The sequence below is a fragment of the Denticeps clupeoides genome, chromosome 11 (genome assembly GCF_900700375.1).
Source record: "Denticeps clupeoides chromosome 11, fDenClu1.1, whole genome shotgun sequence".
NCBI classification, from domain to species: domain Eukaryota; kingdom Metazoa; phylum Chordata; class Actinopteri; order Clupeiformes; family Denticipitidae; genus Denticeps; species Denticeps clupeoides.
In genome coordinates, this window is record NC_041717.1 from 18,535,593 (window position 1) to 18,654,212 (window position 118,620).

At 45.6% G+C, this 118,620-nt stretch overlaps 13 protein-coding genes across 21 annotated transcripts; 9 read left to right on the forward strand and 4 right to left on the reverse strand.

Moving 5' to 3' along the window:
- Positions 1-1,602: 1,602 nt before the first annotated feature.
- On the reverse strand, positions 1,603-4,746 carry LOC114799238 (tripartite motif-containing protein 16-like). The gene is made up of 6 exons (XM_028995705.1): positions 4,063-4,746; positions 3,880-3,975; positions 3,435-3,668; positions 3,132-3,291; positions 2,948-3,004; positions 1,603-2,594 (listed from the first exon to the last, which is right to left on the reverse strand). The coding sequence occupies exons 1-6, from the start codon at positions 4,648-4,650 to the stop codon at positions 2,080-2,082; spliced, it is 1,650 nt and encodes a 549-aa protein (XP_028851538.1). The 5' UTR covers positions 4,651-4,746; the 3' UTR covers positions 1,603-2,079.
- Positions 4,747-7,821: 3,075 nt separating this feature from the next.
- On the forward strand, positions 7,822-11,545 carry LOC114799681 (fatty acid-binding protein, liver-type-like). Its single transcript, XM_028996477.1, has 5 exons — positions 7,822-7,862; positions 8,621-8,754; positions 10,439-10,611; positions 10,795-10,887; positions 11,489-11,545. The coding sequence occupies exons 1-5, from the start codon at positions 7,822-7,824 to the stop codon at positions 11,543-11,545; spliced, it is 498 nt and encodes a 165-aa protein (XP_028852310.1).
- Positions 10,980-19,464, reverse strand: smyd1b (SET and MYND domain containing 1b). Of its 3 annotated transcripts, XR_003751201.1 has the most exons (11): positions 19,343-19,464; positions 18,461-18,637; positions 17,859-18,072; positions 17,628-17,758; positions 17,146-17,184; positions 15,661-15,856; positions 13,685-13,777; positions 13,441-13,604; positions 13,090-13,258; positions 11,749-11,992; positions 10,980-11,511 (listed from the first exon to the last, which is right to left on the reverse strand). XR_003751201.1 is itself a non-coding variant. In XM_028995706.1 (10 exons), the coding sequence occupies exons 1-10, from the start codon at positions 19,462-19,464 to the stop codon at positions 11,837-11,839; spliced, it is 1,461 nt and encodes a 486-aa protein (XP_028851539.1). In that variant the 3' UTR covers positions 11,562-11,836. The 3 variants fall into 3 exon arrangements, 2 of the variants coding, with proteins under 2 accessions (XP_028851539.1, XP_028851540.1); XM_028995706.1 differs by lacking the exon at positions 10,980-11,511 and having other exon boundaries at positions 11,562-11,992; XM_028995707.1 differs by lacking the exons at positions 10,980-11,511; positions 17,146-17,184 and having other exon boundaries at positions 11,837-11,992.
- A 2,676-nt stretch (positions 19,465-22,140) lies between these two features.
- LOC114799871 (leucine zipper putative tumor suppressor 3-like) lies at positions 22,141-32,441 on the forward strand. Its single transcript, XM_028996779.1, has 6 exons — positions 22,141-22,354; positions 24,646-25,205; positions 26,365-26,949; positions 29,088-29,408; positions 30,142-30,372; positions 30,516-32,441. Exons 2-6 carry the CDS (start codon positions 24,747-24,749, stop codon positions 31,272-31,274), a joined length of 2,355 nt encoding a protein of 784 aa, XP_028852612.1. The 5' UTR covers positions 22,141-22,354; positions 24,646-24,746; the 3' UTR covers positions 31,275-32,441.
- A 131-nt stretch (positions 32,442-32,572) lies between these two features.
- Positions 32,573-37,284, forward strand: ubox5 (U-box domain containing 5). Of its 3 annotated transcripts, XM_028996782.1 has the most exons (5): positions 32,578-32,751; positions 33,103-33,168; positions 33,282-34,461; positions 35,510-35,632; positions 35,734-37,284. In XM_028996782.1, exons 2-5 carry the CDS (start codon positions 33,115-33,117, stop codon positions 35,934-35,936), a joined length of 1,560 nt encoding a protein of 519 aa, XP_028852615.1. In that variant the 5' UTR covers positions 32,578-32,751; positions 33,103-33,114; the 3' UTR covers positions 35,937-37,284. The 3 variants fall into 3 exon arrangements, with proteins under 3 accessions (XP_028852614.1, XP_028852613.1, XP_028852615.1); XM_028996781.1 differs by having other exon boundaries at positions 32,573-32,751; positions 35,513-37,284; XM_028996780.1 differs by having other exon boundaries at positions 32,574-32,751; positions 35,510-37,284.
- Positions 37,285-38,107: 823 nt separating this feature from the next.
- Positions 38,108-39,216, forward strand: ccl27a (chemokine (C-C motif) ligand 27a). Its single transcript, XM_028996784.1, has 3 exons — positions 38,108-38,260; positions 38,765-38,879; positions 38,966-39,216. Exons 1-3 carry the CDS (start codon positions 38,200-38,202, stop codon positions 39,066-39,068), a joined length of 279 nt encoding a protein of 92 aa, XP_028852617.1. The 5' UTR covers positions 38,108-38,199; the 3' UTR covers positions 39,069-39,216.
- A 2,919-nt stretch (positions 39,217-42,135) lies between these two features.
- slc35d2 (solute carrier family 35 member D2) lies at positions 42,136-46,536 on the forward strand. 2 transcript variants are annotated; one of them, XM_028996264.1, is made up of 12 exons: positions 42,136-42,296; positions 42,640-42,673; positions 42,767-42,853; positions 42,939-43,006; positions 43,101-43,172; positions 43,261-43,329; positions 44,388-44,490; positions 44,655-44,747; positions 45,262-45,329; positions 45,406-45,484; positions 45,950-46,032; positions 46,181-46,536. In XM_028996264.1, the coding sequence occupies exons 1-12, from the start codon at positions 42,184-42,186 to the stop codon at positions 46,326-46,328; spliced, it is 1,017 nt and encodes a 338-aa protein (XP_028852097.1). In that variant the 5' UTR covers positions 42,136-42,183; the 3' UTR covers positions 46,329-46,536. The 2 variants fall into 2 exon arrangements, with proteins under 2 accessions (XP_028852097.1, XP_028852098.1); XM_028996265.1 differs by lacking the exon at positions 45,950-46,032.
- A 481-nt stretch (positions 46,537-47,017) lies between these two features.
- znf367 (zinc finger protein 367) lies at positions 47,018-50,772 on the reverse strand. The gene is made up of 5 exons (XM_028996591.1): positions 50,332-50,772; positions 49,586-49,736; positions 49,212-49,331; positions 48,984-49,122; positions 47,018-48,559 (listed from the first exon to the last, which is right to left on the reverse strand). Exons 1-5 carry the CDS (start codon positions 50,581-50,583, stop codon positions 48,310-48,312), a joined length of 912 nt encoding a protein of 303 aa, XP_028852424.1. The 5' UTR covers positions 50,584-50,772; the 3' UTR covers positions 47,018-48,309.
- A 2,959-nt stretch (positions 50,773-53,731) lies between these two features.
- cfap251 (cilia and flagella associated protein 251) lies at positions 53,732-65,448 on the forward strand. Its single transcript, XM_028995898.1, has 21 exons — positions 53,732-53,947; positions 55,466-55,750; positions 56,081-56,221; positions 57,040-57,149; positions 57,270-57,378; positions 57,577-57,657; positions 58,041-58,118; positions 58,239-58,283; positions 58,942-59,129; positions 59,230-59,418; positions 59,872-60,122; positions 60,210-60,361; positions 60,455-60,628; positions 61,139-61,323; positions 63,189-63,297; positions 63,389-63,552; positions 63,651-63,741; positions 63,882-64,025; positions 64,353-64,581; positions 65,091-65,183; positions 65,306-65,448. Exons 2-21 carry the CDS (start codon positions 55,472-55,474, stop codon positions 65,431-65,433), a joined length of 2,940 nt encoding a protein of 979 aa, XP_028851731.1. The 5' UTR covers positions 53,732-53,947; positions 55,466-55,471; the 3' UTR covers positions 65,434-65,448.
- Positions 65,449-65,632: 184 nt separating this feature from the next.
- Positions 65,633-72,338, forward strand: bcl7a (BAF chromatin remodeling complex subunit BCL7A). The gene is made up of 6 exons (XM_028995902.1): positions 65,633-65,876; positions 68,689-68,770; positions 68,845-68,941; positions 69,114-69,293; positions 70,715-70,779; positions 71,048-72,338. The coding sequence occupies exons 1-6, from the start codon at positions 65,785-65,787 to the stop codon at positions 71,120-71,122; spliced, it is 591 nt and encodes a 196-aa protein (XP_028851735.1). The 5' UTR covers positions 65,633-65,784; the 3' UTR covers positions 71,123-72,338.
- A 196-nt stretch (positions 72,339-72,534) lies between these two features.
- Positions 72,535-75,809, reverse strand: alkbh2 (alkB homolog 2, alpha-ketoglutarate dependent dioxygenase). Its single transcript, XM_028995901.1, has 6 exons — positions 75,640-75,809; positions 75,310-75,481; positions 75,164-75,215; positions 74,439-74,745; positions 74,159-74,357; positions 72,535-73,078 (listed from the first exon to the last, which is right to left on the reverse strand). Exons 4-6 carry the CDS (start codon positions 74,698-74,700, stop codon positions 72,676-72,678), a joined length of 864 nt encoding a protein of 287 aa, XP_028851734.1. The 5' UTR covers positions 74,701-74,745; positions 75,164-75,215; positions 75,310-75,481; positions 75,640-75,809; the 3' UTR covers positions 72,535-72,675.
- Positions 75,360-78,999, forward strand: unga (uracil DNA glycosylase a). 2 transcript variants are annotated; one of them, XM_028995900.1, is made up of 7 exons: positions 75,360-75,540; positions 76,180-76,356; positions 77,558-77,653; positions 77,725-77,822; positions 78,004-78,092; positions 78,273-78,451; positions 78,651-78,998. In XM_028995900.1, the coding sequence occupies exons 1-7, from the start codon at positions 75,445-75,447 to the stop codon at positions 78,789-78,791; spliced, it is 876 nt and encodes a 291-aa protein (XP_028851733.1). In that variant the 5' UTR covers positions 75,360-75,444; the 3' UTR covers positions 78,792-78,998. The 2 variants fall into 2 exon arrangements, with proteins under 2 accessions (XP_028851733.1, XP_028851732.1); XM_028995899.1 differs by lacking the exon at positions 75,360-75,540 and having other exon boundaries at positions 75,971-76,356; positions 78,651-78,999.
- A 603-nt stretch (positions 79,000-79,602) lies between these two features.
- On the forward strand, positions 79,603-98,224 carry mlxip (MLX interacting protein). Of its 3 annotated transcripts, none has more exons than XM_028996863.1 (17): positions 79,603-80,097; positions 87,156-87,262; positions 87,357-87,442; positions 87,651-87,740; positions 87,853-87,894; positions 88,942-89,176; positions 89,358-89,444; positions 89,646-89,716; positions 89,859-90,411; positions 91,598-91,704; positions 91,806-91,914; positions 92,064-92,173; positions 92,264-92,371; positions 93,084-93,211; positions 93,316-93,439; positions 93,573-93,702; positions 96,271-98,224. In XM_028996863.1, the coding sequence occupies exons 1-17, from the start codon at positions 79,784-79,786 to the stop codon at positions 96,417-96,419; spliced, it is 2,550 nt and encodes an 849-aa protein (XP_028852696.1). In that variant the 5' UTR covers positions 79,603-79,783; the 3' UTR covers positions 96,420-98,224. The 3 variants fall into 3 exon arrangements, with proteins under 3 accessions (XP_028852696.1, XP_028852697.1, XP_028852698.1); XM_028996864.1 differs by having other exon boundaries at positions 89,011-89,176; XM_028996865.1 differs by lacking the exon at positions 79,603-80,097 and adding an exon at positions 83,178-83,200.
- The last annotated feature ends 20,396 nt before the right edge of the window (positions 98,225-118,620 follow it).

Here is a 118,620-nt window from a genome sequence, read left to right on the forward strand (position 1 = left end):
AGACCAGACGTCTGCTAAAACAGACCCCACTGTGGACCAGGCGTGTGAAAAAGCCCACATAATTCGTGGTCGTGTTGATCATGTGCACAGCCCACTGCTGGCTGCCCGCTTCCACTGGCGGGGTCAGGTGACCAGCGTTAGAAACGCAGTTCAAAGCGCCGCATTTTACATAAAAATGTGTGTGTTTAGCGTTAAAACACAGGTGAATTATGGCCCATATTGCCTTGTTTCTTTCCTCTGCATCTCCTCGTTTTTTATATTTTTGCTCCGCCATGTCTATGAGGCACCGAGATAAACCATCAGAGTTATCAGAGAATTTGCAGCAGTTCTGGCGTGTACATGAAGGAAATGGACCAAATAAGAACCGTGGAGAAAAGAAAGATGCGGTGGCGACCGTTTCCTCGTTCAGAACTTTATTTACACCCAGACAGAACTTGTCCGTCACAGCGCTTCTCTATCGGCTGTCATTCCTGTGTTACAGATCCCAGCGCCCCGGGACTGTGACAGATTTTTTAAAAAGTGTAATTGTGTCTGCGGTTTCTGTATTTAAGAGAGAAAACACAGGCAGGAATCATTAGTGTCGTTCGCTCATGCAGGCATTTCTTTATCTAAAGAAAAATACATTTTACACTCAACTTTACAAACAATTTACATATACTCACTTCCTGAATTACATTACATTTTCAGTCTTCTCACAGGTTAATGTCAACAGAAGTACATATTATTTGAATATTACATTCGTTCAATATCTGCTATCCCTTTTACAGAATCAACCCACATACTTGTGCTTTCAACCCATCGAACAACCATTTTCATAATAGTACAAACCAATTTTACTTAACATAAATGCAATAATTACTTTCAAAAACACCTTGAACAGAATCTTTCCAGTATTTTCCCATCCCACAGCACATCAGTGGTCTTAACATGTGTACACATACACATAAATAATACACTCAATCTACCTGGCAGTAGTAACATGAACCACTTCACTGAACTACACGTGTCTTACACTTTTACTTACTCCGAACCATGTGATACCTGTCGCGTTTTCTGACAGCTCGTATGAGTAATTTCTCTATTATACACAGTGGGTTTATTTAGAAATAGTGCTGCACTATACTAACCTGTATTTAACAGAGAAAACACAGGCAGGAATCATTAGTGTCGTTCGCTCGTGCAGGCATTTCTTTATCTAAAGAAAATACCGCGAGAGTTAACGCCAATTCCCCCTTCCAGTGATAGCGCCCCCTGGTGGTAAGACCGAATTCTTCCCTGAGTGTGTTCCTGGATATGGGATAAAATACAAGAAACTAAACACCTAATTATGGCCAAACTTTTGAGCGCGTCATACCTGCACAAGGCAGTGGTGGCCTAGCGGTTAAGGAAGCGGCCCCGTAATCAGAACGTTGCAGGTTCGATTCCCGATCCGCCAAGGTGCCACTGAGGTGCCACTGAGCAAAGCACCGTCCCCACACGCTGCTCCCCGGGCGCCTGTCATGGCTGCCCACTGCTCACTCAGGGTGATGGGTTAAATGCAGAGGACAAATTTCACTGTGTGCATCGTGTGCTGTGCTGCTGTGTATCACATGTGACAATCACTTCACTTTAAACTTTAATAACAAACATATAAAACATATGTAAAATAACCTATAAAGAGCATTTATGTCAACAAAATTATCCGTGATGCTCCTGTTGTCACCCTGAATTAATAGAACTTCCTGTAACTCTGGTGTAGCGCTATTCATGACTACTGAATATGTAAAACTCCAAATTTCTTAATGAACAACAATATTACACATTAAATATTTTCATCACGAGCGGAAATTATTGAACCCAGACAAGGCGGACGTAGGTGACAGTGTATTTCTTGGTGCTGGTCCCAAGTCCGAGTAAATGGGGATGGTGGCATCAGGAAGGCCATCTAGAATAAAACATCCCACCAAATCAATTATGCGGAAAACCGACCCCAAACGGTAGCAGCCGAAGGAAGAAAATTCAGACATAAGAGATTCTGTTGGAATAAAAAATGTGGGTTGATCTGCTCTCTGTATCGACAGATATACAAATAATTGAACATCACAGCAGTTTCACTGAGCCAGAAGAAACATAAATCCCAGGATAGAGGGGCTGAGTGAAGGTGGTCTGGACTCTGTACAGGAGGGTCATGGTGTGAGAGACGCTGTAGAAGGACAGAGTTCCTGCCCTGTGATCCACATACACTCCTATTCTGGAGGAGCTGGAGACTCGAGGGAGTTTAGTCTTTTTATTTTTGTGCCAGAAAGAGAAGCTGGATGTAGAACAGACTAAACTCCAGGACTGATCATTACGTCCAAACAGACAATTATCACCCCGTCCTTTCCTGCTGACTCCTTTATATGAAACTGATACTTGAACCTTCCCACTCCACTCCACCTCCCAGTAACAGCGTCCAGACACACCCTCTCTACACAGAACCTGGTACCACACATCAAATCTGTCTGGATGATCAGGATATGACTGGACCACGTCACTCCATGTCACTCTTCTGTTCTCCTCAGTCAGACGGAGATATTTATTTACTGTGTTTAGATCCAGAGTCAACTGGCAGGAATCTGGTCAAGAGGTAAACAGACAGATTTTCAGGGTTAAAAATGACAGATAATGAAATCTGGATTATATATATTCTCTATTGTATCCCAAGAGGGCATAAAACCTCCAGAGATTCATATAAAAAAGACCTAAAATCCCCAAATCATCCAACATAATCAACCAATAAAATAATTCAGTTTTTACAGAGAGACAAATCAGACCAACAGTTATTACTACAAATTAATACAAATACAGCAGAATCGTGTGTACAGGTGTTCCTGTAGAGCTGAGAATATTTAATGTGTGTGTGTTTGTGTGTGTGTGTGTGTGTGTGTGTGAGAGAGAGAGAGAGAGAGAGAGAGAGAGAGATACTCACATTGTAAGAAATCAGATCTGGTCAAAGGTTCAGCAAATTCAATTTTGACGTGTTTTACTATGGAAATATAAATATTCCATCATGAATAATTCTTACCACATAATCCTGTAATATATTTGTAATAATATATTTGTTTTCTCGATCACATCTATCATTCAATTCTCATATTTAATAAATTCCCAACCTGCTGCTGATATCTTCTTCACTTCCTGCTTGCAGAAATCTTCCAGTTTCTCTTTCAGTGCAGAGACAGATTTTACTACAGCCTGACAAGAGAAGCTCTGGTTGACGGTGATGTTGGGGAGATCTTTAGATCCAGGAGGAGCACAGAGAGACGGGAAACTCTACAGAGACAAACAGACAAGAGACAGAAATGGAGAGAGACTTTAAATACACTTTACTGGGGAGAAGTGAAGAGCAGCTCCATAGGAGAGAAGTTTGTGAGGGACGCCCCCTTCTGTAGATGATCAGAGAGCAGTGATGGTACCTGGAGGAAAAGGATGTGATCTTCTGTTTGTGAAAGCTGCTCCAGCTCAGCGTCTCTCCTCCTCAGAACAACGATCTCCTGCTCCAGCAGCTCCAGGTGTCCTTCAGTCAGACTCAGTTCAGCCTTCTCCTGATCTCTGATTATCTTACACACCTTAGAGCGCATCTTCCCAATGGAGCGGATCATCTGAGTAAAGATCTTCTCAGTGTCCTCCACTGCTGCCTGTGCAGAGCGCTGTTAGGAGACAGAGAGAGAGGACAGGGGACATTTGAAGCAGCAGACCTTCACTCAGCTCCTACTGGGACCCCAGACAGCAGCCTGTTCCTCACAGTGTGGTGTCTCAGTGGGACTGGAAAGTGTCCAGACACTGAGTTCCTCACTGGCTGACTGGAGGAGAGACCTGACTGAGTCCTGAAATGTCTCTTCTCCTCGCCTCACTTCTCACCTTGAGAGTCTCCACAGCCTCTCTCAGCTCCTGTACTTTCTTCTCTCTCTTCTGGAGTCTCTGCTGGGATCTTCTCTGGGTCTCGACCAACTGCTTCTGTTGGTTAAAAAAAATACTTCTGATATGCCCCAGTGACTTGTTGTAAATCTGTTATGGACCAAGCGATCTTCTACTTGTTCTTACCTGTTTCTCACTCCTTTCTGCTGCTGCTGCTACTGTCTTATGTCCACTGTGTTCATCCACCAAACACATCAGACAAACGCATTTCTGATCAGAGCAACAAAAGACCTCCAGCAGCTTGTGATGCTGAGAGCAGATCTTCTCCTGCAGTCGTCCAGTAGCATCAGTCACCGTGTGTTTTTCTCCTGGATTTGCTTCATTATGAACTTTGAAGTGAGTCTCACAGTAAGAGACCAGACACACCAGGCAGGACTTGACAGCTTTGACTTTTCTCCCAGTGCAGACGTCACACTCCACATCTCCAGGTCCAGCGTAACAGAGAGCAGGAGGAGCAGCTTGGAGTCTCATCTTCTTCATGTTCTCCACCAGTTCAGCAATAAGAGGGTTTTTGAAGAGAACAGGTCTTGGTGTGAAGGTGTGTCTGCACTGTGGACAGCTGTAGACGCCCTTCTGGTCTTCCTCATCCCAGCAGCTCTTAATGCAGCTCATACAGTAATTATGTCCACAGGAAAGAGTCACCGGATCCTTCAGTAGATCCAGACAGACTGAACAAGTGAACAGATCCTGATCTTTAGAAGGAGCTTCAGCCATTTTCCTGCTTTACAATCAGATGGTGTCACACACAGACAGAGCCGCAAAAAGGAGAGTTAACTTTCAGTTTGGTTTCTCAGGAAGCATCAAACTTCCTGCTTCAGAAGAGTTGTGGTGTGGTGATGTTTGCCTTCTTTCTCAGCAGTATATGTGTATACAGTGGGGCAAAAAAGTATTTCGTCAGCCACCAATTGTGCAAGTTCTACCACTTAAAAAGATGTAATTTTCATGAGACAAAATGAGAAAAAACAATCCTCTGATTTTTAAAGAATTTATTTGCAAATTATGGTGGAAAATTAGTATTTGGTCACTAACAAATGTTCATCTCAATACTTTGTTATATACCCTTTGTTGGCAATGATGGAGGTCAACCATTTTCTGTAAGTCTTCACAAGGTTTTCACACACTCTTGCTGAATGTTGGCAAATTTTTCCATGCAGATGGCCTCTAGAGCAGTGATGTTTTGGGGCTGTCGCTGAGTAACACGGACTTTCAACTCCCTCCAAAGATTTTCTATGGGGTTGAGATCTGGAGACTGGCTAGGCCACTCCAGAACCTTGAAATGCTTCTTACGAAGCGCTCCAAACACTCCCGAGCGGTGTGTTTGGGATCATTGTCATGCTGAAAGACCCAGCCACATTTCACCTTCAATGCCCTTGCTGATGGAAGGAGGTTTTCACTCAAAATCTCCCAATACATGGCCCCAATAATTCTTTCCTTTACACGGATCAGTCGTCCGGGTCCCTTTGCAGAAAAACACCCCCAAAGCATGATGTTTCCACCCCCATACTTCACAGTAGGTATGGTGTTCTTTGGATGCAACTCAGCATTCTTTCTCCTCCAAACACGACAACTAGAGTTTTTACCAAAAAGTTCTATTTTGGTTTGATCGGACCAAATGATATTGTCCCAATCCTCTTCTGGATCATCCAGATGCTCTCTAGCAAACTTCATTTACGGCATTTATCAGACATTTACGGCATTTATCAGACGCTCTTATCCAGAGCGACTTACAATCAGTAGTTACAGGGACAGTCCCCCCTGGAGCAACTTAGGGTTAAGTGTCTTGCTCAGGGACACAATGGTAGTAAGTGGGATTCGAACCTGTGACTCTGTAGTCTTCTGGTTCATAGGCAAGTGTGTTACCCACTAGGCTACTACCAGCCCCTCAGACGGGCCCGGACATGTACTGGCTTAAGCAGGGGAACACGTCTGGCACTGCAGGATTTGAGTCCCTGGCGGCGTAGTGTGTTTCTGATGGTAGCCTTTGTTACTTTGGTCCCAGCTCTCTGCAGGTCATTCACTAGGTCCCCCCGTGTGGTTCTGGGATTTTTGATCACCGTTCTTGTAATCATTTTGACCCCACGGGGTGAGATTTTCAAATAATTGCTCCCACATTTGATTTCTTCACACCAAGCGGCTTACCTATTGCAGATTCAGCCTTCCCAGCCTTGTGCAGGTCTACAATTTTGTTTCTGGTGTCCTTACACAGCGCTTTGGTCTTGGCCATAGTGGAGTTTGGAGTGTGACAGTTTGAGGTTGTGGACAGGTGTCATTTATACTGATAATGAGTTCAAAAAGGTGCCATTAATACAGGTAATGAGTGCAGGACAGAGGAGCCTTTTACAGAAGAAGTTATTGGTCTGTGAGAGTCATCTGCTGGACTGGTGCCAGAGTAACAACCTGACTCTCAATGTCTCGAAGACCAAAGAGATGGTTGTTAACGTCAGGAAGAAACCAACTGTCCCCACCCCACTGCACATTGATGGATCTGCTGTTCATATCGTCAGCAGCGTGAAGTCACTGGGTGTGCACCAGACAGACAACCTCTCCTGGAGCCTCAACACCACCTCCACCACTAAGAGAGCCCAGCAATGTCTGTACTTCCTCAGAAAGCTGAAGAAGGCCAACCTCCCTCCTCCCATTGAAAGTGTTCTCTGCTGCTATGTCAATGTCTGGTACGGGAACTGCACTGTCGCGGATGCAGAGTGCATCATCGGGGTTCCACTTCCACCCATCTCCCAGCTCTACAAGAAACACCTCATCCGTCAAGCTTGGAGCATAATGAAGGACTCTCACCACTCCTCACATGCCCTGTTCTCCCTCCTAGCATCTGGCAGATGGTTCCACAGTATCATAACTGTAACTGCAAGAGCTTCTTCCCCCATGCAATCAGAGCTCTCAATGCACTGCCATCACCAAAACATTGATAAACACAACAACAATACATTTCCAACCATATGCACCTGCTAACATTCTGCTCATTTTGCATGTATGTCTTGTGTGTCCTGGTTGAAGTATCCCACATATACTTGAACCAGACCACTGCACAATACATAGCCACTTGCAAGCATCTTACATGATGTTGACCTGTTTGTCCTTGTTCAGTGTACAGGAGGTTTTACAATTTTTTTTTTATAGTCTGTACAGTATTTAAGTTTTAGTTAGTAAAAAATTATTTTGAAAATATATAATATTATATTTTTTCTATATATAAATATATTTTTTCTTTCTTTTATGATCTGTGTGAAACAATATTTCAATACATGGTTGTACTGACAATAAATCTCTGATGCAATGTGGATTGGATGGCAGACCAAGGCGGGGGCTTTGGCGGCCCGATCCCCGGGCAAGGAATCTGGCTATTGGGACATGGAATGTCACCTCTCTGGCGGGGAAGGAGCTGGAACTTCTGGAAGAGGTTGAGCGGTACCGGCTAGACTCACCTCGACACATAGCACTGGCTCTGGAACCCAAGTCCTTTTGAGAGGTTGGACACTCTCCTTTGCTGGAGTTGCTCCGGGTGAGAGGTGGAGGGCTGGGGTTGGCTTTTTGTTAGCCCCAAGACTCTCAGCCTGTTTGTTGGGGTTTACCTTGGGGGACAAGAGGGTCGCTTCCCTGCACCTTCAGGTCAAGGAAAGGGTCCTGACTGTTGTTTGCACTTATGCGCCAAATAAAAGCTCAGAGTACCCACCCTTTTTGGTGTCCCTGGGACGAGTGCTAGATAGTGTTCCGACTGGGGACTCCATTGTCCTGCTGGGGGACTTCAATGCTCACGTGGGCAATGACAGCATGACCTGGAGGGGCGTGATTTGGAGGAACGGCCTGCCAGATCTGAACTCGATTGGTGTTTCGTTATTGGACTTCTGTGCAAGTCACAATTTAGCCATAATGAACACCATGACCATGTTTGAACTTAAAGATGCCAATCGGTACACTTGGTACCAGGGAAGCCTAGGTCGCTGGTCAATGATTGACTTTGTAGTCATAATATCTGACCTGCGACTATATGATTTGGACTCTCTGGTGAAGAGAGGAGCGGAGCTGTCAATTGATCACCAGCTGGTGGTGAGTTGGATCAGGTGGCAGGGGAAGATGCCACGTAGAATGCCTGGCAGAAGAACATGTCAAGATGGTCTTCAATCCCCACCTCCGGCAGAGCTTTGTCCTTGTCCCGAGAGCAGTGGGGGACATTGAGTCCGAATGTTCTGCTCTGCAATTGTTGAGGCTGCTGTTGCTAGCTGTGGTCACAATGCCAGTCATTGTTGAGGTAGTCAAACAGCTACAAAGCGGCGGAGCCCCGGGGGTGGATGAGATCCGTCCTGGGTATCTCATGGCTATGGATGTTGTAGGGCTATCGTGGTTGACACATCTCTGAAACATTGCGTGGACATCAAGGGCAGTTCCGATGGAGTGGCAGACTGGGGTGGTGGTCCCCGTTTTTAAGAAAGGATACCAGAGTGTGTGTTCCAACCATAGGTGGATCACACTCCTCAGCCTCCCTAGAAAGATCTACACCAAGGTACTGGAGAGGAGGGTCCGATCGATAGTTGAATCTCAGATTGAGGAGGAGCAATGTGGTTTTCTTCCTGGATGTGGAACTGTGGACCAGCTATTTGCCCTTGCTGGGGTGGTGGAGGGGGCATGGGAGTTTGCCCAACCAATCCACATTTGTTTTGTGTATTTGGAGGTGGCTTGTGGCCGTGCCCTCGGGGGCACCGTATGGGGGGAGGGCGCTCCGGGAGTATGGGGTGGATGGCCTTTTGTTGAGGGCCATTCCGTCCCTGTGCCAGAGGAGCGTGAGTTTGGTCCGCATAGCCAGCAGTAAGTCAGCCTTATGGATAGGGTGAGGAGCTTGAATATTCGGGAGGGACTCAGAGTAGAGTAGAACATCGAGAGGAGCCAGTTGAGGTGGTTTGGGTATCTGGTCAGGGTGCCTGCTGGACGGCTCCCTGGGCATGTCCTGCTGGCAGGAGGCCCCCGAGTTGACCCAGGACACACTGGAGAAATTATATCTCCAGTCAGGTCGGGGAACACCTTGGGGTCCTGCCAGAGGAGCTGGTGGATCCAGTGACTGTTTTCGTCCATCGCGCCATGTTTATTTGTATTTATTAATAAATCATTGTTCCCCTTATGTCCCATCTCTGCGCTTCCTTCCCCCATCAACTCGCCTTTGAGACATCTTTAGAAATTAATATGAAATGCCATAAAAGGAAAACTACATGAAATCTATAATAAATAAAAACAATAATTCCAGCACCTCCAAGTATCTGAAAAAAAAAGTCAGATGAAAAGAACAGATGATTTTTAAAACACTTCAAGGTCAACCACATGAATGCCTGCCATTCTAGGTGCAGCTGTGGTGTGAAGGGTGTCGAATTTGGTGGCAGGAGAATCTCATTTTGGAGCTGTTCACCAGCCTACATGCAACATAAAATTCTAAAGGTATCAATGAGAATGATAATAACAACAATGTTAACTATTAGGAAAGATATAAATACTAATACAAATATACACACACAATGCTACATCGATGTCTGACAAACACAAAGTTAAATCACTAATCCAAGAGTGAGTTTCTTAACAGTCCCCACTTCAAGGTCAACCACATGAATGCCTGCCAACAGTTTTTTTTCACATTTCAGAGGTCTAATACACCTGAAGCGCCACCCTGCTCCACCTGCAGATGGTCTCCTGAAAAGCCTGGTGGGAAGGACCCGACGAGAAGAGCCTATGGGAGAGAATAAAGCAAAAACACACCATGACACGGCACGTAACAGCCTGTCTAATGTGCACAGGCAGGTTGTTCCACAGTTTCTGAGCTGCAAGCTCTGTCCTCATCCCAGCAGCTCTAATGCAGCTCATACAGTAATTATGTCCACAGTGAAGAGCCACCGGATCCTTCAGTAGATCTAGACAGACTGAACAAGTGAACAGATCCTGATCTTTAGAAGGAGATTCATCCATTTTCCTGCTTTACAATGGTTTCGCTGAGCAGCAAAAAGTTACCGAACAAGACAAGCTTTAAATTTCGTTCTGTTTTACCTGAACTATATTTTGTGAGAGTGGTTGTAAAACAGTTAAGTAAGGTGCACTAGAACTTTTTCTCTTCCCCATCAAGGATAAAAATATGAAGACAGTTTCCAGTTTTGGTTTCTCCCCAATCCCAAATCCTCCCCAAAAGGAAATTCTATAATGTCATAATTATGTTATATGCCTATGACTGTTTTTAACCAATAGCAACTATTTACCAAATCATATGACATTATAACATGGGTGGTAGTAGCCTAGAGGGTAACACACTCGCCTATGAACCAAAAGACCCAGGTTCAAATCCCACTTACTACCATTGTGTCCCTGAGCAAGACACTTAACCCTGAGTGTCTCCGGGGGGGGACTGTCCCTGTAACTACTGATTGTAAGTCGCTCAGGATAAGGGCGTCTGGTAAATGCAGCAAATAACACTCCAAGTTTTAAAAATCTGACATTAAAATCTTGATGTTATCAGGTCTTTCCGATGATGCGATTGAGAAAGGTAAAGACCTGAAGAGCATCACTGAAATAAAACAGGATGGAGACCACTTCAGAGTGACCGTAACCACCGGACCCCAGGTTCTGGTGAATGAATTCACAGTCGGGAAGGATAGTGAGATTCAGTCGCACGCAGGGGAGAAAGCCAAGGTACAGTCTCATCGGCACGGCTCTGCGGCGGCAGATCAAAACATGACGACGAGCCAAAACTAGTTTTCTTTTCTGTGTCACAATCACTGACAAGAACATTTACAGCTAATTTGAACCACAAACAGCTTTTGAATGAGCAGCTAAATGATTCTTAATGACTTGAATCATTACTCTGTGTTGCAGGCTGTAGCTGTGCTTGCGGGGAACAAGCTGATTGTCACGGCGAATGATGTAGAGTCGGTCACCGAGCTGGTCGATGCTGACACCATAAGGAACGTGAGTACAGAAGCTTCTCCGTCGCGTCTGGAGATTAGAATGTGAGATTAGAAGTACGGGTCCCCAATTCTTCCCACATTCACAAAGAACCATAAAATGTAAGTTTTTTTTTATTGGTGCGTGTGGTGTTGTCTTGAAAGCAATGCAATGAGAGGGAACATTTACCCTGTAAATGACCTCGTAACCAAATATCAGCATGTTGCTGTTCATCATAGAAATAACACCAACACTCACCATTCATCTCAAAATCAGAATAACATTATTTGTGTAAATCTGTGGTATTTTCTAGCTTGACTGAAGTGCTTGACTTTATTTGCCAACGTAATGACTTTCTAAGGTTTTGCAGAAACAGAAATAATATTGAAAATAAATACGTTTGATCAAGTTCAGAACTCTTGTATAAAAGCAATAAATCACTGGAAGCCATTTTTATATAACCGTAATCTGTCATAAAAGTCCCTGGATTGTTAAGGGACTAAACGTGAACATTTTCCTTCACGTGACCTCTTCTCAGGTCCACTGTGACTTGTCAGGAGTTTCAGTGCCTTTATCAAGGGTAATCGTGTCCTACGTGTGAAATGACGCCACTCTCTCATTCCAGACGCTGACCATGGCTGGTGTCTCCTACAAGAGGATCAGCAAACGGGTCGAAAACTGAGCGGATTGGGTCAATGCAGTGTATAATCGAACGATTTAATCAAATTTTACAAAAGAGTCTCTTACAATGTTATATCAGCATGTTTAGTGTGACATTGTGATCAGTGTGATTGACAAAAGTGTCATTTTAACTTGCAATAATAAGACAATAAATTAAAAATGCAATCAGAAGACAAACAGATCTAAAAAATAAAAGGACATAACTGTGGCAGTGTCTGTGGTTTGACTGATGAAGAACGACTTTAGAACGTTCTCTCTTCGCGGTCATGGTAGGCAGCTTCCTGTGGTCTGCTCACTTCCTGCGAAACATGTTTTTGATGCCCTCTTCCACGGGTTCAGCCTGCATGCTCATTGGCTGGTTCTTGAGGGCGGCCTCGCGCATTTGGTGGTACACATATTCATTCTGCTGGAACATGCGCAGCTCCATCTCTGTCTGCATGCGCATGGCCTGGGAGGGTAGAGCAGAGAAACAGAATAAGATCGGAAGAAGATCCATGAAAACCATCACCATGATTCAAATGAGGGGAACACTGTGGGCCGCTACATCCATTCTCTAGCTCCATGATGAAGAATATTTATTTCACACCCATATAGCAACATTTAGTGGCTTAGTTGGTTCGCTGACATAGTTTTCTTGGCGGACCTTTAGTGTGTGATGTGTGAGAAGTTGGACCGGTTGGTGCAGCATCCTGGACTTTGTTGCCACATCAAAGATTTTGATATTGTTTGAGCGCCAAGTCATCAAAAATTCTCAAATGTGGTCAAACCTACCAAAAACTTTCTTATGAGCATTTAATTGCGTTCTGTGGCATACTTATATAAAAAGCAGGTTTCTTCATTCCTTTTATCAACATGTATTTTCTTTACTTTGTCACAATCACTGACAAGAAGATTTGCAGCCAATTTTAACCACAAACCGCTTTTGAATGAACAGCTAAATTATTGTTAATGACTTGTATCATTGCTATCATTACATCATGTAATTTTTCATCAAATACTATAAATGGGCCAGTCTGGCAACACTGAGCCCGGAGACAACAGCTCTTGCTGGATATAAAATATTTAAATATAAAATTCTCACAGTTATTGTATTGTCTCACTATAATGGCTTATTTCAGACCTGTATCCAATAAGTGTAATCCCCTTAAGAATCTTAAAAGTAAAAGTGAAGTGAAAGTGAGTGGTGGTAGGGTGGTAGTAGCCTAGTGGGTAACACACTCGCCTATGAACCAGAAGACCCAGGTTCAAATCCCACTTACTACCATTGAGTCCCTGAGCAAGACACTTAACCCTAAGTTGCTCCAGGGGGGGACTGTCCCTGTAACTATTGATTGTAAGCCGCTCCGGATAAGGGCGTCCAATAAAAGCTGTAAATGTAAATGTAAATGAGTGTTTTGGAGCAGTGGGGTCCTCACAGGAACCTTGACAGTTCGGGATTTGAACTCACAACCCTTCGGCTACGAGTCCACTTCCTTACCCACTAGGCCACCAATTCCCAGACAAAATTGTAAAAATGACTGTCCATTTGTGGTGGGTGCTGCGTACCTCCAAGTCCTTGGTGATGGGGTGTGTGGGTCCATGTGTGATCAAGAGGATGGCGTAGGCCTTGCAGATCATGCCATGGCCCACCTCTATATGCCCTGCCTGCCAGTGGGTCACCCCAGCTCTCATGGTGGCCAGTCCCAGAGCAGCATTGTTTGGGTGGTACAGCTTTCTGCTCCAAAAGACAAATGGCATTGGTTTAAAAAAAGGACAGTCTTCCCAAAATAAAGCACAACAAAAAATTATGAATGTGCTTTATGTAATGAGTATGTGGATTAGCAGTAATAGTCAAGAGATGGCAAGATTTTTTCTAGAGGAATGAACCTTCATGCCCCGGTCAGACCAAACACTCACATGTAGCCGTCTACCATCTTCCGGGCGTATGAGGCCGCTTCATCGAAGAACTGCAGGTAGGACAGAACCTCGCTGGCCATGCTCCACATCCTCAGCTGGTAGATGTGTGTGTCGGCCAGAACCGGCTCCTGCTTCTCCAGACATTCCCTGCAGATCTTCACCACCTTAAATCCGACAGACAGTCTGGTGTTGTTTTACGACCGTGTGAGTACAGAACGGATGAGAAGAACTGAAGTCTTTGTACCTCATGATAATTCCCATCCAGACGGGCCTTGTCCATCTTTTCCAGCATCATCAGACTGTAGTCAGTCACTTCCTTCACCTGTTCATCAGGCACCTAAGACATCAATAGAATTAAGATGCTGAATATTGCATAAATTGATTAATGGCGTTAATGAAGCTCTAGTACTTCACCACAACAGTGATGGTGATGTTACAGAATTAAAGAGGACATGAGAACCTTGGTCCTGTATGATTACACACACACACACACACAAAAAGAGAGCTCACTCATCACTCACTATCCTCACCTAGTCCTGATACTCAGGGTCGCGGCTGCCGGAGCCCATCCTGAGACACCGGGTACAGGGCGGGGTGTCAGTCACACACTCACACCTACAGTCAATTCAGAGTTGCCCGTCCACCTTTTGTACACGCCTTAATAGCAGGCAGGAGACCGGAGAACCCGGAGGAAACCCACACCAGCATGGAGAGAGCATGCAAACTTTGCCCGCGCAGGCGCCAAACTGGCTTCTCTTGCTAACTTACTTTGATGCTTCACTGCCATGACCAAATACGGAAGCTCCAATGACAGCATCTGTCATGGAGGGCCACGCTTACATGAAGGAGCTTTACATTTACATTTACAGCATTTATCAGACGCCCTTAATCCAGAGCGATTTACAATCAGTAGTTACAGGGACAGTCCCCCCCAGAGCAACTTAGGTTTAAGTGTCTTGCTCAGGGACTCAATGGTAGTAAGTGGGATTTGAACCTGGGTCTTCTGGTTCACAGACGAGTGTCTTAACCACCCTGTAGTATAGATGAGCCGCTACTGGTCCAGACCTTTTAAGCGCAATCTCCTCACCAAGGGATACTCTAAGATGGAGGTTCAAGGGATGAAGGAGCTGGGGTTGGCTAGAATGCCTGACCATTTCCATTTTTCAGAGGCCTAATAAGAAGGTGGCACGGCCAGTGTGCGCACTCAATACGATCACTTGGCTTGTCGACCTACCAGGCAGAAATTTTGGAGGAAATGGCTTGTGAACTCGACACGGGAATGCCAAACCCCATCTGCCTGGTCAACGATTTGCCTGTACAGTCCTCAATCCCCCTGCAGTGATCAGGTTGGGGGGTCCCGCTGACATCAGACACATCCCTGACAGATCTCAGGTCTCTTTTTGCCTTGGGGTAAAACGCACAGTGCCCCAGGACAGTATGTGAGGGTTATAAGGATATATGAGGGTAGCTCCTGGTGTCACGACCGCTAGTCCCATTATGGGACCTGTCCATAGTGCTGGACGTTGTGCCTTTGGAAGGCATGGGTTTGAAGTGTTTGTCTCTTAAGAGCATTTGTTAATACCTCCTGCCTTTAGTTTGTTTTAGATTTTCCAAAGTCTTCCTGCAGCCGGCGTTTGTGCCCAAGATGGTAAACGGGGCATACAGAGGACCAACGGTGGAGCCCCCCAACAGTCCATGTATGTGGCACGGACAGCGACTTTTAGGAGACTGTCTTTGTATCATTGGCAGTGCCACATGAGGGCAGACCCTTGAAGGCTTTGCTTGGGCGTGCATGGCGGTGGTCGGTCATGGTCATAATGGTTGGGGTGGTAGTAGCCTAGTGGGTAACACACTTGCCTATGAACCAGAAGACCCAGGTTCAAATCCCACTTACTACCATTGTGTCCCTGAGCAAGACACTTAACCCTGTGTGTCTCCAGGGGGGGGGACCGTCCCTGTAACTACTGATGTCGCTCTGGATAAGGGTGTCTGATAAATGCTGCAAATCTAAATGTCATAAGAAGTGGGTGGAGCCCTCCATGCCTTGACTGATCTGTCTCCGACATACTGTATTTGCTCACCCCCAGAGTTATTCCCACAGTGAAACACCTAACTGTTACCAAAGAACCTCACAAACAACCATCATTAACCGCCATTCCACCATGCTGCACATTTAAATAACTTTATCCTCCCAACAGTTGGCCAAGCAGCCTGTCTCACCGGGACTCCATCCACCACCGTACCAGCCATCTTCAGGTCGTCCTTGGTGCCGTTGGCGCAGTGTTCACATGTGCAGTCAAAGAAGTACTGCGCCTTCAGCTGCTGCTTGCGCACCTCCGACACGTTGAGAAAATCGACGTAGGACACGTACACCTCCTCGCCCGGGCTGATCTTACCCAGAGCTCGCAGCTCCACTCTGGCACAAGGGGAGAGCCGAAGAGAGGAAATCATTTTGTTATTTACAGATTGTCGTGTGGTTATGAAGAATATGTGAGCCATTTGGGTACAGACACCCACACCAAACATCAATAAAGGCAAAAATATGGCACGTGAAAGGGGGCGCGACTACAGATCTCAAACAAACCCCCATATTCAGGTAGTTTTATTTCACCCCAGGTAACGTTGTCTAGAACTGACAATGTTTTTAATCATTTCTCAGCCATGAACAGCACCGGTGACTCTCTCTCTCTCACGTGAGTCCCTATATTCATCAGAATTTTGCAGGGTGGCTGGGAACAGCAGTGGGGGCTTTGCATTTAAAGCTTGTACGTGATCAGAAATCCTCAATGGTGTTGCACCCTGCGCTAGAATTAAAGGTTACAGAAGTAGCGACTGCGCCGACACACACAACTGAAATAACACAGCACTGGGGCAGTGGTGGCCTAGCGGTTAAGGAAGCGGCCCCGTAATCAGAAGGTTGCTGGTTCAAATCCCGATCTGCCAAGGTACCACTGAGGTGCCACTGAGCAAAGCACCGTCCCCACACACTGCTCCCCGGGCGCCTGTCATGGCTGCCCACTGCTCACTCAGGGTGATGGGTTAAATGCAGAGGACAAATTTCACTGTGTGCACTGTGTGCTGTGCTGCTGTGTATCACGTGTGACAATCACTTCACTTTCACTATTTAATTGTGTGCATTACTGAATAATACAGTATATCTATATTTAGAATATCCCTGTGAAGGATGGTTGCACAAACCCATGAGCAGGAGAAGGTGATGGGGGGGGTGGGTTACAGAGGGGGGATAAAAGTTTTTTTTTTTTTTTTTTTTTTAATGACCATTGGGCATGCGCTGTATTAGCATGCGGTGCCGGTACGGACTACACTGCAATTAGTTTAGATAACAACGGGCAAAAGGTCGAGCGGCGTGATAAACATGGACCAACCACCCAGAGACATTAACCGTGATGGATGAAGGTGTAAACCACGCGGCGTCTCCTCTGCACGTAGCAGAATCTGCTGGAAACACCGGCGGTGGAGAGCAAGACAGAAGCCAATTCCTCCAAATTTGTTAACATTTCTCTCTTTTCTTTCTTTTTTTTTAATATTCTTATTCCGAGATGAGGGTTAATGGCACTTGGGCAGGGTGGGGTGAGATGGGAAGGTTGTGATACTCGTGATGGAGGCACAGAAAGGGTGAAGAGAGTTCGACTGAGAGACGGGGTCTCTGCACGAGAGCGAGGTTTTTACTCTGAACCGACCCACCTCCTGTGAGAGTGATACACAGTGTTCACTGCCGACTGACTGAAAGACAAAACAACAGGCGTTTACACCACGACCACTGAAATAACTACTCATCTGACCTTTAACCTCCTCAACTTCCTTGTTTAATGAAATTGTTTAGCTCAAATCCTGTAGCCGGCTGTGGAAATACGGCGCTTTCTACACGTGCTTGTCTAACTTGCCGTGACCTTTGCTGAAGCAAATGAAGAATCCAGCGTCAGGCTGATATACAGTACTGTACATGACCAGTGTAATTTAACCAAATCTAATATAGTAATATCCATTAATAGCACTTTTATTCTTTTAAACAATTCTGCTGTACGTTTGAACATCCCTGGGTTTTACTTGCCCCGTAGCTTCAAGTAAATGAAACCACATCAGACTAAGTAATAAAGTACAGCAGATAATTGTAAAAAAAATTATGACAGCGTTGCAAGGCAATGGGGGCGGAGCCTGATACATACTTGCCATGGTTGAGGACGACAGTGCAGTTTGGCCAGCAGTCGTGGTTGACCATGCAGAGGTTGGGGAATATTCCCACTCCAACTGCCTGGAGCCCTCTTTGGTCACTCACGGTGAAGCCGTTGCAGTTGATCTAGTGCAGAAGAAATGGGAAGGGCGATGGCATAGCATGAAACATCCTGCAACAATGATCGTGAGGAATGTTATCAGCATGGATCCATCCTTGGTCGTACCACTCCTAATATGTGCGAGATGCTCTCCACGTTGTGAGCCTTGCTTGTGCGCGGCCAGTAGTCCAGGAAGTTGTGAACGTCCACTTTGAGCTCCTTCAGGTCCAGCTCGGGCATGTCGGAGATGTGGTCCTCCAGCTCCTCCACTGAGATGAGCTGGTAGTCGGAGACCACACCCCCCTGCTTGTCGATGCGCCACAGAATGCGAGCAGCGAGGCTGCGAGAGACGGAGTAATATTTACATTTACCGCATTTACCGCATTTACCGGACGCCCTGGTCCAGAGCAGCTTACAATCAGTAGTTACAGGGACAATCCCCCCCCTGGAGACGCAAAAGGGTCAAGTGTCTTGTTCAGGGACACAGTGGTAGTAAGTGGGGTTTGAACCTGGGACTTTGTGGTCGTCTGGTTCATAATGTCTAACCCACTAAGCTACTACCTGGACAAACATTGGCGTCCATGTTTAAGTTGTGTAAAACGGACACGTTCCCCTTAATGTTCAATCAATTCGTGAGTCATGTGAGGGTCATTCAGCCTTTTTCCACTTGAGTTGTTCAACTGTCACAGACATCAAGACTTGACTGATGCCTCTAAGCACCTCCTTACCGCACATTCTCGTTGGGTGTTTTGCCGTACGCCTTGATGGCCGCACACTCCTGTTTGTGCTCCTCCCACGCAGCTCGCTGGCACGTGCGGTCGCAGTACTGGGCGAATTTGCACTGGCCACAGCGCTGGAGCTTCTGCTGCCGACGGAAGCAGCTGTGACAAACGTTTGCCACGTAGCTGGGGGGGGGACAGGAAAGACAGACACGGATGAAGTGAGACACGAGACATGGCTGAAGCCCAGGCTACATTGGATTACAGAACAACTACAACCACGCAGACACGTAAAAAATGTCTTGAGACTTCAGCGTTCGGTTTAATTTCATGTCGTTGAAATTACGTTTACGGCTGAAGCGAGGCCTTCTACGAATGAATTCTAGCTAACTTTCCATCCTATTCAAAGAACAGCATGATCGCTGTCATTAATCTAATAACTGATCTTAGGAGGAAGATTCTGGACCTGCTCTTTGCATTTGGAATAGAAACTGTTTAATAGAAGTTAACAGGATTTAATGTGTTCAAGGTTTAAAAAGTCTTGGTGTTCTGTGAGAACATTGAAGGTACACATTGAAGGAAATGAATGGCTTGTACGTTCCTAAGAGTGAACCTCTGTACCACACAAATGCAGTATACACACCAATATTCCAACAATTCCGAATCATCATGTAAATGTAAATCTTGCAGTGGGAAGTGTAAATTAAGTGTAAACTGATCCCATGCCACAAGTGGCATGACGTGCAGCTCATTGGGGCAGTGGTGGCCCGATCGGCCTAGATGCCACTGAGGTGCCACCGAGAAAAGCACCGTCCCCGCACACGCCTGTCATGGCTGCCCACCGCTTCACTGCCTATTCAGAAAATAATTGTCTAAATGACGGGGACTTGCCTGTCAAAGACCACAGCGGCGAAGCTGGGCTCAATGAAAAGTACGTCGCCGGCCCAAAATTCCTTGGTGGCCCTGAGACCTCGGCCTTTTCCCGGAGATTCAAAAAGTTCCACGCTGTCCATGTCTGGTGTGGTGTGTGAGCGCAGGCAGGCCTCCTCGATTGTGAAGGTGGAGGGTAAGGCAGCTGTACATTCCTCCACCACTATCACCAACTAAAATAGCCCCCCTCTCTTCAGCTGAGCCAATCACAGAGGTGGAGCGGGGGGGTGTCTGACTTCCGAGGTGTAAAGCACCAAAATTTAAGGAAAAAGCGTGAATCTGACTTAAACAGCAGCACTACGCCACCAATACAATTTAAAATGGCTTTCATATACGATTAGGATAGATACATATATGGTTATTTTTGTTCGTTTTTTTCCTTTATTTGTAGGGGGGGTAAACATTTCTATTCTATCACACGGATATTTCTGTCTATCAGTTGGACCTGTCTGTCAAGCAGGAGGGGGGGCGACACATAAGACAGCTGCAGTCCGGGAAGGGGGGGGTCACATCTTCTGGCACTTTCCCCCAGCTCCTCCTGTTCTCCTTGTCATTCGCGGCCTTTCCACTCTTTGTGGCTCTTTTATTAAGAGAAGTAATCGCTATATCTATATAACTCTTCTGGTAATCTCAGATAATCATGAATAAAAGAACAAGGCAAATAAGAACGTCTCTGTCTAAAAATGTATTAATACGAAGATATTAGTGCATTTTTATTAAAGGTTCTGGTCCAAATATATTACTCAAACTTTAAACATTTACATTTTGGCACTCATCATACTTATCCAGTAGTTACAGGGACAGTCCTCCTGGAGACCCTCAGGATTAATTGTCTTGCTTGGGGACACAATAGTAGTAAATGCGGATTTGAACCTGGGACTTTCTGGTTTTCTGATTCATAGGCACTAGCCTACTACAACCATAATAACAGTGTATTTTGCACAGAACTTTACACCTGTTATTGTCTGTCCTGTCTTTGTATAGTTATGTTCATTTTTATATCTGACCAGTGAAGGTTTTCTTGATTACTTTTTTTTTCTAGAATGGGCTCCATTTTCAGCGAGTGTTGAATTGGATAAGGAGTGACCAAAAGAACCACAGAGACTACTTCGTGCATTCATAGGACAAAATGAAATGTCGTCCCATTCTTTCCATTAGGCTCGCTTAAAAAAAGGGCAACATTACCAGTCAGGTACCAGAGAGAGACAGAAGGTGTCTCGGTCTAATCCAGCGCAGCGATTTCCAAGACTCATGACATAAATTCCCATTAGTCTGCGAATGATTGTGTCATAATTCCTTTATTAATTATGTTTCATAGATCGTGTGTAAAGTTTGATTGAAATGTAAACAAAACATGACACTAGAGGGCATCATAGTCAAGTAAATGGAGCTTGAAAATACACAAAGTTTGGGGGTTCTTCAAAATCCAATTATAATAAAAATGGACAGAAACATAGTCAGTCATGAAATGACTTTGGGAATTCCAGATTTTCAAAATGAGCTTTTCTGTGGCGTTGTGGACACATGTTATCCAGCACAGCCGGGAATGTTCCAATGCATGTTGTGATTATTGAATATTTGGAAACATGAATTTAGCATTAGTTAACATGCATTTTAATCATTGATTTTCAGGGCAATTAAAATATTTTTCAATGTCCTAACAACACAAGCTTTCATTTTGTCAAAGTGCTTTGTCAGTAAAAAAAAAAAAAAAAAAAACGATGTTGCAGACAGAGCGAAAGGCCTCAAGAGCATAAACTCTGTTAATAATGTGAATAGCGACATTAACGTGTTAACAACCCCTTGCCAGCAGTGACGTTCACCTCCAGCACCTTCCCTGCATCTGGTCATGTGACCAGGGTACCAGCTCTGGCGTTTGATGAAAATTAGTTTCCATGGCAACGCAGCCATGTTGCTGTCACCGGTAGATTTTGTGATCTGGGTGCCCTGTGTCGCCTGGTTTTTCCTTTCGAGGTATTCGTCATTCATCTCCTTGTCCTGTGCCACCAGAAATCGGGTATCACACTCACCTATGAACCAGTAGTCCAGGTTCTAATCCCACCATCTACTACCATCGTGTCCCTGAGCAAGACACTTAACCCTGAGTGTCTCCAGGGGGGACTGTCCCTGTAACTACTGATTGTAAGTCGCTCTGGAAGAAGACCGTCTGGTAAATGCCGCAAATCTAAAATGTCATATAACTGGGCGTCCCTTACGGGATTGAAGTGTTGGGAGAGTGTGTGTGGGGTAGAGGGAGCTTTGTGTGTGTGTGTGTGTGTGTGTGTGTGCGTGTTTGTGTGTGTAATGGGGGTAGGGGTGGAGGTACATCACTGTGCAGATCTACAGTACAAATAAGCCTATCAAGAGATGCGAACCGACAAGACAAATAACTCACTAAAAGCAATCTTTATTTTATATGCAATCTTTATAATCTGTGGAGAGTAACGTAAGTAAGTGGCATTCGTTAGTGGCAGCATCTCTACTTCACTAAAGTATTTCCATTTGGCTCGATCACTACATTTTATGGAGTGTTGTTCCTTTTTACTTACAACGGAGTAAAAAAATTACGGATTTTAATTAACATGAGATGTCAAGTTATTTGTGTACAAATAAGAATAAACATTGGGGTCAATTCCTATAAAATGCAACAAAACTAAGTCGTCGAACACGACCGTCCGTTCTGCGGTCCTCTGCGCATGCGCAGACGTTGCGCTGCTCTAGGGGGGGCGTTGCCTGCTTGTGACAGAGGGGCGGGGCGGAGGTGGGTGTGTACGCGCTCCGTCCGACGCTGCCGTCCTCCGACCGCCGCCGCGGAGGTGCGAACCGCCCGGGTCCGCTGTCGCCCCGCAACCCCCCCGCCGGCGCGGAGAAGAGTGGGCAGGAGCCGCGGAGCGGGCGACCCGTCGCACACAGGACGCGCCAGGATGCGGATGCGGCTGCGATGGCGACGTTTTCGCGCCAGACCGAGATACAGTGAGTGGTGATGGAGAGGAAGGAGAGGAGGGAGGGATGGTCGGGGTTGTGGGAGGTGGTCTCATCCGACCCACTGGAAGTGAAGCGGAGGGATGCAGGGGCGGATGAGGGGGTGCAGTCCCGCTCAGGTTATATAATGGCCCTGACAGCCAGCCAGCCAGCCAGGGTGGGGGACCAGCCAGACGCGCTAGAACCGTCCGCCTTTTGTCTTCTGGGCTTTTTACAGAACGCGCTTGACTGGCATGGATGGGGCCGCCGCTGATGGCTTTCCATGGCAACCAAATATGTAGGCTGTGGAGGGGGGTGGGGGGCGTGTGCAGGAAACATTAAGGGTCTCCGCATTTTAAGGATGATGAACACGCAGGCAGGTTCTAACAGGGAATGGCGACGGTGGCCCACCGTAAGCCTGCCTGGGTTGGCATGGCAACCCAGAAGTGTCATAATTATGAGCTCGGAGCATGAATGTTCAAACAAAGTTGTCCTCACCGGTGGGAAACTGGCATTGCCAGGATTTGGGGTAAAAACTGGGCGGTAAGGTGATAGTTTTTTTTCTAAATACCATCGTGCCGAACGCTGGCGTTTGACTGACCAGTTCCAGGTCCGTCAACAACAGAAAATGTTATTTGATGGATGGATATAATAGCTGAACTGTATTCATTCACATTAATTTTTGTTTAAAATAAATCCACCTGATTTGCAGGAGCCTGGTTAACAGAAAAGGGACGGGATTGTGATGCCCAGCACAGCACACGGTGACACAACGAAACATGTCCTCTGTATTTAGTGGGCAGCCATGACAGGCGTCCGGGGAGCAGTGTGTGGGGACGGTGCTTTTCTCAGTGGCACCTCGGCACTCTTCTGATTACAGGGCCGGTTCCTTAACCACTAGGCCACCACTGCCATGGGTCCCTGGACATTTTATAAGAAGGGAAGCAGGCTCTTATGACGAGCAGCTGAAGCCAGAATCCCTTTAAGGGTCTCTTCACATGGGACACGGTCCAAAACAATGACGGTGTTCACATCGTGAGTTCCTTTGAAAGAGGACACCGGGGATGAAAATCATGTGATCTATCTATGGCAAGGCTAGAAGGCAAAGGTTAAATGAATCCTGGGCCTTGGTTTACTTCGAAAGGGTCTTAGATTGTTTGTTGCTGTTACCATATTGGTTTATGAACTGGCGGAGCGAAGGATAATTATTTCTTTAATTACAAGGTGGTTGTAACTTGGCTAATGCACCGCTCCAGTCCCTCTTTTTTTACATTCACGGCATTTTTATGAGACGCCCTTATCCAGGAGTAGGGCCAGTGGTGGCCTAGCGGTGAAGGAAGCGGCCCCGTAATCAGAAGGTTGCCGGATCAAATCTCGACACGCCAAGGTGCCACTGAGGTGCCACTGAGCAAAGCACTGTCCCCACACACTGCGCCCCGGGCGTCTGTCATGGCTGCCCACTGCTCACTAAGGCTGATGGGTTCAATGCAGAGGACAAATTTCACTGTGTGCACCGTGTGCTGTGCTCCTGTGTATCACAAGCGACAATCACTTCACTTTAGTACTAAGCGGGATTTGGACCTGGGTCTTCTGGTTCATATGCGAGTGTGTTACCCCACTAGGCTACTATCACCCGCCTCACGTAGAACCTCCATGTTTATTTTAGAAATAGCCTCTGGGGGAACCAATAGCATTGGTTCTGTGAAGGAAATATCTCGTGGTGTTGGCTGGAATGTTAAAAATGCCATTTAAAATGCATTTGGGTTAAAGAAGGTTCTCTGAGCAAATGGCCTTTTCTCTGAGCTCAGCGGGGGGTCTGGTGATGACCGTGTGGTGGCAATAAGGATGTGTAGAGCTATACTGTCTCATTATAAACTTGTCTAAACTAACCCATGGTCATGGTCTGGTTGTAGTAGCCTAGTGGTTAACACATTCGCCTATGAACCAGAAGACTCAGGATCAAATCCCGCTTACTACCATTGTGTCCCTGAGCAAGACACTTAACTCTGAGTGTCTCCAGGGGGGGACTGTGCCTGTAACTACTGATTGTAAGTCTCTCTGGATAAGGGTGTCTGGTAAATGCTGTAAATGTTGTCTAAGTGTATTAAGTGTGTGTGTGTTGTGCCACCTGCTTCACTGAAATCATCTCAGCTGTCCTCACAGCTGAAAAAAGACGCCTTCTTGCACCCTTGTTAGAAATCTTGTGACAGTAGAACAGTCTGAATTAATGATGTCTGAAAAAAAATAATACAATTTAAAATAAAAAATGAAATGTAGATTTTTTTATTTTTTTATTTTTTCAGTGTGCGTGTCTGTTGGCTCCGCTCACAACTCACATGGCTGGAAGGTCATGCTCCTGTCGGGTGCGGAGTGATCGCCGTGGTGACGACCCCACCGTGGCATCATGGGCAGTGTGGGCAGTGGCGTGGCGGGTGAGCAGGAATTCGCCATGAAGAGCGTGGGCACCCGGACTACTCTGCCTCGTTCGGCCCCCCACCCCCTCTCCCGCCGCAGCGTGAGTGCCGAGCGCGTCCTGGCTCCGCCCCCTCCACCCTCCGAGGGCACGGTGTCCAGCGACGACCGTGGGAGCGGCACCACCCCTGACCGGCCGCCGCCCACCAGCATCGAGTCCAGCTCCGTGACCAACACCGAGCGCAGCGACCAACGCGAGGCCCTGTACAGCAACACTGTCCGCAGGGACTACCAGAGGGTGGCGCTGACGCTCGAGGTCACGGGCAATGGCGCCAATGAGAAGGGCACCAGTGCCAGAGAGGCACCGTGCCGAGATCCCACTTCGGCCACCGTCGGCCACAGATCCGAAAAGCAAGCCAAGATACTGCCTACGTCCAGCAAGATGGAGCAGGTAGAGCATATCTAAACCAGCCAATCAAATTGCTGCTCTTAATTAGGAAGTTCATTAACCTGTAGCGTATCTCTTTGGGTCAATATATATACAGTAAAGGCCAAAGGTTTGGACACACCTTCCCATTCAATGTGTTTTCTTTATTTTCATGACCATTTACATTGGTAGATTCTCACTGAAGGCATCAAAACTATGAATGAACACATGTGGAGTTATGTACTTAACAAAAAAAGGTGAAATAACTGAAAACATGTTTTATATTCTAGTTTCTTTGCTCTGATTACTGCTTTGCACACTCTTGGCATTCTCTCGATGAGCTTCAAGAGGTCGTCACCTAAAATGGTTCTCCAACAGTCTTGAAGGAGTTCCCAGAGGTGTTTAGCACTTGTTGGTCCAGCTCACCCCAAACCATCTGGACTGGGTTCAGGTCCGGTGACTGTGGAGGCCAGGTCTCCACTTTTTGTTAAGTACATAACTCAACATGCGTTCATACATAGTTTTTAACAGAATATTGTTTTTCATATGGTAACAGATAAAGTTCCGTAATCAATTAAAAGTGGAGGTCAGGGTCTCAACAGGTTAAATTCGCAGCAGCAAGGTTTGGCCCCCATTGAACATCCAGAACATCCCACAGATGCTCAAGCGGCTTGAGATCTCAAGAAAGCCAAGCCTATACAACCGTTCCTGATCCACGCCATCTAAATGGAAATTTGGTTCGACAGAGCCATCTTCATCCGCTGCTTTATTCTCCAATTCTGGTGCCCTGGTGAATAGGAGCTTCTATCAAGACCAGCATTAAGCAGTTCTTCTTGGACCACAACATCAAGAAGTTCCGAAGAAGACTGTTCGCCTGCTGCTTAATTAGCATTTCTTCTCTCAGTTTTATTTAATCATGTGACAGATGGGAGTCTTGGATTTTGGTTTGCCTGTGTCTGTGTCCAGTGAGTTGCTCTCTAAATTGCTCCAGTGGGAGCCCTCTCGGAGGCCACGCCCAGTCCAGATCATTAAGTATAAAACCAACAACCAATGGGACAAAGGAGCCCATGTTTAATCAGCCAATCAATAAAATAATGTGAATTGCCAGTCGTAACAGGTCTGTTGTTGATAAGATTTGGCGTAGATGTTCTTTAAAATAAACGAATGTCTGTTATCCCTGCAGAAGAGCTCAGCGCTGGTCCGTCCCTCAGCCTTTAAACCAGTGGTGCCGAAGAGTTTCCATTCAATGCAGAACCTGCTGGGCCAGGCTGGAGGAGGCGGTGCAGGCACCGGAGGACGGTCCGGAGGCGGAGCCGCGGGAGGAATCGATCCCTCCAATGTCCCGCAGCCTCTTCGAGACCAGGACAGCCCTCCAGGCAGTGGCGGTGGGGCCGCGGCGGGAGGGGCAGGGCAGGGAGGGATGTCGGACTCGGGCAGGAACTCTCTGACCAGCCTGCCCACGTACGCCGGCTCGGGGTCGGTCTACGGGCCGCCATCGGTCCTGGGGCCACTCAGCGCCTCCACCAGTCACATCAACCGCCTGGGCACCACCGCCAATGTTGGCGCCACCGCCGGGGACAAGCTGGACAGGCCGGCGTATCAGAACGGCCTGAGTGCCACAGACAGTGGCCGCTCCTCTGGGAAGAGCTCCTTGTCCTATCAGAGGCTTTTCCACATGGTGGACATGTCCGCCACCATACGCCCCTCCCCCTCCTCGGATGACATCATCCAAGACTTGGAGGATAGACTTTGGGAGAAAGAGCAAGAGGTGTGTGAAGGGTTGTCAGAGGATCCGGGCAGTGTTGCCAGATAACAGTTTGGGCTGGTTTGAGATTTGAAATTTGAAAGAAGTCGACAAAATTCCCCACATCCTGTCCATTACAAACCAAAACATTGAATAATGATCATAGGACAGGAAAAAAAGGGACAGGCAACATAACATCTCGCCATCTGGTGGTCCTTTTTGGTCGTTGTGTTGCTGTGGCTGCGCGGAAGCCTCACATCTTGAGTAAGAAGGTTGCGAGTTAGAATCTCAGACTTTTACATTTACATTTACAGCATTTATCAGACGCCCTTATCCAGAGCTACTTACAATCAGTAGTTACAGGGACGGTCCCCCCCTGGAGACACTCAGGGTTAAGTGTCTTTCTCAGGGACACTTGAACCTGGGTCTTCTGGTTCATAGACGAGTGTGTTACCCACTAGGCCACCACCACCCTATACTTTTTGTATGCAGAGTTTGCATGTGTTGCTGCTGGTTTCCCATGATTGGCCGTCAGCGTCTAAAGTCTAAAGCTACAACCAATGCCAGAAAGGGTCGGGGACCTCCAGCTCTCTCTGTACAAGATGAAAACCGTGCAAAGTCAACTTTATTGTCATCTCACTGTATATAAGTACATAGAGAGACAAAACTGTGAAGCTTTGGGGATTCACAGGGTGCAAAAAGACATTAAACACAAAAAAACATGACAAAAGAAACTTGTGCACTGACCCATAATAATGAATAGTGAAGTGATTGTCATTGTGATACACTGCAGCACAGCACATGGTGCTCAACGAAATGTGTCCTCTGCTTTTAACCATCACCTTTGGTGAGCAGTGGGCAGCCATGACTGGCGGAACCTCGATCAAGGGGTCCCTAGTGGAACGTTGGCAGTTCGGGATTGCAGGTCGAGACAAACTAGACAAATCAGGCAGACAAGGAGCACCAATATGATCATATATTTACGGCGTTTATCAGACGCCCTTATCCAGAGCGACAGAGACAGTCCCCCTGGAGACACTCAGGCTTAAGTGTCCTACTCAGGGACACTGTGAAGCATGAACATCCACGTCCTGTCTACACTGGGTGCATCCACCAAACAAAAAGTCCAAACACACCAGGTGTAGTGAATGAAAAAAAAGGTGCAGGATCATTTGCAGTGCAGGAAGTGGTGAAAAATTCTAACAAAAAAAAACCCACTCGAAGGCTCTCGGTCTCCTGCGCTGTCCCCCCAAATACACCCCACAATCATAGCCTAATTAATGAGCTCAAGATGGCAGGGGGGGACGCAGGCGGTCATAATCAAGTCAAATCTAGATCTCTATGTATCAATATAGCCCCGTACATGTTCACCATTTTCCCACGACAGCAACGGGGGATGTGCAGTCAGTATAAGTGATTATGGTCTTATTGTTCATGGGTGAGTGTTTTACCCACCAGACTACTACCACCCCTTATATCAGTGAAGGGATATATTATGTATATACGGTACAGGCCAAAAGTTTGGACACACCTTCTCATTCAATGTGTTTTCTTTATTTTTATGACCATTTATGAATGAACTATGAATGAACACATGTGGAGTTATGTACTTAACAAAAAGTGGAGACCTGACCTCCACAGTCACCGGACCTGAACCCAATCCAGATGGTTTGGGGTGAGCTGGACCAACAAGTGCTAAACACCTCTGGGAACTCCTTCAAGACTGTTGGAGAAGCATTTCAGGTGACGACCTCTTGAAGCTCATCGAGAGAATGCCAAGAGTGTGCAAAGCAGTAATCAGAGCAAAGAAATTAGAATATAAAACATGTTTTCTGTTATTTCACCTTTTTTTGTTAAGTACATAACTCCACATGTGTTCATTCATAGTTTTGATGCCTTCAGTGAGAATCTACCAACGTAAATGGTCATGGAAATAAAGAAAACACATTGATTGAAAAAGTGTGTCCAAACTGTTGGCCTGTACTGTATAGTGTATGCAATATATGATATAACATGATTTGATAATATACTGTCTACGTGTGCTGATCAGTTTCTTCTGTTGTTCTGGTGACCCGATGGACCAGTCTGCTATCGGCCATGTAATACGAACCCATTCAAAGGCATAAAAGTTGTGTTTCTGATTGGTTTTCACCTCTGGTCAGGTGCTGCACATGCGGCGCAGTCTGGATCAGAGCGAGGCTGCGATCGTGCAGGTGTTCGAGGAGAAGCAGCGGGTGTGGGAGCGCGAGATGGAGGACCTGCGGCAGAACTACGCCTGCCGGCTCCAGCAGGTGACGCGGCGCGCCCAGCGCTCCGAGCAGGCGCTGCAGGGCCACATCTCCCGCCTGCAGCAGGACAAGGCCCGCCTCCAGGACGAGATGGCCGCCCTGCTGGCGCAGCGGGAGGAGCTGGAGCGGAAGTGCCTGGACTACAGGAAGGAGCAGGCTGACATTCTGCCCCGCCTGGAGGAGACCAAGTGGGAGGTGAGCTGCTGCCCCCTCGACTTCATGCCAGGTTCATACCGAGAGTAACATTTCTTCTGGTTGTAAAACTGCGGAGATTAGTATAAAAACTCTCTCCGCACGCAAGCACTGTCTTAAAAGCCACTTCAACCTGATGATACCTGGCAGAAAGAGGCGTGGCACAATAGAGGTTGAACAGTTTCTAATTTATTAACACCAGTAGTTTACTGTTGCAGTTACATGTAACTACTGTGTGTAAAAAAGAGAGATCAGCTGATCTCTGAGGAAAAATAGGTAAATAGAAAAGGCCCAGAAACTGATGGGAAGATTATCCCTCAATGTCTGATGGAAAAAACGATAAAAGAGTGAAGTGATTGTCGCAGCAGCACAGCATACGGTGCACACAGTGAAATTTGTCCTCTGCATTTTACCCATCACCCTGAGTGAGCAGTGGGCAGCCATGACAGGCGCCTCAGTGGGATTCGAACCGGCAACCTTCTGATTACGGGTAATCTGATAACCGCTAGGCCACCACTGCCACAGGATTATCTGCCTTGTGTCTACGAGACAGGAAGTTGCCGCAGACCAATCAGAATTAGTTGTTTCCGTCCTGTCACGCCCTTGTCGTCTCCTGTCTGAGGCTGGGTGGGGGATCCCCGACAAATGGCTGCCTGACAAAGATATGGAGAACGGAGGTGATGAACGTCCATGCAAAACAAATCTTTAGAAAAATGTCCCGTCTTCCATGGCGTAGGTGTGTCAGAAGGTAGGCGAGATCTCCCTCCTGAAACAGCAGCTGAGGGAGAGCCAGGCGGAGGTGACGCAGCGCGCCGGCGAGATGGTGGCCCTGCGGTCCCAGCTGAAGGAGCTCACGGCCCAGCTGAAACAGCAGGAGGAGGCCATGCTGGCCCTGAAGGAGTCCTACAGCGCCAAGAGCCTGGAGCTCAAGCGGTGTGAGGGAGAGCTGCAGAGGACGCTGGTCGAGGTGCGTAGATACCTTCCAAATGCGTTTTATCCAGAGCGGATTAACGTCAGTGTCTCCCCCCAGGAGACACTCGCTCAGGGACACGATGGTAGTAAGCGGGGTTTGAACCTGTGAGGCTCGCGATCTGTCTTCGTCTCCTGTAGGTGTCCATGCTGAGGGACAAGCTGGTGGTGTTTGAGGCAGAGGTGCTGGGTCTGCGCCGGGCCCTTGGGCAGATGAGCAGCGCCAACAACCGCAACGCGTCCACTGGGGTGTCGGTGGGCGTCTCGACGGGCGTGTCCGTGGGCGTGTCCACGTGTGTGTCCGTGGGCGTGTCCACAGGCTCCTCCAGCCACTGGGCGAGTCTGCCCTGCCCCCGCAGCCCCTCAGACCCCACCATCGGCGCCCTCTCCTCGCTCCCGCCCCTCCCCATGGCCCAGGTGCCGTGCTCGGCATCGGCCGACGCCTTCCTCAGCCTGCAGAGCGACGAGGCCAAGGTGCAGCGGCAGGAGGCGGGCGAGCTCCGGCGCCAGGTGGAGCGTCTGCAGGGGGAACTCCGGCTGGAGCGGCAGCAGCGCGAGCGGCAGGCGCTGACCTTCTCCCAGGAGCGCCACACCTGGCACGACGAGAAGGAGCGCGTGCTGAAGTACCAGGCGCAGCTGCAGCTCAGCTACGTGGAGACGCTGCAGCGCAACCAGGTGCTGGAGGAGAGGGTGGGCCACCTGGGGCCCAAGGCGGGGTCCTCCTCGCCGAGCCCGCCCTCCGGCGCCACCACTGCCACCGCGCTGCTGCACTCGCCCCTCACCCTGTCCCAGCCCCCTCCCATCCCCGAGGAGCTCAAGCCGCCCCCGTCGCTGCACCACCTCGTCCCGCCATGGCCGGTGGCCACGCGGCTGGAGCGGATCGAGTCGACGGAGATCTAGACGGCGGCTCGGCGAAATCAATCCTCGCCACTCCGACCAGATTGGCTCCAGCTGTCACGGACGCTCTTCATTTATTTATTTTGAATACGGGGTTTCCGGCGATGGAGGGAGACTTTTCTCATGTATAAGATGCAGTAAGGTCCACCGTTTAGGGTGGAACTCAAACACAATTTTGATACACATTCAGAAAAGTTTTTTTTTTTTTTTTTTTTTTCGTCCAATTTGAAAAGAATATGCACAAGAAAGGATAAAAATGAATTTTTTTGTAATGTGCTTTAGAGCATTGTGTTTTGGGGATGCAGTGAGGACGTTGAGAAGGGCCTTTAAGAAGAGTTTAGAGCAAACGTGGTTCATCAAGGCAAGTTTACTTGAGTGTTTTTTTTTTTTTTTTTGCTTTAGCTTTGTTTCAGGGATATGGAGAATGTGATTCTCGCTAACTTTAAATGGCTGCAGGAACCCAAAATGAACACAAAGGATGGTCCCAATAGCAGATCGAATTACTTGAAAAAAAAAAAGTGTCTGCCTGATATTTTAAAAATGTCAAAAACCTGGACTTTTCCCCAATCATTGTGAATTTAAATGTGTTTATTTATCTGGTTGTTGATTTATTTATGGGTTTATTTATTTATTTATTTATTTATTTATTTGGGGGACTTTCGTTAAATGGCAGGAGATCTCCTTGCTTTCCCCTTGGAAATGCAGGCTGTGGATGATTATTTAATTGTTAATTGTGTGAACATAATGGTTCCAGTATACCGAGATGTGTGTGAGTATGAATATTTTGGAATTATTATCATCATTGTTGATATCAATATTGGTGAGTGAAGCAGACATTCCAGCTTTATCTTGTTTTATCTTTTTTTAATCATAGCTCTCTCTATATATATATATATATATATATATATATATACACACACACACACACACACACACACACACACACACATTAATACTTACATGTACATAATTTTTCATCTGCCAGGTGGCAGCAATGTGAAACCAAGTCTGTTCCTTTTGGTGTTGTTATAAATGTGATTATGGTTATTGTTTTAGGGAGCAAATGGCAACAGTGTCTTTTAAAAGAAATGCATTGTTATTGTTTTTATTGTTTGCATTTATGTTGCTGTTAATCTATAGTTAATAAACATAATCAAGCAAAAAATCAAATTGTTCAATAAAGACTCACAAAAAAATGTGAGTCGTGGATTTTTTGCGATTTTGTGCAGAGACAAGTCTGGAGCACCAACAATCCTGTGATAAATCTTAACCGACCACCTTCACTTCGACTAAGCAGGCTGGTGAAGTTGGGCAAATATTTGCAGTTTGCAGAAGTGGACGCGAGGTGGCGCCGGCGCGCTGCGGGTTCCTACGATCGCTGGAACACAGACGAAGAAGGAGCCGCGCTCCGTCTACCGCTGCGACTATGAATTGTGCGACGTTAGCGACACTTCAAGCCCTACAAGATTACTTTGAATGAGTGAGTTTGTATATTTGTCATATATTATATTGCTAATTTTTTATGGCATGCCAGCGACGGGATAGGGAACGATTAAAGAGATGTTAGCATCCGAAATGCTTGAACTAAATACTTAGCTAGCATGCTAATCGCGCAAGTTGCCAGGTTTGAGATATTCGTATCAAGTAGTAGCTTCGTTTGCATCAGGGGGTGATTTTCAGTATGTACTTATTTCCGGCTAATTTGAGCTCAACTGAACGAGTACATGTGTTCATAAAGCCTATACACTTCAGCCCAGTGTATTCGCTTTTCGGAACTGAAATCATTAGTCGTATCTGGCAACTCGTTTCCGAATGTGCTTTGTGCTTTCAGGAATCTGTTGCCATGGTGGTGAATCTCTGTTTGCCTCACTTTCAGACATCTGTCACTTGCAATAAGGTACAGAGTATGCGCAGCTTCTGCCAGCATGTGTTTCAGTATGTGGAGTACATACGGTTCTGTTTTTAATTTTGTCCTCCTCCCTCTCTCCCTTCTTCCCTTGTGCCACTAAGCTGTGCGCTGATGGCTTTGACGTGTCCAACCTGGTGTCACGTGACCCCGGGCTCCGGAAGCGAGGATTCAGGCTGGAGTACTTCCTTCGGCCACCCGTCCACGTCACACTGGGCTTCTGGTGCCAGGTGGAGGTGTGTGGGGTGGACGTCGAGCTGTGGCCTTGCGGGCGGGACCAAGGCCAGGCCTCACGGAGGGTGGAGGTCCACACGAGTTCCGCCCCCTTACCTCAGCAGTGCCATGAGGGGAGGCCAGACGGCCCTGGGGATTTCATATTGGTGGGGCGCTGCGATATGAAGAGTGAAATCCGCGCCTGTTTCCGCCAACTGCGCTTCAGGCCACGTCCCCCTTTCCCCGAGGCACCTCCAGATCCACAGGATGGAGTTCAAGTGTCAGAACTGAGCAGCCGCGGTCTGTCGCTTGGCTGCATTAGGCAGCTCCGCGTTAGTATACCATACGCGGGGGTGTCCTCTGCTGTCGGATTCAAGACCCTGGCAGTGTGGGGCGTCCCGTCATGCTCCTGCCCTGTGGAAATTTTGGAGGAGTTTAAAAGGACTCACTACAGCAGCCTGGCACCCACAAGGCCTCCTGAATCTGCAGGAGGGCGGTCCTCAGGTTCAAACGGTAGTCCGGCCCGCTCAGACGTGTCCTTCCCCGAAGAATTTCTGGACCCTTTGACCCAGGAGCTAATGGTTCTGCCCATGATTCTGCCCAGCGGGGCGGTGGTGGACCACAGCACCCTGGAGGAGTACCAGCGGCAAGAGGCCACCTGGGGTCGACTGCCAAATGACCCCTTCACCGGCGTGCCCTTCACCGCGGACTCCAAACCGCTGCCCAACCCCCTCCTCAAGAGTCGCATCGACAGCCTGATCCTGAAGACGGGGCGCGCCGGGACCTCCGTAAGCAGCGGCGATGCGTTCAGGAAGCCGCTGCCCTCCCGCCTCCTCATCCCAGTCAGGTCCGGTGCATCCGTCCCAGCCACGCCTCAAAGGGACCGGGTCGTACCCGAGGGACACGAGTGCTCATCTGAGCGCGGCGGTCTGGGATGGACGGAGACTCGCTCTTTAAAGAGAAAATCCGGGGTTCATTTGGACAGGCTGCACGGTGGCGAAGAAGAAGCTCCTCCTACCCAGGCGCAGTGCAGTAAAAAGGTCTGCGGTGGAAATGTCGGCCCGCCGTCAGGTCAGAAGACTTCTGCTTTTTCCTGCGTAGGGTGGATGGATTTCAACATTTTAGGTGAAAGTGAGGTGATTGTCCAGGAAGCAGTGTGTGGGGACGGCTCCTTGATCAAGGGGACCTCAGTAGCACCTTGGTGGTTCGGGATTCGAACCTGTAACCTGTTGTAGTAGAGTGTTTGTGTCCTAGTGGGTCAGACACTCGCCCATGAACCAGAAGACCACAAAGTCACAGGTTCAAACCCCACTTACTACCATCATGTTCCTGAGCAGGACACTTGACCTCGAGTGTCCCTGTCACTACTGATTGAACTGCCCTCCACTTTCCAAGTGCGCATAATCACACATGACAAGACATAACCAGTCAGTGAGATGAAATTAACTTTTCTTAACATTTAAAAAAATATTTATTGTGTCAGGTCATAGGTCAGACCCACAAATCGCAGCTGAATTCATTGTGTTCAATTATATAAGATAACATTTATTTTGTATATAGCCCAAAATCACATACAGTACGTCTCAATGGGCTGTGACAGGCCCTACGGTTGACCCCCCACACTTGACACTACTGCACACAAGGAAAAACTCTGATTGAGAAATGGCTATTACAATCCCAGAGGACTGAAGGCCAATATCGCAGCTTTATTAGTGCTTGTGGTTTCGCCGTTGAATGATCTTTATCGTCTTATCGTCTTTTTTTTTTTTTCTTTTTTAAATTAGGTTAATTATTAGGTTAATTAGGATTTTTTCCATTTTTTTGTGTAAGTCTACACATCTTAAAGTTCTTCATTTGTAGTGATGTTCAGCTGTGGTTTGGCCTTGTTCTTCCAGACCTCTCCCGGTTGGCTGAATGCAGAGTTCTATCGGCAGATCTGGCATTCGGAGCAGAAATGTTGTTGTATAATGTACTTGCCGATGTTTCTTGTACAGTGTTAGGGTATAAAGTCATGGTTCTTTCTGTAAGAGACTTGGCTTCTCATTCTCGTCCGCTGTCGGATTGAAGAAAACCCGATCTGTGGTTTGGTGAAAAGCCTTCTTGACGTTTCTCGTTGCAGCAGCAGCCGCCGCGTCCCGCCAAAGTTCCCACGAGCAGCGTCTGTCGACCAGCCTGGACGAAGCCCTGAGCTGCGCCCTGCAGGGCCGACCGCGCTACACCAACCCCATCCACACACACACAGGTTGGAATGGGAGAGGACAAAAACGCATGCCGGATGAGATACTACCGATTATCGGTATTATTTCCCGATATGCGACTGGTCTCTGTCTGGTTCTCTTTCAGGAGAGAGTCGATGTGGACAGTGCGCCGTCTCCCTCACTGCATATCCCACAAGCCCCCCTGCCTACGCCCTGCCCTGCGGGCACCTCCTCTGCCGCCCGTGCCTGTACCGCGAAGGCCCGGCCGGCGCCCGAGCTCCACAGGTCACCTGTCCCACCTGCGGCGCCGCCGCCCCTCGCAGTGGCGTCACGCGGGTGCACCAGTGACACCAGCTGTCGAGACGTTCCTCGGCTACTCGCTGCTGTTATTGTTGTGATCGTTGTGACTACCTGTTCGCTGAAGCGATTTTTGTAATAAATTATAAGGAATTTCTGGACTTGCGTGCACGTCCCACATTTTGTTTTGCCTGAAGGGCGAAATCCATTCGGTGGGAGCGTCCCGTGTGAACGACTGCCCTGAATAATTTTAAATTCCTTGTTAATGAAACCCTATTGTCAAGCCAATAATACTGTTACATAATAGTATTAAAAGGCCCGGAACCTGCCTGCAAGCCCAGACTGGCGTTGGTCGGAAGACGGGACTTGTTTACCAGCGTGTGGCGTCTCCTCCGTTCCCCGCAGAGATGCTGCTTTGGGCTTGGCACCTCTTATTGCGCCTCTGCGTGGTCACTGCTTTCCAGTCCTGGTCCCCTTTAACGCACTCGCCTATGAACCAGAAGACTCAGGATCAAATCCCGCTTACTACCATTGTGTCCCTGAGCAAGACACTTAACCCTAAGGTGCTCCAGGGGGGGACTGTCCCTGTAACTACTGATTGTAAGTCGCTCTGGTATAAGGGTGTCTGATAAATGCTATAAATGTAAATGGACTATGTCCCTAGTTCCACTGTGTCACAGTCCCCTCACTCCAAGTGGCCTCGGGGGTCTGGAGCAAGGGCCGACCTGCAGAACCAAGGTCTGGACAGCTGGATCTCTCCAGGCTTCCCGCGGAGCACCTTTATCCAAGGTGACTTACAGCCGGCATTTACGGTGGGGATGGGGCCTTCGGGGTTCAAGCGTACCCCCAAACTCGCACACAAGTACACACGAGTTTGTACACTGAGTTTGTTCAAGCAGGCCCCAGCAGCAGAGGGTGCGACGTGAACGAAACCGTTCGCTCTTTGTCCCGAACATGTTTTTTTGTTTTTTTTTAACTAATCTCTGCTGGCTCCTGTGCCGAAGATTTTACCCTTCAACCCGTTTTTGAACTGCCCCCCGTAATTACGCCTGTCACTGTTCTCGTCAGTCATCGCTCTGATTTAACGTCTGGCTTGCGGGCGGAGTATTGTGTGCCAGTCCCACAACTTCATCCGTTCATCTGTATCCAGTCAATCAGGTTTCGGTGATCATCACACATTTCATACGGTTACTACACAACGCTGCACGGTTTATTGGTTATTTGTGAAGCAGATTACGGCTTTTAATTGTCAAAATGTTGAAAACACTATTTCTATCTAGTTTGCTTCTTTGGTTCTCATTTTAGACACTAGGTACTTGTAGTATATTGACTGGGTTTAAGTAGAATTACATTACTTTAAAAAAAAAAAAGAGAGACAAAGATACAATTCATTCAGTCATGGATAATTCTGACTAAAATGCTCAGACTTTTAATTGACTGAAACTAAAATGATTATGGACATGGTTAAGATTATAAAAAAAAAAGCTAGAGGCAAAAACTAGACTAAAACTAAAAACTAAAGGTTCCTTATTATGAAAATTTCACTTTGTGAGATTATTTAACATTATTACTAGTTCCCGTAGCTCAGGGGTGGGCAAACTTTTAAGGTCAGGGGCCACATTGTCAGACGGGCCAGGCCGGGCCAGCACCAGATGCATACATATCAGACATAAACATACAAAAAGGCGTTCCGGTGTTAATATTTACATGTTTGACTTTTAGTGGGAAGGCTTGCTAGACTAAGAAGGACAAGGAAGTGAGTGGGTCGGATGTAAATAGTTGAATGTTGCATGTTGAGATGTGTGTTATATAGGGGTTGAACACAGTTTAGTGTAGGTGGGCATTTAGGCACGGTCTCCATTGCGTTGTCCCGGAGAGTATGAGCAGCCGCGTTCTGGATAGTCAGTAAGTAAAAAAAAATTTTACATACAAAGTAAACATTTAATTCACCCTTAAAATCTGATTTAATAATTAGAATTTATTTCCAGATTACTACATTATAGTGAAGTGAAACTGCAAGCTAGTTGTGTTTAAAACCAACATTGTAATACTTCTTGAAGGGTTAATGATCCGGAATATAAGGGTTTGGCTGTTTAGATTTTTTTTTTCTAAGAAATGAAAGATGACACTAAAAGAGTGTTCTCCTGCTGAGCACGAATGGGAAGATGCAAGAAGTTCCACCCTGGTTGAGCTCCACCCTGGATGATGATGAGGAGAGGGCATTTATATACCTGAGCGATTCGAGACAGAGGGACAGAGAGTATGTGATCAGGCGCTGCTCTACATCCACCGTCACCTCCCTCTGTCTCTCACCATGGACCTCCGAGTGGCTTGCTTGCTCCTCTTCCTCAGTGCCACCTTCATCGGGACTGAGGGTGAGTCTTGGCATCGGCACACATGCTAAAATCATTAACGTACGTGACTTAGTAGACTAGTAGGTAGCATGTCAGGTGAATTGGAGAAAGCAAGAGTGCATGTCTTAACCTGCTCCTTAGATCACAACCTCTTCTCCAATGTAGTTGTAGTTTCCATAAAACAAACATGAAATTAAAAGGCAAAAGAAGAAATCTATGCTGCCTCTGGTGCATAATTACAATTTCATGCACCGGCTTCTGTTTGAATTAAGTGCTTTTTCATTACGGAACTGGTCAAAGGCATCATACACCATCATGGCAAGATCACAAGGCATCACACTACATTTCTGCATTATATTATAATTATTATCTTAATAGAAAAAAATATTCCATGGCTATTCCTTATTAATAAGTGTAGTATAATAATAACATAACAATAACATATTATCTGCATATTCCTCCAAATCTAAGCAAACTTCATGTTTTATGGGAAGGTTCTAACTTCTCTGTTTCCATCTGATGCAGGTGGTCCAAAATGCTGCCTGTCTGTCTCGCGCACGATTCCTGACAACATCCTCTTGAAGGTGAAGACGCACAGCCTTCAGACGACCTCTGGAGAGTGTGACATTAACGCCATAATGTCAGTACCTCACATGCCGCACCCACATCTTATTGACTACTATTTTTTTCTACCCAACGCTCCATTTTCATTGTTTTTTTTTTCAGATTACACACAGAACGCAAAAGATTCTGCGCCCCTCTGAAAATTCTCAGCAGGCTACAGAAGTTGATGAAGTACCGGAACAGAAAATCCCAACTAAACAAATGAGTCGTTTGACTAACAGAATATTAGTCAAAAAAACAAACAAACAAACCTGTGAATACGAAAGCATTAATCGATATTATGGCAGCTTATACTTATCATGCAGCAATCCTAACCATTTTTTTCTAAAATAAATAAAATGTTTATACATTCAGTGTCTTGACTTGTTCTTCATTGGTGCTGCTAATGCCAATCTCCTGTCACAAACTGAGGGCAAGAGTTGATAGGAGTTGTTCTGCAGGGGGTCTATGAAATGAAATCACACCATGTACTGATAATTGAAGATTAATTAATAATTGATAATTGGAGAAAGAGGTGGAGATACAGTGCATGCAAAACAAGTGTAGCATGTAGGCGAAAAGTGTGGGAGCTAGGAAGCTCCACATGTGTTCATAACTCCACATGTGTTCATTCATAGATTTGATGCCTTCAGTGAGAATCTACCAACATAAATGGTAATGAAAATAAAGAGCTGCACTGCTGTTTTTATAGTGAGGGATTTCTTCAGACAGGCCTCAACAAGGCGAGGTACTTAAGAGATTAATGATGGTAAATCCCACGGCTCACTAACCTCTTCCCTTGGTAACCATCATTTCCAGTAAAGGTCCTAGAACAATGGGAACAGAGGGTGGGACTGTCCATTTGCTCTCCAATATATGTGATGACACGAGTGGTGGCACTCTGACTTCTCGTGCCATGAGACTGGCCTGGAGCAATGTGACTCACTGGTTCCTGGAAGCAGGGCGGTCCTAGCCCGTTTGGTGCACTGGGCAAACATCCCCTCTGTCCAATGATATATGGGATCTCTTGGGATGTGCATCTGTCAAATGCAGATTAGCAATGCACCGTTGGATTACTTCAGGGGTGTCTGTTGAAGACAAAGTAATGAACAAAGAAGTTACGTGATGTGAGGTTTTTCTAATCCATCCATTCAAATGAAATGTTCCCTGTGCTACTGTCTGCAAAGTATGTCACTGCACCCCATGCATGAATGTTGAAGAGGTGTCCTTTTCAGACTTGTTGAGACGTTTCTTGTAAACTTTCTCATGCTGGCTGTAATCTGCTATTTCTCAATATCATTGTAAACTGAGGAAACTTGAGTCTGAAGAATTAGAGTGACCTGAGAAATCAAATGTATTGTTTTGCCCAAACATTGGCCTTTGTTTCACCCTATAATTATAATTATGATCATGCAGTCTGTAATGTGCTGTCTTTAATTTTATAACTATTGGTGATGTCTTTACCGTAACATGTCATTTTAAGCTCTGAATCTCTGTCTCGGCATCCAGGCTAAGAAGAAAAAAGCATTGTTGAAGTATAATGCATTTCGGATTTATAGATAAACTAGTTTAAGTTCATTGGAGTTTGGAAAGCATATTGTGCAGAACTGATTTGGGCCCTGGTTGGAGGTCTCTTTGTGAGAAAGTGCTCCAATGATAAGACCTTTTTTGGTGGATCCAGAGTCATTTTCGCTTTCTGACAAGTGATTTTATGGCATCTGGCAGAGAAATCGCTCAACTTAATTGCCCTCTTATTTAAAATTGTACCACAAAAAACGGTTGTTAATATATAGTGGTTGTAAGATGGGCTGATTTTGCTGTTTGTTAGTGTTACTGAAAGAAAGAGTATGGACTCGCTTCCCACGCACTCACCAGACCGCTGAAAAGCAGCGTGCATCATTATGCAGAAGACACAAAAAAAAAACCCTGAGGATTTTGACAGGTGTGACTTGTATCGCCTTTTCTGCACCTGCCTCAAGAATGGCTCACTTTTCACCGGGGGGTTTAAAGCGCCTTTCCCCAACTCCTCCATGACAATTGGTTGAATTCATTGCATTTAACATACGAAACAAAAAAGTGTCAATGAGTGAGTCCTCGTTAGATTTTTCAAGGCTATTTTTCAAACTTCTTCATCGATGCAATGCAGAATTTATGTAAATCTGAAAAGCAGTAAAGGGGCAAACCAATCAGATTGCATGGTTAAGGGGCAGTTGTTGTTTTTTTTTGTAATTGTAGCCTATGAACCAGAAGGCCACAAAGTCACAGGTTCAACTTACTACCATTGTGTCCCTGAGCAAGACACTTAACCCTGAGTGTCTCCAGGGGAACCGTCCCTGATTGAAAGACACTCTTGATACGCCAGGAATGCCAGGAATGAAAATGTAAGACAATATCATTGCACACCTCATCCCCTTATTCACCCATTCACCCATCCACAATAGTGTCAAAGGTCGTGGGCACAGGGCAGATACTCGTCATGGAGACCATTCAAAACCCACTTAGCATGGTACCATTGTGTGACCCCATAACTTAACTTTATTTAACTTTACTTAACTGAAATTTGGCCAGGAGAACACATAATCTCCTCCAACAAACATGCCAATATATGCCACTGCAACATTCTAAGGAACATTTTAATTACTCTATGTTAAAATCAATACACTTAAATGGACAAATTGGTGCAATTGAGTAGAACAGAATCAAGCCCAGATATACACTGATCAGCCATATCATTATGACATTATTGAGTTGGTCCACTTGAATGCAAAGTTCTGTTTTTTCATTCCTTTGACACCCTTTGGCACATTCTGATAAAAACAGACCAGGAAGATAACACTCAGACTGCTTAATGTACATGCAGATGGCGTCAACGGAGGGGTGACGTCGCGGAGCTGTGTTCATTTTAATGTGTAATATTTTAAACAAATCACAACGAAACACATCTTTACTTAACTTTACTTACTTTTTTTGTTGTTTTGGGAGTGTGTGTGCGTGTGTTAGTGTTAGACTCGTTTGAAATACTTTTTTGTGAGATTTCAACTTATTTCAACTTTACTTCAACTTAACCTGTGCACAAAAACAGCAATGATTTGACTTATTTGCACTAAAATAATAGTCCTGGAGGAACCTTGTCTCCTTTAAATCTACCATGCAGATGCTGTCTACGTATGTAGGCCGGTGGTTAGTGCTTGGTAGGAGTAGGAGTGAAGCGTCCCAGCTGGCCGCTCAGCAGTGTCCGTGCAGCAACGCGCCGGTGGCGCCACCTGGCGGCCTTCTGCAGACGCGCACCCTGACCGAAGGTCGCGCCCCGGCGGGCGAGGCGTGCGGCTCCGCGCTCCGGGATGTCGCCGTCGCCGTCGCCGGCCCGGCTGCTGCGCGTCGCCTCCGCGCTGCTGTACGCGCTCAGCTCGCTGCTCATCGTCGTGGTGAACAAGACCGTGCTGACCAGCTACAGGTGCGGCAGGAGGGCAGAGGTCGCGACCTTCCGGGCCTGAAACAATATTGCAATGCGACTGATTATCAAAGTATACGTTTATTTATGAATCGGGGCTCTCTCCGTGAATATAGATGTTTGGGATGGATGTGCAGGGTCGTGCAAAAGTCTTGTGTGACTGTGTGAGAATAATTTTCTGTTGGATCTCGGAGACCAGCAGCATGTCCGACAGTGAAGCTGAATCAATATTTGCTTGCACTGTTCGCCTTCGCTCTGTAAGAATAAGCGCTTTTAAACGGATAGATATTAGTAAATTTCATACTAAGGCAACGTGTAATTGTGGCCGTGTCGTTTTTTTCTACAGGTTTCCTTCGTACACGTTTCTCGGAATTAGCCAGGTGTGTGGTGTGGGATTCACTCCATTCTTCATAATAGATTCATATTTTATTAATATTAAGCATATTAGTCATTTCCTTTTTCTTTATTGACAGATGGCGGTGACTATCGTACTTCTTTACGCTGGAAAAGCGAAGCACATTGTGCACTTCCAAGATTTTGACAAAACTATTTTCTACAAGGTGTGTGTGTGTGTGTGTGTGAGTGAGTGAGAGAGAGCATTCACCAGGCCGTATTTGGTCAATTATCGTCACCCTTTCTGCCCAGATTTTTCCTCTGCCTCTCCTATACGTTGGAAACCACCTGACGGGACTGGCAAGCACTAAGAAATTAAGGTATAGCAGCCAGGACAAGACAGGGAGTCTTAAAAATTCTTAAGTTCCTTCATTGTCTCTGATTTGTTAGCGTTTTCTCCCCCCGCCCTTCCAGTTTACCCATGTTTACAGTGCTACGAAAGTTCACCATACTGATGACCATGGTTTTGGAATCAAGGATATTAAGGTATATTAAGACCTCCCTTTTTTTTTTTTCTGCATTGTGTTGGGCTGCTTAAATCCCTAAAGCAACATGACACTATTCTCGTCTGCAGGAAAAAGTTCCCAAAGCGTTTGGTGTGCAGCGTGTTTGCAATCGTCTTTGGGGCGGCGGTTGCGGCAGGGTGAGGCCTTTAGAATCCTGATGTCGCCTCACGCGTTCTGCAAACAAGTGTGCACATTCACACACCTGTGACGTGCGAAGAGGAGAGAGGGCGCGGGTCCGGGCCAAAGTTTAATGTAAACTTAAACAAAGGAGGTCAACACACGTGGACTTAGGTGACACTAAAATGGCGTGAAAGAACCCAGATATGGCCAAAGTCCAGTGGCACGGAGGAGACCCCTAGTGGCGGAGGCCTGCAGTGGCCGAGACCTGACTAGATCTGGCAATAATGACAAAGCAAGCATTTACATTCACAGCATTCTTCAGACGGCCTTATCCAGAGCGACTTGCAATCAGTAGTTACAGGGTGGTGGCCTAGTGGTTAAGGAAGCGGCCCCATAATCAGAAGGTTGCCGGTTTGAGAGCCGAACCACCAAGGGGGCGCTGAGAAAAGCACAGTGCCCACATGCTGCTCCTCAGGCGCCTTTCCTGGCTGCCCACTGCACACCAAGGGTGATGGTTAAAAACAGACGACAAATTTCGCTGTGTCACCGTGTGCTGCGCTGCAGTGTTTCACAACAACAATCACTTCACTTTCACTTAAACTGCAACTTTGTGGTCTTTTGTACCCACTGGCTACTACCACATGATTGGTGAACGTCAACTCTGATGTTCAACATAAATCATCAAATCGCTGCACACATTAGTGTCACTGTCATAGTGACTGTCGTTGTGAAACACTGCAGCATAGCACACATTGACACAACCAAAGGTGTGCTCTGTATTTAACCATCACCCTTGGTGAGCCGTGGGCGGCCATGACGGGCGCGTGTGGGGACGGTGCTTTGCTCAGTGGCACCTTGGTGGCTCGGTACTCGAACCGCCAACCTTCTGATTACGGGGCCGCTTCCTTAACCGCTAGACCACCACTGTCAAAGCCTCTTTGAATGACCCTGACAATGTTTGATCTATCTTTAGACCTCTTATACATATATACGGTAAATTAAGTTTGGACGTATTTTTGTTTGTTAAGACATATCACGTTGTTACTTTTATCCTTGTTTTTCTGTGCCATTGCAGCTCAGACCTAGCGTTTGACGCAGAAGTATACGCAATCATTCTGCTCAACGACGTCTTCACCGCTTGCAGCGGCGTTTACACGAAAAAGAAACTCAGCGCTGAGGTACGTGTTAGCTACCTGTGGAAGAGCGGCTGGCAGCACCTCGGAACCGTACAGCGGGCAGGGAGTTTTGTTTTGCGCCCCAATGCGCCTTGTGTTTTAACCCTTAACCAGTCTGCCGAGGGTGTAAGCCCCGACATGTTTGTTCTCTCAACTCCTGCATGAAGGGTCTCGGACAGTATGGTGTTTTGTTCTACAACGCCGTCATCATCATTATACCCACGTTGCTGATGAGCGCGCTCACCGGGGACCTGCTGAACGTAAGTTGCGTGTGTGGCCGTTCTAATATTGAAAATTCATAGGTTTATCGGTGAAGATGTAGTCCAGTGTGACAATCCTAAAACGGAATGCAGTTGGAATGATGTCAACTGGTATCTGGCAGCAACCAGCCCTTGGGGCAGTGGTGGCCTAGCGGTTGGGGTGGTAGAAGCCTAGTGGGTAACACACTCGCCTACGAACCAGAAGACCCAGGTTCAAATCCCGCTCACTACCATTGTGTCCCTGAGCAAGACACTTAACCCTAAGTTGCTCCAGGGGGACTGTCCCTGTCACTACGTATTGTAAGTTGCTCTGGATAAGGGCGTCTGATAAATGCTGTAAATGTAAATGTTAAGGAAGTGGTTGTGATGTCCCCACGCTCTGCTCCCATGGCTGCCCACTGATCCCTAAGGTTTAAATGCAGAGGACACATTTCATTTGTGTGTCACTGCGTGCCTTGATGGCCTGTAGACAATGCCTTAACGTCTTGTAAATGTCATTTCCGTTTCTCCACAGGCTTTTGCGTTTGAAGGCTGGTCAAACCTAAACTTCATCTTTTACTTCCTTATGTCCTCGGTCATGGGGTAAGTCTGTTTAAGCGACGTTGAGTTATCAGTGATGCATTCGTGGAAATGAGTTTGAAACGTGCTTTGTTGGCAGCTTTGTTCTGATGTACTCCATTGTGGCGTGCAGCCATTACAACAGCGCCCTGACCACTGCAGTCGTCGGAGCCATTAAGGTGCGTGTGTTTGTCTTCATTTAGAGATGTAATGTTACCACAGATATAGGCATTTCACAGGTAAAGGTATGTACCGTTCAGTCATAACATTGACCGACAGATGAAGTGGACAACAGTGATTCAATCGCTGTGATTCGTTTAAAATATTACACATTCAAATGAACGCAGCTCCATTTTTGGTCGCTTTGAATGGGAAGGACCTCCGTTGACGCCATCTGCATGTACATTAAGCAGTCTGAGTGTTATCTTCCTGGTCTGTTTTTATCAGAATGTGCCAAAGGGTGTCAAAGGAATGAAAAAACAGATCTTTGCATTCAAGTGGACCAACTCAATAATGTTATGGTCATAATGTTATGGCTGATCAGTGTATATCTGGGCTTGATTCTGTTCTACTCAATTGCACCAATTTGTCCATTTAAGTGTATTAACATGACTTTAACATAGAGTAATTACAATGTTCCTTAGAATGTTGCAGTGGCATATATTGGCATGTTTGTTGGAGGAGATTATGTGTTCTCCTGGCCAAATTTCATGGGATTAAACATATGGTAAGCATTTATTTACACTTACAATAGAAGTTTTTTACTTTCTTTTAATTTTACGAGGCATGAAACAGGAAAATTATTTGTTACATCTGATTAATGTATTTCCTTGCTCGTGTAATTCATGCTGTTTGTGGTATCTGTTGCTTGGCAGCATGGCTGGTGGGCTTGTGTACTCATATCTGACGTTCAACGGCTCCGTCTCACTGGAAAGCCCCATAAGTCCCAACGAGGTCAAGGTTCAGATGATCATAGATGCGGAACCTGGTGTCTGCAAACGGGGCCAGACACACTCACCCTGAAGCATCCAGCCTCTGGTTCTCACAAGTGTACCGTTTTTTATCATTATTTATGAGCTCATCTCACAACTGACAGCCTGTAGATTGTATCAGACGTACTGAAAACTAAGTATGTCTTTTTATGCACAGAAGACTGGAGTGAACGCAGTGGTCAAATTTATTCTAATCTAATGGGAGTGGAAGGTAGCCTAGTGGGTAACACACTCGCCTATGAACCAGAAGACCCAGGTTAAAACCCCACTTACTACCATTGTGTCCCTGAGCAGGACACTTAACCCTGAGTGTCTCCAGCGGGGGACTGTGCCTGTAACTACGGATTGTAAGTCGCTCTGGACAAGGGCGTCTGATGAATGCTGTAAATGTAATCATGGCGAGAGTAGAGCGGAATCACAAATCTCCACCATAAACCTGTTAACTCCACAACTATTACTGGGGGTGGTAAATTCTATTATTCTATTATTGTAATCAAACCTACAAAGAATTCAGTCAAGTTTAATCAATCAAACTCACTCACGGAAGTTGGGCAATTACAAAATTTAATAAAAACCAACAGCCACTGTAACTGTACGTGAATGTTTAAAAATGGCAGTTTAAAGCATGAAACCTTTAATTCATTTCAAAATCATTTACATTTACGGCATTTACCAGACGCCCTTATCCAGAGCGACTTACAATCAGTTTTCACAGGGGCAATTTAGGGTTAAGTGTCTTGCTCAGGGACACAATGGTAGTAAGTGGGATTTGAACCCGGGTCTTCTGGTTCATAGGCGAGTGTGTTACCCACTAGGCTACTACCACCCTGTACCTTAATGTAAGAGGGACTACAAGCATAGGCATAATTTACATTGGGGAGTGTTCATATATTAATGATGTGTATCATTAAACCTTTGATCATTAATTGAACAATTTTCCAACATATTAAGTACATTATTATTACTTTAGCAAGGAAATATCCTGGAAATTCACAAGTAGTGCTTCATGGAGAAGACAGGGGTCACCAGTCAGAATGGATTTTGTTTATTTCGATAAGTGCCATTACTCATGTTCCAGAAGTGATAGTCAGAGACTTTGGGGTCACACCTGAAGGAGGAATAAAACAGGGAAGAAAAGGTGCCAGGGCTGAAAGCATTGCATGCGTAAGTCCCACCAGCAGTTTCCCCACTTTATAATTTTTTTTTTTTTTTTTTTTAAGAGCAGGTAGTTCTTTTCATTACACAATGTTAGAAAATACAATGTATTCTAGGTGCTCAAGCAGAGTATAAGATAGCAAAGCCTCTGTAATAGACATGCAGTATTCATCTCCTAATACATTCTCCTTTGCATGGACTTAAATGGCTGGCACGACTGCTGCAATGGCCTCTACTGACGACTTAAGGAGATGAATGGTTAAAAAATACAATTTGTGTACACGCCAGTGTTAAATAAATAGGAATTTGAAAGTTAATTATGAGCAGTTATTCAAACTAAGGCTTATAACAGCTAGAACTTTTAATATAAAAGACAGTAGCCATTCTGTATCTTATCCGGGAACCTGTGTCGCCCTCTGTCCCGGCAGCCAATCCAGATTGAAACCACGGGCATGAAAGCCAGAGGGTGCCAGATGTGGCAGTGAGGAAAAAATAAAAAAGTTAATGAAGCAGAGGCCCACGCCACCCATTTTCCTTTCAGTCCCTATCCACCAATGCACATAACGACAGTCACACAACACAAACACACAAAAACTCGTTACCACAAAAAAAAAAAGAAAAGAAAAAAAGTGCAAAACAGTCTGTCTCGCTCCCTCCCTCTTTAAAACACGGACGAGAACATTCTTCATATCTCAACAATGACATCTACTGTCGTAGCAGCTCTAAAATATAAAGAGTTAAAAAAAACGGGAAGGACAAATAAGGTGCTTTAGCTTAGACCCCGCCTCCGTTACCTACTAATAATCTGGCCGAGGGAGGGCGGGGCTTTACATGGTGTGTTTGGGTGACGAAGACGCTCAAGGCGACAGGTTGTTGGCCAGCTCGATGAGCGCCAGGGCGCCGTGCAGACGCTCCCGCTGCTCCTGCAGACGCCGCCGCGCCGCGCCACTGGCAGCTTTCTCTTCGTCGGCAGGCCCCGCCTCCTCCTCCTCGTCTGACTGCAGGAAGTCCAGGGGATCCTGCTGCTCCTGGTCCTCCATGGCGTCCTTGCCTAGGACCTTGCCCTTGCCGGGGGGCGGGGCTCGTTGCTCTCGCATCTGCCAGTATCTGCCGGTCAGCCGTAGCGCAGGTTAAGCACCGCAGATGACGTGGCACAAATTTTTACAAAAGAATTCCCAGGACTTTCTCAAATTTATGTGCGAATGTGAAAAAATGTCAAATTTTACCCTGAATAGCTCAACTTTTCTACTAACAACAGTGTTTCATCCTCCAAGTTTGTGCAAGTAAAATGGGCTCAATCAGTACACAGATCATCAGCTGTAACGTGGCTCACGACGTATAGCCATCAAAGATACTATAGACACTGCAGGAACTATTCACTTCATGTTATACTTTCACTTTTCCACGCTTATTTCGTATTCCATGGTTATTAATGACCGTAGAAGCCCTGCATGTATACAACTACACCGTAAATAATAATTAAAATGTAGGTATTAGAGAATATGTGTGTGTGTGTGTGTTGGATACTCACTTTGCCAGCCACTCTGCCACAGCTTTGTTGTCAGCAGTCTGGGATTTGCCGGGGCCATCCGTGGGCTCCTCCCGCTTTAGACGAGCGTACGGGTGTTTGGGGCAGTGCCGGTTGGCATGGGTGAAGCGGCTGCCACAGCCTGCATGTGCAAGAGCTCTGTCAATTCCTACTCTCATCAAACGTTACAAACAACCGAGCAGAAGTTGAGCTCAGCGGCCAGGTCCTCACCCTTTTCTGAGCAGACGAAGGGCTTCTCTCCCGTGTGAAGACGCTGGTGCGTCTTCAGCTGGCCACTCTGGACGAAGGCCTTTCCACAGTCTGGGTAATCACACAGGTAGGGTCTCTCCCCTGAGCAAACCAAAGACAAGCAGCACATCAACACACCGAATGACTGAAGGAGGGGAATAACTGGCAACGTACTAAAATGAATCTGCTACTAGTCATGGGTGGTCGTGGCCTATCGGGCAACACAAGCAAGACAATTAACCCTGAGTGTCTCCAGGGGGACCGTCCCTGTCACTACTGATTGTAAGTCACTCTGGATAAGGGTGTCTGATAAATGCTGTAAATTATCAATAAACGAGTGCACGCTGACTACAGACCTGTGTGGGTTCGCTTGTGGGCCTGTAGTGACTTCTCTCTGGGGAAGACGCGGTTGCATATGTTGCAGCGGATCCTGCTGCTGGAGTTTTCACCTTCGTTGATCAGCTCACGAACAGTGTCCGCGCGGGGACGGCCACGACGGATGGCATCCTGTCGATTGACATTTAATAAATTATGAGAAAAAATAAATAAATAAAAAAAGTCAACTTATTACCATGCATTTGCAACATTTTTTCCCTTTACAACTACACTCGCCTTTGCTGCTCAAATACGTGTATTTTTGATTTAGGGAGACTGCGTCTGCGACGGGGTTAAAATGCTGAGAGTTGATCTGAACTAGGCGGGGCCGCTGGCGTACGCCACGTCACTTCCCGCGGCTTTTTGGCGCGCGCCGCTGACGTCACGGCGGGTCAGCTGCTACAGTGAGGAAGTGCAGTTTAAAATCCATCATGTCCACGCGCGCGTTTTTTCTTTCTTTCTTTCTCTCCTACCTTCTCCATAATTCAGACCGCGCACGTTCAGTCGGAACTTTTTTTTTTTTATATCTATGCATTCTGTAACACTTTTTAACACGTTGGCTTTCTGATCCGCGACTTCAAAATAACAAATAAAATATTTACATGATTGATTTGAGACTTGTAGCTAAGTAAAGAAATGAAACTTAATTAAATCGACTTTGCTTACTTCTGTCACGTTTATAAATGAAAGCTGGCCAGGTCGTGCTCTGGAAGCCCGCGGAACTCACCTTCATGTGGTCGGGACACGCAGCGATGTCCGACTCGCCGGCCGAGGCGGCCCCGGCTCCCGGGCTGAGGGTGACGTTGTGCGCATTCTCGCCCCATCTCCAGGGGTAGACCATGAAGTCGCTGAAGCCCGGGCTGGTGGGCATCAGCGAGTCCGCCTTGGGTTTGATCGGCGTGGTTTTGATAACAGACACGAAGACTCGCTTCGGCGAGTCGTTGCAAAGGATCACTTGCGGAGATTTGCTTCCTGCCATCGCCGCCGCCGCCAATCGTGCACTTTCAAGCCTCGCAACGTGTCGCGACAACTACTTCACATCGACGCGCTGCGCGAACGGGCTCCCGAATTACGTATCACAGCTAAGACGCGGGTCCGGAGCTAAAACCGCCGTTCATTACCGACCCTGACCGGCGATATGGTTTCTCCCCCCGTCTGTCACTCTGGATACAATGCACTGCGCCCAGCACAACTTTTCCCGCGTTGCAAATCGCGCCCGACGGGCCGAGCTGGCCAATCGGCCGCGGCGATGTTGCCGGGTGCTCGGACGCCGACCAATCGCGGACGCGGACGCCGTGCCTGAGCCGCTCCGGCAGCGGCCTATGAAACGGCCCGCGTCGGGTCGTGACGTCACACCGCCGACCAATCAGGTTTGAATAAAGGGGCGCCCGCGGCAACGCGTTAACCAACCAGGTGGCGGCGTCTATTCCGGTCGGTTTAAAGGGAACGCCCCCCGCGTATTTCTACAAAAATAACAAGAGTGTTATTTCCGTGCCCACTGCTCAACGAACAACATTTATAAACGCGGAAGGGTTTTAGTGGCAAAATAACTGAATTCCTCCGAATATAAAAGAAAAGGTTCGCTTGGCGGGACCCGCCCCCCCCGCCATAAGGAATCACGGACCGAGACTTTCCCGCCGAGTCCACAGCTGTCCCTGGTCCAGGCCCACTTACCGGCCAATCAGAAATCGGTGGTACCGGTTTCCGGGTGCATTACAGTGTATGTTGCACATGACAATTTAATCCATCCGGTGAAAGTGAAGTGATTGTCGTTGTGAGATACTGCAGCACAGCACACGGTGACACAACCAAGTGTGTCCTCTGCATTTTGCCATCAGCCTTGGTGAGCAGTGGGCAGCCATGACAGGCGCCTGGGGAGCAGTGTGTGGGGACCTTACCCTGCTCAAGGCGACCTCAGTGGTTCGGGAATCGAATCACATTTACATTTACGGCAGAGCAACTTACAATCAGTAGTTACAGGGGACCATCCTCAGGGACACAGGGTACAGTGCTCAGGGAAGCAATGGTAGTAAGCGGGATTTGAACCTGGGTATTCTGGTTCATAGGCGAGTGTGTTACCCACTAGGCTACTACTACCCAGTGACACTCCAATTATGAGTCTGCTACCTTACCTACTAGGCCACCCCTGTCCCATAAGAGGCACGGTGCTCCCATTACTGATCTGATCAGTGCCCGGTTAACTCTCAACCCAGTCTATAGGCAGAACATAAAGATCTGTCAACTAATTCCAAGCTTCAGAGCCAAAGCCTGTAGTTAAAATTGTGAGGAATTGGACCAATGAGGCATAGCAGCACCGCATGGCCCCTTCTCTTTCGCCCTCTCTAGCTTACACTCACTATCTGTAAGTCTGTAAAAACTACATGAGGTTGTGCAATAAGATCCTTCTATGCCTTAGCCCTTACTACATACTTATTTTTAGTGCTCATTTATATTTTATTTGTATTCATACTCATAAATGTATGTCTGTCTCTCTGTGCACTTGTTGTATGTCTTGTACATACAATGTATGTACATTGTGTGTCTTTCCCTCTGTGCAATTGTAGCATAAGCAATTTCCTTTGGAATTAATAAAGTTTTCTGATTCTGATTCTTGGGCCAGTGGTGGCCTAGCGGTTAAGTAAGCGGCCCCGTAATCAGAGGGTTGCTGAAGATGCCACTGAGCAAAGCCCCGTCCCCACACACTACTCCCCGGGCGCCTGTCATGGTGCCCACAGCTCACCAATGTAGATGGTTAAAAGCAGAGGACACATTTCGTTGTGTCACAGTGGGCCGTGAATGACATTCACTTCATGCCCCTCAGCACAGCATAACTCAAGTGTAGAATAAATTAAAATACACCGTACTCCATACGCCTGTAGCAACTTCGCTCAACCCCTCTATCCTGGGTTTGGGGTGAATTTGGGCTCGTCAGTGAATTTGAGTGCTTTGTATACAAATTGAGTGCTTGTATACAGATGTATATAGATGGACTATGGTGTGACAATTTGCACAAATTACGGTAGAACGTGTTTGTATTGAGGAACTGAAACATCAAGCGGTATTTCAGCATTGCCCATAGCCATTGAACGTTTATAAAAAGTCGACTTTAGTTTATGTGAAACGTGTTTTCTCCTATCACGACCACAGGCTGATGGGGGAAGGAAGCACAGAGACAGGACATACTGAACAAAAGGGATTTATTAGTAATACAAAAGAAAACGGCACGAGGGGAAGAACAAAAACAACCCCCCCGGCATGTGGCGATAGCCAGGAACATGTACAGTAATGACAGATCCACGTCAAGGGTGCCCAACCCCATCACATTTTGTTTAGTTTAGTTTTTCTCTAAATTTGTGCTGTAGAACTGGATCAGCAGTTGAATACTGTGCTTGCAGATTCATCAGCCGGTGGCGTTGCCTGCATACTACAGGAGTTTAACAGCTAAGTTCCTGGGGGTGCAAAGGTGTGATGGGGCTCGTCGTCTCTGCGCTGGGGGAGGGTGGGGCTATGTGGGTGGAGGGCTGAGAGCTGTGATGCCGATCGTCGTTTCTGGGGTGGGGTGGGTCAGTGCTGCGAATCTGACTGCCTCAAATCCGCAGGACTTTGATTGCTACGGCAAGGGGTGGGGGTTGTCTGTAGCAGGCCTCTCCACGCTGATGCAGGGTTGTTGGTTATTAACCGATATTTCATCTTCTTTTAGCCACTTTGATCTCCCTGGTCAGCGTGTTCCAGGTTTGTAGTCACTGAAAAGAATTACAGGTTAAAAAAAAAAGACAAAATCATTGTGACAGCAGCACACCAACCTTCGTTAATCTAGAATCAGATAAAGAGATAAAAAAGATTTTAAAAAAAATCTTGTACATGCTTCATTAATCATTCAAACTATATTATCAAACATATCTCAATTATTACTATTTCGATTTATTTAGCATGTGGTCCCTTCTTGTTTGTTTTGCACCTTTTTATCCCTCAATGGTTATTTATGCCATTTAGAATGTCGATTTCTATCTCTCTGCGAGAGTTTTGTATTGTATTGTGCTGTACTTCTGTTCATAAAACAAAATGCAGATTCCACTTTGATTTCCCAGAGAGCTCCGTAACAACAATCTCCTTTGGTTATTGTCAATATACTTATATAAAATAAACGCTGGAAAACGTTGGTTCAAAGTGGTGTAGAGGACATGAAGTGGAGGTGTTGTGCCTCTGCTCGCCCGGCCAGCTGCGGAAGGGGAAGGGATTTTTGTTAGGGGAGCACTATTTCGCAAGCCGCCCGTTTCCCCGGTAACAGGACGCCTCGCTGCCGAGTCGGACGGCCAGGGTTGGCGAGCTGCTCGTTTTACAGGGTGAGTTCGCGCATCTGCTCCTTTCCGTGTGCCTGCTTGCGTTTTCTGGCTGCCCGGCGTGCCGTGTTAGCATTTAGCTGCATGCAGCCATCGGCCCAGATCGCCGGGAACAACCTGTTGACCACCAGCGCTGTGTGATTCGTGACTCACCGGGTAAATCTCCCGGATCCATTAAATTACTCATGAGTCACGAATCTTCGGTCTCCATTGAACCGAGTCATTTGAGTCCTAAGTACACCTCGTCTAAATTGTTAACTCCATCACATAAGTACATCTTATAATCATTCATAAATCAATTACTTCCATAGGAGTCGAATAAATTACAGTTTATTTGCATCATCTGAATCTGAATCACTCACAGACGGGTTAGCAGCATCCGGCGGTTCCTCTGGCCGGAAATATTGACTCAAGTGACTCACGCACCCGGATCAGTTAACTGAGTGACTCAGATGCTACTCGGATCCTAAAAAGGATCCGAGTGTTACAGCTCGATTGACCACGGCGTTCTGCAACCTGTTCAAAATTATGAATAGTAAGTAGCAGTTTCTGTAAGTCGACTGTACCAAGATATGACCCATATGAGACCCATATATAAGTTTTATAGCTGCTATGTCCCAACCGTCAAGCCATTGCAAGTTTAAATTATAATTAATAACCAAACCTTGGCAGTAAATTGTAATATTAGTCACATCATTAGTTACACATTTTGTTATTCGGAAATATTTTTTCCCCTCAGATTTGATTCACAAAACCCCATAATGACAATGTGAAAAAAAGTGTAGGTTTTTACTTGAACAGGCAAATTTATTTAAAAAAAAAAATGAGGAAGCACAAGTACATAAGTATTCACAGCATTTTGCCATGGTCTCAGGTGCCTCCTGATTCCCCTGATCATCCTTGAGATGTTTCTGCAGATTAATTGGAGTCCACCTGTGGTAAAAACAGTTGATTGGACATGGACATTTGGAAAGGCAGACAACTGTCTATATAAGGTCCCACAGTTGACAGCTCATGTAAGAGCACAAGCCAAGACAGGATTGTGTGGAGGCACACATCTGGGGAAGTTCCCCACGAGCACAGTGGCGTCGGGACACTTCTGAATAACCTTGTGCGGCCCAGCCAGAGCCCAGACCTGAATCGGATTGAACATCTATGGAGACATCTTAAAATGTCTGTGCACCGAAGCTTCCCATCGAACCTGATGGAGCTTGAGAGGTGCAGCAAAGTGGAATGGGCGAAACTGGCAACGGATAGGAATGCCAAGCTTGTGGCATCATATTCAAAAGGACTTGAGGCTGTAATTGCTGCCAAAGGGGCAAGTATTGAGCAAAGACTGTGATTACCTAAATATTTTTAATAAATTTGCCAAAACCGCCAGTAAACGTTTTTTCATGTTGTCATTATGGGGTGAAAAAGGAATTTAATACATTTTGGAATAAGGCTTTCAACATAACAAATGTGAATACTTTCCAGATGCCCTGTATAGGACTAATAGTCGGCTTTGCTGGACTGTTCTAGGCTGTCATGTCAGACGTCTCCGAAATGCCTACAGAGGACCAGCTGAGCTGGATGGAGAGTGGAGGGGGGCAGTCGGAAACCAAAGGTGGTGGACAAGGAGAAGGAACCGGAGTAGAAGCCAACAATGAAGATGCGCCTGGCCAAGGGTTCAATATGGCTCCAGGCTCTCAGGTGACTGACCAGACTCATAGTGCTGAGCCAGTTGACCTGCGTCAGTCACAGGTTGTCACCGCCACGTCACTGGACCTCCCCAATAAAAGCAAGTCAGACCGAACTCACCCACTGGTAAGAACCTGCTGTATCTTCTGTATGTTCACCAAACATTTGATACCTCCAGTATTGTGCTAAATCACTTCACTTTCACTTTAAATATTACCTAAATATTGATTTACATTGCAGAACTTCCTTATTGTCGTGAAACAATGACATGATGTCTGTAGAGAAAGAGACGGTGTTGTCACCGACACCACATCTCACACATCAACCTGAACATTACTGACACTTTCACTCTTTAATCAGGATTATTTGTGAGTTTTAAACTTTGCATGTGAGATTCGTGTGAGAACACTTAACAGTAGGTTGAAAATGGTTTTGTGGTGTATATTTCGCTTCCAGACCCTGGATTGGGCTTTTGGGATCAACCATTCTCTCCCAGTGTTCAGCCTCCAGGATCACGAGCGCTGCGTCATCCTGTACGCTTGTTCTCATGTGGCGGTTATATATGACCACACTTCCAACACACAGCACATCTTACAGGCAAGGTCCCTCTCCCTGTGACTATGGTAGTGCTCACTTGCGAGAGACTTTGACATTGATGTGTTTTGCTTTTAAATTGGTCTTATTGGTCCCCTAATATCCTGTCTGAAGTCTGTTTCCGAAATGTAGGCGTGGTGCAGAATTACAGCCACTTAGATCCAGTCCCACAATGAGATTTCCCCAGGACGCACCATTTCAGTGTCTGTAGCTTTAAATGCTAATGAGGAGGAGAGCAGCTTATAGAAGTGAGGGGCATTCGTGGAAATGATGTCATCAAATCCATTCACCAACCAAAAAGTTTGGCGCAGACAGGAAGTCACCTTTCCCCTTTTTTTTTTAAAGTGAAGTGATTGTCACATTTTGAGGACATAAGGGGAAAAATTCCAGATCCGGCTGCCTGAATGACCAAAGCACTCTTTACACCTATTGCCATTTCTAGCTACTGTGGGGCTGTAGACAGGCTAATTAATAACGTATTAATGTTAAACAAAGTCACATTTTCATGATAGGGGACCTTATCTAAGCTTTCATTTGATATATTTGTCTCAGTTTCACCCAAAATGGTAGTAAACTATTGGGGTGGAACTAGTGATGGAACAATAGGATCATTCTTTAAAATGTATTCCATTAAAAAAGAACACGGAGAACTTTTGCTAAGAACAAAAAATCATTAGCCAAGTTGTGTCACATTAACGCGGTTAGTTAAGTTTAAAATCTACCAGATATTAGTCACCTCCTTTGAAACTGTAATTCCCTTGATAATTCAAGGGTGTCACGTGCATATATTTATATATATAAAATGCTGCTGTGCTCCCCAGGGCCACTGCAACCCTGTCTCCTGTATGTGTGTGAGTGTGGACCGGCGCTGGCTGGTGACCGCTGACAGCGGGGGAGAGAGTCTGGTCATTATTTGGGACACCTACACAGGGTAAGGCTGCCCACAGACGTGGCACAGACACCATTGGCTCTTAAAAACAGAAGAAACGTCTGTGTAAAGTAATCCAGACGCTGGAGTCAACCCCTCACCTGCTGCTTGTGTGATGCGCAGGATCCCAGTACGGACGCTGTTTGACTGCCACCCAGAAGGGGGCGTTGCTGCGCTGGCTCTGTCGCACGACACCAAATACCTGGTCACCGTCGGGGCTGGTGCAGTTCAGGTGAAGCTTCGCGCAGAATTGCATCACTTCCTTACCTTTCTTTTCATTGCATCCTACAGGGAAATGCATTTTTATTCATTTTTTGTAACTGTTGTTAAATACATATTCATTCGTTGCTGTACTAGATGATGTTTGCAGGGGAAGATGTCTTCCCGCTTCTGATGAAATGGGTGTATTTGTGTGTTGTGATGCATGCAGCGTGTCTGCATCTGGGATTGGACCAGAGAAACAGACAGTCCACTGTGGGTAACTGAGCTATCACCAAAGCTTAGGGTTCAGGTATATTCCCTACAGAACCTTGAAAACTCAAACCTACTGCTGAAATGCTTACACACACTATATACACAGAATGCATTATATAGTTATTTACATTCACATTTATGGCATTTGGCAGATGCCCTTGACCAGAACATCTTGCTTTCATGTTACCATCAATTAAGTAATAATTTCTGGTTCACTAGGACTCAAACCATGAATACAATCATTTTATTCCCTCTGTTGAAGTATTTTCTTGCTTAAGTAAGACTATAAGAACATTACAAGTTAGTCTAAGTGTCCTGTATAGAGGACTAAATATACTAAAGTTCTCTCACCTACCACTGTTCATTGCTACTCACGTATTATATAGGGATGTGACAATATATCTGTCTTCTCCCCTTCAGACACACGTTCTCTTCAACCCAGCCGACTGCATGCAGTTGCTGAGTAACAGTGAAAAGCGAGTGGTTTTCTACAGATGGGCAAGTGCTATTTACACGCAATGTTCACCAGCCATGCCTGCTGTTGCACCCTTGCATGTGTAAGTGTGTTGCAGGTGTAGCATTGGGATAGTTTGTTCTGATCGTTGATGTTCTTTTTAGGGTGAAGGCAGCCTGCGAAGTTCTGCCCCTGCCATTTCAGATAAGGTTGTGTTTTCAAAAATTCTCACATATACATATACACTTTTTTTTTGGACTGCATTAACATCTAAGTCTACTTCCTTCCGGGCAAACTTTTAATCTTGGTTAACAATTTGTAAATGGACAAAACAAATTACAAATGGAGTCAAATGTCAGTGGTACATTTTTTACATTTTAGTGCAGCAGTTACGTTAAAAAATACCATGAAAGAACAAAATGAAGAATGCTGCTGTTTGGTTCTAATCAATTACTGAAGATTATAAAATGGCACATGACCGCACTGTGGGGCTTTCCTATTTCATCATGCTGTAAAACCGCAGTTCAGAGCTATTTAAACCACATGCCTCCAATTTCAAGGCGTTTAGCCAAGGACCGGGTACCCCCAGTCAGAGTTGGCAACTGTTCTTTATTTTGTTTTATGCCTTAGCTACTCCACCTATCTTTAGGCCTGAATGTTGTTGTACTTTTGAGGTGACGATGCCTGTAGATGGCACCATATTTTCATGAATATTTTCTGTTTAAAGCAACCAGCATTGCCAGATTGGTAGAAACAACGCATCTTTTTTAACCATAATAAAATTCATTAGTCTATGTAGTCCAACAATCTGTTAATCATCTCCGATTGTCGCACATTCTTCATCCTTGTGCCGTCTGTGCTTCCTAGACCTTCAAGAGGGTAGTGGGACTCTTCAGTCAGTCTGTGTTCAATAGTGGGGGTGTTCAGGCCTACAGCGCCACCTCTCTTGGCAACGTGCTGCTCTGGGTTCAAGAGCGAGGGCATTCCACGTACAAGGCACTCAGACTCATCCCGCTGCAGGCTGAGGGCATTACTGTCCTTACCGTCATAGAGAGGTACACAACCACACACACTCAGCTAACTACACGGGACACCTTACTGGAGGCATGGCAGGCACAATGCCACGTTGTAAACTGTTGTTTGTGGGTCCTACAGGTTCATTGTAACGGGCGATGCCAGAGGTCAAATCAAGTTTTATGACGAGAACTTGAAGCTCATCAATAGTTACAGCGAGTTCGGCCTGGACCCCATTGCCTCTGTCTCCTTCTCCAAAGAGTGTCCTCCCAGTGGCAGTAAGGGCTATGCTGTGGACTGCACACTGAAGGCAGAGCCATTTGTCATGCGGTGAGAACATATTTATAACAGGCCATGTTGCGTCTACACACCGTTATTAGTACAGGGTGGGCCATTTATATGGATACACCTTAATAAAATGGGTCCTGTTTGTGGCACATTAGTATATGTGAGGGGGCAAACTTTTCAAAATGGGTGGTGGCCATAGTGGTATTGGTAATTTCACAAGAAAAACAATGGTGTGCTTGGTTTTAACGTAACTTTATTCTTTCATGAATTATTTACAAGTTTCTGACCACTTATAAAATGTGTTCAATGTCACCAACCATTCCCATTTTATTAAGGTGTATCCATATAAATGGACCACCCTGTAGTTGAATAGGTTTGTGAGTATAATCTTAAATTCACTAATTACAGGAGCAGCATGGTGAGGATGTTCATAGCCATCGCATCACTAAGCCATCATAGCCCTGAACATTTTTACCCTCACTTCCCAAACTGTAGGAACTTTATTTTCTCGACGGTGACAGCGAGGGTCGCGCACGTGACCCCTCAGGGAAACGTGGCTCAGGACTTGCTGATGGAGCATGCTGATTGGCTGGGGGCCGTGGCCTGTCACCCTCAGCAGCCTCTGGTCACCACGGGCAGCCACAGCGGCGCGCTGAAGGTATGGGACTATGAGCGACATCAGCAGGTCTGCAGCCGGGTATTCCAGAAACATCCGAAGGTCCAGTGCCTGGCTTACGATCCACGTGGTGAGCTTTTGACACACGCGCTTACACACACACACACACACGTGTGTGTGTGTTTTTCAGATGCCGTTTGATGTGTGTTTTGAGCAGGATTCTACCTGGCGGTGGGCTTTGCCAGCGGGGAGGTGTGCCTGCTAGATGCCTGCACTCTTCAGAGTGAGACCGAGGACTGTTTCTCCCACACCACACATGCAATTACACACATTTCCTTCTCACGCGACTCGCTTTACCTGGCCACTGCGGTGAGTGTGTATATTGCGTCTGAGAGAAACTGACCTACAGCGCAGATCTCTCCCTTGGTCATTGTTGTACTCCCCCCCGCTCTCTTTTCCCAGGATGCTGGTAAGGCTGTGATGTTGTTCCAGTTACGTTCAACGGAAGGCAGGCAGCGGTGGCAGTTGCAGGGCCGATTCCAGTCCCACTACCATCCTATCCAGGACCTGCTGTTTGGAGAGCAGCTGGACAGCAAGTTGCCCTGCCTCTTCTCCCTGGGTTTGGACCGTAGGCTGGTGAGGGTCCTGAAATGCTCAAACATACTATCAGGGTTCCTACGGTCATTAAAAACCTGGAAAAGGGAAAAGAGTTTGAAAAGGGAATTTCATTGGAATATGAAATAAACAAATGAAGTTATGGAAAAGTCATTGAAATTTGATTGACACAATGTATAACATGAAGTACATAGTTCCCGTAAGACTGCGTGAGAAACTAGTGCAGGTCTATGCTGGCTTTACGTAGTGAACCACGTCACGTGGTGCTGCAAGAACTTGGAGGAAGACACATTGCTAAGTTTTTCAGGGTTGTCATAGGTTTAGTTTAACAATTTTCTGGTAAATATGACTTTTTGTGGGGGTTTTTTTGTTTTGTTTTTTTACATGTGCACAGAAATTTCAGAGAACGTATAGTCATGAAAATTTGCGGCATTTCTCACACCACGCCATGACATATACCTATAAACTCCTGTTCAGTGCCCTCTGTGTACTTGGGTGAGAGTGTACATGTGTGTGTGTGCGTGTCCACAGGTGGAATACGACCTCCAGAACAGCACAGAGGGCAAACTTGTGATTATGCAGGAAATGCGGGTGGACCAGAGCGCTGTGCCCTCCTGCATGGCTTGGTACCCACCCCTCACCCCTGAGCACTTCCTGGTCATCGCGTCACACCCTGACAGGATGAAGCTGTTTGACTGTACCACCATGATGTGCAGGTCAGATCAGTAATACACACGCACACGCAAAAACAATACACATTGCATGTTCACTACATATTTATATGCATTGAAAAATACATTCATAGTATATCACATATTAAATGCAAACACACGAAAAAACTGACACGAACGCTGGACACATTTATGGCAACATACAGGTGACAACTCTTAGGGTAATCAGGAGGGCAATAGACAGTCACCAGGAAAAGTTTGGATCATGGCAGCTAAACAAATCTTCTGTTCGGTAATTATAATTACACTTGGTACAGTCCAATGTGTTGTCTTGCTGCAGATGCAATATAGCATAATAATGTAAATGTACATTGGTGTCATGTGACTGATTACAAGATGTCAGGTGACTACTCTCTCATACGGGAAGTCCAACAGGGCACCTCATGGTAAAAAAGAGAAAAGTTGTTCTACATTAAGATGGCCCAGAGCATGGTGACCAGGACAGGTTCCACACAGAACAAGCCTCGCCACGGTCCACCAGCGCAGTTGAGAGCACGTCCTCAGCGTCACATCCAGAGGTCATTTTTGGAAAATGGATTTACGAGGGATGACCGCAATGCTGCAGTGGTTGAAGGGGTCGGGGGTCAGCCTGTCAGTCATCAGACCAGATGCTGCACACCGCATCAAACCAATCTGCATGGCTCTGGTCCCAGAAGTTCGATCTTCTAAAGATGATGCCCAAGAAAGCCTGTGAACAGTTTGCTGAAGACTGAAGATTTCTGGAACTATGTCCCATGGTCTGATCTGATGGTGTAAAGTCTGGTGTTCTCCAGGTGAGTAGAACAAAGACATGTGTCAAGCATGCTAGTGGGAGCATCATGCATGAGCGCTGAACATGAATGCCACCATGAAGCAGAGCATGATCCACCTCCCCTCGGAAACTGGGCCGCAGGGTAAAATTCCAACATCCAAGATTAACCCTACCTTGCAATAGGAGCAAGGTCTCAAACGGATGGTGAAGGAGCGCAAGGTGATGTCATCGTGGAGGAGTCGAAGAGGATTCCATGAGGATTCCAACCTGTGATGCTCTAGTGAACTCCATGCCCAAGAGATTTATTACTGTAACTCCCTTCTAGCTGGTCTACCTCAATGTAACATCCGACCTCTCCAACGCATACAAAATGCAGCAGCACGACTGATCTTCAACCTCCCCAAGTTCTCCCACACCTACAAAGCCAAACATGGAGTAGCACCATCCTACCTCACAGCCCTTATTACACCTCGCACTGCACCTCGTATACTCCGAGCCTCCAGTACTGCTCTCCTGGTCCCTCCATCTCTGAAGGTAAAAGGAAGACGTTCATCTAGACTCTTCTCTGTCTTGACCCCTCAGTGGTGGAATGAACTTCCCCTCGAGGCCAGAACAGCTCACTCACTGAGCACCTTCAAACCTTTAGATGAATTTGTAACCTTCTTATTGTCTGACTTCTTTATAGAAACTACAACAGAGTGAATAAAAAGATTGTATTCATAGTTGGGGGTCCTAATGAACCAGAACTGATCACTTCATCGATGGTAACTTGAAAGCACGTTGTAAGTCGCTCTGGTTAAGGGCGTCTGCCAAATGCCTTGAATGTAAATGTAATATAGATTTAAGGCTATGCTGAAAATTAGCCACTAGGCTACAACACCCTACCACAGCAGATTTACACCGTTTTCCAAGCTGTACACTGACTATTGTACATTTTAGTGTCACATCTTCAGTGTTGACCAAAGGAAACATATAATCTAGTATCATAATCTGTGCTGCAGGCAACCTTCCGACCCTGTGATTCGAATGTGGAGACCGTCTAGTACCAACCTGTGTCACTTAATATTGAGATTTGATGTAGAGATGCTCTTGGGCACAGGAAGACAGTGCTGTCGCCGACTCGCGGATCTCCAATGAAGAAGATGGTTGTCTTGCCTCAGACGCAGGACTCTAAATCCCGCCACATGGCTTACATCACTCGTAACATGGTAATTTGAGCCGCTGAGGAAATCATTCCATGAACGTGCGCACGACGCGCGTTTGTATGCATCTCTTTCTTCCGTATTTGTGCGCGCGCAGGTGGGAATGCAGATTCTGCCGCTGGACGGGAATCCCTACAACTCAAACATGGTGCTCTGCCACTCCACGGGCGTGGCCGGCCTGGCCTGCTCACACGACGGCCGACTGGCCTTCACCGCGGGCGGGCCGGACAGCACCGTGTTCTGCTGGGAGATGAGCGCCACGTGAGTCTGCAAACGAATTCCGCCGCGTGTCGAGAAGAAGAAACCCCGTTTCCGCCTGGCTTAGATTTTTTTTTTTTTTTTTTTTTTTTGCCTTTCAGTGCTCTGGAGGCTGCGGCTGCTCTTGGGGGTAAAGACCTGACTCCCTTCTACAGCCTCCTGGAGGGGGGGAGATACGGAGCCCAGTACAGGGTGAGGCTCAAATCAGCTTCAATGTTGCAGACTCGCGGCAGGGACTTTGCTGCATGGGTCAGTGTTCAAGATCCCTTAGGGCCAAATTCGTCCTCTGAGCGCTGCCGTTTTTTTTTTTCCCCTTCGCCTGTGGCATGCAGGAAGTGGAGGATTTTTTCTACTACTGCCAGCTGCGCAGTCAAGGCCTCGACGTCACGGAGCCGACGCGGGTCTCCACACACATCTCACTCTCTGAGGTGCCCTTCATCCTGAGAGCCATGGGCGTCTACCCCACCCAGCAGGAGGTGATCACGCCGGGATCTCACTGGCCAACGCTTGAGCCTGAATGGGACATCATCTGAGCTTTTCTTGTAGTTTAAACGACCGTCCAGCTCATAGGCTAAAAATTTTCTTTGTATCTCCATCAATACATTACAAGTGTTTACATAAAAATTGTCTTAGTATCTTGGTATAAGTTATGTTATATTGACTGAAAACATTTAAAAAATGGAATGGAATTGTTTGTTTTTGTGGTTTTAGAATATTTAGAAAATGCAGTTATAAGCGATGTGGGGCGTGGCTATCTGTTGTGTATTGGGATTACTGTAGGCCCTCTTCATGTCCCACTCTAGATGGAGGACATTCTCAATGAGCTAAAGTTTGGCCACCATGCTGAGACGGGCCGCTGTGCTACTGAGCTGGACCTGCCGGAGCTGATCCGGCTGCTGGTGAACAGACGTTCTATGCAGGGCCTCCAGCACCAAGACCTGCTGCAGGTCTTCAAAGTGCTGGGCAAGCCCGATGCCTCCGGACGCGTGGTCATCTGTCGGGATGAACTGCTGGAGCTCCTGCAGACCACAGGTCTGTGGAAGAGAGGATCAGTAGAGTCCTTCTGTGTATGGCTGTAGGATGAACGATCATCGAATTATGCCAAATTGTGACGTACAGTACAGGCCAAACGTTTGGACACACCTTCTCATTCAACGTGTTTTCTTTATTTTCATGACCATTTACGTTGGTAGATTCTCACTGAAGGCATCAACACTATGAATGAACACATGTGGAGTTATGTACTTAGCAAAAAGTTGAGACCTGACCTCCACAGTCACCGGACCTAAACCCAATCCAGATGGTTTGGGGTGAGCTGGACCGCAGAGTGAAGGCAAAGGGGCCAACAAGTGCTAAACACATCTGGGAACTCCTTCAAGACTGTACATAACTCCACATGTGTTCATGTATTGAGAAGGTGTCCAAACCTTTGGTATGTACTGTATGTACGGCAAATTCTTTTATTTATTTATTCTTACATTTTAACTAATCCAGATACATTAATTGGTCTAGTGCTGATAGTGACCTTCCGTTCTGTGCAGGTGAGCACATGACACAGGATGAGCTGGCTCTGTGTCTTGGTACACTGCTGAGTCCGGACCCAGAGGAAGGGTCAGAGGGCAGACACTGGGAAGGTCAGTGGGTGAACATGGCATTAAATGTATAATATATACACACACACACACACACACACATATATATATATATATATATATAAAAAAAAGTGATTCAACATCCCTCTGTGTTTATGGTGCAGATGTGCTGCCGGTTCCCCGAGAGATCACCATGGAGACATTACTTGCAGACATCCTGGGGCTTTCCGAGGCCACCGGTGGCATCCAAGCAAGTAGCGACGCTGATGGAAGCGTCTTAAAAAAAAACTAAATCTTAATATGGTAGAGGTGTATATTTATTTTATTTGTGAAATCAAGCTGTAATTCGTTTTTTAAAAAAATAATAAAAAGCCTTTTCGAATCTCTGTGTGTGTGTGTCACCGAAACTTGTTCCGACAACTTTTGTTGCTCGAATTTCTCACTTTCTCCCCGTCCTGTGACCGCTCCGCCTGTCCCTCAGTGCGCGTCTCCCGCGCATGCGCGCAGCCGCCCTCCCGGTCCTCCGCTCGGCGTTCACATTGCGTCCGAACAGCCGGCGAGCTATAAAAAAAATCTATCTATCTATATATATATATATATAGATAAAAATAAAATAAATCCCGGCATTCTCCCCGCGGCAGCGATGTCGGGCAGGTCGGTCCGCGCCGAGACCCGGAGCAGGGCGAAGGATGACATCAAGCGGGTCATGGCGGCTATCGAGAAAGTACGAAAATGGTAAGGAGGACAGGAAAGGCGGCGCGTTATTCAAGGACAGAGAGAGAGAGAGGGAGAGAGAGTGGGAGAGAGAGAGAGAGAGAGAGACGGGCGCCCGAACCGAGACGCGGCGGCGTTCCATGCGGGCCGAACCGGGAGCCATTTCGCCGCCGCCACGCGAAGCCGGAGCCTGTAATGCCGGCCGCCGCGACCGCGTCTCTATTCGGGCGCCGCGGGGTGGGCGAGACGGAGCCTTTCCGGGGGGGGGCTTTAAATGCGGCGCTTACCGGGCGGCGGGACCGGGAGAGACTTCCACACGCGGCGGCACTGAACGCGCACTTTCCGACAAAAACGATGATTTGTTTCACTTTTTCCCGGCTTTTTTTGTAACGTTTGTTGCAGGTGTAAACAAAACACCGACATCTGTTCGTTACGCACATTGTACATACTTTTCAGAACTACTGCAGAAAATGTGACTTTTGGTGTTTTGGGCGGGGCGTAAGGCACGCGTGGCCACGCCCCCTCACACGTTATCGATATAAAGTTTGATTTCCCTAAATCGCGTCCGTTCTGTGGCGGCTGAGGCAAGAGGGGAACGTCCGTTTCTAGGTCACAGTTGTAAAATACATTTAAATGTATGGCATTTGTCAGACGCCCTTATCCAGAGCGACTTACAATCAGTAGTTACAGGGACAGTCCCCCCCTGGAGACACTCTGGGTCTTGCTCAGGGACACAATGGTAGTCAGTGGCACCTTGGCCGATCGGGATTTGAACCGGCAACCTTCTGATTACGGGGCCACTTCCTTAACCGCTAGGCCACCACTGCCGTCACAGTACCGTTCACACAGACTGCTCCCCAGGTGCCCGTCATGGCTGCCCGCTGCTCACCAAGGGTGATGGTTAAATGCAGAGGACACATTTTGTTGTGTCACCGTGTGCTGTGCTGCAGTGTTTCACAAAGATAATCACTTCACTTTCACTTCCCTTTCACCCTGTGTAATTGACACCGTGGGAAAAGGGGTGTGGCCCTCTCATTACTTATTATTGCATAGCAATCACAGTTCATTTACAGTTCTGGGCATACAGGGTGGTGCAAAAGTTTTAGGCAGTGGTGAAACTAATTAAATTTTTTTTTTTGTTCGACTTCCCAACAGTAAATTTGTTCAAGTGTACAAACTTAAAAAGTGAAAATAGGGTGGTAGTACCCTAGTGGGTAACACACTCGCCTGTGAACCAGAAGACCCAGGTTCAAACCCCGCTTACTACCATTGTGTCCCTGAGCAAGACATTTAACCCTGAGTGTCTCCGGGGGGGACTGTCCCTGTAACTACAGACTGTAAGTCACTCTGGATCAGGGAATCTGATAAATGCCATAAATTTAAATGAGAGTAGAGATGTGGTAGAAGACCTGGGTGTCGGTCTCTCCCAATCATGTAAACTAATGATTGATCTCTTTCATGCAAAAGTCTACAGAAGAAGAATGATATTGTATTACTGGACAATAGAATAACGGAGTCTCTTTCTCTACACGTGTAATGTCCCTGAAATCCTGCTATAAACAGTTTAGGTATATAAAAATGTGACATTTTTGGTCACGTAAAACTATATTGCTTCTAGCTCTGATAAACAGTGTTTTTGTTTTACCTGTCTGTATTGGTGACTTATGCACAGTCCTGTATATTTTAGTAAAAGAGACAATCTTTGTCCTAGGTGGCAATGAATATAAAACTACTACATTTGATAGTTTTAAGTGTTCAAAGGTGAGAGACGGTTTAGTTTGCTGGCTGCAGAGACCTTGTGGGAACCTTGTCTGCCTGTAGCTGTGAGTCGCCCATTGTTCGGGGTGTCACAGGGACGTGTCCCCTGAGTCGGCCAGCCAGGCTTTCCATTGTGTCAACGCTTTTCATTGGTAGAGTTGGACGGGATCCCAGCGGCTCACAATGCACCCTCTTCTGTCCATAGGCCCGCTTGCCAAGCCCAATATGTCCCCTGTCCCCATCCTGCCCTGTCCTTTCGTGTTTGGGTACAAGACTCCAAGGTCTCCTCTCAGTCTGTTGCGTTCGGTTACGTTGACTCAACAGACTTTCGACTCAACTGTTCTTACATTTACAGCATTTATCAGACGCCCTTATCCAGAGCGACTTACAATCAGTAGTTACAGGGACAGTCCCCCCCTGGAGCAAATTAAGAGTTAAGTGTCTTGCTCAGGGACACAATGGTAGTAAGTGGGATTTGAACCTGGGTCTTCTGGTGTTACCCACTAGGCTACTACCACCCTGTTCTTGCCTCTCGACATGACAACATTTTCCAGTCTCCAGCCCATGATGTAATTCTTAAGATGGATCTAAATCTCATGTAAGACCTTTCTTAGTTATAACTTACTGGAAGACTTAAAAGCCAGCAATACACTTGCTGTGAGCTACGTATGCATCTCCGTACACAGTTGCGTCGTAACGTTTGTGCTGACGTACATGCGACCGCGCTGGACGGCGTCATCTGTAGTGCGTACTCCTTACCACCAGGGGTCAGTGTCGAGGCCTCAAACCGAACAAACGAACACCCGTATGTTGGGTACGGATCTCGCAGCACTGCCCTTATAAAATTAACCACGCAAGAACGTATGTGCATAACAGCACGTATATTTCTGCCTTTATTCCACCTGGAAGTGAAAGGTACAGGCTTCTTATATCTATATTTTTCCATTTTATTGTTTTTCTGCTTTTAACGTTTTGATGCCCTTAAATTCGTGCTGTACACTTTCACTTTAACGGTTTAATAAAGGTTTATCTCATCTATCGCTTCATTTATTTCTTTACGTTTCGTTTCTCTCAGGGAGAAGAAGTGGGTGACGGTCGGCGACACGTCACTGCGGATCTACAAGTGGGTGCCGGTGATGGAGCCAAAATCAGACGACGTGAGTCTCCTGCGTCAAGAAGTCCCGAGCCGAACGGCAGGTTTTAACCGACTCCGCCTTTAATCCGCTTTCAGAAGGGCAAGAATAAAAAGAGGGGGAAAGACGACAAGTACGGGTCAGAGGTCACCACGCCAGAGAACAGCTCTTCGCCTGGCATGATGGACATGCACGGTAAGGCAGGTTTTTACAGAGATAATGAATCATTCTTGTGCTGCTGGCGCGCTCTGGCCTCCACAGCGGCCCACAGCAGTTTTTACACTTCGTTGACCAGTCTTTATCGCCGAGTTATTCTGCGTGCGGCGCACGTTGGAACAGTCCCGTCTTCTCCGTCTCGTCTTCTCAGATGACAACAGCAATCAGAGTTCCATCGCCGACTCCTCCCCCACGAAGCAGGAGACGTGTAACAACATCAGCCCCGAGCCCGAAGCCATGGTGACGTCTCAGAGTGACAGCAGCGAGGGGAAGAGCGAACAGAGCCAGTCTCCGACGAAAGACGCCACGGTGTGCTCCGACAGCACAAGCGGTCAGTGTGTTCTCCACAAAATCCCTCGAAGGCCTTGGATGGGTCATGCTGCACCCTTCCTGCTATTAATAAGCTCTCTGGTTAATGTTCGGGACTCATCAAGGCTGTGATTGTAGAAGGAGGCTTGAGGCATGTCATTTTCATACATGGCTTTGAACCCGATTCTGAATCTGCTGGATGAGACTTCAAAACAAAATCTGAAAAAAGTCCTGCGTTGCGTAGAATTATTAAAACAATGCCATGGCTGAAAGTGATCCAAGCAAATATGTGAAATGGCAGAGAAAGGCATATAAAGGCATATGAAACAGACACACCAAGGGACTAGCTGGTTCCTAACCACAGTATGTACGGAAAAGGGCAAAAGGTTGAAGTGATAAGTGAAGTGATTGTCATTGTGATACACAGCACAGCAAACAGTGACACAACGAAATGTGTGCTCTGTATTTAACCATCACCCTTGGTGAGCAGTGGGCAGCCATGACAGGCGCCCGGAGCAGTTTGTGGGGACGGTGCTTTGCTCAGTGGCACCTCGGGATTCGAACCGGCAACCTTCTGATTACGGGTCATCTTCCATAACCGCTATGCCACCAGTGGGGCAATTACGGTTAATTATAATATTTCTAATACAATCGTGATATTAATCTGCTTTTCCTGTGTAAATGATTGGCTATAGAAAGAAAACTGAATCTGTGTTTAAATTACACATTTTTCAGATGAAATAAACTCTCTTGACTTAGCTCTCTGTGACGCAGAGCTACAGTCATTAGATGTTTCTGTGATGTTTCGAAAAAATAATGTCGGAAGGTATTTTAATTTTAATGTTGCTCTGATACCTTGATTCTGAAACCTGAAGATTGTCTTAAATAAAATACGTTTTTTCCAAGATGCAACTTTACTGTATAATGTTTTTTTTTTTTATTTGTTCAAAAATGTAAAATATTTTTAAAATTAATCTATTCAAGCTCACTTATGTTTGATTTAATCTCCAATACATTTGTTTAATAGCCTGGTTTATTGAGTGATTTATATTTACAGCACTTACAATCAGTAGTTACAGGGACGGACAGCCCCCCACCCCCCCACCCCCCCTAGAGACACTCAGGGTTAAGTGTCTTGCTCAGGGACACAATGGTAGAAAGTGGGATTTGAACCTGGGTCTTCTGGTTCATAGGAGTTACCCACTAGGCTGTTACCACCCCATATTGATTGTCGATTTTCTCTGTCGTTTTATTGATTTGTCCTCTTTGTTGTAAAATGCCCTTTGGTGTGTTGAAAGGCGCCTATAAATAAAAAAAAGAAACATATTTTAACTGTCGTTTGCATTTCCATTTTAAAAAGCCATTTCAATCATTGATGGAACAGCAGCTACATTTGTTGGCAGTAAAACAAATAAAATCAATCTATTTTTCTCTCTCCTTCAGGTCACTCGAACTGCTCAGAGGTGAAGAGTTCAGGAGAGATTGACGCTTTCTCAGACAAAGCTCAGGTACGTATTTCCACAAGCGCCACCCTTCTGATGACACAGTTTGTGATGCGCATTGTAAAATTGTGGGGCAGCGGTGGCCTCGCGGTTCGAATCCTGATTCGCCACCGTCCCCACACACTGCTCCCCGGGCGCCTGTCATGGCTGCCTGCTGCTCACCAAGGCTGATGGTTAAAAGCAGAGGACACATTTTGTTGTCACTGTGTGCTGTGCTGCTGTGTTTCACTATGACAATCACTTCACTTTCACTTCTTTTCAAAATCCCTCGCAGGAATCAGAAGATAGCGCTCCGCCCTGTAAGAAGGGCAAGACGGATTCGTCCTCCGGGAACCACGGGGAGAGCTAACTCTGCACTACGCGCCCTGAGACACACGTTCACACTCACTCATCCACCCGCCACGCCACTCGCTCCCCTCCTGCTCTGTCTCCTGTAGGACGAAAGGTCGTAGGTCGCGCCTGAGACTGGTGCGGTTTTTAATTCTTTTGAGGGAGGAGAGAAAGAAAAAGCTGTGATGTGGAGACACGCCCCTCTGTGCCGGGGCTAAATTCTTCGGCTTTCACGCGCAAGCACGCACACAGACACGTACGACTGCTATCTCTTATCTCTTTCTCTTGTGTAATTATGACTTTCGGTAGGTTCTTTTGCTCAGGAGGGTCAACACACTGTTAGACTAATGGCTGTCTCCTGTGCTGCTGTAGTCTCCACCATCACGGGGTGCTAGTGACGGTCTGAACGAGGCCGCAGGTACGGACGTGCCGCTGTAGCTGTAGAACAGGGCCGGGTAGGAGGTGTGCCTTGTGTTTTAACTCAAACCTTTATTTATTTACAGTTTTGTTTTTGCACTTTGTGCGCATCCATATGTGGTTTACCTTACAAAGTGCCCCCGTTTTATTTTCTACACCTTTCCGTCCCATAAGGGGGGAAAAAATGGTACCACTGTCCAGTCATCACTGACGGAGAAGGAAATGAAATGGAATTAATTTCAAATCGTTCCTATGCCGCGACGTCTGGTTTTACTCTCAAAAGCGGCTCCTTTGCTGAGGCGGAAAAGCCAAGTCTCCCGGTTCAGGATTTTTAGTTACTTTCGGCCTCCGTGACCATCGTAGGGTTTAATCGAGTCGGTCGGGGAGATCAGATGGGCAGGACCCTGAATACAAGACTGCTGGAAACGAGGAGCCCTTTTCAGCCTGTTTTATGCCACTTGGGGGAGTCTAGTTTGTATGGCGGTTCGTTTGGGAGGGGGGGCGGCAGTTTGTCTATACCTCACGTTTAGACCAGCAGCGCTGGCACTCACGCTAAAATGTCCAATCAGATCAGCTCGCTAAAGTATGTATATGTTCATACGCCCAGTCTCGTTTCGCCAGGAGTCCGGTCGGAATATTGCCTTCTGTTGTTCATTTTATTCTTTGGGACCATGTTTAGTTTAATTTTTTGTCTCTCTCTCTCCCCCACTCTACATTGGTATTGTATTGTACAAATATATGGTTGCGTTCCACTTATTTATTCCATATGTACTTACTGGTTTTGTAAGAGGAAAAAAAAATAAAACTTTTTTATTGTAGAGTGCACTTTCATGTTCATTGTGTTGTTGCGATTAATATTTTGAGATTTAAAGCAACCTACAATCTCCAGTTAATTCAACGCCTCTAGCAGGAAGGCTTGAAGACCAGGAGGCCAGCAACCTACACGAGATATTTCACACGCACTGAAACAAACTGCCAGGAACCTTTCTAGATGAATGTGGAAATAAAATTGTGTTTTATGTGACATACTTTTATTATTGAGTAAAATCGCACCAGTTGATATAAACATCAGCCGCAACAGAATCTTTATCTCGTAGTGGATTCAGGAAAAAGTCAAACCGCGACTGGTAAGAGGAGCCGCTGCGAATGGGAATTTCAAATCATTTTTGGTGGTACTGGTGTACCGGTGGAAAACGTTTCCTGGGTTACTGAATGTGGCCCTGTGGCTGAAATCACAATTTGACCCCCCCTGCGCCGGTCCCTCAGCACCCGTCTGAAGGTGAGGTTAACGCGGGCCGTCAGCACCCCCTTGCGGACAGGCAAGCTGTGGTACCAGTATGTGTTCGTGGGTGCGTTCATGAGGAGCAGGCTGCCGTGGGCCAGTTCGAGTCTGACCGGCTCCAACTTCCTGCGGCCCGGGGCTTTGCCCCGTGCATCGCGGTGCCGGAAGACGAACGGCCGGGTGGCACCCAGGGAGACGGAGGCGATGGGACCGAGGGGGTCCAGCTCTCGCTCGTCGTCACGGTGCTCCCCGATGTGATCCAGTCCGTCCCGGTACCTCAAAACGGACACCAGAATTATTGCGTATACAAATTCTAAATGGAAAAAAAAAAAAGACTAAAAACTATAGGTGGGCATTTTCTTAATCTAGATTAATCTACATTAATCTAGATTCATCTATATTAAAATGGCTCATTTGTGTGCTACCCAAATAATGACTAAAAGTAAGTCATTGAGAACGGGTTTCTCAAGCCAGGTGGCGCATTAGACCAGGGGCTCATCTCCTGTTCCCAAAATGCATCACAAACTGCTTGAGAAAGCTGTTGTACTATGATAATTGGTGATGAAAATAAATGATGTTCAATAAGATGTACTGTTTATTCAGTTAAATAGCTGCATCCATGTTACCACGTCACGTTTGATGTGGTAATTTCACAGGTCAAAGACTCGTTCTCACCCCCTACAGTGCAATTCGGCTAGGTATACATCCACGCTAAAATATCAAGGTGAAAGTCATCATAGTGTAGCGGTTCTTCTTCTGCGTTGTGTAACTTTTTGATTTCGTTTCTTGAACCACAAATGATGAGCTGACACCCAAGAGATTTTCTGTGCAAAGTGTATTCTGTACAAAAAGCAAGGTCGTGTCAGAACATCGCGTCTTTCTGCACCTCTCTCTACAATATACAGTATTAAAAGAACATAAAAAAAATATTCACAAAATAACACACATGCAAAATATTCCTAATATGTACATGAATTACAATTAAAGAAATAACTTTTTGCACACAAACCACACGCACCTCACAACTCACGCCATGTGTCCAAGAGACCTGAACCGGGTCTCAGAAACAAAATAAAAGTCTTTAGGAAATAAGAAAATAAAAGACACAAGAAAGAAGAAATATACTTATAAATCTAGTGTAACCATTTAACTCCACTCCGGCACAATAGCTTGCGTAGTATAGACCCAGCTCCCAACCCAACTTTGTGAATAGATTAACAGTGATATTTTTTTTTTTTATCGCCCGATAAGAGTCTCACGTTAACACAGCACGTTAACGCCGATAACAGCCCACACCACTACTAAAAACTGAATAAACTAAAATGTATACACTTCATCTGTTATGCTTGAACTCACCTGTTGATCAAGACAAAGTTGAAGGTATGTCCAGTTGCCTTGGTAACCGCATCCCGTATATATGCCAGGGTCTGGGTCCAGGGCCGGGCGAGCAGGTGCACCCCCGAAAATGAATACATGAGTCCCTCGTCCCCGTAGGTCGCCTGCTGCCGGGGGACACTGTGGAGCTTCCCAAACACCCGCACCTTCGCCTGATCGCCTGAGAGTCACACAAGAGACATGGTAAGTCACAGCAAGGAGCACATGAGGACCGCCATGCATCCTTCAGGTTTCACCTGACCTGAGAAGTACTCCACCTCCTGCTCCAGGGAGCTGTAGAGTCCGTCTGCCTCCTCTCTGGAGAACAGCAGGCCGTAGTCACAGTCCAGGCCGTCTGCCTCAATCTTCCGCCATGGGATCGGGCGAGGGAATTCGCCGCCCGGCGACTTTCCTTCCTCACCCTTCTCCGTCTCGGTGAGAGACGTTTTCCTCCTCTTACTGTGAAGGTCCTTACCTCCGTCTTCCATGGTCCTTTTCCTGGTCCGTGTTACAAACTTGTCCATTTTGAGAGCTGCTCACATCACTGCACGAATCGCAGTGGAACTTGCCTGCAATGGAAGCATTCAAGTCTGAGAACCAAGACATTTGGACGGAGGTCAACTGTGGACCAGTTAATTAAACAGGCAGCTTCAAGTACAACAGCAGTTGCAGTGGCCTTTAACCCTGCATGTCTCATGGCTTCAGGGGACAATCCAGGGGCATCACTCGCTGGGCTCAGGGGGGTTACAACCCACTGAATGCTCATTCAGCGGGTGGTAGTAGCCTAATCGACACTCACCTATGAACCAGAAGTCCCGGGTTCAAACCCCACTTACTACCGTTGTGTCCCTGAGCAAGCCACTCAACCCTTAGTGTCCTCAGGGGGACTGTCCCTGTCACTACTGACCATACATCTTGTACATGTAAATGGGATGGGAGCACAACCTTGGGAAGCAAAGCAAAGTTCTCACGCCTGCATGCACCCACCTTTCTGAGAAAGGTCACGTGTCTGTAGAAAATCCTCACCAATGACTTCCCCCTTAAGCAAAAAAACAAAACAAAAGGATCTTAATATTATTTTCTGAAACACGGTGTCTGTAAGTGTTGTAAAGAATTTTGCAGCGTAAATGAACCCTGTTCGGCATGTAAATCGTCCGTGACGTCACATTTGCGGGAGCGACAATTCAGCTCGTTCTTAAGACGCAGCAGCAGCAGCAGCGCGGGGACAGAAAACCACTTAAATCACTCGTAGATTCGACCAGAGCAAAATGATCGGGCAGAAAACGATCAAAAGTTTTTTTCCACCTGTTGACAAAAAGAGAAATATTGAAGAGCGCAACGAAAAGGAGGCTGGACACGAAAATGTGAGTTTCTGAACGCATAATGTAATAATAATGCAATAATTCATGCTACAGTGTCTGTGCGGTGCCATTTTTTTTTATCCGGTATGCTTTCTTTCTTACTTTTGAGTTGGTTAGGTGTTTGCTACGCTTTGCTTTTTTCCTGAAAACCCGCGAAATTGCTCATAAACCCGGAAACCATGCGCGGTGGGCATCGGGTTGCCAGTTGTGGGTTTAATGTTCGTTTGCCTTCCTTCCCCCATTAAGTGTTTTGTGAACGTCGTCGGTCGCGGCTTGTGGCCTGTTTATGTTACCAAATGAACATTTATTTAAATTATTTTGAGCAAAAAAATTATTTAGTTTAATAATGGTGCAAAAGAGAATCTTATGGTGCGCCGTCTCGCTTATTTCCCACGCTACCTGGCAACCCTTCAGTTTTTATGACGTACAACGTCAACATGGCTCTGGCCGCCTCAGCAGCGTGGTAGCGTGGAAAATTTCGCGGCCCTTGACAGTAGATACTCGCCTGTGGTTCCCGTCAGAGTTGACCGGCGCTCGGCCATGAGCCTCCGAGCCTTTGCGTCCCGGCTGCGGAACCAGAACAGTGCGCTGCCGTGCGTCCCGGCGCGGCGCGTTTCATCTAAACGTCCCCCCTCTCCGCAGGTGAAGAGGTTGAAGCCGGACGGCGCCGGCGGCCTGAGCCCCGAGCAGCTGGAGCGTGTGGCCCGCAACAAGCAGGCGGCGCTGGAGAGACGCGCCGGCCACTGCGCCCCGGGTGGGGTCGGGGAGAGCTGGAGACGGGCGCTGAGCTCCGAGTTCGGCAAGCAGTACTTCAGCACGGTGCGCCAGCGTCACAAAATCCATGCGCATCAAATACAATACAGGCCAAAAGTGTGGACACACCTTCTCAATCAATGTGTTTTATTTATTTTCATGACCATTTACGTTGGTAGATTCTCACTGAAGGCATCAAAACTATGGATGAACACATGTACTTAACAAAATGTTAAGTATGTACTTAACAAAAAAGGTGGAATAACTGAAAACACGTTTTATATTCTAGCTTCTTTGCTCTGATTACTGCTTTGCACACTCTTGGCATTCTCTCGATGAGCTTCAAGAGGTCGTCACCTGAAATGCTTCTCCAACAGTCTTGAAGGAGTTCCCAGATGTGTTTAGCACTTGTTGCCTTCACTCTGCGGTCCAGCTCACCCCAAACCATCTGGACTGGGTTCAGGTCCGGTGACTGTGGAGGCCAGGTCTCCACTTTTTGTTAAGTACATAACTCCACATGTGTTCATTCATAGTGTTGATGCCTTCATTGAGAATCTACCAACGTAAATGGTCATGAAAATAAAGAAATCACATTGAATGAGTGTTTCACTCAGAGCTGTAAAATCTGTAATGTACAATATTTTATTAAATGAATCATTCTAGCTTGCTCTTTATATTAAGAATCTGTTGTAATGTTTTTTTTTTTCAGAATGTAGGGGGTTTTGTGATTTTTAATGTTGCTATTGTTATGAAATGGAGCATACATTGAAATCTCCTGGAACCTGGCCATCCATAGTTTGGGTCAGTGTTGCCAGATCCTAAATGTTGGGAGGTTCGTACGCTGCTTAACTTTTTTCCTAAAATCTGAACATTTTATCGTACACACAAAATTTCAATTTTTGACATTACTCAGAAAATCTGCTTCGATAACACATACTGGGTCAGTGGTGGCGTAAGGGGTAAGGAAACGGACCCGTAATTGCTGCCTCTTCAAATCCCGGTGACACTGAGCGAAGAACCGTCCCCACATTGCTCTCCAGGCGCCTTTCAAAATGACAATCACTTAAAAAAAATATATACATTTAATATATATCATATCATAGACTGTGCATATTATAGTGTGTAATGCAACTTTTACCTACTTATTGATCGTAAAATTAGTGTGCAAATGCGATAATTATTGTATGTCTGGTAACACTGGTTCGGGGTAAGGTGGGTGACTTATTATGGGTTAGATGTTGGTTTCAGTACCACTTGTTCTGTCCAGCTGATGGCCTTTGTTGCCGAGGAGAGACAGAAGCACACCGTGTACCCACCTCAGCACCAGGTCTTCACGTGGACCCAGATGTGCGCCATCGAAGATGTGAGTACCGAAATCACGTGGCCCGTTAAAGCCGAGCAGGAAATGAGGAAATTGCCTGTGCGTTTTTCTAGGTGAAGGTGGTCATCCTCGGTCAGGACCCTTATCACGGACCTGGCCAGGCCCATGGACTGTGCTTCAGTGTTCAGAAGCCTGTACCTCCTCCACCCAGGTTCTGCATCATTTTAAGTCATTAGAAGCATGCATTTATTTGCCCAGAATAAGTTGTTCATACTCACCCACTGTAGGCTGTTGGGGGCTGTCCCGTTGAAAGTGGAATTAAATCATATTTAAGAAGCAATGTTTTTAAAAAAAAAAAAGTGATTTTAATTGTTCGTCTGTTTTCCTTTCAGCCTGGTAAACATGTACAAAGAGTTGGAGTCTGACATTGAGGGCTTTAAACACCCGGGGCATGGAGACCTGACTGGATGGGCAAAGCAAGGTAGGCATCTATGTGCTAAATAGGCTGAAAGAAAGGGCTCCACCTTTCTAAATGAGAAATCAACTGTTGCATTTTTCACTATAGAAATGTGTGTGTGTGTGTGTGTGTTGAACTCTATTGAAACCCCTAAATTCTCGTAGTATTTGTCTCTTCTGAGTTCCTTGTCGCATTTTCTCACAGGCGTTCTGCTGCTCAACGCCGTGCTCACCGTTCGTGCGCATCAGGCCAACTCTCACAAGGACCGTGGCTGGGAGGCGTTCACCGACGCTGTTATTCAGTGGCTCAGTAGCAACCAGGACGGCCTGGTCTTCATGCTGTGGGGTGCCTATGCCCAGAAGAAGGGTGCAGCTATTGACCGGGTGAGTCTGGAGGCCTGTGCTGATGTTTGTTTATCATCTGTGCGCTAGAATTATTAGAAGGCCTGGGTCTCTATTAGCTCTGGTAATTTGTCAGGGTCGGATATTTCGTTTGCTTTAATATCAGTGAAGAGTGTACAAAATTGCAGCTTTTGATATGGTTTTGTTTCGGACTAATCTCTGTGAACTTTCTGCCTTTCAGAAGCGCCACCACATCCTGCAAACAGTGCACCCATCCCCACTCTCTGCCCACAGAGGCTTTTTTGGCTGCAAACACTTCTCAAGGACAAATGAGATGCTTCAGAAGTCAAAGAAGACTCCCGTAGACTGGGCTGCGCTTTAAACAATGAAATGGTCGAGGAGATCCAGAGAGGGGAAGCTACGACCCAGATTGGACCAAGATAAGCTCTTACCCTGTTCAACAAGTCCATTTAGGCTTTGTGTTTTTTCTTCCTCCGGTTTCATTCATTGATGTTATGCGTTCAGAAGAAATGACCGGCATGCTGCAGAACACTCACTATCTTTACAGAACAATGTACATATGTTTTATATGCACTTTTTTTATGCTTTTTTTATGAGTTTTTTTTTTTCCCCTTTTGTAATAAATTCTTAAAATCTGTTGGTCTTTGTGTGCCCAGCTCATTTCTGGGTCAGGTAGGCTATTTGGGCCGAGTGCTGGGGTGAAGTAAGTAAGACAACGAGATCATCAGGGCTGTTGGCAGTCTTATCTGCTGCATTGCTGCTCGTCCTTGGCTACTTCTCCGTTATTATTCGCCAATAACTGCTCACCAATCACAACTCATCCTATTCTATGGCGAGGAATCATTACTGTAATGTTTTCTAACATAGACTCTCGTTTTGAATAAGAAGCATAAGCCACATTCAGAGAAAAAAAACTTTTTGTTAAATTGATATAACGATCCTATTGGAACAAGAAGAAATTAAATAGTTATTTAGGTTTTAGGGTCGTTCATTCGCTTTGTTTTGAACAAAAAAAAGGTATTTGTTTTCTATTCGACTGTCAGTGGGTGTGTCTGAAGTGCGACCAATCGCGAAGCGTCCACGAACAGCTTCAGCCAATCACGGCAGGCTGTGCTCAGGCACGGTCCAATCGCCTGGCGTTTTGCTGCAGGACGGGCCAATGGAGAGTCTCCCTCTGCCGTGACGTTCCGTACGGTTTCGCCTGGCGAGCCTGGAAGTGTTTGCGCCGCTCGGCTGGCGAGGAAGCGACGGCGCCGAGAACAACGGGAACTTTTCTTGCGAGGAGAGTCCCTCGCCAGCTCGCATGGGAACGGAGGATTCGCCCGCAGCGAAGGCACGCAGGGAGTTTCCGCGATGAGCGCCGGGCAGCCCAGGCAATACCGCCAGCGGGCGACGGGCGTCAAGCAGGAGCAGGACGAGGACTCGGACGCGGAGGAGCCGCACCTGGGCTTCAGGCGGGCGGACGGCCGCGAGTCGCAGATCATCCACAGCGGCCACTTCATGGTGTCCTCGCCGCACATCGAGCATCCGCCCAAGAAGGGCTACGACTTCGACACGGTCAACATGCAGACCTGCCAGACGTACCACTTCGGGAAGACCAGCACGTCGCACCTCTCGATCGACGCGTCCCTCACCAAGCTGTTCGAGTGCATGACCCTGGCGTACAGGTGAGCCCGGTCCCCGGCGGAGAAAGCGGAACTACCAAAGCGCTTATAAGCGCAGTTTCTCACAGACCGGGGTTCGTGGCGAGGTTAAGTAAAATGTCGCAGAAGGGCATAAATAGTCTACCATTTAACTCCGCGTCCTGCCGTATTTCTGATGGAGAAATGCACCCAGAAGCCATAAACTTTCAAGGCCAGTCGCATAACCAGGCGACGCCGCCTTCTCCTCCTGAGGTGTGCGGGACGTGGGTCCTCCGGCCAGCCTTGTTGACCGGGTCTGGCTGACTTTTTAAACTGGTTTCAAACGCTCGCCCGGGTCCAGTTGGACCGAGTTTGTCCACACGGAGCGGGATTTGCCGGCTCCATTGATCCCAGATCGGTCCAGATGTAAGTGCACGTCGTGTGCGTCACTGCCGGTCTTCCACCGTCCGAAGAAGCCTCTCCGGGCTAAACACAAAAGAAAGTTAGCTTGATGGTCGGTTGCGTTTGGGGTTTAGATTTAGTTTTACTTATTTAAAGTAGGCTCTGTCGCAACTTCACAAGACTTCATCCGATTCGAGATCTTTTTTCAAACAATTAAAAATACAGGATGTGAAATTCAAGTAGGTCATAGGTCACACAGCTAGTCTCTGAGGAAACACGGCCGACCTTGTTAAGATGTTCTTAGTGTCGTGTAATCTGGTCACGATCCCGGTTTTCACCCTCTGGTTTTCCCCTATCCAGTGTGCGGCAGCACATAACCTGTTTCGTTGGGAATGCGGCAAAAAATTCCTGCCAATTATGCGCGCTTGGTAAGAGCTCGCTGGCTACGGCCGTTGAAGGGTGCAGCCTGAGCACGTCAGCGGCCACCCGGACGGGAATGACACCGAAATGGTTCCTGCCTCGCACGGAAGCGGCTCCCTGGTCCGCGGTGGGAGCCACAGGACCAAGCAGGGTGGTGACAGGGAGCCGCTGGCCTCTAGCGGAGTCCCGTGCTGAAACGGGCTCTACTGTTCGGGATGTGGCGGCTTGAGGGAGCAAAGCAAGTTGATACGGCAGCGTGTTGTGCTCCTTCTTGTGATGGTACCGTGGTATTGTTGCACCAAAGCTCAGCACTAGTTCGGGGAGAAAATTCTGAACTCTTGATTATGGAGAACTGTCCCGTGACAAGTCAGGTATCGCAGAATTGACGGTAGTGTGATTTTTGTCTTCTTTCTCCGCGGCCCTTCGCGACCCTTCGCGACCCTAGACGTCACTTGTGATTGTACGTACAGCTGAATTGGTTTAATTTGGTCATTGTTTCGTGGCTCAAGATTTTATACGTTTTTGCGGGACGTACCGTTATAAAGCGACTCTTCCAAAGCTTCTCGCTCTATGTTTAGCAGGCCACGATAAATAGCCCCCCCGATCTCTGTGGCAGGTTATTAGAAACCTCCAACCTCTAAAAATATGCTGGAACGTCGAAGCGGGAGCCAAGAAGAGCCCCTCCGCTTTATGGGCTGGAGGTCTGAGACCTTTGGCCTAGTATCTTCTTCCTCTCAATTTTTTATCTCAAAATCGTGGGCTTTCCACGCACGTGAAGGCCATTCATCTGGTTGACCAGCTAGTTCCGGCATTGAGAAGGCTGACATCTTTTATTTTTATAGTCCTATCCACCGGATTGTTCATGTCAAAATAAAACACAGTTTTATCGTAGCCAGTGCCGATTGAATTTTCAGCATGAATGTCAACATGGATCGCAACTTTTCTCATGTTTCCTAAGCAGGAGAGCACTTCCGATGCTAGTGGAAGAACAATATGTTCCGTCTTTAAAATGCAACGTATTCCACGGGACTGGATGTGAATTTTGTGTCTTTCGAAATGAGTTGCTATCGCTTCACGAATAGTGAGACGCGTCTGTTAGCTACATTGTTACATTTAATACAGTTTCCCCTCGTGCAACAAAAGATGGAATCGTTCAAAATTCAGCACTGCGCTGACCTAACATCCTGTCACAATGTCTAATAATAACGACGTTAATTAACACGCTGCTTTATTGTACCACGAACGATGGTTCCATCTGCTAAATCGTACGTTTCTCGTTAGGGTTTTTAGCAGTCGTATATGAATAAAAGCGCGGTATTGTGGTATAATCACAATTACTACTTCTGCGGTTAATACACCGCGGCAACAGGGCCGCTATTGAATTCCTTGGGCACAAGCATTTACATCTCCCCTTACAATGGCTACTCGGGGTTCTAAATATGGGGCCTTCACCCCCCCAGACCCCAAACATACACCGCCTGCCTTCGGTGGCATGTAATCTCCCCTTTGTGTGTGTGTGTGTGTGTGTGTGTGTGTGTGTGTGTGTGTGCGTGTGTGTGTGTTTTATGGCCGTTGGCTCCCAGTCTTACTGGGAAGTCCTGACGTTAAGATGGAAATGTGCTGAGTCCTGTGAATTGATCATTGGTTTTCCTCAAGAAAAGGTCATGGTTGGTGTTTCGGCGTCGGCAGCTGCTTTGTTGTTGCTTCCCGGGGAAGTTCTGCTTGCCGGGATTCTGCTGATCCGACGAAACGCCTCGGTCTCTGTACAGAGCCAGTCAAACAAGGTCTTGTCTGTGACACACAGATTTATTTTTCGATCGAGGGGTTTAAGTTATAGCCTGTTGGACTGATTTTTTTTTTTTTTTTTTTTAAATAAATATCTGTAACTATATTCTGTTTTACATTCATTTACACACAAAAGATCAGTGGAAACCTATTCTCTGTGGGTTTTCTTTTACTAAAGTAGGTTGGTGGTACCCTAATGGGTAACACACTCGCCTATGAACCAGAAGACCCAGGTTCAAACCCCACTTACTACCATTGTGTCCCTGAGCAAGACACTTAACCCTGAGTGTCTCCAGGGGGGGGACTGTCCCTGTAACTACTGACTGCTAGTCGCTCTGGATAAGGGCGTCTGGTAAATGCTGTACGAGTCCCTGACTAATAAGTCTGGTCTAATAACATCTGTTACTGGAGTATTTTTTTACTGTAGCTGCATCTCTGTGTTCCTCTGTGTCAGAACGGAGCGATGAGTCCAGAGCCCGTTCAGCGCTGATATTCCTGAGGGCCACTTGGTAACTGCCAACGACCCCTGATAAATGCCCCGGTACGTGCCCTTGTACCGCTGCTCTGTGTCAACACTCCGGGGCCGTGCCGGGATGAGCACTTCAGCAGTACCAACTGAAGCACGTTCTCTTACTGCGCAGGGGCCCTATATCAAATAGCAATATATCAAATATTGCTATTTTTGAGTTATGTTGTTTTGGCTGAAATATTAATATAATGTGATCAACGCAGATGTGCACTATCACAATGTATCATGAATTAATCGTATCATGACCCATGTATCGTGATGCGTATTGCATCACGAGGTCCTTGCCAATACACACCCCTGGACACTGTGGTCCATTATTGCACTCTAACATGCCAACCTGGTCTGGAAGCTTCTGTTGATTTTCTGCACTTTGAGATGTTTCGGTTGTCCCTGTCTGCTGTGTGTGTGTGTGTGTGTGTGTGTGTGTTGCTCCTGGTCATGGTGAGAGTTCTATTTTCCGTTGTCTTGTTTTGCGCGAGACTGCTGGCTTAGGGCAACTGTGCTTCTAAAATAGGACACCGGGGACAGGCAGTTGCTTGAGTTGCCCTCATCATGCTGCAAGCACGTGTCTCACGGGATTCCATTTTTTGAAAATTGAATCTATTCTTGCATCCACTGTGTTTAGATTCGCAGCAGTTCTGTGACTCCATGCCAGATCAGATGGCGGTCATGGGAAACTGCAGCACACGAGATGGAAATCTCGACCTATCGTCAAAAAATTATCCGTTCTAAAAACGTTTCCTGATCGCTCGAGACATTGAGCTTGTAGCAAATTGGAAAAAGGAGCTAAGATGGTGACACCCACAATCCTCCTTGTCCATCTTGGGTGGTCAGAAGCTGCCATCGCTGCATAAGTATGACCGGTCAGGCCTTAAGTGACCTTTCACTGCCCTACTGAACTGGATCCTTGGATCCTAGCATGTGAGCTTCCCGGCTCCGTGTTAGGATGTCTGGAATTAGCCAAGATTCTGCGTGCTGTTCGTCCATGTCTGATTTCATTGGCTTTAACGCAACAAAGGTTCGTATATGTAATCATCAGAAAGGTCAAATTGTTGATGATTATGCCCAGACTGGCCCCACCGCGTCTTATTTTAACTTTTGCCGGAAATAATAACTCCTTTGACACATGCTGGGTATCGGCTATGGATCAGAAAGAAGTGTTATGATTCTGTGCGTTGCAATTGACCAGGGATTATATTGCATTTTTTACAGAATCCACTTGTAGACAAGTAATGGTGGTTCAAATTAGACACCACTGCATGCATATTTAATAATAATAATGTGTATTATTAAATGGCCTAGGTTAAACATTGTCACTGGCTCCAGTGGTGCTGCTCCTCCTGTATTCGTGCTGATCTGGGTAGATCTGGGTTTGATCAAGTTTTGTGTTCTACCTGAACTTTTACTCCATTAACGACAGCAGCATTGTGCATGTGGACAATTTGTGTCAACATTCAGATGTATGTGTGTGTTCACTCTACGTGATCAGTGACTGTAGACGGCACAAAAGTAACCAAATACTTTTGTACTTACACCCCTAGGCGACGTTACGCCGTGGACTGGTATGTTGAGCTCTTGAATCGCAGCCCAAAGGAAGCTTGACGCTGCAGTGTGATGAGGCTATGCAAACATTCAGACATTACATCTTTTACCTGCCCTACGGCAACGTCCCCGTATATGACGTATTATCACTCACCGTACAAAAGAGGTCAAGAGAGGGGAGGATGCCTGATTACGAGTTTCTGAGGTTCCACGAAGACTGAGGAACAATCCTTAGGCTCCTGTTAAATATCTGCCTTCTGACAGGAGCCATGCACACACACACACACACACACACACACACACACACACACACACACACACACACATTAAACAGTCACCAGGCCTCAAGACCGGCCCGCCTGCGCTGTGCAGACGTGATTTACGTGAAGGCAGGCACGAAAGCCAAAACCGCAGCGTCACCCGACCCAGACGGGGCAGACCGGGAGTCATGTTTACACCTGCTCCCTTCCACCCTCCTCCAGCTCCAGCTGAAGAAAGAGATTTTCAATTACGCAACACTGCTGTTCACTCTATCACGAATGTGCTGTTTTATACCATTTTATTCCTTTTTTTTTTTTTTTTCCTTCATGCACTTTGGATATTTAATCAAATTAAGATTGAATGTGTACATTTGCTGGCTATCTCTTCACTTATGGACTGTGCAGCAGTGGGACGGTTTAAATTCTATTTACTGAAATTATAATTCAGCAGCCTCACCACAACCACTGCATTAACCAACTTATCAAGAGCCCAGAAAGTCATACATCAGTAACTTATAAGATCTTTATTAAGATAGCTAATTATGGGATTTGTAGTTCGTACGTTATCAGCGCTTCATATCGCCGGACCATAATAATACATACATACATACATACATAAAGTAATCTCGTGGGGTGTGGCAAGTTTGACACCCCTGGTCTAAGACATAAAAAATTCCATGCTATTTATTTATTGAATTAACATTAAGATCTTAATTTCATTGTACTGGGTAGAATTCAAGTAAACGCGAAAGGACATCCTACATTTTTTATTTTTATGATGCTGTATTGATGCTTTATTGCCCCTCTCTTAGAAATAAACCGGAACGTTAGGAGTTGTTTACGGCCCACAATGCACTAGGCCAGGTGTAATGCTCATCCGTGCGTAAGAGCTGCAGGGAAGTCATAAACTCTTTGAGGCGTATGAGTGTTTAAGTGATGTGTCCCTATGAAACATCAGATTTTAGCAAATATATACAGCTTTGATATGCATCACATGACTGTACCGTACACCACCACTTCACATACATGAAAACTATCCCAAGAATGCAGACTACATTGTGTCATGAGGTAGCGGTCCAGCAAGACAGTTACCAGGAATTTTTAGAAGCCTAATTAGAATGCTAATGAAGAATTTATTCTGTTGAAAACGACCAGAACAAGAATGGGTGAAAATATGCATCGGAATGCCAGAAGAAAAACGTTTTTGCCCAAATTCATTCAGAATATTCTAAATTTCATTTGCTCTGCACAGAGGCTATGTTTATTGGGACAAATTTAACAAGGAGTGCTGATAAATGTCCGAAGTTGTCTATTGAATTCTCCTTTCTGCTCTGTTCATTTTGCTTCATCAGATGTTAATCAAAGCAAAAATAACACTTAGATAAGTTAGATAGAAATACCAGCTAGATAAAATTGCTTTTGTTCTTTCTTTCAGTTAATCGCATCTCATCTCAGCATTTAGTTTCAGATCACCAGCAAAGCAAAAAATTTTATAAGGTTGTTGATTTGTCATAGATATGCTAGTCAATTACAGACAGAACACACACACACACACACGTTCACTTGTCCTCTGTCACACTCTCACACACACACACCACTTAAGCCAGTAAACTGCAGCAAATGTCACTGGATGTGAGCAGAATTGGGCTAATGCTAGGAAAGTTCATGTGCGGTGACCGCCGTTCTATGCTGGAGGGATGATTCACCAACTGCTACAGTTTACTCAGGAAAAAATATTGTCTAATGTCTTTTTTTTTTTTTTTGTGACCTGTGCTTATCTCCGCTCCAATAAAGTGAAATGCTGCATTGGGCTTTATACTGGGGTAATCAGAATAACTTTGTCAGTCAGTGACCTTTGTAAGTCGTCAGACGTTTGAGTGGCCCATTGTGGACCGCTGCGGTTATGAAAATTCATAATGGGCGTGCAGACAGATTTGTGTGCGTTTTCATTTTTTGTAATTTCGGTCCCAACATCAGGTACGGCTTCAGACTCTGAAATGCTGTGCGTGTATGTTGGTAACCTGAACCCAACTGTGAACAACCAGAGAATATTCCATAATACACGTTGTATTTGTTTGCGATGCATGCGGTGGGAAACAAAATGGAGTCTAGTCGGGTTGGTCCCTGGGTTGACTCACTGATTCCCTTTTCTGGTCTCTCCTCAGTGGCAAGTTGGTGTCACCAAAGTGGAAGAACTTCAAGGGACTGAAGCTGTTGTGGCGGGACAAAATCCGCCTGAACAACGCCATCTGGAGGGCCTGGTACATGCAATGTGAGCACTTTCATGCGGGACGTCAAGCTGCGCTGTGCTGATTAAAGTGTGTTCCTGGGAGCTTTTAGATGATTGTAGTCATGTTTTCTGACAGACGTGGAGAGGAGGGACAATCCAGTCTGCCATTTTGTCACCCCGCTGGAGGGCAGCGTGGATGCAGAGGACCACCGTCCTGCAGAGGTAGGCGATTTAATCCCGCACGTTTCCTCCTCGCACCCTGCTGGCCTGCTGCTTCCCGAACCCAAACGCCTGAAATGTTGGGTTTCTCTTTTATCCTTCCTGCCGTTCCGCTCTTCAGGTGTTGGGTAGCAGCGTTTGTGCTCTGCTTGCTAGGGCCTGGGCAGCACAGATCTTTGGTTTCTCCTTCATCTCCTCTCTCCTTCACCAGGCAATCGCTACAGAGGGAAAGTACTGGAGAAGGAGGATAGAAATCGTCATCCGCGAGTATCACAAGTGGAGGACGTATTTCAAAAAGAGGGTACTGTCTCCTGTCTCGGGCTGACGTTCTCGCGGTGTTACATGTTCATGTGGAGATCAAAGAGTAGACGTCCCGGCAATCCTGGTTCAATGTTCTCCGTCTCCTTCCACAGTTACAGAAGCACAAGGACGAGGACCTGTCCAGCCTGCTCAGGGTAATTGTTCTTCACCCGTCGCAGTATCTACGGAATGAAACGTTGCTCCTGCATGTCCAGTTTGGACTGGTGTGAACTGTGCAGGGTACCCGCGGGGTCTTAAAACTTGAGTCTTACGTTTTGTATTCGTAAATTAAGGCTGTGGAAAGTCACTGAATTTCGTTCGCACGTCTTAAATTTCAATCCCCATAAAACCGCTGCTTTTTTTTTTTTTTTTTTAATTACCGTAACTCTTGTACCATTTGCACAATAGAAAAAAATTCAACGCTTTCTGGTGATGTTAGTGTCATTACGGCAGTCCGCCGAGTACTCCGATCGGGCGGCCACTTCGCTACTGGTCCTGGCCTCATCAGAGTGCAGCGCGCACTGAAATCAAGTCAGCCACTCACCCACGATAGACGTAGTCATCGTCATTATTTGTAGGAACGTTAGGCTTGTCATATGTTTAAACAGTGTTGAGATTGCAGCAGATCCATCAAAACTGTATACCTTTTATTGTTAAAGTTTTTAATGATTCAATTTGATCGATTATTTCATTCATATGCCAGGAAACGTGCAACATTTAATTTAAAATGGTCTTAAAACAGGTCGGAAAAGTCTTAAATTTAAGATCCCGGGGTACCCTGCTGTGTGAGAATTCCAGGTTTGCTGCTTATTGAACAGAGTCAATTCTATAGAGTTGATGTCCGTAAGCATGCTTCAGCCTGTGCTTTTCCACCAGCAAAGCACAATTTGAATATTGTGCAAGTGATCTTAGTGACATGAAACCCAAAAGTGTCTGATGCCCCCTAGTGGCTTGTTGCAGTGCAGTTTTTTTAATTAGGGCTCTCCATTGATTAAAAAAGAATGAATCACAAATAAATGATAATATTCTAAACCAATTACATGTTTTCGAAGAGTCTTCGTATTTTCAATGTTGGGATGCTGTTCACTTTGTTAAAGCAAGTTTGTGTCGTGTTGACTATTCTGCCTTGTTTGTGTCCCTCCCGGTACTCACACCGCGTCTCTCGTCTTCATTGGCTGCCTGCTCTGCTCGGACTCACCCAGGGCCCGGAAGATCAGTTTGCGCTGTTTGGCGATGTTTTCCCCGACGCGTTCCGTGTCTCCTTCTACCAGGATGAGGACTTGGCCACGGGTGGCCGAAGCAGCCGCAAAAGCCGAGACTCCCCCGTCCCCATGGAGATGGAGCTCAACCTGGACATGCTGATGTCCGTCTCAGACACGCTCTTCTCCACGCTGGCCTCGCACCAGCCGGTCGCCTGGCCGAACCCCAGGGAGATTGGTGAGTCTAAATTTGTCTGTTTTTAATATTAATATTTTTAACTTTCAAAAATGAGCTCAATTTGGTTCAAAATGTCACTTGCAGTGATATGCAATTGATATGCAATTCAGATTGAAAACTACATTTTGCCTTGCGCCATGTTGATGAACCCTTAGATTCCTAACGCTCAGTTCCTCCGCAGCTCACGCTGGGAATGCTGATATGATCCAGCCAGGTCTCATCCCTCTCCAGCCCAACCTGGACTTCATGGACTTCGAGCCCCTGCAAGGTAACAGCGCCGCCCTGCTGATGGTTACAGGCAACACCAGCAGAGACACCGGTTGCTAATTTTGAAAAAACGAATCATTTTCATAGACACTATGATAATCAATTTGACATCAGATATCAACTTTACTTGATATTTGGTTAACTTTTATTTATTATTTTTTTTATTGAAATGTTTTATTGGAGAATCTGAAATTCCCAACAGATTTTTTACAAAACTTCCGTCAGCCAGTCTTTCCCTCCACTTCTCCTCCTGGGAACGTCTCCCAAACACAGGTAACACAAACACACACGTTTCTAAAACTTTGTGTGACAAAATGTACTTTTTTTGCTTTGCAAATGAACACTTAATAATATATAAGAATATAACAACCTGTTATGGAATTCTGACACACAGTTCTTCTCTCTCTCTCTGTAGGCACCCATACTTTCCTCCATCCCAGAACTTCCTACAATCAGCTTAGACTCCTGCCTCATCTCCCCTCCGGGTCAAATCCCAGGAACGTCTTGTCTGTCTGATCAGAGCGCCCCCAGGGACCCTGATCCGTCCTACTCCCCGAACTACATGTCCATCTTCCCTGTCGAGGTGTCTCCACCGCCTCCTCCGACCCCACCTCTCCCCGCCATTGGCGTGTCTAAGGAGTCCGCAAGTTCACTGCAGGACGGCAACGTCTCTCCTCCCCCGTCAGTCATCACACACACGGCGTCGTCCGTGGTCGTGCCCAGCGCCGCCGCCACGATCTTCAGCATTGGGGCGGAGTTACCACAGACAAGAGCCGCGCCCCAAGCACTGAACCAGGGCCAGGGTTTACCCCCTGCTGTGCGCCAGGCCACGCCCGTGACCCCGTCTCTGCACCCGGCCCCAGCGTTTGCCCTACCGAGGCCCATTGCTCCAGCAGTTGTGAAGAAGAGCCGCCACGTGCAGAGGATCGTCCCAGCCACCCCCTTACCCTCCCCGCATCTTATCTTCGGTGAGAGGGTCCCTGCTTGAACCCCACCCTCTTCTGTCGGTTTCTATCTCTCCACCTTGCCCTGCAGCTTGTTTAGTAGGTAGTTTAAAAAAGTTAGAAGTAGGGGTGCAAAACAAATCGATTCACAAAAGAATCATGATTCTATCGCTACCAATTTAAAATAGATATTTACAGGACACAACATTGTATTTCCCATTTTGTAATTCAACCTGCCCCATCCTCATTTAAGGCAGACATTTGGGCACATTTTTGATTCTACAATATCAATGGCCTGAAAGAGCTAATGTTATGCAAGCTGAAGTCAAATATTATTGAAACACTGCAAAACCTCAGGCATTTCATCATCCAGACATTTACATTTACGGTATTTATCAGACGCCCTCATCCAGAGTGACTAACAATCAGTAGTTACAGGGAGACAGACACTCAGGGTTAAGTGTCTTGCTCAGGGACACAATGGTAGTAAGTGGGATTTGAACCCGGGTCTTCTGGTTCATAGGCGAGTGTGTTACCCACTAGGCTACTACCACCACCACTACCATCCAGATGATGCAAACGAAGTTCAGCCAAAAGAAAGAAACATTTCAGGACACACCAATGCATTCTGCATCATTTTTATTTATTTTGTTAATGCCACTTTACAACCAGATATAACAGCTCTTACTTGGTTATATTTCTTTTTATCTAAAGGGTTCATTTAAGTTATGAGGTTTGCAGTTTATATTTTTCTAATGCGACTAACTTTTGTTTCAGGGCTGAATTTCATAAAAAAAAAATGTTTTGAATCTAATCATGAATTGAAATAGTGGGCCTTCCGGAATTCTGCACCCCTTGGTTGAAGGCCTGATCGATGTAATTAGGTTTCTTTGTGCAAAAGTTTTTTGCAATTTATTTTGTGAAATCTCAAAAGACGCTTTACGAAATTTCAGTTCTCTTCGCCCAGTGTAATTCCAGGAAACTGTAGATAGTTGGTGGAATTTGCTCTGGATAATTTCATTTGAAACTTTCATTAGCTGCACTGAATGAACCGGCAGTGTTGCCGTTTTGCAAGCAGAGGGCAGTATTGGCCACGAACCCTTTTGCAAGGGTTCTCGCTACACACAAGAAGCAATGGAAATTTCAGTTCAGTCAGCTTAAACTCCGTAACAACTTGTTAATAACACTTTCTCTGGTTTTCAATATACAGCACCTTTCCCCGGACACCCTAGTGCAGTGATCGTCACTCCATCCACCATTAAAGGTGACACTGTCCCCACTACAGGAGTGGTCATCTCTTCCCCAAACATTGCACAGGTAACACATCCATTTTAATATTTGTATCTGAGACGTGAACGTATTTCTAGGCCTGGTTTCAAACCTCTCCTCCCTTCCTTTCGATCCGCTCGCTCTCTCAGGGCTCTGGCTTCCATATCCTTTCTCAGACTCAGAAATCCCCTCAGCTGATGGTACCAAAAGAGGAGACCTCTTCCAATTGCAAAACCCCAGCATCCTGCCCAAACACTGGTTAGAGCACGCACACACACACACACACACACACACACACACACACACACACCTACACTATTCAATTCACAAAGACACCTTCACAGTTACATACAATATGTATATTACCTGTATATCTAAGTACGTATGTGTATGTGTGTGTTTTGCAGGCCGTGATGGACGCTCATCTGGTCAGGGCTCTCCTTGTGGTTCAGACCAGGCTTCCAGTCCCCAGTCTCCCCTCAGCAGCACAACTTTGCCCAAAAATAATGACAACCAGGTGCGTTTTAAGCATGTAAATATAATCCAATTGAATGGAATTGTTGATGTAGCTCGGGCAAAGACATGCGTGCGTCTGTGTGCACTACAGAGTTGGCGTGTAAATCACATCTCCGCGGAGCAGAAGCGGCGCTTCAACATCAACATTGGCTTCAAGACGCTCGGCAGCCTGGTGCCGACTCTCAAGTCGCAGTCCAACGTAAGAAATAACATTGACCTCGACTTGAGGCGACTGAAGCTTGCGCCTCTTTCCTTGTCTTCATTGCGGGTTAAACAGCCAGGTGGTTGCGAGCAGGGAACAGCGATTGGTTGGTGCCGCTGTGCTCCCTGCAGACGCTGCAACAATTGAGCATTGACGCGATGGATTCACTGAACAAAACACAGCCGCATTAAACAGCATTCATTTATTTTAGAGGGTTTTTAAGCATTTTATGTTAGATTTATTCATGTTTTTTTTTTTTTTTTTTTTAAAGCTGACATTTTATAAAAATAGTGACATTATCACAATGATGGGACCCGTTTCAGAAAATAAACATGTAATGTTTCAATATACTGTACATTTTATAACCCCCTTATAAACCCTATAGCACCCACCCCACCCCGACTCCAAGCCAGCTTTACATGCATAAGAAAGGCTAGATACCAGGCTTTTAAAGAAAAAGAAAGATTATGGAGCTGGAGGTCTTTTTGGTCCTGCATGGCAAACAATTAAATAAGAAGCGAATCAAACTATGTATATGAAAAAAGCGAAGAAAAACACCTTGAAATTTCAAGTCTAAATTGAGTAGTGAATCTTCTCCAGGGACAAACAGGACATAATATCTCTGAGCCACTGGGCGTGAGTGGGTCATGTAGAATGAGTGGGTCATGTAGAATAAGTGGGTCATGTAGAATGTTTAATTTGTGTGTAGACTAGCAATGCTGCTACGCTCCAGAGGACGGTGGAGTACATCGGGAAACTCCAGCAGGAGCGGCAGCAGATGTTGGAGGAGAGTCGCAGACTCAAGGAGGAGATTGAGGAGCTGAATGCATCAATCAAGTACATTACCTCCCTCACATCTGGCCTCCCTTTACTATTCATCTCATCTCATTAGCTTGCCCTAATCCGTGAACTGAACTGAACTGACTCTTAGTGTGTCTCAGTTTGTGCCAGGAGCAGCTGCCAGCGACCGGCGTGCCCGTCACCCAACATCGCTTCAATCACATGAGGGAGAAGTTTGACGACTACGTCAGGAGCCGGACCCTACAGAACTGGAAGTTCTGGATCGTATCCTTCACACTGAGACATGATCAGAGCATAGTCACCTGCATCTGCAACACACTCGCATTTTCTCCCGGGCTGGTCAATGGCTTCATAGTGAACAAACACTTTGCTTGGCCCTTGACCCCCGGATGTTCAGTTCAGTGTGATCGTGAAGCCACTGTTCGAATCGTTCAATGGCAGCGTCTCAACGTCCAGTAAGAAGGAGCTGTGTGACACCACCCTGCAGTGGCTGGAGAGACACTGTGCTCTTCCTGTGCTGCGACCAAGTGAGTACATGCACATGCGCACGAGTCCCCGCACGTTTACATACAGCGCAAGAATGGATATAATTGGCCTTTCAAATGTGAACAATTCCTTGTAGCTCAGTAATCAATCACTGTACCAGTCATAATGATATGGCTGAACTATAATAATATTATTAATAATTTTATTCTTAATAAGTACGTGACTTATCAATCAATCTGTCTTTATTTATATAGCACATTTTAACAGCCCTTCACCAAAGGGCTTCACAATAATGAAGTGAAAAGTGAATGTGAAGTGATTGTCATAGTGAAACACTGCAGCACAGCACACATTGACACAGGTGTCCTCTGAGCAGTGGGCAGCCATGACAGTGTGTGGGGTGTGCGGTACTTTTCTCAGTGGATCGGGATTCGAACCGGCAACCTTCTGATTATAGGGCCGCTTCGTTAACCGCTAGGCCACCACTGCCATTGTGGTTATAATAAGAATAAACGAAAGGTTAAACATAAATAAAAAAAAAAAAAATTATAATAATGTTTGTTGGGTCACAATAAGCAGAAATCTAGTTACGAATAGATTAAAAAAAAAAAAAACTTGTATGACTCCAAATGGCATCCAAAGTAGGTAGGTCTGAAGTTTGAATTTAAAATAGAGACCGGTCTGTGGGGCTATGAAGCTTCAGGGCCAGCGCGCTCCACCATGTCGGACCATGTTTTTCACCTTGCTGTCCAGCCAAGCACGATGTGGCCCTGCTCGCTTGATGAAACTTTATTATTTTATTTATTTATTTTGTTCCTGGTTTATTTTAAAATAGGACTAAATAGCACTAAAAACAGAGATTTAGTATTCAACTGGGAGCCAGCGTAGAGGACAGGTGTTATGTGGTCGAACTTCCGGGTGTTGGACAAGTTGGAGACCGCGTGGTTGATTCCAAAACAGGGGCAGTGGTGGCCTAGCAGTTAAGGAAGCGGCCCCGTAATCAGAAGGTTGCCGGTTTGAATCCCGATCCGCCAAGGTGCCACTGAGGTGCCACTGAGCAAAGCACCGTCCCCACACACTGCTCCCCGGGCGCCTGTCATGGCTGCCCACTGCTCACTCAGGGTGATGGGTTAAATGCCGAGGGCAAATTTCACTGTGTGCACCATGTGCTGTGCTGCTGTGTATCGATGCTGATGTGACGATCACTTCCCTTTTAAAAACAAAGAGACTTACAACGAGCTAATAAAAGCATGAATGGCTTTCTCGAAGTCGACAAAATGCTTTACTTTTGTCAGAATTTGAATCTGGGCTCAAATTTGTTCAGCTGATGTTTCTTGGATGACTTTTGGCTTAGTTCCCATGCTGTTTCATAAGCTCCTGTGTTCTGGGCTTTCCACCTGCTGTCAGCACAAGCTCAAATTACGTAGTGACGTGGGTTTTTCCATCATGTCTGTGCGGGTCTATGGGTGGGAGCGAAAGTGGAAAACGCAGCACCTCTGCATGAGTGGACGTTGACACGGGCAAGTTTGCTTGCATCACCTCGATCTTTATCACGGACAGATGCACGTTTCCTTCCTGCTGGTGTTGTATTTGGGTGGGGGGTGTTTACGTGACTGAGTATCGGAAAAACGGGGCAGGGATGTGTGCGTGTATGAGGGATTCCCTTGTCGTTTCATCACATTTTATGTCACTTCCTGTGGCCAACTGATCAATGGTTTGTGTCTGGGTTTTTATTTATTTATTTTTTTGGGATGACCCAGTAATTCTGAGACATGTCAGTGCGCTGATTCTGAAATTCTTGGCCGATAGCGATGTTTAAAACAATAATGTGGCCCATACCGATGCCATTTTTTGTGTCGATGGGGTTTGCTCCAGGGAAACAAATGAGTCTTCTTTATTAATTTTAAAAGGCTATAACACATTAAGTCACTCATATACAAACACTGGGCTGGACTATATGTGGGAGGAAAAAAAATCATTTCATTTAAGACAGACACGTCACGGCATGGATGGAATGCTTACATTGGCCATAGTTTTTGGCAAGAGTTGCTTTTTGCAATCATTATTCGCTTCCACTCAGCTGTAGCTTCCACCTTAGCAGAGAGCTGGTTTGTCAGATCTGTTCCTGTGCAAGGACTGTTCCAAAGTTGGTGCGAGATTGGTAGCAATGCCAGCTCATAATCACCCAGTACACTGTACTACCATGGTGGCCCGTACATAACTGTATATGCTAATAAACCATATATTACCCATATAGAGGCTCAGCCATCTTGTATTTTGAGGTTAACTTTGTTTGGGTTCACTGCAAATAATTTCAGTGGAAATTTACGACTGAAAATTGCAACGCTTAAAAGACCAAAGCAAGTGATTTTTTTTTTTTCCATCAGTGAGAAACTCTGCAGCACAGCACACAGTGACTCAATGAAATGTGTTTTCTGCTTTTAACCCATCATCCTTAGTGAGCACTGGGTGGCCAAGACAGGTGCCCGGGGAGCAATGTGTGGGGAAGGTGCTTTGGTCAAGGGGACCTCAGTGGCACCTTGACTGTTCGGGATTTGAACCCGCAACCCTTTGGTTAAAAGTGTCTTTGTCTCTGTCTCTCTCTGCAGTGGTTCTGGGCACTCTCCGCCAGCTGTGCACCACCACGTCCATCATGAGCGACCCGTCTCTTTTACCAGAAGAAGCCAGGCAGGCGGTCATGAAACAGTGCGCCAGTGATCCAGCGTCCTCCACCCACTGCCGCGGAGGACCCCTCTGAGGGACGGGCGGGTCCCTCCGTCTCACTGTGCCTCTTCATAATGAGCCGTCCTGCTCAGTTGGAAAAGCCTCCAGTTTCACGCATGGATCCTGGATCTTCTCTAGGACTGAGGTGTATAGATCGGTTTCCCTTTTGGTCGCAGGCTGCCAACAGCGCTGCATTCGTTTGAACGTTACCTTCTTGTGAAACGAAGTATAACCACACACAATTTTTATTGTTGTTAAAAGGGAAATCTTTAGCATTATAATCGAATGCGTTATCCTACTTTTATTTATTATCACGTGTTTTGGAGATTAGACAGTGAATCAAACCAAAGTCCTGTGCTAGTTTATTTTATTTTGTTTTCTGTGAGACTTCAGAACCAACTCGTTTGCACTACGCCGTTGGAACCCTTCGCCTTACGAACCTCTGGACCGGGACCGGGGGGGGTCGTTCTTCCAGAGGAAGTTCAGCTCTCAGGTGCTGCAGTCGTCTGTCTGGGAGAAGAAGACAATATTCTCGTTTTCCTCTTTCCACTCAGGGGCTTCCTCCTCCTCCTCTTCTTTCTCTCACAACCAAATTGCGTGCTGAACTGTGAAATGAAAGTGGGCGGAGTGAGGCGTGCTTGCAGCCCCGCCCATTGTGCTGACACACCTCGGTCTTCCCTCTGTTGGCGTGAGGCTGCATGCAGTGAAATCGAGAAGCCTTGTGAGTTCGCCCGCTTGCTCGTTCGTTCATTTTTTTTGCTCAGGGATGAAGCAACAAGCTCAAGCTCCGCCCTCTTCGCTCGGCCAGCAGGAAACCGTTCATCAGCTCACTGAAGCGAATGGGCGTCATGATGCTGCACTTTGTTGTGTTCATTGAGAGCCTTTTCAGACATTTCTGTAACAAAAAAAAAGTTAATTGCATGGCGAGGTCAGTGAATGCTGGACCATCAGTTGTGTGCATGTATCCCCTCAGAGAACAAATATCATTTTGAGGCTCAAGTTGAGTCCAAAAGTTGCTGTTTTTTTTGTTTTTATTTGTTGAGTTCATCTTTAAAGCTCATGGAATAATAGATTGAAGGGCCGTAATATCCTGGTCTCATAGTATGGGTTTGTCGAACCCATTGTTAATGTTGAGTTTTGGCTTAGAAGATGCCATTGAGTTCTGAACCTCCATGTAGCTTTTGTCTTTCAGGTCAATAGTACCCTATATTCAAATTTTTAAAATCCCTTTTATTTTTATTTGTTAACGTCTGATGTGTGAACCCTGAATCCACAGGAAGTAAATTTTTTGTGTCATTTTGCCTCATTGTGTAAGCATTAGCCCAGTAGCTATGCCCTTCACTTGCCGATAATTAAGGCCTCTGTTTTGATGGCAATAGGTGCGATGCAAACAGATCCTAGCATGATCGCACGTCTTCCAGAAATGCGTGACCGGCGCTCTTTACTCCAGGATTCCTTTGCATCGCTCTTAACACCGTCCGAATTAAGTTTAAAAAAAATGTTGTATAATGTTATGTGTGTGTGTGTTTTTGTTTTTTTTTTGTTCTGGGCGAAAAAGTGTTACAATGCAAAAAAAAATTAATTCAGCTGAAGGGCTTGAGCTGATGTTTGTCATTGAGAGTCATGTTCCAATTTTCATTGGATTTTGGCTTTATTTTTCATGGGTGGAGATGGAGTGTTTTATAAAGGGGGGTGAAATTTTTGAAGGATCTTGCCCTGGACGAGGGTCTTGTCCATGCCCTTAAGTTGCAGTATTGTACATATTGTCTTGTCACGGGCTGTTTTCTGTTCTCTTTTGCAAAAGTAAAGTAAAATCTTTTTTTTCTTTTTTTAATTCGATATGAGTATGGTTGTTATTTTTCCGTGTGTGTGTGTGTGTGTGGGACAGAGACCGTGTGTATTTATACATATACATGACCGTATAGGGACATTGACAATAGAGGGAGGGGCAGCGATACAAGGCTGGTGTCGAATAGCAGTTTGATGTCAGTATTATTTTATTAATTTTTAATGACGTGCTTATTTCTCAAACTTTGCTTAATCATTAAAGAGTAATGAAAATGGTCACCTCAGTCAGCGAGGATGTCAACTCAGAGCTTACAGTGTTGACATCCATACAGACTGAGGTGACAACTTTCATTCTCCTCTAATGATTGACTGATGTTTGGAAAATTAGCACTTTATATGTTGAAGTGGCTTAAACTCAACTTTAACCTTAAAATTCTTAAACAAATACTTATTTTGGACCAGGCCAAAAAAAATATATATATATTAATAGCTCTTATTTCATAGACATAAATACTCATAAAGCATTTTAGTAGGAACATTGTTTTCCCTGAGTTGTACAGGTGATACGTCAACTTTAATGGCATTTACCAGATGCCCTTATCCAGATCGAATCAGTAGTGACAGAGACAGTCCCCCTGGAGACACTCAGGTTTAAGTGTCTTGCTCAGGGACACAATGGTAATGACCCGTGACTTTGTGTTCCTCTGGTTCATAGACGAGTGTTTTACCCATGAGGCCACGTTGATAGGTTTTGCTCTTAAGAATTAGTAAGAATAAACTCTTCAAATGTTTTCATTTACAAATGATTTATTAATAACAAATAAGTAGTTAAAATAATTTAAATAAATATTACAAATGACTTTATAAATACCATGTGCTTAAAACCCTATGCTCTTGACTGTCACTGCTGCACATTGTCCATCCAGCACGTGAAAAGCTTCAGCAGGGTCCTGATGGCCACCAGCTTGTCCACGTGCTGCCGGTCCTCTGCCAGTTCGGTGCTCTCCTGGCAGATCTTCTCACGGCACAGCCTTTCCCTGAGGTCCATGGTGTACTGCTCGACCTTCTGCAGGCCACCCTGCAGGGTGCTGTCCATCTTCAGGCATGCGGCTTGCTCCGCGTAGCAGAAGAGACCAGACACCGCAGCGCAGCTGAGGGTGTCATTCGATCCCGGGCACTTCAGCGCACCCATCTGAACAGGCACGGCGAGAGCCGGCAGGCTGCTTGAGTGATTCTTGCTCTTAAGAGGAAGAAGGGTCGGGAGGGTCATACATGTTGCGGATTATGCTGGGAAAAGTCTATATGATCATTCTAGTAAAGGCGACCTACCAGGTAGTCCAGCATCTGCTGTGCAGCACGTTTGATCTGATTGATCGCGGCGCTGCGTGGTACTGGTGACGTCTGAGCGGTCAGACTACGAAGCAGCGCCATGCTTAAGACTGAAACGACAGAGGAGCTTTCAGGCCACTCTCATCACACATAACGTAATTAATCAGCACATCGAATTCTAGCTAGACGGCAGACTTCAGATGTGAAGTAACTTCCTTTATTCTGCTAAGCACATATCAGAAGCGTCTGATCATCTACATCCTTTGAGGCTATTTCAAAAACACTCACCCAGGGTCCTAATGAAAATTTGACAGTTGGCCATGTTGACTCGGCTGGAGGTTGCTGACCAGCGTCCACCGGAACTTTTTCTGTGGAGTCCATGAGTGCCTTGGCCAGTATTTAAAGCCCATTCCATTTATCAATCAAATCTTAAAACGCCTGCTGACCGTAATTAATCATCATGCTGTATTTGCCACTTATTGCTTAAGTTTTTCTGCTGCGGAAATTATTTTGGGCTTGTTGTCATTCATCTTAATAGTATCATTAATAATACATTATAACTGTAATAATTAAGAAATTGTTAATTTTAAGTGATACATATTAACATCTTCATTTTCAATAAAGTACATTGAACTTTTGGCACAATACAGCTGTTTTATAAAAATTACAGCTCAATTATGCTATTAAACTGTGATTCTTTTGGGGACTATTTAATGTAAAGAATGTGTGTGTTCTTTTACATTATTCTTGTCTTTTGAAGCATTTTTATTAGATCTTGCAATGACGTAAAGTAATATAATCAGCAGGGATCAGGAGACAGGCCATCACATGAGGAGGGCTGTATGAGGCCACAGTGAGGCGTCGACCCAGCAGTAGGACCAGTATCTGCTCCTTGTTCGGGAAGGAGCAGGGCCACAGCCCTAGAAAAGGACCTCTTATGCAGCCAGTGAGATCAACTCTGCTTACTGTGCACAGGTTCATGCACAGGTTTTCAAATCCATATCAGCCAGAACTGTCTGCTGTGATCTTGTACAGTCGAGGAAACCTAAGGGGTTTCTTCCTGCCATCTAAAGCTGTGCGAACTAGGTGAAATGGAAACGGAACTGTCAGTGCTTTATTTTACAGGAATTGGCCCATAATACAAATAATTTGGGCCAGTGATTGCCCTAGTGGTTAAAGAAGAAACCCCGTTCAAATCCTGATCCACAAAGGTGCCACTGAGTTGCCACCGAGCAAAGCACAGTGCCCACACACTGCTCCCCAGGCGCCTGTCATGGCTGCCCACTGCTCACCAAGGGTGATGGTTAAATGGAGAGGACACATTTCGTTGTGTCACCGTATGCTGTGCTGCAGTGTATCACAATGACAAACACTTTCACTAATACTACTACTTCTACTATCACTGCTACTAGTAATACATACATTTAATATGCAGGGCCTTGCAACCCCAAAGCAGGTTTGCTGCACAGTAATATAAAATGTGTAAAATCTGTTTAGTCACTTAAATATCCACATATATACAGCACAGGCAAGTTTGCACTCACCTTCTCATCTTTATTTTCATGACCATTTACGTTAGTAGATTCTCACTGAAGGCATCAAAACTATGAATGAACACGTGTGGAGTTATGTACTTAACAAAAAGTGGAGACCTGACCTCCACAGTCACCGGACCTGAACCCAGTCCAGATGGTTTGGGGTGAGCTGGACCAACAAGTGCTAAACACCTCTGGGAACTCCTTCAAGACTCTTGGAAAAGAATTTCAGGTGACGACCTCTTGAAGCTCATCGAGAGAATGGCAAGAGTGTGCAAAGCAGTAATCAGAGCAAAGGGCGGCTATTTTGAAGAAACTAGAATATTTCACCTTTTTTTTGTTAAGTACATAACTCCACATGTGTTCATTCATAGTTTTGATGCCTTCAGTGAGAATCTACCAACGTAAATGGTCATGAAAATAAAGAAAACACATTGAATGAGATGGTGTGTCCAAACTTTTGGCCTATACTGTAAATATATTTATTTACTTATACTTATTTACTTATGTTTGTCATGTTTGTCATGTATATTTTACCCTTTTGCTCTAGAACATCCCAGTTTGATTTGGATTTGTATAAATGAATGTCTACTAGCTTTACTTTTCTTATTTATTTATTTATTTAACTTTTGTAAAATTTGGATGGATTTCAATTTGGATATGTCATCGTCTCCCTCCGGCTGCTCCTGTTACAGGTCGCCCATGCAAATCATCCAACCTGGTGCTCTGCATAATTGACTTGGTAAATGTTTTACGCCGGATGCTGTTCTGGATTAAACCATCCCCATATACCCAAGTTTGGGACTGTCACCAAGAAATGCCAAACATGATGGGTCTATTATGGATATGTTTACTTGACAATAATTATTATATGTATATGACAATAAACTTCAGCTTGTTTAGTCCTTTTTCAACTTTATCATACTTTAACACATTTATATTGTGTCTCTTTGGAAAGGGGGATATAATTTTGTCTTGGTGACTTAGTTTGAACATCAACTCATTTCTTGCAATCAGACAATCTTCACTGAATCTGCAACTACAACTGTCCTTGTCATGATGGGTTGGAGAGGTTTGGGTCTATAAAAATACATGTGGGGAACCCCAAGGGATGACCTTCAGAATCCCCAGAGATGATTTTACGGAATCTTTCGTCATGTATTATTCATCAACACAGCTTCCTATGGGCAGTGCATTTTGTGTGTTTATTTCAGGTTGCAGATTTAAAGTGTGATATGTGCAGAATGGTGCAAGCTGAAAACAAAAAAAATGCTGGAAATTAAGCTTGTTCAGGGGAAGCCACACTTTAATAAGATGCATTGATCAATGGCACTAGAATAAAAAAATTATATAAATATGAGTTTTAAATGAATTGGGATACGATAACATTTTTAAAACTTTATATAACTTGAGAATTTAATTTTGTTTTGTTTATCCAATTTATTATTTTTATTTATTTGTTTTGTTTAAAAAAAATTAGAGTTAAGTGATATTGAATCACAAGTTGAGTGCAAACAACCTGTTTTTATATTGCACAGAGAAGCTACCAACTCTAACAAGGTGCCATCACTATAAGTTAAACATGTTTCACTAGTGCCCTCATCCTTTCTTTATTTCATCTTCAACAAAATTCAATTTCAAGGAGGTGGAGGTCAAAGAAAAGATTACAAATTGTACAGGCACTATTAGTTTTTTTTAATTCTTTTTAAAACTTTTTAAATTCCCAACAAAGTCCTGAAAGTTTGCTTTTGAATGGCCATCTGAACTGAATTGTGTCCTTATCTTTTTTAATCTGTGCAATCAGTAGCATTTATACAAATTATAGAGCAATCATAAGCCAGAACAACAGCAAGTACTGTTGTGCTTTCTTTGTTCTTGTGGGGTAATTTGCATAAACTCGACTCACTGGCTAACGTGCTTTCAGGAATATTTACATAAACCCCTTTCATTGCCTTATGCAGTACTGTACAATGTTGTTAGGTTGTATCGGTACATTAAAAAACATGAAAAAAAAGAATAAAGAACTTGCTGCATGTGCAATATACAAAAGTTTTTCTTTTTTTGCCTGGACATGATTACAGGCTAGAAACAGTAAAAGCTACAAGCAGCTACATTTGGAAATGTATGGAAAAATGAGCAATAGTATTACCTCTAAAAGCAATGTCCAGCATGTATTTAATTAATTATGTTGCGATAGAGGGACATCTGCTGGCTACATACTGCACATACAGCTGAATGCACATGTGTCCAGATATTTCTCAAAGACCCATTCAAATCAAATTCAAATTTTAGTTGTCACGTACACAGTCATACATGGTATGATATGCAGTGAATGCTTTTGCGACTCCTATCGATATTTCAATATTGAAAATATTGCAAAGATTAAAGTGAAACCAATATGCAAATGTTGTAAACATTTAAACATAAAAGATGTGTAACAGGTAGGGTGAAGGTGTGCAATATTCTGGGGGGGATTGAGTTCAGAAGTGATTGAAAATGCTGGAGTGTATCAGAGATCTGTCCTATGTCCCATCGTCGCATTGGTTGGAGTTTGCAGGGAAACAGACATATTTTCCAGATTCATTAGCAGGGAAGCTGCCATGTGGGAATTGCTGGTATTTTGCAGATACAAAACAATTCATCCAGTTATTTCGACACGTCTTCCCTAAGCATTCATAAATTAAATTGACTGATAAAATGGGGTGGTAGTAGCCTAGTGGGTAACACACTCGCCTATGAACCAGAAGACCCAGGTTCAAATCCCACTTACTACCATTGTGTCCCTGAGCAAGACACTTAACCAGGGGTGACTGTCCCTGTAACTACTGATTGTAAGTCACTCTGGATAAAAGCATCTGATAAATGCTGTAAATGTAAATGTAAATGTAAAATGTAAAAATGTACACCATCAGCAGATCTTACAAGACATTCGAGGTTCAGCATCATGCTTGAGTCCTTGCTTCAAACGCTGGGTCATATTGCGGAGGTCGAAGGATTGGGAGGAGAAGGCCATTTTTGGACATGAAGGATTCCAGAGCAGACATACACAGGAACTGAGAAGAAGATTTTGGTCACCGATCTGGACATGTTCATGTCTGCAGTGCATTCATCCTTGTCATGGAGGCTACCTGCGCAGCATAGTTTAAAGTTTAAATTCATGGGGGAAATCATTTGTGACAACCACTAATATTAATACCTCTAATATAGCAATTTTTAATAAATATCAGCATAATGTAATGTTCAGATAATAAACACCTCCTCATAATATGTATGTATAGACTATATAACTTTATGTAACTTTATTTTGTTTATATATTAATGTCCCTCACCGCCCTCCACCAAAAGGTTGGCACATACGTAAAGGTTCCCAGCTATTGAGACGATCAACGAGATGGAAAGTCCCCTAAAGGACAGAGTCTCACCTTCTTAGTCAGTGTTAAAAAAAACTGTGAGTGAACAGCAAGCCCATGGTGAGGGTTGGGGTGGAAAGTGTGCTCTCCTCGGTCTCCCCATGAAGAAGAGATGCTGCTGGGCCTTCTTGGCAATGGAGCTGGTGTTGAGGTTCCACATGAGGTTCTCTGTGATGTGACTACCAAGGAACTTGGTGCTCTGGAAAGTCTACAGCAAGGAGCCTGCTAATGAAACCATCCACGGTTGTGTCATCACAGTAAAAGTCTGTTTACACAGCCCCTGTGGCTCCTGTGTTCAGCATGAAGGTGCTGGAGGTGCTGCTCCCAGTCAGGAAGTCCAAGACCCAGTTGCAGATAGAGGTGTTAAGGCCCAGCATTCTCGTCTTCCCAATCAGATTCTGAGGAAGGATGGTGTGATAAATGTTCTTTTTTTCAGATGGGTGAGGGCCAGGTGAAGGTTGGTGGTGATGGCATCATCTGTAGAATGGTTGGCATGATTTGGTTGAGCCTCTCTAAGCTCTTCGTGATGATGGGTGAGAGTGCAATGGGACATTATTTTCAGGCACGTTATTGCACAGAAATGCCATTCAGGCATCACAATGCATGGCCGTTTTAGATCTTAAAATGAAGTTACGGTTCAAAATAGATGTTAAGATTAGGTTCATTTTTGAAAAATCTGTCACAAAATAGAGTGGCCTCTGTATCACTTGTACTGTTTACCTAAAGCTGGTGTAATGTAGAAGACCCTCAATAATGATATGAGCCGCGATAATTTGGTGGTATTGATGCTGATTTGGATTTGATTCAGTGGAAAATGTGTGTTGGACACGTCAAGATAACCTTACACATAATCTCTCTTCCACAGAAGACCCAAAAATAAGTTCAAATGTGTGTCTAAATGTGTGATTAAAAAAAGATGTGGCATCTGGAAAGGAGAAAACAAGAATTGTGTTCCTTTTTTACACCAGTGACATTTTATACGCGAAGCGCCATTATTAGCACTGCGGCTGATTATGAAGTACGATGCAAAGGGTCCCAAAAGAGACCCGACCCGATGAAGGCAGAACTGTAAAGCCTGGCATGCATGAGCACAGAACGCTATCTGTTCGTAGCATCTTCAACCTCTTCCTCTCTCTGCTCTCTCACCTTTATCTGATGTTTGAGGTTGCTGCTACTCCTGCACTTTCACTTTGAAAACGACAGGCTGTGAGAAAAAGGTACAGCAGTAGAATTTGCCGTCCCGACAAAATAACTAAGCACACAGCCATTAAAGTCTAATTCGCGGGCAACAAAAGTGAGGACACCATCACCATCATGACCAAGAGGAAGAGTTTACGTGAAGTACAGTAAAGCAATCTCACTAGTTCAATTCCATCACCATTTTCTTCTCACAAAACCTGTTTAAATATATATTTAATAGCAAGCGTTCGCCACCTTAGATGCATCATTGTGTGGCTGTTGTGTGTTACAGCCACGCAGTCGTGCAAATGTTTGCATTACTCAGATTTACCATTCTTAGCATCTAGGAAGCTAGTCATTAACACACTCTCATTGTGTGATGTGATGCCTGCATTTCCAGGGTATACTCGTGTTAAAGAGTGGGCATAATTGGAAAGAATTACTGTAGTGCACAATGGGCATTGAAACCTTTTAACTTTCCAGTACGTCAACAGTTCTGTCCCTTGATATTACAATAATGTGTGCATCATTGAAAACGATTTGTGAGTTCATGTGCCAATTTTGCAAACTGCAATCTACCCGAGGACATGAGAAGGATGCAGTATTGTCTGTTTTAAATATGAGTGTTATATCTCATAATCGATGCATCGCATGGGTGATTCTGCATTTAATGCAGTGCAACACATAATTGATTATGTCATAATAACGTTGCTTGGTGATTTTCTTGCAGCGGCATCAAAATTCGAGTTAAAAAGTATTCAATTGGCATTTCACCAAAAAATGTTGCATGCAGCGTTTATACAATACCATCTGAACGCGCAGCCGACCGCACGTTGGTGCAGAACGCCCGAATGGACGGTTGGATGTGCTGCAATGAGCAGTCGCCATTCAAGCCATGCATCGAACGCCAGAAAAATGTGAAAAACACAATGTGAAGTAATGTTGAAAAATCGATGGGATGCATTTATAGTTTTTTATTGTTTATTTTCAAAGCACGTAAAACAATATGAGTACAATAAATACATATCCATACAGAAAACATATTAAGTCACAAGTTGTTTTGAAAACAACACATTACATTCATTCATTCGTTCATTATCTTCATATCATCTCTTCTGTAGATGTGTAACAATCTTTCAGAGCAACCTTAGTGCCATGAATCGGTTAGATTACAGTCGGCCTCGTGCATATACTTAGGGGGGCTTGCATACTCTTTCAGCCATACGATCAAGTATGTAAGCACTTTCATGGTCAGACACTTGTTTTCAAAATCCTCTTTGACCTCCGTCACATGCAGAGTATACTCATTACACGACACCTTCCACGCCAGCTCATTATTCACACTTTCCAAGGATCTTTGGAGGTCGACACAAATGTTATTGCCCATGTTCTGCTGAAAGACAATGCTGTTCTTCAAGTAGACCAGGAAGGCACATGTCGAACGGTTGTAGTCACTATCGCAGACAGGAAATTCGATCTCATGCAGAGGCCGCATCGACGTGCAGCTAGTAGCGGTAAAGTTTTCACTTTTCCTCTGCAGCAAGAACAGGGGTCATCACAGAGGTCAGCGGGATCAAACACAACAGCGAGCTGCAAAACAGCGAAAGCCTTACGTAGCGGTCTGCCAAACTCTCTGTGTCGCTTATCATCTGACGGAGAGCGCGGCACAGGCCTGGAGATACTTCCGGGCACTCTGGAAATGGTCGTCCGCAGCAGCACATCAGTAGCACCCAGGCCATAGAGAGCATGAGTAACCCTGCAAGGGACATTGCACAGCAAAGCATTTATGGATTTTTCAGTTTTTTTTGTTTCCTAATATAAAACCCGAAGGTCTTCTTGCAGAGTCCAGAACTGCATAAAACTAATTTCTTTGTCAGAAGATTATAATATCGTTGTTGCATTCTGTTGTCTCAGTCCGATCAAGCTGACGCCGAAGTAGAAAACATTGCACCAGCATTTGCTCAAATGGTTCTATGTTTGCATGAAACTATTTTCTTCTCACCTGAACCTTGCTCCATGAAACTGAGTGACAGAGGTCCGGTAATCTGTAAATTCTTGTCAAGTGAAGTGCAGTGTGTTCATTTTCATCACGCCTGTATTTATGTACTGGGGTGCAAGCATTGCATTGGTGGAAGATCTGTGGTAATCACACCTTCAGGTTGGAAATCTATGACAAAATCTTCTGGAGACATGAGGTTATTAGCTATGATGAAGAGAAAAAAAGGTGCTTACTAACATAGTGTAACTATAGTAACTAACTATTACATAGTAAATGATAAACTGAGGGATGTAAGCAATCTACTTTTAAAGTTGCCTTAAATTGACTGCTACGGTCTATTAAAGATGACACATCTTCAATATTTTAAGCCTTTTTTCCCCTAGCGTTTACAGGAACAAAATATCAAAAGTCAATGTTTGGGCATCAGACATGGTCAGTCAGCTTAAGGTGGCACCTCAGGAGGTATTCCAGTGTAGATCTGGCCATATATTTCAGATCACTATCTGTTCTTGTACCACTGCCCCCCCCCCAAAAAAAAAACACACACACGCCATACACTCCCACTTAAGGACAGTCACAAATTCACCTAATGTGCATGCATTTGCATCGATGGAGGAAACTTTGCTCTGATTCTTGAAGTGATTCTTGCAATGAGGAATGCAATTGCATCACAATTTACATGCATGCTATAGACTTTTGAGGAATATTGCAGCATGCCTTTCCCCTACAGCAAAACAGAAACCACACACCAGTGCACAACCTTTGGGGGTGTTGGCGGGGAATCATCATGACCTAACTGCATGCACTTCATTGTTTCCCAAACCATTATATCTCTGCATCTCTGAATCATGTTTATTCCTCAATGGTCTTGCTTATACGCCCTCCGCCCTCTCAGGTCAGCTGATCAGCTGTTCCTGACTGTGCCTACAACCAACCGTATTATTACAATAATTTTTTTATTATTTCTGTCCTTATTATTTTCTTGTAATCTTTGTGGGAGCAGCTATGTCTTTTGTCCATTCTGTTTTTACGTTTGTCATGTATGTTTGTCCAGTACTTTGGACGACTTGTGGATGTAAAATGCCCTATGGATAAAATTGGATTGGAAAACAGACCTTTGACCCTTCAACCTCATTCAGTACCTCAGTGCTGCATGGAGAACCTCACATTTCATTTTTTCTATTCCATATCAGTCCACCTGGTGGCTCCCTGGGCTTAAAAAAGTTCTTTCAGACCTTTAACTGCGAAAAACAAATGAATGAGCAATTTTACAGTCCTGATTCAATGCTTTAGCAAAATCATTGAAGTTAGTTTTTTTCCTCATTAATGTACACACAGCACCACATATTGACAAAAAAACCACAGAAATGTTGACATTTTTGCAGATTTATTAGCAAAGAAAAACTGAAATATCACAAGTATTCAAACCTTTAGCTGTAACAGGTGCTCAGGTGCTGTCCATTTCTTCTGATCATCCTGAGATGGTTCTACACCTACCTTTGAGTCCAGCTGTGTTTGGGGAAGTGGTGGTCTAGAGGGTAAAGAAGCAGACCTGTAATCAAAAGCTTGTGGGTTCGAATCCCGAACCACTGAGGTGAAACTGCACTGTAACCACACACAGCTCCCTGGGCACCTTTCATGGCTGCCCACTTCTGTACTTTTTGATTATACTGATTGGACTTGATTAGGAAAGCCACACCCCTGTCTATATAAGACCTTAAAGCTCACAATGCATGTCAGAGCAAATGACAATCATGAGGTTAAAGGAACAGCCTGTAGAGAGTGAATTGTGGCAAGGCACAGATCTGGCCAAGGTTACAAAAAATATTCTGCTGCACTTGGTTGGTTCCTAAGGGCACAGTGGCCCCCTCATCCTCGTCCTTGTCTTCCTCTGCTTATCTGGGTCCGGGTTGCGGGGGCAACATCCCTAGTAGGGAAATCGAGAGCATTGCTTTCTGGCTCAGCTCCCTCTTCACCACAACAGATCGGTTCAGTGTCCGCATCTCTGCAGACGCTGCCCCAATCCGTCTGTCGATCTCCTGCTACCTTCTTCCCTCACACGTGAACAAGACCCTGAGATACTTAAACTACTCCACTTGAAGCAGAACCTCTCTCCCAACCCGGAGTCGGCAAGCCACCCTTTTCTGGTCGAGAACCATGGTCTCAGATTCAGAGGTGCTGATCCTCATCCCAGCCACTTCACACTCAGCTGCGAACCTACCCAGCAAGAGCTGAAGACCACATCATCTGCAAAAATCAGAGACGAGATTCTCCTGCCACCAAACTCGACACCCTCCACACCACGGCTGTGCCTAGAAATTCAGTCCATATAGGTTATGAATAGAACCGGTGACAAAGGGCAGCCCTGGCGGAGTCCAACCCTCACTGTGAACAGGTCCGACTTACTGCTGGCTATACGGTCCAAGCTCACACTCCTCTGGTACATGGACTGAATGGCCTTTAACAGAAGGCCATTCACCCCATATTCCTGGAGCGTGCCCCTGGAGACACGGTCATAAGCCTTCTCCAAGTCCACAAAACACATGTGGATTGGTTGGGCAAACTCCCATGCCCCCTCCATAACCCCAGCAAGGGCAAAGAGCTGGTCCACAGTTCCACAGCCAGGACGAAAACCACATTGCTCCTCCTCAATCTAAGATTGAACTATCGACCGGACTCTCTTCTCCAGTACCTTGGAATAGACCTTTCCAGAGAGGCTGAGGAGTGTGATCCCCCTATAGTTGGAACACACCCTCTGGTCCCCTTTTTTAAAAACGGAGACCCCCACCCCAGTCTGCCTCTCCACCGGAACTGGCCCCGATGTCCACGCAATGTTGCAGAGATGTGTCAACCACGGCAGCCCTACAACATCAATAGCCATGAGATACCCAGGACGGATCTCATACACCCTCGGGGTTCTGCCTCTGAGATTGGACAGTCCATAACCAGGTATCCCAGCTCTGGTTCCTCCTTGGAATGCGCCAATGTCAGCAGCTCCTCGTCCCCACTGTAAACAGTGTGAGCGAATTTCTGCCTTCCTCTCCTGAGGCATTGGAGGGTTTGCCAGAACCTCTTTGGAGTCAATCGGTAGTCTTTCTACATGGCCTCACCGAACTCCTCCCACGCCTGAGATTTTTCCTTGCCAACTGCCACTGCTGCACCCTGCTTGGCTGTCCAGTACCTGTCGGTTGCTTCTGGAGACTCACAGACTAGCCATGCCTTGTAGGCCTCCTTCTTCAGCCTGACGGCTCCCCTAAACTCTGACTGGCACCGGACACCTTGAGACCACAGCTAGCAATAGCTGCCTCAATAATTGCAGAGTGGAACAAGGTCCATTCGGACTCTATGTCCTCCACTGCTCCAAGACTGCTTCCCCTGCCATCTGATCCAACTCACCACCAGGTGGTGATCAGTTGACAGCTCTGCTCCTCTCTTCCCCGAGTTTCCAAAACATATGGTCGCAGGTCAGATACGACTACAAAGTCAATCATCAACCTGGGACCTAGGCTGCCCTGGTACCAAGTGTACCGATGGGTATCTTTAAGTTCGAATATGGTGTTCGTGATGGCCAAACTGCGGCTTGCATAGAAGTCCAATAACTAAACACGACTCGAGTTCAGATCTGGCGGGACGTTCCTCTCAATCACGCCCCTCCAGGTCATGCTGTCATTGCCCACGTGAGCGTGGAAGTCCCCCAGCAGGACAATGGAGTCCCCAGTTGGAGCACTATCTAGCACTCATCCCAGAGACTCCAAAAAGGGTGGGTAATCTGGGCTGCTATTTGGCGAATAAGCACAAACAACAGTCAGTACCCGTTCCCCGACCCGAATGCACAGGGAAGCTATTCTCTCATCCCCCAGGGTAAACCCCAACAAACAGGCTGAGAGTCTTGGGGCTAACAAAATGCCAACCCCAGCCCTTTGCCTCTCACACGGAGCAACTCCTGCAAAGGAGAGTGTCCAACCTCTCTCAAGGACTTGGGTTCCAGAGCCAATGCTATGTGTTGAGGTGAGTCCGACTAAATCTAGCTCCTTCTCTTCCTTGTCCGGGGATCGTACCGCCAAAGCTCCCACCTGCTTGGGGTGCAGGGGGCCCGTGGGGCCCCTAGCCCAAAACAATTTGCAACGCAAACAGTTTTTTTCACATTGGAGAACTTGCAATGCGTAAATCATGGGGAGAGACCTACAATATCTTTTTCCATGGTAATAACCAGGCTGCTGAATAGAAATGGGATGATTAACAAAAGTGCTTTGATTTAGAGCATGAATTGTATGACATTCAAATAATGTTTGTTATAGTACGATCTGGTTGTGCTACATTGCTACCTGTCTGTAAACAGAGATTGCTAACATTAACGTGAGGTAATGGCATTAGGCTGTACTGATTATAATTTGAGATTTAACTTACTGTATCAACTTAAGTCACCTTCATTTCACTTTTTCTGAGGTAAAAAGCGGCAAAAGATTTTGTCAACATCATTCTGCTTTTACAACACGGTACACCGCACTAGTTTGGACCCAAAGTGGCATGGTGACGTAGCAACTAGCCATCCCAGACAATGCTGGCATTTTTTTTTTTGAGGGGGGGGCTCGCGAACATCACTGCAGCCCTCCACCAGTTGAGGCTTTATGGAAGAGTGGCCCAACGGAAGCCTCTCCTCAGTGCAAGACACATGAAAGCCTGAATGGGGTTTCCTAAAAAACACCTGAAGGACTCCAAGATGGTGAGAAATAAGATTCTCTGGTCTGATCATACCAAGATAGAACATTTTGGCCTAAATTCTAAGTGGTATGTGTGGCACTGCTAATTACCTGTCCAATACAGTCCCAACAGTGAAGCATGATGGTGGCAGCATCATGCTCTGGGGGTGTTTTGCAGCTGCAGGGACAGGACGACAGGTTGCAATTGAGGGAAAGATGAATGTCGGCAAGTACAGGAATATCCTTGACCAGAGTGCTCAGGACTTCAGACTAGGCTGAAGGTTTGCCTTCCAACAAGACAGTGACCCTGAGCACACAGCTAAAATAACAAATGAGTTGCTTCACAACAGCTCTGTGACTGTTCATGAATGGCTTAGAAAGAGCCTTGGTCCAACTGAGCATCTTTGGAGAGACCTAAAAATGGCTGTCCACCTACGTTTACCATCCAACCTGCCAGCACTAAAGAGGATCTGCCATAAGGAATGGCAGAGGATCTCCAAATCCATATGTGAAAAACTTGTTACATCTTTTCCAAAAAAAAAAACTTGTGGCTGTATTAGATCAAAAATGTGTTTCTACTAAATACTGAAATACTTGTTAATAATAAGTAATAATAATCTATAAAATAATTCAAATGACAACAATTTTGTGTTTTTCTGTCAAATTGGGGTGCTGTGTGTCCATTAATGAGGAAAAAATTATTTTAGCAAATGGTTGCAATATAACAAAGAGTGAAAATTTTAAGTGGGTCTGAATACTTCCTGTAACCACAGTACTTTACTATGTCTTTGCATTGATGAGGACTCCTTCTATACTAACATTAGCACACGTGGGCTCTCACTTCCTGGGAAGATTCTTGTTCTGAGTAGGCCTACTCCCTACTAGAATCCCACATGGCAATATTACACTCGGCATGCACACCGCAAAGAATGACGGCCCTTTGGGTGCCCAGATCTGGTTTTCTAGAGATTGCCCACATTGGGACAGATTTAGCTATGGCACCAGGCACCTCCAGTCTGACCTGTCCCCTACCTGGTTGACATACCACTTACCATGCCAGTCAGCCAGCCAGCAGTGCCAGCTTGACGCCAGATCCGGGCCAGTCCTGTCTCATATGTGGCTGATCAGGTTCTATCAGGTTCAGGTAATCGATTCCAAGCCCATTTACAAGGTTATTTGATTGCAGTGCTTTTTCCTGCTGTGTGATTAAAAAAACATAGTAGATTAGACTAGATCTGGACATTTAGAAAAAGGTTAAGACCAAAACCATGTGATTCAAAATCTAATAATCTATACCACTTTTACTGGGGGAAAAAGTGCAGCATCTCTCTTTCTAGAAAGGGCAAGCCATGCTGTACGTTACTGTCCGAAATGTGCATGAGATTACACATTTCCATTCAGTCTGGGGAAGCCCAATAATCTAGACAAACAGACCAACAGTTACAGTAGAGGAAACAGGCCCATATATGATCAACAGGAAGTTGCTTTGTCTTAAAATGAAACAAGAGAATGTGATCTATCACAATCATAATAATGCTGCTTTGCTCTGCTGCTGTAAACAAACCAAAGAAAATGAATTAGAACTTGACAAATCGTAATGTTGTCATTTAGCCATTACAGAACCTGCCTAAGGTTGGTTTCCTTTCTGTTCTAACCTCAGGTTTCGGTTCCTTGATGAAAACACACAAACCCCTGCTAGCTTTCAAAAACTTTATTAGCCTTCATTGGCTGACTCTGCATGAACACAAACTCAATTTGTCAAAGCCGTGTGTGGTACAACACAACATGGGCTGCATTAAATAAATAAATAAAAACAGAGAAATAAATAAATAAATACATATGCACATGGACAAATAAATAAATAAATAGCATTTTCTTAAAATGATTAACATTGTGCCATTTTCAGACCTCTTTGTACATCTCGTTTACGCCGTGTGGCGCTGCATTTAACTATCAACCACTCCTTCACCTGCGCCAGCACACGTAAGGCCAGCCGTTTTCTTAAAAAAACATCTGAAGGGTTCTCCAGTATCATCTGACCATCACAGTGGTGTCTTTCATCCTTCACAACTACAGTGAAATGGCTTTCAATTGATCTCATCATCTCTACAACATGCACCCGGCCAAATTCCTCCTGCAGTTTTGTCACGTTGCTGAGATACTGTGTGTAGGCACAGCTTGTCTTGTTGCAGGATTCTGAAGGTGGGCAGGTCCCTTTGACGATGCTTTTGACATCAGCTTCTGTGAAGTTTTCCTAAAAAATTGCACATTTCACTCTTACCCTATAGGATATTTGAAATTTAGCACATCTGCTTTCACAGTGCAGAAAAATCAGAACACTATTTGGATGTTTGAAAAGGGTAAAGCAACGTGCCCTTACTTTTATTTCTTTATATATATGTCCGATGCTTCTTATCAGCCAATTAACGGTTCGCTGATGTGTCGGTGGACAGCAGGTTGTCAGTGTGAAGGTTATAACGGAAAGCAGAATACCTGTGGAGGGTCAGTGTCCATTAATAGCCCTGCAACTCCACCCATAGAGTTTCAGATGGCATGTATCCATTACGACCAAAGCTTTTCATGTAGCCCTTGGAAAGTTTAAGAAACTCAGATCTCGGTACGACCTCATTATGAAATTAGCTCTAAACTAGTCATTAGTCTCGCAGTATTGTTCAAATCAACCAATTTGAGCAAATGCGTGGGTCACGCTGTATGTGAAATGAGAATGAGTAGCAGAAAGAGTAGCAGTGTGCAGCGCCATTTTACTGTACCTGTACTTTGCTTCATGGTTGCAAAATGCTGTGGATTCCGTTTTAGCACTGTCTGACTGAGCAACAGTTTGCTCATATTTATATGTATGCAACAAAGCACATGCATGTTTGGAAAAAGCAGGATGACGACAAGCATTGTAATCGAATGTGGAATCTTGCTTGTGGATTGATTGCATCAAGTAGACAACGTCTTCCGCAACAGAGTCAGCAGTGAGAAACAGTCCATCCATCTACCACTGACTCATACATTAAGTATGTGCATCTTGCCAGTTCCTTTGAAGACCATAGAAGATTTCCTTCTGGGCTGTTTCACTAGATCAGATCTTCTGATGCCAACAGGTGTTTCACCAGTTTTCCTTAGCAGATCTTCCAAAATACATTTTTCACAACGAAAAGGTGACATTTCCCTGGTACTCAAAAGGGAAGGTGAATGGACTAACTGTCCTTGCTGTTGTCAAGTGTTAAGTGCTTATTTCCGTTCTTGGGGACCATGTCAAGCTGTCATTCTGGCAAATGGTGGAAACACCCGATACTGAAATTGCCATTTTTGTTATTTGGAGCTATGTCTGTTATTGTCATAATTTTTGGGGTAATACATATTTTTGTGGTATATATATAATGATCTTTCTGATAAAACATTGAATTCCTGTCTAACAATGTTTTTAGTGTTTATTTTTTTCATCTTAAAGTCCCCAATTATTTAAATTGGTCTTGGTGGTCCCCTAATGCTGTATGTGAAGTGCTTTAGCCAAATTCAAGGGCACCTTGATCAACGGCACCTCAATTACAGATCCCCTTCCCTATATTTATGTAAATCCTGAAGACACCTGACCTTACACTAGTGAACGGGATCCCACAGTAAGTGCCCAGCGAAATGCTTAATTCCACTTCAAAACGAGTGGCCACTGTTTTCAGATTCCATTAAGGGGTGTAAATAATGTTCATCAGCATAAAACTGCGCTAATACTACAGAAGTCCTGTGTGTATCCAGATGTTTGGTTTTGTCACCTTATCTGAATGGTGGTAGAAGCCTAGTGGGTAACACACTCACCTGTGAACCAGAAGACCCAGGTTCAAATCCCACTTACTACCATTGTGTCCCTGAGCAAGACACTTAACCTTAAGTTTCTCCGGGGGGGGGACTGTCCCTGTAACTACTGATTGTAAGTTGCTCTGGATAAGGGCGATAAATACTGTAAATGTAAATGTGATCTGATTTGCCTGAGCAATGTTGGCTGCCTGCCTTAATCCTGGATTTTATGGTCATAGCAGTTACTGTTTATGAATACTTATTCTGTGGACAAGCTGACTAGTGGTTGTGGAGAAACCGGGAGGGTGAGGGGCTGTAATGGTTTCGGGTTTCAGATAACATTTACATTTACATTTACAGCATTTTTCAGATGCCCTTATCCAGAGCGACTTACAATCAGTATTTACAGGGACAGTCCCCCTGGGTCTTGCTCAGGGACACAATGGTAGTAAGTGGGATTTGAACCTGGGTCTTCTGGTTCATAGGCAAGTGTGTTACCCACTAGGCTACTACCACCTAACAATTTTTACATTTGTATTGCTCTTTTTTCTTCAAGTGCCATAGTAAGATAATAAACTTCCAAGTGTCACGGCATATTTGTCATGTTTAAAGTGTCAGTGCAGATAGATCTGCTGAGATTATTTACAAGGGAAGCACCAGTGGATGTGGGACACTTTGGATGATGTAAAGAAACTGAAAACAGGGGTGGGTTAAAGTACCACAGTGTTGGGGAGTAACGTTGGGGAGTAACAGCATTACATAATTTAATTACAAAAAAGTTGTAATTGTAATCTGTTATTGGAGAAAAAGATACAATTAAATTACAGTATACAAAAGCTTGCCAATATGTTTATTAATAGTGGTGTAGCAGGAATCATGGGAGTGGTGTTTGTCAGCCAATCCGTGTGCAGCGTCTGCTGACTACAAAATTATAAAAAATTGCAGGAGTGCCAATGTATTAATTGTAATATTCATAATATTTGCCAAATATCATGTAGGACTTAAATGGAATTTGTTGACTGATTTGCATATGCTTTATTTCCACCAGGATGTTCTCTAACATGTGAGTGGAGACTGTCCTGTGATGAACCTTCATCTGCTGATCTAAAGAACCAATGGGCCATAAAAATCTGAGACCCCGCTTTCTCCAGGAGACTGGGGCAAAGGTCATCGAGAGTTCACTGCCAGAACGTCTGGAGGACAAAGAAAAATCCTTTCTTCAATAATCCTTGATGATTGGATACTTTTGGACTCAATGTCATTGGGTGGGACTGTACACCTTCATCTCACATGGACCATGTTAAAAGGACATACCTAGTTAACTTCAGGTTTTCCAGTTGACAAGAGTGTTGTACGCCATGATGCAGATGAATATGCGTGTACTGTTCAGTGTCTCTGTTTGGTGTCTTATATCACTTTCTTATAATGAGAATCAAAATGAACTCATCTCCGGTCAGAAGGTCAAGAGGGGAGAAGCAATGGCAGCCCTTCCTGCAGCATCACACCATTGGCCGAGGCCTCAACCTGGGGTGTGGTCTTACTGCAGATAAAAACTGCATCCCATTGCCAACTTAGGAAAGGAAAAAGCAGCAAGAAAAAGAGAAGAGAAGGAAAGAAACGGGAAAAAGCAGCAGAGAAGGAGTAGAAACCAAGAAGCAGCAGAAACAGGAAACAGAAACAAAGAAACAACTGAACCCGACTGAACAGAACAGAAGAAGACCAAACAACAACTTCTCCAACCTCCAGCCTCAACGGGGTCGACACAAGAGACACGCAGCACAGCTGATCAACACCGATAAAGTGACCGATGAAGTAGGACCGCTCTATGCCTTATGGTGTAATCATCCTTCAGACAGATCAGATCATGTATATTAGGATATTAGCATTGACTGTCCATCGCATAAGTCTGCCCCCTGTGGAACTTGTGAAGCTCAGCTACATTATAACATCATAGCCTTAAATTTGTACCTGATAATCTGATTAAGTTACATTTACATCATTTTCATTTTACATTTACAGCATTTACCAGACACCCTTATCCAGAGCGACTTACAATCAGTAGTTACAGGGACAGTCCGCCCCTGGAGACACTCAGGGTTGAGTGTCTTGCTCAGGGACACAATGGTAGTAAGTGGGATTTGAACCTGGGTCTTCCAGTTCACAGGCGAGTGTCCACTAGGCTACTACCACCCTCTACCACCCAGTTACCCAGCAGGCTAAGTTCCTCAATTAGGTGTTGATGGTGTTGAATGCTGAACTGAAGTCAACAAACAGCATTCGTGCTGCTTGCGTACGTGTCTTTATTGTCCAGGTGGGTGAGGGTCAGGGGCAGTGTGGTTTGCTTCGTTTGTGGAGCAGTTTGGACGTTGGGCGAAATGCAGTGGGTCCAGGGTGGAGGGCAGCAGGGCCTTCACATGTTTCATGACCAGCCCTTCAAAGCACTTTATAATGATGGGTGTAAGCGCAATGGGATGGTTGTCATTAAGACACGACA

Excerpts from the sequence above, each read along its gene's own strand:
- LOC114799238 (XM_028995705.1), bottom strand. The coding sequence starts at position 4,650 with ATGGCTGAAGCTCCTTCTAAAGATCAGGATCTGTTCACTTGTTCAGTC. Across the intron at positions 3,669-3,879 it reads AGGCTGTGGAGACTCTCAAG|CGCTCTGCACAGGCAGCAGT; the intron begins GTGAGAAGTGAG and ends GTCTCCTAACAG. Across the intron at positions 3,005-3,131 it reads GAAGAAGATATCAGCAGCAG|TAAAACACGTCAAAATTGAA; the intron begins GTTGGGAATTTA and ends ATATTTCCATAG.
- LOC114799681 (XM_028996477.1), top strand. The coding sequence starts at position 7,822 with ATGAACACCATGACCATGTTTGAACTTAAAGATGCCAATCG. Across the intron at positions 8,755-10,438 it reads TTTGGTCCGCATAGCCAGCA|GTCTTTCCGATGATGCGATT; the intron begins GTAAGTCAGCCT and ends TGATGTTATCAG. Across the intron at positions 10,612-10,794 it reads ACGCAGGGGAGAAAGCCAAG|GCTGTAGCTGTGCTTGCGGG; the intron begins GTACAGTCTCAT and ends TCTGTGTTGCAG.
- smyd1b (XM_028995706.1), bottom strand. The coding sequence starts at position 19,464 with ATGGACAGCGTGGAACTTTTTGAATCTCCGGGAAAAGGCCGAGGTCTC. Across the intron at positions 18,073-18,460 it reads ACACCCAACGAGAATGTGCG|CCTCGCTGCTCGCATTCTGT; the intron begins GTAAGGAGGTGC and ends CGTCTCTCGCAG. Across the intron at positions 13,259-13,440 it reads AAGATGGTAGACGGCTACAT|AAAGCTGTACCACCCAAACA; the intron begins GTGAGTGTTTGG and ends CTTTTGGAGCAG.
- LOC114799871 (XM_028996779.1), top strand. The coding sequence starts at position 24,747 with ATGGGCAGTGTGGGCAGTGGCGTGGCGGGTGAGCAGGAATTCGCCATG. Across the intron at positions 26,950-29,087 it reads TTTGGGAGAAAGAGCAAGAG|GTGCTGCACATGCGGCGCAG; the intron begins GTGTGTGAAGGG and ends ACCTCTGGTCAG. Across the intron at positions 30,373-30,515 it reads TGCAGAGGACGCTGGTCGAG|GTGTCCATGCTGAGGGACAA; the intron begins GTGCGTAGATAC and ends CGTCTCCTGTAG.
- ubox5 (XM_028996780.1), top strand. The coding sequence starts at position 33,115 with ATGGTGGTGAATCTCTGTTTGCCTCACTTTCAGACATCTGTCACTTGC. Across the intron at positions 33,169-33,281 it reads CATCTGTCACTTGCAATAAG|CTGTGCGCTGATGGCTTTGA; the intron begins GTACAGAGTATG and ends TGTGCCACTAAG. Across the intron at positions 34,462-35,509 it reads AAATGTCGGCCCGCCGTCAG|CAGCAGCCGCCGCGTCCCGC; the intron begins GTCAGAAGACTT and ends TTCTCGTTGCAG.
- ccl27a (XM_028996784.1), top strand. The coding sequence starts at position 38,200 with ATGGACCTCCGAGTGGCTTGCTTGCTCCTCTTCCTCAGTGCCACCTTC. Across the intron at positions 38,261-38,764 it reads CACCTTCATCGGGACTGAGG|GTGGTCCAAAATGCTGCCTG; the intron begins GTGAGTCTTGGC and ends CATCTGATGCAG. Across the intron at positions 38,880-38,965 it reads TGTGACATTAACGCCATAAT|ATTACACACAGAACGCAAAA; the intron begins GTCAGTACCTCA and ends TTTTTTTTTCAG.
- slc35d2 (XM_028996264.1), top strand. The coding sequence starts at position 42,184 with ATGTCGCCGTCGCCGTCGCCGGCCCGGCTGCTGCGCGTCGCCTCCGCG. Across the intron at positions 42,854-42,938 it reads ACAAAACTATTTTCTACAAG|ATTTTTCCTCTGCCTCTCCT; the intron begins GTGTGTGTGTGT and ends CTTTCTGCCCAG. Across the intron at positions 44,748-45,261 it reads TCACCGGGGACCTGCTGAAC|GCTTTTGCGTTTGAAGGCTG; the intron begins GTAAGTTGCGTG and ends GTTTCTCCACAG.
- znf367 (XM_028996591.1), bottom strand. The coding sequence starts at position 50,583 with ATGGCAGGAAGCAAATCTCCGCAAGTGATCCTTTGCAACGACTCGCCG. Across the intron at positions 49,123-49,211 it reads CTTCGTCTGCTCAGAAAAGG|GCTGTGGCAGCCGCTTCACC; the intron begins GTGAGGACCTGG and ends TTGCACATGCAG. Across the intron at positions 48,560-48,983 it reads GTGGCAGAGTGGCTGGCAAA|ATACTGGCAGATGCGAGAGC; the intron begins GTGAGTATCCAA and ends GCTGACCGGCAG.
- cfap251 (XM_028995898.1), top strand. The coding sequence starts at position 55,472 with ATGTCAGACGTCTCCGAAATGCCTACAGAGGACCAGCTGAGCTGGATG. Across the intron at positions 57,150-57,269 it reads ATTTGGGACACCTACACAGG|GATCCCAGTACGGACGCTGT; the intron begins GTAAGGCTGCCC and ends TGTGATGCGCAG. Across the intron at positions 59,130-59,229 it reads GTCCTTACCGTCATAGAGAG|GTTCATTGTAACGGGCGATG; the intron begins GTACACAACCAC and ends TGGGTCCTACAG.
- bcl7a (XM_028995902.1), top strand. The coding sequence starts at position 65,785 with ATGTCGGGCAGGTCGGTCCGCGCCGAGACCCGGAGCAGGGCGAAGGAT. Across the intron at positions 69,294-70,714 it reads GTGCTCCGACAGCACAAGCG|GTCACTCGAACTGCTCAGAG; the intron begins GTCAGTGTGTTC and ends TCTCTCCTTCAG. Across the intron at positions 70,780-71,047 it reads CTTTCTCAGACAAAGCTCAG|GAATCAGAAGATAGCGCTCC; the intron begins GTACGTATTTCC and ends AATCCCTCGCAG.
- alkbh2 (XM_028995901.1), bottom strand. The coding sequence starts at position 74,700 with ATGGACAAGTTTGTAACACGGACCAGGAAAAGGACCATGGAAGACGGA. Across the intron at positions 74,358-74,438 it reads GGAGGTGGAGTACTTCTCAG|GCGATCAGGCGAAGGTGCGG; the intron begins GTCAGGTGAAAC and ends TGTGACTCTCAG. Across the intron at positions 73,079-74,158 it reads AACTTTGTCTTGATCAACAG|GTACCGGGACGGACTGGATC; the intron begins GTGAGTTCAAGC and ends GTCCGTTTTGAG.
- unga (XM_028995899.1), top strand. The coding sequence starts at position 76,078 with ATGAGCCTCCGAGCCTTTGCGTCCCGGCTGCGGAACCAGAACAGTGCG. Across the intron at positions 77,823-78,003 it reads CCTGTACCTCCTCCACCCAG|CCTGGTAAACATGTACAAAG; the intron begins GTTCTGCATCAT and ends TTTTCCTTTCAG. Across the intron at positions 78,452-78,650 it reads AGGGTGCAGCTATTGACCGG|AAGCGCCACCACATCCTGCA; the intron begins GTGAGTCTGGAG and ends TCTGCCTTTCAG.
- mlxip (XM_028996863.1), top strand. The coding sequence starts at position 79,784 with ATGAGCGCCGGGCAGCCCAGGCAATACCGCCAGCGGGCGACGGGCGTC. Across the intron at positions 92,174-92,263 it reads CCAAAAATAATGACAACCAG|AGTTGGCGTGTAAATCACAT; the intron begins GTGCGTTTTAAG and ends TGTGCACTACAG. Across the intron at positions 93,212-93,315 it reads GAGCTGAATGCATCAATCAA|TTTGTGCCAGGAGCAGCTGC; the intron begins GTACATTACCTC and ends AGTGTGTCTCAG.